Genomic DNA, 121,896 nt, shown 5'->3' with positions numbered 1-121,896 from the left:
TGCTACAAGTCCCACAGTGTTCAGGGTTTCTTTGATTTTTACGTTGTAACATAGAATTTCTAAATCTGCATCTAACTTGAAGGCTCTGAGGCTTTGTCACTTGCATTGTTCCTTGTTTATGGCCACGCTGTTTCTGTGGCAGTGGGCAGCAATTGGTCAGAGAACACTTTTGAAGTATTTTGATGCTCCTCCACAAAACAGGAGCTGGAAAGAAAGAACTGGCACCAGGTGGATGGCTTCAGCTATTGGGGAGAGTGTGCTTGAAGGTGCAGTTTCACATTGCTGATGTGAGCTGGGATAGCAGCTTCCTTCATGGGAAAGCCTGAGAGACAGTGATACCGTGTTGATCTGGTGGGGAAACTGTAGACTTAGCAATGTTGTACTCTGCTACTTAATCATCCATGGTTTGCAGGGTCAAGTACGGCAGTGTTCCAGGCTGCCTTTGCACGGATGCCTTTGCACAGCTCATCAAACAGAGCTCCTGTTGTGTGTGAATGCAAAAACAGATGCAAGAGATCCTTAATCTCAGCTGTCCTCCTTGCAGAAAAGGTTCTGGGTGTGATGCTCTAATTCTCCTTTGTCTGTGCAAGTGGTTTCAGTTTGTGATGAGGCAGCGACCTGAGGGAGAAAATCCAGTGCTTATCTTGCTTGTGCTTTGTACTGCTGGGCTGCTGTGGCTTCAGTGATAACACGTGGGTCCTTGCTGCCTGTGCTGAAGCTCTTCTCAGGTTACAGTAGCGTTTCATCAGCATTAACTTAAGCAGAATATCATGAATATCAGAAATGGGGAAATAATGATGGTGCATCGGGTTATTGTGAATTGCCGGCCAGAAATTTTCCAGCAGGGCATTTCCTGAGTCTTGGGGTACAAACTGTGCTGAAGATTTATGGTCTCTGAATGTAAAGTCAGGGACTCTGTGCATGTCTTTTTCTAGTCATTGGCCAAATCACACTTATTTTCAGCCAACCAACCTCTGTCAGGAACTTCTGGACAATTTTTAATTGGCTTGTTTGATTATTACAGTGTCAGACTACTGTACTAGTTGTTTATTTTGTTTTGAAATGTCTATAATCAAACCCAATTGAACAGAGGCAGAACTGTAAAAGAGACATCTTACATGACCTGCTGAGAATCAGAGATAGCAGGTTCAGTGGCAAAATTGCAGTTGTAACGCATGACGAGAACTGTTTAGAGGCAGACGTGATACATCTCTTGTTCAGCAAGTTTTACTCTCAAAGCATTAACTTACCACATGAGTGGACCTGTCCTGCTGTTAGGAAGACTAGGGAGGGAGTTGAATGGCATTTTAATACAGGCTGACCAGATATTTCCAGACACTTGTCACTTATTTTCAGGTTTTGAGGTATCTCATTAATAGTATTCTTGTGTGCCTACCACCTTTTTTCTCGGTTGTTGTGGAAAACTCTGTTTTCAGCCACTTGTGTTTAATCTGTGTAGTATCTGATTAAATCTATTTGAGCCACAATGTCTAAATATGTGTCAGAATATAAAATAATTGAATTAATGTGAAAAATGACTGTTGCTCTCACCGGAATGGTTGTCATGATGCTGGGAGTGTCCATCCTACAAGAACCTGAACTGGACACCTTGGGGCTGTATCTTTTTAGGAAAAATGTGCAATAGTGTATCTTCTGGTGCTAAGCCCTTTTGTGAGCATTGTGAGTCTGAATTTTCCTTAAGTGTTTATTCTGCCTGAGAGCTGGGTTATGTGAGGTCTCTGAATTTCCCACTTCACACTGTTAGAACAGACAATTAAAAAAATCTTCTGTTGAAGGAGCTAGAAATAATCTTGCAGTCCTACTGACTAATATCAGTAATTTCAGATGCTTATAATTCTAGGGGAAAATAAATCTGTTCTCATGACCAGAAATAGGTTGTCCAAAATATTGTGGTGTTGTTGCCCCTGGTTTCTCCATCAGACTGGCTGTTGTGGTTTATTTTGCTTCAAGAGAATTGATGTGAAGACCTGACTTTTTCCTTTCCCTTCTCTTGGATGCACGGACTTGTTTCATTTCAGTCCAGAATACATTTTTGTGTCAGCATGAATGAACATGTAATTCTTTCAGCAACATTCAGAAATGAAAGTGTGACTTCAATTTTCCTAGCTATGTAATGCTGCCTTTACAAATACTTCTGTGGTTGTTACAGCCCAGCTCTTGAGATTACAAAGTTCAGTTTGTGTACTCCTATTCTAGCATGATTGGTTTTGAGATGCCTTCCAAGAAGCAAGCAGAAAATCTCCTAGCAGACAAGGTGGCTTCACCTTACTTTCTTGTTTTGATCCTCTTGATTCAAGGGGTCATTCAGTTTAAAATCTCCCAGCTTTGCATTGTTTTAATATTGTGACCTGTTATTTATCATCAAAAAGAATGCTTCCAGCATGTAAGTTCAGGGTTTATCAGGTTTCTAGCTTGTATTCCCTCCAGTCTTTCTGAATGTAAAACCTGGAAGCGGGGAGGCACAGTGGAGAGGACTGGGAAGAAATATGGGGATATGTCTATCTCTTGCCATTTGAATATGGAAAGAAAACTACTGTTATTTTGTCATTTTTACTTAACATCATGTAGTGAGAGCATGATTTCTGTAGAGGCACATGTTTCAGTTATTCCTATCTTAGCAGATGTTTTTAGGTTTGGTTTGGTTTTTTTAACAATACTGTTCAAATAAAGATTTCAGTCCAAATTGACGAGCTCAGGGACTCAAAAAAACCCCATTATACTTGTAAGGAGCAGCATCTGCATTTCACTGAAGTTGCTACTGGCAGCAGGATTTGCCTAGCACATGATTTGGTGACTTTGAGGGTGGCCTTGGTGAGTGCCTCTTCCTCCTGAGAATGATAGTGCAGTGAATTTGGTGAAAAAAAACAGGGCTTTGAAGATTGCTTATGTTCTAGGTTTTGCCTACCAATCAGAATGCTTTGCTGGAGATGGAAGTAAGGGATTATAATGAATGAGCCTTGGAAAGCAGCATCTGGGAAATATTGGTTTCTTATACAGCATTATGAATTGACCTCTCACTGTAGTTACCTACTTGCTCTATAGTATATACTTAGTAAGTTATATCCAGAAGACATAGTAAAGATGTGCTACACTGGACATAAAGGCTCACACTATATGCTGTCGTCTTGAGTATCCCATGTGGTTACATTTCAGTATGCCTGCCAGTGGCTGGATTACTGTTCAGTTTGATTGATTGAGGAGGATCTTGGAAAGAAAACATTTCAAGGAACTGCTGAGGCCAAAGCAATCTTTTAGGTGCTGCAAAAGACATGCACTCTGTTTGTGTAACCATCACAATCCTGTTTACACTCAAAGAAACAAATAGCTTCTTTTTCTTAGAACAAATAGCTTTTTCTTTAATCTTTTTTAACAGACAGGGTAAAGGATGATACCTGTCTTAGCTGTAACACACGAGTTGCTGTGTGCATATCTCTCTCTTCTGGGTCATTTGGTACCATTGAGCCCATGATGTTGTGTTCTCAAAAACTAAAGCATGTGGTGTTGCAGAGCCCAATGAGCCTGCAGTTCTTGCCATAGAGATTTGGAGGATGCTGACTGGATAGTTGGAAAAGGAATGCAAGTGGGTTTTGGTTTTGTTGCTTTCCCCTCCCACCCCCACAGCCCCCTACAGCTTCACAGGCTGGTTGAGGTTGGAAGGGGGATCTCAGGAGGCCATTTAGTCCCACCTCCACCCCTCAAGGCCACCTGGAGCAAGTTGCGAAGAACCGTGTTTAGAAGGGTTTTGAGTATCTTCAAGGATGGAGATTCCACAGTCTTCCTGGCCAACTTGTGCCAGTGCTCAGCCATCTCCACAGTAAAAAAAGTATTTCATGATGTTCAGAGGTAACCTCTCATGTTTCAGTTTGTGCCCACTGCCTCTGGTCCAGTCCCTGGGCACCACCAGAAAAAGCCTGTCTCCCTCTTCCTGCCATCCTCCTTCATGTATTTATACACATTGATGAGATTTCTCCTGAGCCTTCTCTGTAGTGTCCTTCCAGTAAGTACCAGGGTGGTTGAAGCTCCCCCATGAGGCCCAGAGCCTGCTTCTGTTTAGGCACAGGTACCAATAATGTGCTCCACACTGATGTATTGAACAGGTGTTTCTTGTCAATTTTATCTCTTCCAGTGCCAAGGGTGATAAGAATGAGGACTTCAGAGAAAGTAACTGCTATTCCTTTATTTCTTCCTGAAGCTTCTGCAAGTTCCTACCTTCCGTGTCTTGGTAGTTTCTAATTACCCTTATTTGTTGTATTTTTCCTGTGCAGGAGGGATGAGGAAGGCCAAAAGAACACCATCACCATCTTCTCAGTTTGTGTTGCACTTCAAAATCCTTGCACACCAAATCATTCTTCATCCTGCGAGTACCTTATGGGGTAGACATATTTGTTTGGGAAGTCTAGTGCATGACTTCATCTGCCAGTCTTGTTCGTCATGAGTAAGAAAACATGCAGAGACCTGTGAGTGAAGCTCTCTAGAGAAATCTGAGAGGATGCACAGAACAAGACCATGGTGATGATGTGTCATGTGGTGGCTCTTTTCCTGATACTTCTTCCCTTGGAAAGGAAAATTCACCTGTGTGCTGTCTGAAGTGTAACTAACCGAGCTCCCATACTACATGATTTAAGGTTACCAACTCAGCCTCTGCCACAGCTCTGTAAGACAGCCTGAGTGGTGACCACTGAACAGTCATTCCTTAGGATGGAAAATGATGTGGCAGTTTGTAATTAAAGGATATCTCCTTCTTCTGCCTCAAAAGGATATTGGTCACGTCCCAGACTAATGTGAAGTGCCTTAACTTCCACAAAGCTCCACCAAGTCTACAAACATTATGTAAAGTATTGGCTCCATTTATCGAAGAAAATCTCTTCTGTCCACTTGGCCACAAATGTTTTGTTTGCAGTCCTATTTTTCCACCCTTTAGGTAAAGTATGAAATGCAGTAACTGAAAGGTAAGCAGGTATAGCTCAGCATTATGCAGTTTTCTCTTTGAGTATGTCTGACTTTTAAGAAAAGAATCTCACCTAAAAAGACGATTTGATTCCCCGTAATCTTGTTTCCAGAATGATAACGGTGCTGCTTCTGAAAGACAAAGAAGGATCTTTTAGCAATGTCAGCAATCCCAGGGAGGACTCGCTGAAGAAAACTGCAGATCCTGGCTTTGTGCAAATCAGGAAGCCTGAACAAGGAAAAGACCGGTATGTGAGTTCAGATCTTCAGATTACCCTAACATACCTTTTGTTGTAGGTTAGCTTACCCAGGACTAAAACCTTGCTTTGCTTTCTATTTTTGTTCAAACTAACATAGCAGCAGAAGGTGTGGTTAAGTGTACACAGGTGGCTTCCAAACAGTTCCAAGTACACTCAACCCTTGGCTCTCTGGTGCTGTTTCCTGATCAGGAGAAAAATCCTCTTATGTACTTCCAAAAATAAACTTCAATGTGATGGAGCTTTTGTGGGGAAAAGACTCTACGGCCTCGGTGCAGTCCAACTGCAGATGCTTGTCTGTTTGCTAGTGCCCGAGACATTCCCTATTTCATGAGCAGAACTAGAATGTCAGAAAGATTCAAAGTTTTTAAATTTTGGCACCATCATTGCCGGTTGCCTTACAGTGTGTCTCTACCCTCCCTAGGGAATTAAGCAGATTGTGTAGTACAGCAACACGATCGCCATAGAAAGTTTTGACAGGAGGTGTGGAAGGCCAGCACTGACCAAGGCTAAAAGATGGTTGAGTTTCATATTCCAATACTATTATTCCTAATTGAACTAGCCCTCTGATACCCCAACAGGTGGTAGGAGTTGCTCCCATGGTGGAAGGAAGGCAAAAATTGAGGAAAACTTGCTCCTTGTTTTAAATAAATAAATAAATAAATGAGATCAGCTTTCTCAGGTATCATTCAGAAAGATGCTGTTTCCATTGCACCTGGGTCCAAAGATTAATGATGCTCCAAAAATTCTCCAGGTTCAAGTTGTTCACCTATCAGTACTAGAATCAATGTAGAAAAGCCATTTTGAAGTGCCTCTGCTTCAGTGAGGGAAGCTGTGACCCCAGAGGTGTCTTGGAAGTAACGCTACCCTCGGCAGCCTCCCTGTGCCCTCTCCTTTGGCTGCAAAGGTTTGACTGGGCCCCAGCTGAGTTCCATTGTCAGAGACTAAATCTGATGCTTCACTTGAGTTCATGTATGGAGTACTGCAGATTTATGTAAAATGATGCAAACATTCAGCCATGAGCCATCTGCACAAAGATCCATCTTGTTGGGGAACAAAAGCCTTGAAAATGTTCAGTTGAAAATGCCTTAAGTCAGTTCTTATGCTCTCTCAGGCCTCCTTGCTTACTAGGACAGAGTGCTGTAATTTTTTCTGTCTTTGTTCTGTTCTGGTTTTGCAAAGACTGAATTAGACTTAACTTCATACAGAAAGGGTAACTCCTGATCTATACTGAAAAGAACTGGACAGTATATGCCTAAAGAAATAGTATCAGTGTAGTCCTATATATAAACAAAATGTGTACATTATTTATGGAGAGCATCATTTTCCAGCTTAAAATTGGTTACTGCTTTGAGTATAAAGATAGGGAGATTGCAGTTTCAACTGATAAGTGTATATGAATTAGGCTGAACTAAAGACTTTTTCCAGTTGAAGGCAGGAATTTATGTGGTCACCAACTTAGTCACAGCTCACGTTGCCTACAATTTGCATATTAAGAGCCTGACCGACAGGAATACAAAATATGAAGTAAGTAGAATCATTTTTCCATTTGAATTGTCTGCACCTTCAATCGATTAAATTCTTCTAAAATTTAATTCTTCAGTGAAGTTCTTTCCTGTTTCAGGAGAACATAAATAATCCTCTAGCTGAATTGGATGCAATCTGTGCACAAATGAGTTTTACAGACACCAGAAAAGGGATCTTCTGAGGCAAACTTCAAAAGACTTGACATTACAAAACTGGAGGTAAAGTATCTTTCCTTCTCCCTTTCAGTAAAGTCAAGTTCAGAGAAGGAATTCTCACTTTACTACAGCATTGTAGGGAGAATGACCCATTTTTAAGATATTGCAAAGAAACAGTTACCGAATGTTCTAAAAGAACTATAACAAAATAATTAGAATGACTTTCTGTCAGCTTGAGAATAAATATCTATACAGTTTACAACAATAAATTGCTTTTCAACTTTTTCAGTTGAACTGTTGAGTTTGTGCAAGTTTAAGAAAACAAAACATAAATATTGAAGTCAGAAATCAAAGAAAGATTTGTTTAAACAAATCTTTAAAATTAGAACTGAAATGCCTTTGAAAAAGACAACTGAGAACCACATTTAAAATGTGTTAAGAAATATTAGTTTTATTTAACCAGTTTTCACAGCTGAATATTTATTCTATAAAAACTTTACAGATTGTACAGTTTATATATAGTTCAAACTACTAGAACAAAAAAGTAGGTCCCACAGATGCAAAAATACTGTACCAATCCAAGGTAAAGGCAGATTTACACACTGTACAGCTCTCCACTGGGAAGGGGAGGTGGGTCAGTTCCAAGTAAAAACTTCAAAACTGTACAAAAATAAGGTTCAATTTCTTTTTTCATTCTTCATAATACATTCAATAAGATTGCAAGCACAGATATCCAAGTAATAATAGATATCTGCAGTCAGGAATCAATAACCACTCCTGAAAGGAATGCAAAATAGGTCTATTTACACAGGGCACTCTTTTACACCATACTGTATATAGTGTAGATTTAAAATAATAAAAAAAGCATAGACAAAGAACATTAAACATCTAATATAAGGTAGTTCTTTTTTTTTTTTAAAGGAGGTTTTGTTTTTTTACTTAATAGTGTGCCAAAAGAATTTTAACTTATTATTAAATAATATATTCTAAGTGAACCTAAAATTCATGAACATAAAATGCATTTTTGGTGTAATACAACAATTAAAACCAGCAAATAGGAAAAAAAGAACCAAAAGAAAACCCAAACTGTATATAAAGTAGTATTCTCACCCAGCAACAGAAGCACTTATGTAGTTATTTAAAAAACAAAACAAAAAGAGACAAACCCAGAAAGACTATTTAAAAACCCACTAAAACTAACTTATAACTTAGGATAGTCATATATAAGATATTCAGTGATTCACTAATACTGCAAAACAAGCTTTTTTTTCTTCTTCTTCCCTCTTCCATTGCCCTCCTGCTTCCCTTCATTCCCCTTCCCCAAGAGACAGTGGTTTCTTCATGCTATCTGGGTAAGAATTAAACATATTCCTACCCCCTTCCTCCCCCTCTCTATACCTCCCCCCCCAAAACAGGACAGAGTGTTTTCTTAGCAGTAATCCTGAGCACACTCTCTTTTGGGAGATATGTGTGATTTAATCTTAATAGGGTTCAATTCCCCCAGATTTTAGAATGTTCCATGACTTGAGGTATTTCAGCCTTCTTCTGCAACAACAATGCCTCGTATCTCAGCTGACTCCTTGGGCAGTGAAAGTAAGGGCTGGCTAATACCCGTTTCAATTCTGTACTCTAATGAAAGAGAAATGCATTTTTCCAGACTTCCCTGCCACACAGAAAATGATGCAACACCATTCACTTTTTAATCCAATCTCTATTTGATACAGTACTAGCCAAAGGTAATAAAAACTAGAGCCTTTAAAGAGATGTTTGGTAGTGCACTCTATCTTTTTTAGCTTGTGTGTGTGTCTACATACACACTCTCACACACATATTACATTTTATATATAAAAAGAAGACATATATCTGCACACACATACACCTGTATGTGGATATATATCCGTAGGTAACAATCAGGGAGAAAGGAGTTTTGTTCAAATTTAAGTGATACAGTACTTTAAAACCCCTTGACAATAAAAGGGGAGGGAAGGGGTTCACTCCTGTTCCCAAGCTGAGCAAGGGGTGAGTCTATATAGTTTTTTAAAATGGGCATTTTTTTTTTTGCCCTGATGTCCAAGAAATACAATTCCAGTGTCAATGGGCATCTCATCAGAACTCATCAATTTTCTTCTGCAGATATTTTAACATTGAGTCCATTCCTTGTGCTGAGCCCCAGATTTTCTTCAAAACGTCACACTCCTTTTCATTTGCTTGTTCCAAGTCCACCTTCATGATATTACGTACTAAAGCTTTGGATTCTTCAAGTACCTAGGCCAAAAAAAAAAGAGGAGGTGGTTGAAGGTTATATGAGAACTGAGCTATGGGTGCACTGATAGGTTTATACAGACAAATCCTAAAGCTGATTATAAACTTAAGCTTAGCAAGTTGTGGACATACTTTAAGAAATGCTTCTCATAGAGTCTCTCTTGTAGCATCACACAGAACATTCTTTAGCCTATACCAACACAATTTACAAGTTCACAAAAACATGGAAACAATGAAAATGGTAAAATAATAACTATGAAAGTGTATGCATGTATAGTTTTATACTGATAGCCAGGGAAACCCTCAACTCCATTTTGGAGAAGGCTATTAACCAGAGCTGCTCTAATAACCAGGCACATCTTGACTCTCACTAGCATTTAAAATAGAATGAAAAATCTCAGTTCGTTTTTCCTTTAGAAAGCTATTACTCTGCTTCAAAATCCAAGACTCCTAGTGCACAGAACAGTTAATTTGTACTGCATCTCTTCTCAAAAGGAAGTATCTAATGTTGATAGTTTTAGCTACCTTATGCAACCGCCAGTAGGGCCCACAGCCACAAATGCACTAGGCGTTACTCAAAGCTGTGAAGTTCAACCTCATGTCAAAGACTGCATTTATTTCCTCAGTAATTTTACAATTCCAACTCCAGGCATTCAGTTACAGGTCAAGATTCCTGTGTTTCTGTGCACAGAAACGTTTCCCAGGGCAACCATTTTATACTGTTAATTAGAATAAGGTGGACTTGCACAACTACTATGTCATAACCAAAACATACTGTAAAGAGTTCAGTGATGGTTTTAGCATTTCACAAAGTATTGTGGCTTATGGTAAAGAGTCAGATACAAACTTACTTATATAAAAAAAAGTAACCCTCAAAAGCCCAGAAACAAAAAGATACATAGGAAGGTGTTGAAAGACAGTGCTATCTATACTAACAGGTGGTCCTTGTTTCACGAAACCTGTCTTATCTTCAGAAGGACATAATGATGAAGTCTAGTAATACTTGGATTCATTCTTAATCTAATCACAAGAATGTATTTAAGAAAATAAAGGAAAACTTACAACTGAATTACATGTGACAAGTTCCTTAATTCGAACCATTACTTCTTGTGTGAATGTTCCAGGCCAAAACACTTGAGAGACGAGTCCTTTGGCACAAGCTTCCTGCGCCGTCAGCTTCCTTCCACTGAACAACATTTCATTGGCCTGAAGGGATAAAAAGTTACTTCTGGTATGAAATGTAATGAGACAAAACTCATTAAAGGAAAAGTGTTCAAAACAAATAAGGAAAATGCCTGCACTATTTGAAATAGTTTTATTATAGCTCTTCCAACTTTTAATTAAAAGAAAAAAGGCTTGCCTACAGGTAGCTGGCCACTGTTGTTGACTGTACTACATCAGTAGTATTAAAAATGCAGAGGTCTAGGCTGAAGGATTAAATGTGAAAAAGTCTTTTGTTGTTTCTCCTTTAGGACTGTTCATTAGCTCTAACTTTCTCAAAGTATCTCTGATTTGATTAACTGTGTATGTGTAACGGTAGATCTGTGAAACAGCAATGAATACATCAGCTTGCCCTTTATTGTAATGTTAGTTGCAACAATGAAATCTTTGCTAAAATTCTACATTATCTGTAATTTATTAAGAGAAGCCAGTTTAGAAGCAGACCTTGCAACTGCCAGTCTTGACAGGAGCGAACAATTAATACTAGTTTCTACCAAAATAGTTAAAACTATTTTTTGGTAGAAAACATTTAACTATTTTGCAACTGAAATGTGTTTTAGAACTAAAAACTGTTGAGACCTAAATACACGGTTTATTTGCATCACTTCTCAAAAGTCTTCAGCACTATTTAAGGAAAAATTTAAAATTGCTGGATCATCTTAGAATTTAACCTCCAAAACCCACTGAAGTGAGCAGGATATATCCCAGTTTCTGATCAAATTAACAGAAAATAAAAATGCTTATTTCATTTAGGAGTTCACTACTGACTTGATAAAACCTTTCAAAAGCTGATTTAGCAGCCTTATTTTAAAAAAGTATACAAAATATCTTGCATCTAGTTTAAAGGAACAGAACAGAGCAATGCCCTCTATGCAATAATGTGATCTCTAGTTCTGTAACGCTCTGATTTGTGGTCTCCATTTATCAGCATCTCCATTAAACTTCATCCTACAACCAACTTACACTTAGGCTTTAATTCTCCCTTTAGTGAAGTTTCTTACATAAACTTTGCAGCGATACCTGCACAAACAGCCAGTGGAGATCAAAAGTCAGTGAATCTCATTAAAAAAAGTCCCAACCAGTTTTACTGCGGTTTTTTTCAGTGACTAATTTACATTGAAAATGCATCACTGGACTGTTGGAATATGGAAAATGAAGCTGTCACAAAACACCCTGACAGGTGTAGCATTTCTGAGGACAAAATTCCAAGTTTAAATGTTTTCTAACGCTAAAAAATTTTTGGTAATTATTAGAGCAACTTTCAGCAAAGGATCTCAAGTTATCTAGTGCCTGTAGGTGATTGTTTCCAGCACTGCCATTTGACACATGAAGAAATTTAAAAACTTAGAGCTCTTTTACTTGCTCCTTTGTAATGAAATACAAAGTCTGATTCTACTGGCAGTTTAGTTGCTGACTCCCAGTCCATGAGGCTTGTAAAAAATGAGAGACATTACCCTGGAATCTTTTACATAAGATGATCAGCACATCTCTCAGTAATTTGTCAGTTCTCACAATATGGAAAGTTGTGATTTGCATATATAAAAAAAACCCCATCAAACCTCAGACTGAAGGTATAGTTTCACCTTTGGTGAAAGTAAAAAGTCAAAGAAATATACAAGGTACATTAACTACCACAAATCTACCCTCTAGTTTTCCAGACTGTGAATGACAGACACTAACTTGAAACACTAGCCAAAAAATCAGTCATAGATAAAAAGATTGTCTAAAACCAGGAATCATTTTCCTAAAGGAGACAGGCAAAGAAAAATCCTTCCAAAATAATTTTGAAAGATATTTAACCTTTATATCTATATCTCAAAATGTGAAGGTAGTTTAACTGGGAGTTAGGAAAGTCAGAAATTTAAATCAGCTTGTCAGGTCTACCTATTCTTCACATGTACCTTTGGTAACAAGGTTAGAAATGAATGCTAGGAAACTTTTTTTTCTAAAGCTCAGTAGCAACTAACGAGTTCTCCTGGAGGTTAAAAAACCCACAAGCAATAATGGTGCAGTTATTTCTGCCAGCTGTATCACAGCTTTAGCAGAAAACCTCACACACAGCACTCCCAGCAGTGTTCTCAGTTGACACGTTCTGAAGGGAAATCTTCTGCTCTGGCATCTCCACTTTTGATCAATACACAACGTATGCTAGAGACCCCCTACTAAACAAGGTTTAATCACATACATAATCATACCTTGTATCTGCTGTTAACATTAACACACTTAGTGGTTATTTTCCAAGAATACATCAGTAGAATTGAAGAGGATAAAAAAGTTTCATTAATGTAAGGTTATTATTAACATCTCGCTTTCTAGTAAATCTTTCTCCTTCCAGAAAGGCACTTCATTGGGACATCCTCTGGTCTCTCATCCAGTGTGAGGCCTTTTGAGGCTCACAGGGGCCCTTTTGTCCAAGCCCTGAGGCAATAGCTGCTGTGGAGCATCTCAGGTCTCTGGAACACCTGAGACCCTGGCTGGGGACTACAGGTACTATGGAAAAGCAAATCTCTTGTGACTGATAGAAAAGCATAAGGAATATTGCCCAGGCTGATGGACATCTGACAGAGAAACCCCCTGGGGGAAGCTGATCCTATGGTTCCTGTGCTTTATTATCCAGGGCCAGAAAACCAGACCAGAAACCCCAAAGCAGACACACAATAACATCTCTCCTGATCCATCTCCTTAATCTCTACAATAGATCACATAGAATCCTTCTAATATTCTTGGTATTTCCCAATATAGTATCAGTTTTGAATCTTCTTTCCTGTAGTAATTACTTCTGCTGAACATGTTATGTCAACAGTCTCTGGTGTGACAGACCTGCTCCCCAGCCGAGACTCACCCAGGAGGGAAGATACTTCTAACAATCTTGCCCTTGAAGATTTGTACATAACTACTGGTGGTAAAAAAATAATGTACTGAATCTGTCTTAAAAGAGTTACAAGTTGGAATAATATTGCCAAATTAATAAATTGGTAGCAAATTTATGATGCGTCGAGGCCTTAATGCTTTCTTTTGTATGATAGTTTTTTATTCCTTAATGTTTCTCATCTCCCTCCTACCATCTCTTCTTTATGCTGATTTCTCTCTCCCTTTTATAGCTAGAAAAACATGATACTCTACCAAAATTTTCAGTATAGATTCTGAATCTGTTTCATGGAATCTGCTGCTTAAAGTCCAACTTAGTCTCACACAGCACTAACATTACTATACTGCAGAGGATTAAGGATACTACGAGACTTCTACACTGAATATTATGGAATCGTTACCCCTGGAAGCTTTCACTTTAAACCTATGTAGTTAAAAATGGGAGCATTCACAAATACACATGAAAGTACACTAGGGAAGAGCTGCTTCTGTTTTTATACAACTTCTAGAAAATTCAAAGTTAACAGCTACAAGTCTCTAAAGGACAGGGATGGATGGAATGGATGGATGAACGGATGGCCAAATAAAAAGGGAAAGGAACAATCAGTAGTTTGAAACATGCTAAGATATTAAAGATACTCTTATAAGTGTTAATCTATCTCAGTTACCTTTTCTATTCTCTTCTAATAACTACAATCCACACATCACACACTGAATCATTAGATCTGTTCAAACTGTTGCTTTTAATATATTAAAGTCTGTATTCTTAAATCAATAAACACCTACAGGGAAAACCTGGCTTTTATAATAAACAGTAATTAAAGGAAAAAAGAGGTGTAGCTACAGGTGCTTGTTTCATACTGTTACTGTTCAGCTTAACATTGGAATGAGACACAGGTCTACCAGTTTTCAAAGAACACGGCATAAAAACCAGTAGTGAAAATTATGTAGGTAAGAGGTTTTTTTAAAATAGCTTGTTATTACATTTGTTTCTTTTGTATAATTGGAAAGCAAACAAAAAAAGGGGTATTAAGTAACATATTGCTTTGCATTGCTGCTGAAAATATAAGCGTTAGCCCTTTTTTTTTCCAAACCAAGCAATACTGTAAATTGAGTGCAAGACTGGAAAAAACCAAACCCTCACAAAGATAATTTAAATTTAATATTTCTTGCATAACACACTAGTGCTAAACATCAGTAGAGATACACAAAGCGAAGTTCAACACAACTTTGAGTGCATGAAAGCTGAATTCTTAATTTGCATAACAGCTGCTGACACAGCACCCTGTATGCAATGACATTCAGTGCAGACCAGCCCCCTCATTGCTACACTCTGATGCTGTGCTGAATGCCAGAGACTGGCAGTTGGTTCTAGGGAGACACGGGCAGGGAATGTGTGTCCTGGTATGTAGGACATCACCCTTCTGCCACCGGCAGGGTTACAGCTACGCCCATGATGTGGGATTAGGTCACAGAATCACAGAATGGTAGGGGTTGGAAGGCACTTCTAAAGATTCTGTGCCTGCTTCCTGTTCTGTGCACACAGGCCAAGACTGGGTTGGAACAACATGGAACAGAGAAGCTATAAATACTGGTTTCTCATGAGAGAAGGAAGAAATAATGAAAAGACAGCAAAGCAAAGGTCTAGAAATTGCTCTGGATCAATTATCACAACTGCATTGTGAAGCTGTCAGCCCCTACCCTGCAAGCTACTTACAGAAGCCAGGCCCATTATCCGAGGGAATGTAAGGGATGAACATCCATCTGGACTTTGTCCAAAAGTAGTGTACGGTGTCTGAAACCAAGCCTTCTCGTTAGCCCAAACCACGTCACACAGAGGCAATATAGATGCTCCAAGTCCAATGGCTGGGCCATTTACTGCTACAATAATAGGCTTCTTAAACTGAATAAAAGTATTCACAAAATTCCTGAAGAGAAACAGAAACATGCACTCATTACATACTATAGAGAGAGTAAAATACACCAGCCCTTAAATTTGGTCTTCATTCATCTCCACTGGAACATCACTTTCAAACTCAGCCTGCTAACCTTCCATGATGAGGTGGTTGCTGTGGTGGATGAGGGGGAAGCAGTGCAAATACTGTCTCCCATAAGACTCTCAAGCTGTTGCTGTATGAGATGGATGAACAGACAACAGTGATGGGGGCAGAAAAATGTCAGAATGGCTGACCCAGAGGGTTCTATTAGTGGCACAAATTCTAGTTGGAAGCCATTAATTAGCATTGCACCCCAGGAGGGTGCAACTTCTGGGTCCAGTACTGTTCAACAGCTTTGTTCATGGTCTGGATGATGGGGCAGAGAGTACCCTCAGCAAATTGGCTGATAATACAAAACTGGACTGATAAACTAGAGGATTATGCTGCCATCCAGATGGACCTTAACAGGCTGGAGAAATGGGCTGACAGGAACCTCATGAAGTTCAACAAGGGGAAGGGTAAAGGCCTGCACCTGGGGAGGAACAACCTCAGGCACCAGCATATTCCAGAATCTAAACAGCTGGAAAGCAGCTTGGCAGAAAAGGACCTGGGAATCCTGGTGAACATCAAGTTGAACTTGAGACAAGCAATGTGCCCTTGTTGCAAAGAAGACTAACTGAAATAGATGCATGCAAAACAAGTTTCTACTGGAACTATCTTATGCAAGCTGGCATACAAACATCCCATCCAGACACTTAAGATAATTCTAATCATATCTGAATATTCCAGAAAGAACCCTCTCCAGGATATATATATAAATGCCACTGTTTTTATATTTGAAGGAGGTTTGTAGATGTTTTAAGTTACTTTTATCCATTTTATTAATAATAAATAATAGGTGACAAATCAGGATTGTGGAAGGGCCTAAAAAACTAGCCATGGAAGCTCAGTCTTAAGAGCCTCAGTCCCCAGCCTCATCCAAAGTCAGTTGCATGAGCAACTTTTACATGGAATGATAGAAAACTTTCCTTGAAAAAAAAAAAAAAATCAATCATCATCTCTACGAGCCAACTGTGACTGGAATGAAACAGACTTTACATGTTATAAAGCCTTTTTTAGGGACATGAATGCTGATAATGATAACAAAATATAGGTTTCAGAAGGAATCTAGATACTCTGAAAGCATACAAGAGCTAATCCAAGAACTCAGGGCCTCAAAACCAGTCTTCAAACTATAAGCTGTTTGAACTGTTAAAACATATCTAAGATCCATACTTTTTCCATGTATATTTTTCTAGTTAGCTCATTTTGTTTAAATGTCAGGTTTGGTAGCTAGAATTGGGATGATAAGGTGACTAGTATTAATCTAGTCCTCCAAAATATCCATCATTCTACTAAGTTACTAATTTAATGTACATCTTATACACATGTGTGTGTGTGTTCAAATTCTTTTCCTGAAACTCTATGGCTATATAAATCTTTAGAGATTGGTTTCAGCTGGAGGAGTGTTAACATACTACCAGTTTCCATTGTCAGATTTTAGTATTAAAAATAGCAATGCATGAAATGACAATCCAAGCAGAAAGGGAGAGGGAGTATAAAGAAGTACTGCACGCCTTATCACATAACAGGTGAATGTCTGAGATCTTGTTCAATTAGAAGCTTTTGAAATAAAAGATAAGCTAAGACAGACTACATGATGAATACCCACTCAAGATGACTGGAGATAATCTTACATACCTAATAGCTTCTGCCATCTTAGTGCTTTCCTTTTTTCTATCATCCGTTAAACGTCGTATAAAATAAATAAAATCAAGACCACAGCAGAAAATGCTACCGACTGCACTGAACAGCACAAGTTTACTGTCGTCTGCAGCTGCTGTGTTCAGTGCACTTTGGACCTCCTTCATTACCTGAAAAACAAAAAAAATAATTAGAATCTTTTTATTCCATCATGGAAAAGGAGCACACTGTTCTCTACACCTCCTCCCCTCATGAGATCTTCGACATCTTTTAATTTTTCCCTAAGATCCACTCAACCATCATATTAGAAAAGTTATTTTCAGGTAATGAAAAAAAGTTAAGAGAGTTAGAAAAAAGTATTAGAAGCTCTGCATTTCCAAAGTATAATTAGACTAAGGTAACATAATCATTAAGAAAAAGATCTAATAGATGTTCTCTGTAACAAAAGCACCCGTTGAGCATTTCTGTAATTTGGACAGCAGATGGCATATGCAACCAGTTCAGGGAAAAAACAACTCGACCTTAATTCAGGCTAAAGCTTGTTTCAAGTTGCACTCGTAAATATCCGCATCTCTTACAAGAGCCAGAACATCTGCGTGTTCAGATAACGCAGTTCTTGCCTGAATTACACTTAGTTGTCTCGCAAGGAACAACTCGAATCTTGTTTTGTGTATGTTTGTGCCTGAATAACAGGCATAAACAAGGCAAGGACTTAGAACTCCTCCAGTACCCTTCCCTCCACAAAAATCAGAATAATTCTGACCTCTGGATTTAGTGAATTATTTTCTGATGATTTTGTTGATAGCAAGATGTGTGTGAATCCATCCTGTTTCCTGACAACAATGTCTCTGTACCGGTAGGCGCTCTCCGTTTGTCTCACGCTGAAACGGAGCCTTTTATCAAAAGGTTGATCTCTCCTGTCATCAATAAACCTTCGTTTGCTGGCTGTCACTCCTGTTACAGATGTCTGTATGTTGGTTGTACCATTGGCTGCTAATGCTTCCATAAAGGTGGATGTACCTGGAAGTAGTTTAAAACATAACATTCTATTACCAACATTTTATTAGCTCATCAGTTTTGAAATCCCTGTTATCATGAAAACATATTAATCATAGTAATAACACAGTAAATACGAAACTCGGTCCCCTGGAAGCTACTGAAATGTTACAGAAATAGACACTATGTACTAAAGTAAAGTGACAAAGGGATCCAACAAATTCATTTTACAGTTATGGGAAAATACACGTTAAACAAATCAATCATCATGTACTTATTTTTAGAAGGAGGAAAAGGTTTATTTATTGTTCCTAATACCAATGCACTTCAGTAGGTTAATGCTGTGCTTTCTTCCCTTCCAACATATTTAAGCCACCTAACAGCACTGAGATTGCAAAGATAATGCAGAAGCAAAGCTGTTTAAACGCCACAAGAAGTTAATATACGGAAGAAAATGACAATTACAATAAACCAAATAAAGAACTCGGTTGACAAGATCACATAAAGCATAACAGCCTTTAAAGGAAAATGGAAAAGAAGAAATAGAGATTACACTTTTTGAGAGGGAGCCGAGACCCATGTAATGATGGATACTTTAATGGATTCACAGACAATGAGATATTCCTCAAGTCTAAACAATTTTTGCTAATACAATTGGCAAATAGAGCATTATGACTTTCTGGTCCTGTTCCCAGTCACTTAAATAGAGACAATTCGATGGCACGCAAGTGAACGGGCCATTCCTTGTGACACAGAAGGGACAGGTTTATGTGTATGCCACATCAGAAACGTAATACCAAATAAAGAGCATTCATAAGAGAAAACAGAGAGACCATCATGGATCCCATTGGTATGTTAAAGTCTCCATGGAAAATCTCCATAAAGTTTGTCTGATTAAAGTAGTGGAGTATGTGTGGAGGGAGGGGACAATTCAGTTAAAATTCTTGGAAAAATGTGTTATGGGCCAAGAAAGGAAAATTTTGAAAGCCTTTTCCTGGAAACTAAGGTCTGAGACTGTTAATATCTGCTGGAAACCCACAGCTCTCATCTCTCAAACAGGTACTTCAGAATATCATGTATATGGTGCCTTAAAAGCCCCATAATAATAAGCTGGTAATTAGTGCCGTTTATGGATCTTGCTAAAATCGTCATTACATTTTTGAAAAAAGATAATCATAGAATGGTAAAGACTGCTAAAGCTCATGTAGTCCAACACCCCTGCCAAAGTAGGTCTGCCTAGATCATGTCACTTACATCCAGGAGAAGGAGACTCCACACCCTCCCAGGGCAGTCTGTGCCAGGGCTCCCTCTCAGTTTCTCCTTAAGTTCAAGTGGAACTTTTTGTGTTCCAGCTTTTGTCCATTACTCCTAGTCTCATCACTGGACATTACAGAAAAAAGTGTTAATCCATCCTCTTGACATACACCTTTCAAATACTTGTACATGTTAATATGATCCCCTCTCAATCTCCTCCAGACTAAACAGCCCCAGTTCTGTCAACCTTTCCTCATAAGGAAGATGCTCCATTCCCCTGATTATCTTGGTGACCCTGCGCTGGACTCTCTCCAGAAGTTCTCTGTCCCTCTTGAGCTGGGGAGCCCAGAAAAGGACACAGGACTCCAGATGAGGCCTCAGAGGGCAGAGTAGAGGGGGGAGCAGAACTTCCCTTGACCTGCTGCCCACACTCATCTTGATGCATCCCAGGATGTCATTGGCCTTCTTGGCCATGAGGGCTGTTCTAATAATATGCAATGCTTTTTTTCAAAAACAAGATGCCTCAAACACTTGTGTCTCCAGTGAAGACATTAAAAGAGGCTTACCCAAACAACTGGAATATCCTGTATCTCCACATTTTAGCTGTAGTCAAATGTTACTTAATCTCTCTCTCTGATACTTCACATGGGTCAAAGAAAGAGAAAGACTAATAAAATTTATATTTAGACCATTATACATTTTTCTATTTGTATTTCAGAAACTACCTTCAGATATAAATCAAGTCTTCCTACCAGGTATTTTGAAATAAATCTTTGATTATAAATCTGTTATGATAAATTAGGCAAGTTGTCTGTCAAACAAGCTATAAAATAATGAAGTTTAACTTTACTTTTTAAAGTCTTTCTTGTTGTATTGGTGATTTAACCCTCTTACCATACCACTTTTTGTTGAAGAAATTAGACAGCTCCAGATTTTTCAGTTGTTTAAAGTGAAGAGTAAGAAACCATGTTCAGTTTGTGATCCACAACATGAGGTGAACCAAATGAAATGGAAAATTAATATTTTATATTCTCACAGAAGTTTCACATTTATTCCTAAGTTTTTCATGGCTTATCAAATTCCTTTTTTTTCATTTCAGCTGAATAAATAAAAGTGTGATGCATACCAAATATGGAAATGATAAGAGATGCTTTTGATACTTTTCCCCTTGTAAACCACACTATGCTGATTGCATTCTTTTAAAAGAATTCCCTTCAAAGGGAATTTGCAGGAACACCACCGTTGCCCCACATTTCAGTAGGGACATAAAATGAAATGTTATCACTGGTTTGTTTTTCCATAGGAAAAGTAAATTAAAAAAAATTGAAATCACCTCTGATTTCTAAATCCTGTATCAGATTTTATGGCTTCTGTCCCAGTCACAGTGAAAAACATGGAGAACCAGAAGAGCACAATAGATTAGACAAAGGAAAAGGGGGGGGGGAAAGAAGAAAAAGTCAGTAAACTTGTGTAAGAGCTTTGAGAAGATCTTTTCCCACGACTCATACTTCCAAAGACACACTCAAACACCAGAAAATTACTTTTGAGATGTAAGAGGCAACGATTACACACTTTAAGAGACAAAATGTTTGGCAAGAGAGACCCAGATGTAAACACCACACACCACTTTTCATGCTTACTGAAGTAGAAGAGACCTTCAGAGCTTTTATATAAGTTCTGTCTGCACTTGTCAATAGTTGCAGTTTCAAACCACAAACAAGAGACAGCTGCAGTTCAGTGGAAGAAGTCTCCTACACCCAATCTTCTAAACTGGGATACTTAGGGATCCTTAGACTGGAATAAAAAACCTGTTAGCTTAAGAAACCATACCTCTGCACAGGGAGATCTGGCCATCTGGTACAGATTAGAAAACAGCATTGATGGAGTTAAAATATGTTCGTTGGTGTTTGTGGTTATTGTTGCAAGTTTGTGACCTCTAACACCTTAAAATATGGGGGGCTCTTTCTTTTGGCAATTGGGTTATCTAAAAGGCAACTCAGATGTAAAAGCAGTACTTCATGCTATGTATAAATAGGCAAAGGTTGCATCACTCAGTCTTGGACGTGGGTTACAGTAAATGGGTATGAAAATTAAAGAAGCCTCAGAGAGAACTGAGTATATTGGCATAGATTTCCTCACACGAAAATTTTGCATTGAGCTTATTTTCAGGTTAATTAAAACTATATTTTACAATTTGAAAACCCAGATTTTGTAATGAACCAAAAGCAGTTCTGCATTAGTAGAGGTAGTATATCAAAGACAAACAAAACACTACAGCCCTGTCCTTTCAAACTGAGCCTTCCAAAACCAATAAGGGCTTGGGAAGAAGACAATTTACCTTGGACATTATCAACTAATGCAGAATTATGGGTTTTAAGAAGTAAACAGCTCTTACAGTTACAAAACCCTCTTCTAATTGCAATCTGTTAATTAATGTCACATGAACTTTTCAAAGGTGAAGATATACTACTACTTCACAAAGCTTCACCATACAGATGCAGAACAAAGTTAGAAGGACTACTTGGTTTTGCAGCTGCTGATCAAAACCTGGTAACATCCCTTTCATGCATCTGCTCTCAGAGACAAAAAAGGCTATGGGCAACAGATAAGAAAGGAACTAGTTTTAGTCAAAAGGAAGATAGACACAAAATATGGAAGCTAGAAGAGGGGCAGAACAGCAAAAGTATTATCATCCCCATTCCACTGGCAGAAGACAGAAAAAAACCACCTTTCCAAAATACAATTAAATGATAACAATTAAAATGCATTATGCCAGACATCTGGATAAACAGACTTAAAAGCAAAGCAAGTAACACACAGCAACCTAAAAGTTAAACTCCCAGGCTCCTCTCTAAGCTATTCATGCCTCAGTGTTACACTCTCCAAAATTCTTGAGAAGTTCAGTTTAGCTTCCATAGCAAGCCTCAAAAACCAACATTCCCCCTCCGTGCAAAAACACTGAGGACACATCCAAACAGGTGCCCTAAAACTAGCCGAGCCTCTTTTGCACTCTTCAAGTACACACGTACTAGTGGTGGTGCTCTTAATTGAAAAGTCTGCCTGACAGAGTACTCCGTTTCTGAAATACTTAGCACAGATGTCTAAAGAATAAGCATACGAAGACTGGAGGTGTGAATGATGCCGAGTATTCTCCCCAACTTTAGCAATTATTCAAACGTGCATGCCCAGAACAATAGGTTGCACCCCAAACCCCTGTAACTAAATCCTTATCCCCTACAGGATTTTCCAATTCACTGTTGAAACCACTATGGGTTTGTCTTCTAATCTATCTTTTGGCAGTAAGTTCTGTAACACACACATTTGCTTCCTTCATCCCTTTCATCATATCCCATCTCTGGATTGATCAGTTCTTATCTTATTTATCCTTTCTTCTTCCAGAAGTGAGCCAAGCCTGTCATTCTCCACATCTCTTCCTCTTCTTGGAACAGGGTCCAAAATGGCACACAATACTCAAGATAGGGATTTATAATACAGCATATTCAAGGTTTCTCTTTTGTCTTCTACTCCTTTTCCATAATAAAGTTGAACAATTTATGTGGGTGTATTTGGCTGTATTATTTTTTTAAAACTAACACTAAGCAGGTCTTTGTAGAGAACTACCCAAAACAAGCCCAATGCTCTTTTCCTGAGCAGTATCATATAGTCAGGAACCGGTCACTGTCCAGGCATGGTTTTATGTTTTGCTATAGGCACAATTTTCCACACAAGCCTTGTTTTGTCCTCTCATTGCTTGCCATTCATCTGCACTGAAAGTAATCAAGAAATCACTCAGTATTTTGAGATAAGTCTGCAGTGCTCACAAGCAGCTTCAGAGCAGACTCACACCTCTCCTGAATCCTCCTGCACAAAACACATCCTCTCCTATATTAAGTGACAAAATGGTTAATATGAAGTATCCCACTTGAATAAGCAAATGAACAAACACCAGCAACGACAATTTCTTATGGTGTTAACTGCAAAAATAACACTCTAATTGTAACTGATTAAAACTCAAGTACTGGAGAAAGGGAAAAAAAACCCAATCAGCAAAACTAGGAGAGGAAAAAACCCCGACAAAACAGTGGTAGAAGCTGTATTTTTTCCAAAGACCTTCCTGTACTTTCATTGCTTTATAGTCCTATGCACATAAAATCCACAAGACTTCACGCCAGTTAGCCAGTATGGGTTGCCTCATGTTCCCATTTTGCATACAAACAGTGGTGTTTTGCTACATGTTCACGGGCACTAATAAGCTCAAACTGTAAACATTGTTAAGCTTTTCCAGCTTTAACTCTGCACCACATTAAGTATTTCACACAGTGGGACACTAGCCCCAGACAGTGATAGTATAATGTAAACATATATAACAATTTCCAGTGACATTTCTACCTATGCATCAGCAATTACAACAGCAAATATTTCTTACAATTGTAGTGTACTGGCACAGATTATAGAAATTCAAAATGATGGTTATAAAAACCTATTTTTTTGTCTATGTATTTTGTTTGATTCCAAAATGTAAGTGCCACAAAGTTCCAGCTTCCTTTGAAATGTCACTATATACATTTATAAGACGAACAAACAGTTCTCAATTTATTGTATGTTTCACCTTAAATACTGGTTGTTCTGTGCTTCACAAAGAGAATTCAGAATGTTGAGGTCATTTATGAAAGAAAGATACACTTTAGTTAAACCCTTGCAGAATATGGTGTTACATCAATGCAAAACAACAGTTTTTTACTGTTCAGGTGAGGGAGCCCTGGCACAGGCTGCCCAGCGAGGGTGTGGAGTCTCCTTCTCTGGAGGTTTTCAAAACCCACCTGAACGCATTCCTATGCAACCTGATCTAGATGGACCTTCTTGAGCAGAGGGAGTTGGACTGGATGATCTCTAAAAGTCCTTTCCAACCCCTACCATTCTATCATTCTAAGTTAACATAGTCAGACTAAGGTAGACCTATTTAAGTCATATGAGTGTAAATCAAGGAAAGCTTACACAGAAGACAGTGCATATGACAGCTCTCACCATTTTAGCTGTCATTCAAGATGGCTGTAAGGAAGAAATATACATAAAAATTCCTAAGCACCTTCAATATCACTGCAGTCAAGAAATCTCAGCCATATTTCACAGTAGCACACACAATAGTATTTGAAGTGGAGAGGCAAAGAGTTGGTTGTATTTCTTTTTCTCACAAATAAGTACAAATAAGAAAAACCTTCACCAGGTTACAGACTCCTTTTTAAGACCTTTTAATAGTGGGGACATTTAATACAGAAGAACTTTCCTGTCTTGATATTCTTGGAGCTGCAGGTTATGATACCACAGTGTTTGTTTGAAATGCTCTCACAATTTGAGAGTCAAGTAAGGACATCTCTTGGGGCTCATCTACAGAAGAAAGCTATTGCAAAATGGGCTAAGGTTTAAACTTGAAGTATATCCAGCTATTTCACACTAATTCCTAAGGTGAACACATTCTATTTTAAAAGTACTTCATTGCAATTTAATCCAATCCCCAAAGTGATCTAAAAACGTGTCTCTGTGTGTGGAATAGGAGTGCCCTAACGTAAGGCTGGCCTAGAGCAGATATTACCAAAAGGCAGTTGCCTGCATAGACACAAACATACACATGCCATGTACATGTAATAATTTTTTCAAAGACACCAAAACTTTCTAAATCATTTTCACTACATTATTAATGAGCTATAGCTAGGTGGGTACAGCATCACTATGTTGGCAAAAGACTTTCATTTGCCTTTTTTTTTTTCTTGAAAGGAACACGTCAAGTGTTGACATTTCATTCTTACCACACAGATGACGCTTTCAATACCAGAGTTCACAAGAGTTCCATTCACAATTGCTGACAAAAACATTTGCAAGTACAGTGCAGAAAAGTAGCAGACCAAGAAAGCTAAAGGATTTTCAGAGGTTCAGCATACTGATGTGTATGTATTAAGCTTTGTAGGACACTCCAAGCTCTGAGTGCCAAGAATATCTGGAGTGAGCATCCCTACTGGGAAGAAGCATCTGTTTTTATATATCTACCTCAAGGAGGTAGATGTGTCTTTCCAGACACTGTTTAATGTTTGCTATTAATAGAAGATGTCTCAGCCTCCTGTGGATATTCACCACCAGGTTCATTAAGAGGTGGCCAATTAATAATTACCTGAAGCCACATTAGCTTGAAGCAGAGGCGCCATCTTCCACCACACAAGTGCACACACCTGTGTGTTTTAACATGGTCAGCTGTATCCTCTACTTGGGTGACCTGCAACACGTAATATTGCTGGCTTCTACGAACACAGGCAATCTATTCTGCAGCAGCACGCTCTTAACAGAAATCACTGACCTTGATGGAAATAAGTGGCTGGGGTGGGGAGGAGAAGGACAAAGGAGGAGTCTCTTGATTCTTCAGGCTTTTGGGTACCTCTTAAAAAAAGTAAATATTGCCATGGTGGGTGTTTAGTCCTGAACCTTGCACTTAAGGAGGAGGGCTGCTAGCTCCTTGAGCACTTCTGCTGCATGAAGGCTTGCAGAACAAAAATCAACACAGCTGGGCATTGACACCAGGGGGAGAAAGTGTGGGTGAAGAGATTAGAGGTCTTGAGAAGTGTAAACACAGCTCCAGAGTCCTCTGATGAGCAGCACATTCAGAAATGCTGTGCCAAGCAGGTTCTTACATTTGCTCAAGGGAAAGTAGTCTCCCCTGGAGAGTCAAGGATTTGTGCCAAGATCTCTGAACAACCCTGCCTTTAGGCAAAGCACACAACTGCCAGTCACACCACATCTAAACAGGTATTTACAAATTGTTCTAGAGGCAATCTCTCCACCAGTCTTCCCAACATTCTGGGAAGATAAGCCCACATTAAAAGTAGGATGATGAAAAGTATCTTTGGGTATCCCATGCAACAGGTGCTGGACCATGAGATTCTCAACTGAAAAAATAATTCAGAATCATGTAACACCTTGCCAAATTTGTCCTTTTACACTGTTGGAGAGAAATAAATCCCAAATATCATCTACTGACAACAGCTGAAATGAGGTATGATAGAAAAGAGTAAGTGCTCTCAAGCTGAATCTGGTCTCTCCTGTTTATTGTTTGGCAATACCAGGTAGGATCAGCAAGTATGTAAGAACATGCCCGAATTGGAGAACTCACGAAGAATATCCAGAATTCTTTATTTATCCTGTATGAAATAGCAATTAAAAAAATCCAACAACACAATAAAAACCCCTCGAAACACAGAAAAAGTCTAAAGTTAACAGTAGGAGCAAATGACTTGGATCAGATGCTTTCCATGAGGAAACTTTATACGATGTCCTCCCTTAACTAGGCTTTGACCTGTATCACTGCAGGAAACTACCACAAAACACAGGAGGCATTTGTCTTCACGTTATCTTGCCCTACAGTACAAAGGGTATGGTTCTCTATATTGTGGGATTTGCAAGAGAGCAAAGATCTCAAACATGGCCATGAGTCTTGGAAAAAAAACTCATCCTAAGAACACATTTTCATCAAATTTTGAAGTCACGAATATAGTGGTGAACAAGTGAAGAAAAAAAACCCATACCCATGGTAAATCACAAGAAAACAACCACAGTCAAAAGCAAAGCAGAGAGAAGGCAGTGCTCTAGTGTCAGCCAGCAGCTGGGACGAGCTGGAAGCAGTGATCTGCCCATCCATGGCAGGATGCACATGCACTGGTAGCATTTGGGTGCATACCCTTCCTATTGCTGAAGAAAACAACCAGCTTTCTACTTCATTGATTGTTGTCATATTTATGAATGGTCTATCGAAGGCAAAAATCTCATGGATTTACCCAAACTGGTAACTCCATAAAGCACTGATTAAGTAATTAACACATGCTGCCATAGATAAAAAATGGTGCAGAGCTGTGAAAGTGGCTTCCCTCAGGCAACAGAGCTAGTCAGTATAGAAGCCAGGATTATTAGGTACAGGTGGTCTCAATCCCCAAAAGCTACTTTCCTCTATAAAAATATTCTTTTATACAGTGTTGGATGGAGTTTTGCATTTAGAGAAATTACACGTATCTAGATTAAAGTACAGGTACCAATATTAATACTGCTACTAGACAGAAGAGACAGCTTAAGGAAGCAATGAAGTATGAACTATAATATTTACTGTTTCAGCAGCACCTATATATTAATATGAAACCAGAGCCTCCAAGAGATTACAAAGACTAATAAAGAGATTTAAATTTTGAAGAAAAAAAATTCAGGAAGTGGCAGATATGGCAGAGAAATACCCAAAACAACAGAATCCCTCCCCCTCCCAAAACAACGTGATTTAAAGCAAATTTCAGAACAAGTTAAAAAACAACACAAACCAGTGAAGAGCCCTCTCATAGAGGAGGACTTAGCAGTTACTATCAACCATGCCAAAAACAAGGGAGGTTTAGGCAGGTACCATAATGCCTGCTGCTACACAAAAACAAGAACAAAGTATATCCTATATGATGCTTTAAATCAAAGTGTGTGGTGGCCTCAAAGAGAATTTTATAGCTTATTTAGCTGGCAATAGGAAAGTAAAGTTTATTTGACTATTTAGAAATGGAGATAGGGTCATGTTTTTTTCACAGGAGTCATATTAGTGTGATCATAGCTCAAGAGTCAACCAGAAAACACCTCAATTTGCATTTTAAGTCTAGGAATGGTTACAACTCCAATTTCTGCAATTCCAAAGTCCAGCACTAGAGCCTCAGATGTTCATCAGGAAGTTCACAAAGCCATGCTTGGACTTACATTTAGTTAGAGGCAGTTCATGGATAATGTGCTCTGAACATCTTTAGACACAGCAGACACCTAAATGCTGAATCTTGTTTTAGGAAACAATCCACTAAGAACACACAGAGAAACCAAAGATATCAGAGAAGGTCACTACATAAATGACAGAAGAATTACTATTAACTAACGCAAAGATTGCACCAAAGTAATGGGACTCGTACATAACTAATCATAATTGCAAGCTCACTTTTAACTTGGGAACCCTTTAAAATATGTCCTAGATGAGATAAAATGACAGATGAATTACATGACTGGTTGTTTCTTGAAACCTGACAGGGATCCATCTGTCCAAGTCATATTTCAACCACTAAACAAACAGAATAAAGAAAATAGAAACAGGACAGTATCAGCAAATAGTATAGAAATTTAATTTCTACCAAGATGAATGCTGTGAAATTTTAGACAAATGTGTTATGTAAAGGAGATATAGCATTATACACTTTTTAGACAAACAGCAAGATACCTCAGTCATAAGGAAAGAGTGTATAAATGGAACAAAACTTATACAGTAATTGAATTATTTTCTCCAGGAGTGAGATGTAGCTTCAAGTAACTCCACATGGTTAAACAGGTCAATAGGAACTGAGGGGAAAAATAGAATATGCTATACTTACAAGAAAATAGGAAGTAAAGAACACTGGGAAGAATACAGGGAGATGCTAAAACAGATAAAGAACGGGTATTAGAAATGCAAAGTAAAACTCTAAATATTTCTCATAGTAACAGATGCCAAACACAAATTATTTTCCCAGTGATTAAAAAAAAAGAGAAGAGAATTGGACCAAAAATAAGAGTGAAATGTAGTATAAGTCACAAAGTCAATTAAAATATTAATGGGGAAAACAGCATGCCAAAAGAAACCAGAAAAGACTTAGACTGAGTATGAATATATTGTACATGTAACAAATGACAGACTTTTAAAGGCTTGAACATGGCAAGATTGCTGACTGACAGTAAAAAAAAGAGAAACAGACAAATGTGATAGTCTATATGGGAAATATATCAAAGTAAATTAAACATCTCTGAGACTTGCTTGCTTAAGGACTAGCAAACTTGGAAGGTACCTTGAATGATAAAATTTGTAATGACGTAATTTCAGATAGAGTTGGAAAAAAATTAAAGATAAAAAAGGGCCTTAAATTTCTGCAGTTTATTTATGTTTATAAACAAGACTGCTCTCAAAGTCATGTTTCAAAAGTGTCCTTCCAATTAAAATCTACTGGGGATCCAAAGCAATACTCAAGAGAGCTATAACGGACACTGCAGAGAAATTTCATCTTTGCAAGAGTTCACTCATTACTTGCTGTATATTTTACCAATATTTTGCAGTTTCATACTATTATAAAACACACCTCAGAAGCCTCCCTGTCATATATACTTACATCTAATGTAAAGTTCCAGATTTTAAAGGAATATTTAAAAACAGGAGCAACCCTATTTGGCTCAGCATCAAAGCTGTATACACAGAATTATTTTTAGCGATATAAAGTTAAAAAATGTTTATTTTTCAATCTGTTTACATCTAAAATTAATTCTACTTTATAAGGTCCTAAAACATGAAGTTTCTATTTATGCAAAAAAAGGGAAGTCAGTAACAGCAAAGATTTTAAAGTTATTGTGTCATCAGAATAGTAACATTCTCTGTAATTTAGAGTGTGATATACAGTTATTATAAACTCTACATCTCCATTTGATCTCATGAGTGATATGACAACATACTGCCATAAGATCAATATTTTAACTAAAGCAAAGATATTACTTATAGTTTTCTGTTATTTTCTATACATCAACACTGATGATTTACAAACCCAAACACTATGTCCACTTTTAGTTACTACAGTAATTATTTTTTTCTAATACAGCTACATCACAAAAGATATCACACCATCAAATATTCCCCCCCACAGCTCAGTTAAAATGCTATCACTATCTCAAAGGAATTTATCTTCAAGATATTTTCTCGAATAGTTACAATTAACAAAAATGCCGTAGTGGGATCACCTTCACTTTTCATTAATTCCTAAAAACAATTATACGCTGGCTGAAATTTCTAAAAGAATGTGGTAATTTGATTTTAAAAAATAACAATTAAAAAGGACTACTTCTGATCTTCTTTTAAATGAGACAAGAGACTAAGAGCAAGAAGCAGCATGACCATATACATATGCTGACTCAGATCAAATCAACACTGCAAGTTCAGCTCTGCTAGAAGGGGGAAGAAGCCTGCCACACATCTGTCCTTGGGCTTAACTGGTTTTGCCAGCAGACTGGCACTCCATTTAGCTGGCAAGTTCAGGAAAGACAGCCAAGGCCCTTCCATGAGCCTTATCATATCCTTGTGATGTGGGCAAGCAGCACATCCTGAATTACTTACCAGTACTTAAGTATCCATCTAGTTTACATAACATGAAAATCAGGATTTGTTTCCCTTCACTGCTCAGTTTCTTCCCTGTAGTCTGTCAGATCAGAAATAAGTCATTCATTGCACATATTTCTGTCTAATCCAGAAACAAGGCAGCTGGGTTCCTTATCAACTTCCCTCTCTCCTCTTAGGCATCTGCTGAACAGTTCCACGAAGGCTTCCAATGTTAAACCAAATTCCAGCTTTAAACTATTTACCATCATGAGTGTTTTTATCCCCTTTGACTTTCCTTTCCCAGTCTTAAGTAAGACAACTGGAACCATAAACCAAATTTACAAAACCCATAGTTCAACTAGAGTAGAATATCTGGGGCAGAAGTATTAAGTGTCTTCCTACTGTGGGCTCACTATTTGACAGAAAGATCAACTCATGACAAAGTAGCAAGAAATGAGTAATAAATTGACATAAACAAATGAAGACATGCCAAAAACCCCACAAAACCTGACAAAATTAACAGCAAGAACAAGACAAACATTTTGCAGGGTGCACTGGGTTATCTTTCAGCTTCATCAGTTCCTGAGCACTGCTGCTTCTCAAGCAGGGAGTAAGAACACATGGGGAGAGTAGTGAAAAGATGATAGGATAACAGAGTAATGTGAAAAGTGTGTCCAAAGAGAACAGTAACACATTTCTCTGCAGTTTAAATAATATCCTGACTAGCAAATAACAATTATAGAAAAGAATAGGTATTTTTCTTATGAAAACCATTTCATTATGAAATTGAGTCCCAGGATTGCAAAATGAACTCCAATGCTACTGATTTATTCACACAGGAAACTGGAAGAATTGAAACCAGAGAACAGGTATCATTGCAGTGCTACATACTCTTTCATGCTTTGCAATCTAAAGCATTTAAAAAAATCAACCCCACACAACAACAACCTGCTGGTAATCTGTCTCCTAATGTTTCTTTGTATTGTAGGAAACAGCCTGTGGTATAAACTCTGCAAATTTGCCCCAACAGAAAAAAATTGTTGTGGGTAACTGCACAGAGAAATACAGCACACTTCATTGCTGCCACCAATTTGTAATTTATCAGTGATCACCTAGAAAGCAAGGAAACAAGAAAAGTTGTCACAAAAAGAAATAGGCATCAGAAGCAGACGGGATGTCCTCCTGAGACACGAGTGGGAGGTAAAGCCACGCTTCCACTGAGGCTGTCACAGCCTCTGCTGGGATGAAGCATGAACACGAACAGAGAAGCGCAACTATTCATCACCTGCTTTTCACAAACAGGGACCTTCCTGCCTGCTAGGTCCAGGCCTGTCCATACAGCATGGGTTTTTATTATAATAAATTCTAGAGTAAACTGCATGGATTAAAAAAAGAGAGACTAATATTCAAGCTAAGGCTCCACGGATCAGTCTAACAAATGCTCCAGTAAGCCCCTGGAAAACATTGTTTGAGAGTGCTCTGCCATCTCTGAAAATTATGCTAGCACAGTGTGTACTGAAAAAAGCTGAATTGGGATTGCTGATGACTTTGTCAGCCTTTGAAGGATGCAGAAAACAGTGCAACTGATATGGCCTCCAAAACTTGGGGAAGCTGGGTTTTTTTTTTCCTAAATGAATAGTTACAATAAATAGTAGACTTCATGTCAGAACATGTCCTTTCTACATGCAATCACGTGTTACCCATCATTACCAGCTCATGAAACAGCTTTGTTTTCAGGGAGAAACTCACACTGTGCCACTCTGGGCCGTTCTCTCCCAACTGCTCCTTTCAAAGACAAAGACCATGTATCACTCTGTGTGTATGAGCCAGCAAGCAAAACCTTTCCCTTTTTTTTTAGGCTGGCTAAGGTTTAAAACAGTCTCAAATTTAGACTTTTCCCTTCCCTCTAGTTTACATATGTTCCCTGTAACATATGAAAAATCACTGTAAGGGTGGCCATGAAGTAGGAAGCAATCAAGAGCAGAAATGTGCAAATAATGGATTTTGACTCAGAGGATGAACTGGAGATACGACAACAACAAAACCAGGTGTTTCTTCTGTTGTCAAATCTACTCCTTCTATGTAACACCTTTCAAAATGTTCTGAACCAAAATAAAAACACTGCTTCAAAACAGTCAGATGTGTACTTAATAAATCGGACTCATTTGTAAATAGGATTCTGCTTTCCTACTTTCTGCCTTTGTTACAATTGCTATTGTTAAAATGTTGCCCATATCCACTGAGGAGTAATATAATTATACCATTTATTACTAGAGTTAATGCAATAGTTTGCTGCATGAACCTGAATACATATTACTTATGTTACTTGTAGCAAAGATAAATGAAAAACCTAATAAAGTTTACAAACACCAATACAGCATTTAACTCACTACATTCTCCTTGAGGAAGGTTAAAACTGAAGCAGAACAAACCCAACAGTATATACTATAGGTTAATTTTAAATTAATCATGATTTTAGTCTCACATGCATTTAGCTAAAAGCCAGACACGATTTAATCTTAAATTCCAGGATTAGAAAGATGCTTTCCGTATGTGGTAAAGGGAAGCCAAGAGCTTGAATCAAGGCCTGTGCTATTTCAAGATCATTCTTTGAAAAGATCTATTGGTGACTTCTCTCTGCTTTAGCAGCTGAAAAAGCCACCCCTGTCAGTGGTCACAAAGCAACTGGAAACAACATTTCCTCACAACTATCTTCCTTCCAAAAGTATAGGAGAACAACTGTCCTTCTCCCAGTCAGGATTCCTCTAAAAACCCCAAACTATTTGTCCCACACAGACTCACTGGTGAGATAGTGCTTATACCCTGTACAATCATAGCAGACAACCAGGCGTCTAGCCAGGATCCAGAAGCCAAAAAAAACCAGTGTAGTCCATTTAACATACATACACACACTGCCCTGTGTTGCAGTTCTATCTTAAAAGACCCTTTAATTCCACAGTAAAAGAATTTTTAATGTTTTGATGCAACTATATACTTTAACAAGCAAATTCAAGCCAGATCCTGGAAGCAAACTGAGATTCCCCCATTTTGTAGTCCTCACAGACAAACATGGTTCAACAGAAAAACAAGCACATCTCAAGAAACACATTATTTTCACTCAAAATTTCCCTCATTAAAACCCTTCTCCTCTGCATTGACTAGATAGAATTACCACTTTTTCTGATGTCCCAAGGGCATCTATAAGAGCAAATTGCATTCTGACTTTAGCATACCATCTAAAATACCTTCTACTCTACCAGATGACCCTCAGAGAGGCCTTACCTCCACTTCTAAGTGCCTTGATTTTACTCCTGCACAGTAACACAACAGCCACAAGCCTTTTTACTGTCACATTCTTTAACCACAGAGCTACAGGTGTTTCCCAGTGACCCTGATGGACTCCCCTGCATGTGAAAACCAACTGACTGAATCAACAACAACATCTGCAGAGCAGTCTGGGAGGAGTAGGATAGATTAGATGACAAAGGTCTCTTCCAGTGCTATTTCCTAGTATTCTCTGATGCATATGTGATCACACTATCTAGTGTTTATGCCTTTTTGTCCTGACCTAAAGGCAGCCGCTTTTCAACAAGCTGGAATACAAAGTATCTGGACCAAGGGTATCAGGTGCAGATTAACAAACAGTGGAGTGGACAAGGACAAGCAGATGCCTAGCTAACTGCTGCTTTCAGTGCTGAGGAGGAAGCTCTCTGCCTGTGTCCTTGAATGAATCTAGAGGGGAAAAGCCGTCTTTTGTGGACATGCCAGAATATTTGTCTGGAAATCCACAATCACAGCTCAAATACATACCTGTACTTCTGCCATAAAATTGAAGGTCTCATACTCTGTAGGGTCTTTGTAAGAATGTTCCGATAGAGCACAATATTAATTTGAAATCAATCATTTCTGCCATGACTTCACTGATGCAAAAATTACTTGTATTTTATGCATTATTTCTAGAACACCTCCAAATCAGGAGACTGGACACCATCACCAGGTGCAAGAAATTATAACCTTCTGACAGTTTCAAAATAATGATGAGAAAAATAGCCCATGGTAAGAAAGAACTTCTAAATGACCAGATTAAAACTGGCAATTCCCGGTGCTCCAAGGTTAAGGAACATGAACAGTCATTCATCAGAGGAATTGTTAATCTCCCTGGTTTCAGTAAAACCAAAATATAAGCTAAATTAAATATGGGTGCTATTATTGGATAAACTTTGTGCAATACCTTTTGGACTGCCCAAGTAAGTTTAGGGACAAGTCTGGGAATCATTCTTTGAGATGACCTGCTGCAATATTTGGTGTTAAGATAGAATTCAGAAGAGCTGTAGCAGTAGTACAGCTAGTCTGATTCCTCTGATGTTACTGGCATTTAAGTGTGGACTGTAGTAAAAGCACATTTTCCCTGATGTGTGGGAGGTAGGACTATCTGGTAAAACAATAGCAGGAGTAGACATGAAGAGTTCAAGAGCACCATATGTTCCTGGCTTACTGCATTTATCGAGAGGAGATGACAACAATTGTATTTTTTCTCTTTATTGGACTTAAGTGGTTTTGCAACTGCCTGCTTTGTCCACTGTTGCTGCCTTCTGGATGTTTTCCACAGTGATGTATGAGATTACATTATAGAAAGATGATAAAGGCTGATGAAATTCATCAAGAAGGAAGTGGGCAGAGAGAAAAGGAGTTGAAACAAAACGAGTCTTTAGCTGCTTGCCAACAGAGGCAGTCCCAGCTGGGTGTAATTTGGTGAGCAACCCCATTCCCACCTGGCCTGCTATGAGTGAGCCTCAGCTGACCCTGCTCTGCCTTGCACAGGCCTCCCAGCACAAAAGGAGCCAGTCACAAAACTCACTGCCCTCAAAACAAACAAACAAACTAGAGTCTTTTTAAAGATGTCTAGCTAGTGGGAGTAGTATTTCAAAGCTGGGGAGATCCATTCACCTATAAGGAGAGTGCTTCCTGTGCTGATAGTATTATGTTAGTAGGAAACATTTGCAGGCACCATTATGTTTGTTTCCAAGCCAAGCTGTGTTCAGTGTAGGCAATGTAATGGATAAAAAACTGAGGGTTTCACTGAGTGTGCACACAGTCAAACATTTTTAGAAAGACTTAAAAGGGTGGTCAAGTCTGAATGGATTTTAACTTGATAGCAAAACCATCTCTGACACAAAAGGCCATAGCCATGTTAAAGAAAGGTTTAACATGCACAAAGGTTTGTGTGAGGAGCAGATGATCACTTGTCTTCTTTGACAGTTAAGACATTCAGAAAGCAAACTGCTGAGCAATATATGACATTCTCAGACTAGTGAAATTCCTGACATCCCATACATTTCTTCCACATAATTTCCTCTGATGCAAGCCCACTATTCAACTGCAGAACATTCTGGTATTAACTTTTTCCTTTCCATTTCCTTTATTATTCTGGTAATGTGTTGAAGTTTGGATGGCAGGTGGAGAGTCTGAGGTTTTTGCCTCTCTTTTTCTCAAAAGGCTAAAATCTCAAGGCAATAAAAGTTTCACCACTGCCCAAAGCTTAAATACTGCAAATGCGACCAAATATGACCTAAAAACAAATCCAGCCCTCACAAATATAACACATTACAATGACTCCTTGTTACATTTTTAAATGGAAATCTACACATTAGATAGTGCTCTCCACTGAAAACTAGGCTGAGTGAAAATGTAAACTTTCTTTTTTATTTCAAAATTTCTTCCTGGAAAGGACATTCTTTTTATCTGTTATAGTAAAAGAGGTTAATTTGCTCTGAAAATTGTTCTCATCTGCTTAGCAAAGCTGCATTTTAGATTCAAGAGGATCAATTATTGTTTAATTATATTTTTGTTTGGTTGGTTTTGTTTTATTTTTCCCAGTGCAATTATTTCTTTTAGTATGTGGATTTTAGAATAAACTTCATTAGAATCATTTAACATTGGCTTATCTAATGTACATCTATAACCTATATTTCAAATATCAATTTGTTATGTCTTGGCAAAGACCCATTTATTATTTAATTTAACAATGTGACCACATTAAGACCTGTTTTCTTTTACAAAATATGACAAAGTACATACTTGTAAGTATTACTATAAAATAGCAAAAGTCGAATGCAATCAGATGTAAACAATCAGAAGCACACAGACATTTCTCTGCATATATTCCATTTATCTCAAACTGAAAATCAGTTATACACAGCAAGTATTCACATCCCCATTGAAAGTTCCAAGTGCTGAAGTTTCATAAATACCAACTAAGAAAGCTCACTTTCAGGCCAACTCCTAAAGTTGGCCATGAACATGAAGATGAGATTTAGGGGGAAAAAAAAGGCCAGTGCAACCTGAAAAGCACTCATCAGGCCATAACCTTATGGGATGAGAGAGCAAGAATATCAAAGTTACGACAGCATCAATGTTATAGTCCTAACACTACCGCAGTGAAGAATAGATGCAATATCACTTCTATTATACTTGTAACAATTGGAATAAAACATAAGACAATTGTGCATATTTCAGGCAAACACAATTGGTCAAACTGAGTGTTTGTCTATGGAATTCCTTTGGTTTATAACAATGTATAATGTGTTGAGAGAAAGATACAAAAACAAAAGAAAGTTTACAAACTTTTAAATATTTGTCTTTTAGCTGTTGGTATGCTTCACAATTTCAAATGTCTAACAATAGTTGTAAAAGGAAAAAACAAGTACAGTCCCTAAATGAACCACAAATATGGGAAATCTAAATATTTTAAGGATTGAACCAAGACCAAACAAGCAAACTAAAGAATATCTTTCTCCAGGATTTCATGCTAAAGTTAACTGGCAAAAAACCCATGGAGCTACCATCAGGCAAAGCCCAAGTGTTTTCTGCTCAGGAAACTAGGGTAGATTTGGGGCAATGAACTTCTAAAGTAAGTAGCATTTTATTGAATTTTTGTTCATGGAAGCCTGTGGTGCTCTTATTAAATGGTCCTTGTCATCTTACAGAGTTTTTACTGTTTAGATCATTTCAAGTAAGCTAGAAATTAGAGACTAACATGTTTTCTGCAGGTTTCATTTCTTTCCTGCTACTGTTTCTTATGTTTTTTCACCTCACAGCAACTAAAAAACTGTGTTACACAGTGAGGACAAAAACCAGAAAAACAACCAACCAACAAGCTAAGAAACTTATTAGTATCAAACCCCAAAACCTTGTTACGGGAATTGTACTGAAAAACTAGAACAAGAGTATATGAAGAGTGAAGATAACATACAGAGAAATAAAAACCAGAAATCTGAACTTAAGTGTTGAGGTATCTGGTAAGGGCTTTTTTGTTTATGTGGCAAGAGCAAAGGACAGTATCATATTATCTGCCTCCACTATAAAAAAATAAACTGACTTTAAAGAAAAAAACCACTTAATTCCAAAAAGCCCAAATACACATCTGCATGTCTTCACAAGTGAAATACAACTTTTTACTAAAACCACAAAATACAGCTTTGAAGACAGAGTAAGTCCTTTATGGAAAGATCAGAGTACAGTAAATTATCCAAACAATTACAAAGCAATTAATGACCAGAATTACACCAACTTTAACTATGAGAAAATCAGACATCTGCCTTTGAATGTAATGAATGCTCTTACTGGAAAAGAGCAAAAAGCTGTAAGAAAGAACAAATCCACATGTCCCCGTAAGATGAGCTATGTGACACTGAGAGCACATTATCTCTTTGGCATTTGCTTATTTTAAGCCACAAAAAATCTAAATCTCAGAAATAGTATAATTAATTACCCATTACCGCAGGTTACTAGAAGTTGTTTATAAAATTACTAACTTTATATTCTGCAATGCAAACAAGATAGCTTTACCTTCCAGATGGAATCATTTATTATCTTTACATTGTGGACTGAACCTAGGTCCAGACCAGTCATTTCAGATGTGTTACAGGAAAGCACTGATGAGATGCTCTCAAAAATCAGTGGTCAGAATGATGTTTTAAACCACTGCACTTTGTAGGCCATAGATCATTCATCAATTTGCTGCTGAGGTTTTCTCCCACTGGACTAAACTGTCAAGAATTGTATGAAAAGACCAATAGAAATAGAAGAGGCAGCAAGAAGCCTCAATGTTCCTGAATGAAATTACTCATTACCAAACATGACTGACTTCATAAAACTTAAGGATTCAGATCAACCTTATACTTATGCAGAGTTTCCTACCAGCCTGAAGAGTTGTCTTAATGATTTCACACTGAGCTTAGGTCTCTGGCATGACTAGACATCAGAATAGTTGAGAAGCAGAGATTTTCCACATACTTACAGACATCATCTCAGGGGATCTTATTATCCTCACCTTTAATAACATGCAAAAAACACCCCAATCCAACCCCAAATTTATCAAATTATGTAAAGCTTTAAATTTAAGGTAGAGATATGGTGATTATTACCTCTTAGACTTAACTCAGGCCATGAAATTTAAGTTCTCTTTATTTAGGCAAAAAAGGAGACAACACCATGAGATTTTGTAGACAAAAGCCTGTTACACTAACAATAAAAACCAAAGAATTTGGCTTGAAGAGGATTTAATCTAACCCAGATCTAATACACATCCCCACCCCTATTATTTATCAAATATATACCACAAGTATTCCCACATAGTTTAGGTGTATATTACATCAGTAGTAATTCTGACCTCCAAATTTACAAGCAGGGGTCTCTGAAGCATAGGAGTGATTATGGAATTGGGCATCAGTGTTGGGATTTTAATGGGGCAGATAATAATAGGCATAATTTATGTTAGACACACTTAAGTTCATTCTCTGTATCATCCCTAATGCACTTTTAGTGCTATGTGTACACATCACCACAAATTACACTGTGAAATAAAGATACAAAGACTTGCCTTTAAAAAAAAAAATCCACACTTGAAAACTATATTATGCCACTTCCCTCACAGATGCAATAGAAGGAAGATACCTCACTACAGCCTTCACATAGCAGCAGCTATGATTTGTCACTAACAAAAGCAAAAACGAAGCTGCAATTGCATGCAACCACAAAAGGCACTAAATTAAGTATTTCTGGTCGGCCTGTAAACTAAGGCAATTTTCTTGTTTGCCCAGTGAGCCAGGATACATTTCCTGTCAACATCTAGCATCAAAAGCATTACTCAGTTTTCCAGACTACAGCAAACTACTGTCCCTTTTCTTGTAGGTATATTGGCTCTTCCTTCTGGCAAAATGTTACCTCTTACTGGACTATAAAGATCCATTGTAAACACACTATTATAACCCATGAACTGCAGACTGTGTTTAAAACTGTAGATGTGCATTTTTATTTATAGAATCATAGAATCGTTTCAGCTGGAAGAGACCTTTAAGATCATCAAGTCCAGCCTTTGTCCCAGCTCTATCAACCACTAGACCACTTCCCTAAGTGCAACATCCTCTTGTCTCTTAAAAACCCTCCAGGGACAGTGACTCCAGCACCTCCCTGGGCAGCCCGTTTCAATGCCTGACAACCCTTTCAGTAGAGAAATTCCTCCTCATATCCAGCCTGAACCTCTACTGGTGTAAGTTAAGGCCATTTCCTCTTGTTTTACTTGTCACACTTGCCTAAACATTTAAAATCAAGCAGTCTTCATTGGTAAATTGATGAAAACAAAAGGAAAAAAGAAAGGTACAGGACGAAACCTACTAATTTTTTCTTAAGTACAGATAATTTGTCATGAAATTTAACTGTAAAATATTCTAACCCTTCTGAGTGGTGACCATGTGAAGTTGGTTCTTAAAAAGCTCGAGGTCTTATTTACCTTGCAAACAATAAAAACCCAATACGAGCTACATTTGTTATTTTTCTAGAATATGTTAAAACCAGTAAGAGTCAATGGTTTTCAAGAAAGCATGAAGGTAATGCTTCAGTGCTTATGGCAACAACCATTATAATAGTCTTTAAGCCTGCACCAGGAAGACAGAGCCTGGACAGGAAAAGTTCTCAGAAGAAATTCACTTAATTGAAGCTCTGCCAATTTATAATTTATAATTCACCTTTTATGCCACACCCCTCTTTTTTTAATTCCTAACCAAAATTTTTAGCCCTCAAAATATCCATAATTCTGTAAAGTTAGCAAACAATATAGAACTAGATGCTGTCTGTCTTGTATTATTCCAAGCTAGGAGTGATAAAATAAATGCTGAAAGTAACTATTTCAGTACATATTCTAGTATAACATACATTTATTAGATATTTGAGAATGAGTATTTCCCCCTAAGTCACAAGCCTTAATTTAAATGAACTGAAGCACACTGACAAGGCTACTGATTCAAGAGTCTTAGTGATTTATAAATCATTTACCTTCACAGAGAAAAACAGATTAAAATAACTATGGCACTGTTAATATGAAACTTAAGAAACTGCTTGTTTCCTCCTAGAAAGTCACTGCTCAAAGAGTGGGAAATATGTGGGAAACTGAAGCACTAAGACTGTGCTATGAGCAAGAACAAGCATAAATCCAAATTATTCAGACAAGCAGTGCATAACTTTTTAGAAAGTCTGGAGTTAAAAATGAAACAGAAAGTGCAACTGTTTCAACAGTGTCGGCTACTGAAACTGCAAGTCACTGTGCAATAAGACAACTGGTGCACTATAAACACTCAGAAGGATCCCCATGGAAAAAGAGATGCACTGTAGATCATTCCTCCAAAAGAAATACTTCAAATAACTATAATTACAGAATTTTTTAGTTAAAATATGTATTTAAAGCTACCAAAAGGAAATCAGACCAATAAAGTCCAACAATAATTAAAATTTAAAAAAAAGTGTGGAGATTTCTTTTTAAATATAGAATTGATAGAATTGATAGGAAAGATAGAATTATTGTGTGTTACAAATATATGCAAATGGCATCAACTGACCTGACAAGTGAGCAATACATTGTAAAGAGGTATCTTGGCCTGCTGTCATGGTTTCAACTGGGATAATTTTCTTCCTAGTACCTGATACAGGGCTGTGCTTTGGGTTTATGTTGAAAAGAATGTTGACGAGAGAGGCATGTTTTGGTTATTGCTGAGTGGTGCCTGCATTGTGCTAAGGACTATTCTGCTCTTCATCTTGTTCTGCCAGCATGGAGGCTGGGGGTGCACAAGAAACTGGGAAGGAGCATGGCCAGGACAGCTAACCACAACTAGCCACAGAGCTATTCCATACTATAGGATGTCATGCCCAGCACAGACACTGAGGGGAATTGGTGGGGAGAGGCAGATGGCTGCTTGGTGAGCAACTGCATTGGGCATCATTTGTTTAAAGTTTTATTTCTCTCTCTTTTCGTTATATTCCTTTTAAAAAATAGTATTATATATGTTATTATTGTTGTTATTACTATGCTTTATTCATTTGAGTTAGTAAACTGTTCTTATCTCCACTCATAAGTTTTCCTCCTTTTTCTTTTCTGATTCTCCTCCCCATCCTGTTGGGGCAGGGATGGAGCAAATGAGTGGCTGCATGGTGTTTGGTTGCTAGCTGGGGTTAAACCACAACAGCTGCCAATCTCCAGAATGATCTTTAAAATCTGATGGGCAAAACACTTCAAGTTTGTAACTGATTTAGGAACAGCACACACTTTGATGTATAAAACCTGAAGGAAAAGCAAGGCAGCCACAAGTTAAAGTGGCCCAAGGTCACAAACCTTACCTGGGGCAGTTCAGAGGCTGCAATCATACACAGCCTATCCAGAAGACATGTGGAAGATCAGCTCTGGGAGAGGGGGCTACAACTTAACATCTCACAGGTATTACTCCTGGCTACAGCATAGGAACATAGGAGAGTGATCGTAGCCCAGTCCTGCACCAAGGCTGTGAAATGCTTGGCCTTTCTGCTGCCAATCACAAAACTCAAAACCAGAGTCTAGCAAATCTCACTGCATGGTCCTGATTTCAATGCTACTGTAATTTGAACAAAGGCCAATATTTATTGTTTCTGTTACATGTTCTACACAGCTCTTAAGCTTAAGATGTTGGGTATTTCTAAGTCACAGAATGGTAGAAATCATAGAATCATTTCTGTTGTAAAAGACCTCTAAGATCATCGAATTCAACCACTAACATCACACCACCAAGCTCATCACTAAACTGTGTCCCTCAGCACCTCAGCTACATGGTTTTTAAATACCTCCAGGGATGGTGACTCCACCACCTCCCTGGGCAGCCTGTGACAGTGTCCAACAATGCTTTCAGGGAAAAAAATCTTCCAAAATTAGGAATTTAATCCTTCTCTGGAACAACCAGAGGCCATTTCTTCTTGTCTTGTCATTCATCACTTGGGAGAAGAGACCAACTGCCACCTCACTACAACATCCTTTCAAGTAGTTGTAGAGAGTGATAGACTCTCCCTTCAGCCTCTTTAATTCCAAGCTGCAGCTGCTCCCAATCAGACTTTTTCTCCACACCCATCACCAGCTCTAGCGCCTGTCTCTGAACACACTCCAGTACCTCAGTTTCTTTCTTGTAGTGAGGGGCCCAAAAATGCACTCAAGATGCAGACTCGCCAGGACTGAGTACAGGGGGACAATCACTTCCTTGGGTCTTGCTGGCCACAATGTTTCTGATACAGGCCAGGATGCCATTGGCCTTCTTGGCCACGTGGCTACACTCCTGATTCATATTCAGCTGGCTGTCAATTAACACTCCCAGGTCCTTTTCCCCTGGACAACTTTCCAGCCACTCTGCCCCAAGCTTGTAGTGTTGAATGGAGTTTTTGTGGTCCAAGTGCAGGACTCAGCACTTGGCCTTGCTAAGTGGCCTTGGCCCATCGCTCCAGCCTGTCTGGGTCCCTCTGAAGAGCCTTCCTGCCCCCAAGCAGATCTACATTCCCACCCAGCTTCATGTCATCTGCAAACTTACTGAGAGCGCACTCAATCCCCTCATCCAGATCATTGATAAAGATGTTAAACAAAACAACTCCCAGCACCAAGCCCTGGAGGACATCACTGGTGACCTGCCACCAACTGTATTTAGCTCCATTCACCACCACTCCCAGGGCCCGGCTATCCAGACAGTTTTTCACCAAATGAACAGTATGTCTTTCAAGCAATGGGCAGCTATTTTCTCCAGGAGGGTGCTGTGGGAAATGGTGTTGAAGGCTTTACTAAAGTCCACTTAAACTGCATTCACAGCCTTTTCCTTATCTGCTGTTGGTAGAAATCCATACCACTGCAGACAGAACCAATGGGGGCATTAATTCTCTAGGAGATTTAAACCAACTCCAGAACAAACATCACAGAATTATCATCTGGTAACAGTATCTACTTGAGGAGTCCTACTAGTATCCCAAATTCTCCAAATTTTCAACAAAAACTGTGAGGCTACAGGTCCAAATAATGAAATTATTCAAACAGTGACTAATACTGAACAGCAGCTAGGTTGAATACAGTTTATAAGTGGAATTTTTACTATTTGATGAGCTGGATGGCAGATTCTCAGAACTAAGAAATTCCCTCTTTCCCTCTCAAAATCAGCCTTCCCAATGCTGAAACTTAACAAGGAGATGCAAAAACTATTCAGATTTTCATTCCTGCAGTCTACGTGAGACACATTAATCAATAACTGATGATCATACTTGTGTCACATTTAACTACCTAACGTGGCTGTACGGAAGCAGAACCTGATTATCCTTGAAGGTGCACATTGAAGGATGATGTGCAATAAGAACATTGTAACTAGGAAGTTGTAACAAGGGAAATTCAGATTAGGTAAAAAAACCAGAAGTTTGACATCGCCACAGTCAAGCACTGCAACAGGCAATCACCAAAGATGTGCAGTCTTTATCACTGGAGATACTCTAAACAAGCCCTGAGCAACCTTCAAGGGGATATCCAAATATCTGATAAGAAGGAGAAGAAAAAACCAGGATCATAAGCACAAGACTGAATCACATCATTTTTTAAAATAACAAATACAGCCCAGTGTGTTCTGTTTACTGGACTACCTGATAGATCTTGGCAATTGTTCTTAGAGCTGAGCAAATAATAGGGATATCTCTTTCTGTTAAATACCATCTATTAACACTTGTTTAGCTCCTAGCTTTCTGTGACCTGCTATCACACTAGTCCAATGAAGTCCAAGAGCATCTTTCTTCATCTAGCAGTTCCAAAAAGTGACTAGAGGCCCAGGCCATATTTCACTGTGTTTGAATTATAAACTTCCCAGTTGAAGCAAAGGTTCCAGTCAGTCACTTCCACTCTTACCATGCACAGAGACGCAGTTAGTTGCCAATGCAAAGAGTGAAGATGGTTAAGAGAAATATTTATTAAAGAGACTTTATATTAGCTCAGTTGAGATCTAAAGCAATCTTTCTACTGATATAAAACTCGGTTCAGAGGTGTTTATGTTCATAGATTACATACTGCCTGTATTTGAAGAAGCTGCTTAATGACACTGCTTGCTTCCATGAGGGGGTTAGCAGACTAGTGTACTGAGTAGGAGTTTAAGCACTAAGAGATTGTTAATTAGGGGACCTCAGAATTATGCTCTACTTATTCTTCTGCTCAATGAGGAAACCTGAGTTTACTGCTTTCTATCACTTTATCAGATGTTTTTAGCAGTGAAAGGAAAAAAAAGTCTTTTCCCAAATACATCTAGGGCATGCTTCTGTAAGCAGCATGTTTACATGCCAATTTAAAGATTCTCCTCAGCCCAGTGCCTGCTTGGTTTCAGCCCTGGCTCAGACCCTTTAAGAGGGCTGACATAGATGAAAGGATATGGACAGGAACAAGTAGGCAAAAACATGAAGTGATAAGAAGGATAGATAGAAGGGGGAAAAAAAAAAGACATCGTGCAAGCAGGTGTAGGAAGCACTTGTACTTAATGTTTAACCACAGTACTAAATGGGGGAAAACTATAGCTGGATTGGGCTTGGTTGCCTAAGAGACATCTGTGGCTGTATTTCTCAAAAGAAGACTGAAGATTTTGATGAAGCTGCATTCAACAGACAGAATGAAGCTGGAGAAGACTTTAGCAAGGGACTGGAAAAACAACCTAAACACTTTTTAGAGAGAAAAATCCATTCTTTTTGACAGGACTTTCCCCAGGTTTGCAAAGGTTCAGTACAGGACATCTGAGGATATTCCTGAAACCAACTTCTAAAAATTTGAGGTCTAAAATATTTTCCTTACTTTTTCAGAACTTCATAGACTGTACAGTACAAGAAAAAAAAAAAGGGAAGGTGTTGTGAGTCTTTGTCTTAAAATCTATTCACACTGAATCTTTCCAGGTTACAGCTCAGCTTGCCACCTGTAATATTAAAAAAAAAAAAACAAAACCCACAACTCCCACTCTTTTTTGTTAAAAGAGGAAACAACTAAAAAACCCCTCTGTACTTGTCTTGCATTCATGAAGTCCCTTACGCCAACTCAACTTTCACATTTGTGGCGATTTAACCCTGGCTCAGTGACAGATGCCCATCAAGTTTCTATCACTACCCCCACCCTCAAATGGACAGAGGAGACAGAAATATAACAAAATGTTTGTGAGTTGAGATAAAGACAGGGAGATCACTCAGCAGACAGTGTCATAGGCAAAATAGACTCAGCTTGAGGAGAAATGGTTTGATTTATTAATGAACAATCAAAATATCAGGGAAATGAGAAATTAATCTTAAAACACCTCCCTCTACCCCTCTCTCTTCCCAGGATTCTCCTCTTCTTCCCTCTCAGTGGTGCAGAGGGATATGAGTTACTGTCAGTTCATTACAGATAGATCTTGCTGCTGCTTCTTCTCAGGGGAAGTCCTCCTCACACTTTCCACTGCTCCAGTGTGGGGTCCCTCCCATGGGAGACAGTCCCTCATGAACTTCTCCAGCTTGGGTCCTTCCCATGGGCTATAGCTCCTCACAAACCGCTCCAGCATGGGGCCTGCCACGGGGGGCAGCTCCTCACACCCTGCCCCAACACAGGTTATCCACTGGGGGAACAGTCCTTCAGGTGCCGACTGCTCCCTCCTAAGTCCCTCACAGGATCACAAGTCCTGACAGCAAACCTGCTTTGGCATGGGCTTGTCTATCCCCACAGGCTCCCAGGTCCAGCCAGGAACTTGCTCCAGGGTGAGCTTCTCATGGAGTCACAGCCTCCTTCAGGCATCCACATAGGCACAGCCTCCTTCAGGCTCTGGCATAGGGTCCTCCACGGGCTGTGAGTGGATCTCTGCTCCACTGTGGCTGCCATGGCTGCAGAGAATGCCTGCCTCACCATGGGTTGCACCACAAGTCACAGTCTTCCTTTTCTTTCAGGGCCTAAGCACCTCCTTCCCCTTTTTCTCCACTGACCTTGGTGTCTGCGGAGATGTTTTCACATTTAGCAACTGAGCAGCAGCAGCTTCTTCTCAAATACATTATTCACAGAGACATCTCAATCTACCTCAATCACTACATGGCCGATCCTTGGTCAGCTGCAGGTCCATCTTAGAATTGACTGGTGTTAGCCCTGTCAACTACAGAGGAAGCTTCTGGTAGCTCTTTGTTCAAAGAAGCCACTCCTGTAGACCCCACAGCTACCAAAACCTGGCTTAGACACAACCTACAACATGCATGAGAAAATCTAGAGCTTATGCCACAGAGGTTCAGCAAGGAGTCATCTGAGCCCAACCCTATACTCTTTTCCAGTTGAGAAGGACATACAAGCAAGAAATTGTTAATAGTGAAAGCAAGCCTTTTAGCAGGATGACCTCAACAGAAGTGTTAATAACCAGCCTACACAGTTCTCCATTGTCAGCACACTCAGGCATTCAGGGAGGCATAACAATCTGCATGAGACTTGATGGGAAGAGTAGAGGTTGCCAGAAGGAAGTTTTTGGAGGGCACATTACAAGGGCTAGGCTATATGTACATGGCTGAAACATAAGCTGTTTTTCTGCAAGCAAGCTCTTTTAATAGGAATCCGGTTTATTTATTTATTCAGAAGCAGATGGCATCCTCTCAAGACGTTATGCAGAACATGACACACAAAACAAGTATTTTCATCTGAGCATATTTTTTCTAATCAACTCCCTGCTATTCAGTAGTAAATGACAAACAAAAATTTAGTCTCCAGAGACTGGTAATACTCCAGGCTAACCCAAGCTAGCTCGGGATACAGCAGTAAGTGATGAAATCTAATGACTTGTAATACACTGGAGCGCAGACTAGATGACCTCAGTGTCTTTTGACTTAAACGTTACATTAAAAAAACTCGTTCCAACTGTGGGGAAAAAAATTACAAATTTCATCCTCCATACTGATGAGCACATTTGGTGGACAAACCTCATGATCTAAGGTTAGTCAGAAATGCCTAATGCGACTTTTTGTATGCATGCCAAAGAAAACAAGAGGCAAGAAATCCTGTCATAAAGTATGTTAGTAATATTGGCATAGTAATCATTGGATTGTAGGACGCAGTATGACATTGCTGATGGCTTTCATACTATGTTTTTATGCAATTCCTTCTTTAATCTCCAGTCCCTGCAAAGCCTAAGCAACCACTACAGAGACTGATGGAAGGATATCATGTTAAACAAAATGTTGTCACGACATATAGACAAAACATAATTTAGAAGGAAGCCAAACAACTAACAAACACTTCCTTCCTTTGACCCTTCCTACTCCATACCTCAACTCTAAGACTGCTGTGTGCCACCTTTAATAGATATTATATGGTATCCTTTTAATAGGAAAGTCACATATATGCAAGTATATTGATGTATAGAGATTCATTTACCACATAATAGTACAATGCAGTATACTAAAACTGAGTCATACAATACATAACTATCATTCAAGGAACTCCCACAAACTAAATAGATTTTAGAATTTTCTATATGAAGAACATGAATGGTCCTAATATTTTCCAATAATATAACAATTTACTGGGTTTGGCTGTAAAAGAAACCATGCTCAAAGAACACCAGTACTAACTCAAGGAATTTGAATGTTATGCACTATAACAAGGTAGTCCACGTTTAGCAATCATTGCATTCATATACAACTTTTAAGGAACTTTTCCCCTCCTGACAGTGTTCCTGAAAATCACAGCTTCTTTTCAATGCATCCAAGATCATCACCTTCCACACTTTATGTAAAGAGGTTCTTCCCTCTCTTCTCCCTCTCCCATACAAATAACCCTCTCTTCCATTTCTTCCCTCAACAACAACTGCTCCTGCATAAACAATCCGAAGATTGCCAAACTATTGCTGGAGAGGAGATGGGCCTGAGAGACCTGCTGCTGCCAGGCAGGACACACAGCTGCTGCAGGAAGCATGGGGCAGCTACGGCTGCCAACAGCATCTCTCTCGTACGTGGTATCTGCAAGCTTGGATCTCTGGGAGGCAGGGAAGAGGAAGGACTTCAGGACTGGGACTGCACTTGCAGATCAAACAGTTCTGTATCTCTTTTGGGAAAGGGCAGCAGAACCCCAAGAAGAATCCAGTGGGCCCAGCTCCATCCATGATCTGTCTGTTGGGATCAACTACTATTTCTGATTGATTTGATGAGATTTGCATCTCATATGATGTTACAATTTAAAAAATCATTTACTCCCTCACTCCCTTCCCTACTATCCCTAAGAAATACTGCAGTTAAGTTAGTCACTTTTTTGTCTCTAGTCTTTGCCCACTGATGAGAGCGAAAGCTAGTTGGGAACCCCGTACAAATTAGTGAGCTTACAATTCACCACAGTTATGAAAATTCAGAAGTTGAGGAAAACTTTACTTCCCCCTTTAAGAAAGGGAGAGTGTACTCCCATTTTCATCCCTTCCTCTGATGGGCTTCACCCTAACTAACTCCACATGAAACTTTCTTTCCATGAATGTAGATTTACTGTGAACAAAATTTCAATGGTATCTTAATAATTCTTCAGCTTGTTACATCCTCTTTTAAAAAATATACAAATTCACCTATGTGTAAGCACTGCAAAGTTTATGGCTACAATGTTACTGTACTTAATTTGTTGATTTGATCAAAACAGTCATTCCACAGTACCTATCTGATACCAGACTGATTTGAGACACAATAAACATTGTGTAGAGCAGTTCTAGTAGCAACTTCTGTAAAATACAAATACCTGACCCATTTACTTACCCAACCTCACCCACTAAAAAAAAGTTTTTATTTTTTCTAAGTGAAGCCACAGTACAATTAGAGCAGAATTACAAGAGCATCTGAGAAAACTGGACATATATCAAGGAACTTACTGACCTACAGAAAGTCTGTAAAAGCACACAACAATCATGTAAACATCACTCTGCAACCAACAGCCATCTTTTTTAACTGCTTAGGATTGCCATGGATGCTAGAGTATCTCAGTTTTCATTAAAAGGCTCCAACAGCCTTCCTGAGGCTTTCCCTAACCCTACGACAGTTCTGCCAAACTTGATGCTTTCTTGCTGGCAGGACAGCTGGTACAGGGCCTTAGCCAAGGTCTACGATCATAGCAGGCCTCAACCAGGGGACAGAGAAACTACTGAGCACGTACAACCAGGGGGCCAAAAAAAGATCCCAAAAGTGCTTTAGGGATAGAAATACATAGTCCAACTGTAATTAAAATCCACAAAAAAATCACCTCAGTAAAACGGAATTTTTCTTTTTGAGTCTTCAAACAATATGAGGTCTATCCAAAGAATGCATTAAGTACTTACGGTAGGAAGATAGGCTAATATTTAAATACATTAAAAAATCAACACATAAAAGACTGAAACATTTGAAAATGTGATGGCTGAGTTTAACTGGCTAAATAATAAAATATTAGACAAAATTACAGCAGTAGTATAAATATATTAATGTCAGGTCAACTACAAACTTACTAAGTTACTTTTATGCAGGTTTATCCTGCAATAAACTTTATTTAGGATTACCTCCATCCTATTTAACCTGAACATTTGTAAGTATATCACCTATTTGTGTTACATTACCCTATCAAGTTTGTAACTTATAATATACAATAATGCAGTAATAATTTCTTCATATTTCACTTGAACTCAAAATAATCTAGACAGATGTATTACTTTCACTAGGGCCTAAATTTCGCTTGCCACAATCTTAACCATGTATTATAAAAATCAGACTTGATAGCAACAGTTTGAAAATTGAAAACATTTTTTTAAAGCTGGGAATATATGATACTCTATAATAAGAATCCACCATCTTTAAAAAAATAACCAGTTATGTCTTCTATTATTTTGTTCTGGTTAGAAATAGTATGTTATTGATATGCAGAAATCATATAATAGAGCTTGGAGTGCACCTTAACATTTCATGCATTAACCACTAATTTACTATTCAAACTCGACTATGTCAACAGAACAATAACAGGGAACTCTTAACTATTACAAGATATCGCAAGAGGAATAATGATTTTCTGAAGATGATCATTGTCCCAGAGTAAAACTTAATACCTGAAAAGAAAGGACTTCAGAGCAAAATATCATATCATTGTACCAAGTCCACTTTTTTCCCCTCAAAGTTTTATAGCAAGTCGGAAAACAAAGATCAGTGAAGGATACTGATTGTTTTGGCTTGTGTTACTTTACCAGAAGACTTCAACTTCTAATGCTAGCTAGATGCATCTGTATTTAGAAATACAAATCAAAAGAAATCCAATTTCCAAAAATGCAGAGCATCAGTAGTTCCCCACGAGGCCAATAAACATGACAGATACCTAAATCATCAACTGAAAAATAAAATAAAAAGCATACCATTGACTTGTCATGTGTCTTAAATGCACTCATACTCAAATAATTTTATCTATTGTTTTCAAAGCTGATTAAACATAATATGCTTGTTACCTTTTCTGTTTACTTTCCAGCATCTAAAGAGTTGTTGAATCTAGTATTCCCGAAAGAGAAAGAAAATCTTTGAAATAAACATTTCCTGTGATTGTTTAGAGCAGAAACATCAAGTAGAACTAAATCAAGTTCAGAAAACCTTGATTTCACAGTACTTATTCCAGAATAGGTCCTGGATCTTGACCCACACTTTGGGCAGCCACTCCATTTACTGTCATCACTATCTTATACTACATGATCATTTGAGAAAACCCATTCTCTCAACTGTATAATGATTACAAAATACATCCTGATATATTAATGGCAAGACCTTCCACTTTCTACAAGGACATGAGATAAACAATACGTCTAAATTTCTTCTTTCTCCCTTTCACACATTTAAAGTTTTTTTGCCACTCCATTGTTTGTTGTCAGAAAGGTCATTTCCAGAAACATGCCTCCAACTTTACTATACAGCACCCTAGAAAGCTAACAGAACAAAAAGCGCTGTCCATGTGCAAAGCAAAGAACCAAGAAAACAGAGGGCCTCACTAACTTTCAATAACAGCAATTAAAGATGAAATCTGTGTTTTGTAAACTTTAAAATATTTAATTCCATTGCCCTGCACTGCCACAAACGAATCTTCACACAGTCACCAATTTTAAGAGAAGCCCCAGCAAGATATTCTTTCCTCATGCTGACAGTTCTTTTAAAAATATCCATGTCAATAAAACACTATGATGAGTAAATTAAGAATTAGCTTTGCATTTACAGTTGGTTTTGACTCATTCCTGTATTTCTCAAAAGTGACCACTGAATTTGAAATCTGTCCAGAAAACAATGGGATGAAGGGAGAGTACAACATAACAAATCTGTATATGCTGGAGGGATTTGGGAGTTGACTATCCCAAAACAAAGAAGAATGAATTAAAATAATTATTCTTTAATTAAAGTCTCTAAGTATTGTAGGGTTGGGGGGTTTTTGTGTTTTTGTTAATGATTGTTTTCTACAGTTTTCTAAGCATTTTTTAAATGATGTTATATATCGATCTAGAGCAGAGAAAGGTGCTTCAGAGTAAGGACCTCCACAAGAATCAGGTCAGAGCTCCACCTTCTTACTGCTTTTCCAACATTTATCCTAATATCCTAATAGGGAATGATTAGAATCTCTGAACATCTGCAAAGTAGAAAAATAGTAAATAACAGTTCAGTGAATTATTTCATAAATAAAAATGGCTAATAATGCAGAAAGAGGTATAAAAATCCCAGAAGGGAACAGAGGGCACTGTCAGCAAGTCTACAGATGATACTAAACTGTGGGGAGTGGCTGACACACCAGAAGGCTGTGCTGACATTTAATGACAGTTGGACAGGCTGGAGAGATGAGCAGGGAGAAATATAACGAAATTCATCAAGAGCAAGTGTAGAGTCTTTCATCTGGGAAAGAAGAACTCCATGTACCAGTACAGGTTGGGGAATGAATTCTTAGAGACTAGTGTAGGGGAAAGGGACCTGGGGGTCCTGGTGTACATAAGGATGACCATGAGCCAGCAATGTGCCCTCATGGCCAAGAAGGCCAGTGGCATCCTGGGGTGTATTAGAAGGGGTAGGGGCAGTAGGTGGAGAGAGGTTCTCCTCTCCCTCTCCTCTGCCGTGGTGAGGCTGTATCTGGAATATCGTGTCCAGTTCTGGGCCCCTCAGTTCAAGAAGGACAGGGTGGAGAGAGTTCAGCACAGGGCCACAGAGATGATGACAGGAGTGGAGCATTTGCCGTATGATGAAAGGCTGAGGGAGCTGGGGCTCTTTAGCTTGGAGAAGAGGAGACTGGAGAGTGATCTCATTAATGTTTACAAACATGTAAAGCGTGAGTGTTAGGAGGATGGAGACAGGCTGTTCTCAATGATGGTTAATGATAGGACAAAGGACATAAGAGGTTCCAAAGAAACGTAAGGAAAAACTTCTTCATTGTGAGAGTGAGAGAGCTGGGCACAGGCTGCCCAGATGGGTTGTAGAGTCTCCTTCTCTGGAGACATTCAAAACCCACCTGGATGAGTTCCTGTGTGACCTACTCTAGGTGGTCCTGCTCTGGCAGGGGGGTTGCCCCAGATGATCTTTCAAGGTCCCTTCCAGCCCTTGAGATTCTGTGATTCTTTGTAAAACAATACCATTCCTATAAACACACTTTATTCCCATTATCATTATAAATGCCTGCAAATCTTTTAAATGAACATTACCTCCTTATCTCTTGGACTCAAATAGGTTTTAGCAAAGAGTTCTCAGGACTAAAAGGAAGCTATATTAAAAGCTATTAGCTTTCTGGTTTGAATTCATCACCCTTTGATTTCTTTAGGTGTCCCTTTGTTCTATACATTCAATTCCAGAACAGAAATTTCTAACTACATCAGTCATTATTTCATTGTGTTTACAATTTGTTTCTTCTCTAAAATATGAATTTCTTGTCTGTATTCCCTTTAGATACATGAAGGTTTAACTATTATTTCATGTCCTCTTTGTTACTGTTACATCAGCTTTCATCAATGACTTGGCCAAGAATCTACAACTGTGTATACATTGTAAGTCCACATGGACATCTCACACCAGCTCTATGTGAGAGAAGGCAGCCAGCCAAAACTTCCTCTACTCTCTCTCACTCTAGCTTGTCCTAAAACTGATATAGCAATCCAAGTTAAAACCCAGGGGTCAGCAGTGCTAATACATGGAAGACACCATGCCAGCCAACAGATATTATTTACAGGTTCATTATACACTGAAGAGTAATGACAAATGTGTGTGACAAACAAGAGAAACCTTGAGAGCTTCATTAGTCTGTTATTAGGCCAAGTCTTCTTGGTATTCCTATCTGGATCCCAGGGTAAAAACTCTGTTTAGGAGCGAGCAAGGAAAACGATCAGTTCCAGTTACCTTCCTGCTGTTCATCATTTTGCTTAGCTTCCCACTTTAGATACGTCCCTCTGAAGTTTCTGTTCTCTTGCATTTTAAGGAATAAATAAGTGTCAAGTTTTGTACTTTTGCTGTCCATTGCATTTTTTTTACAGATCACCGCTAAACATAAATAAGCACAGGTCCTATTACAGAATCTTATGACATCCCATTGCTAACCTTTTGACACAACTACAATGAACCACTAAGCCTCCTGTTTCCCATCTTCCCCTTGAGTTTCTTAGCAGCCTTTTGAAGCACAAGTACCTGCTTTCTTTAGTTGCCTCTTTCAATGAATGTTTTCAAAGAAAATAAATGACAATCTGTACCCCTTTATCCATGTTACTGATATGTTCAAAGAACACAATACACTAAATAGTAAGATGCTGTTTCCTCCTTCCACATTAAAAAATAGAACTTCGCAGTTTTCAGATGTGTTCAAATATTCTAGTTCAAAGCACTAGTGTCTATGATTTGCCCTTGTTTATTAAAGGCATCCAACATATAAGAAACTTTAAAGCATTTTAAAGTAAACACACTAAATAAAACCCAAATGCTTTTTAGTGTATGTTAAGAATGCAAAGTTGAGAAAACAATTTCTACAGAAGAATTAATTGATAATTATAAAACAACTCATAATCTATTGTCTAATTCATTTTAGTACAGGTTCTTAAATACTTACAAATGGTCAGTATAGTAGATAATTTACACATTTTTTTCTTTGAAAAATGCACACAGTATCACAAACATACAGCTTCTGTATTTATTTTCTTGTAAATAAAATAATAGTACTTTGTTTTATTATTATCAATAACTCACAGCAGCAGTTTTGCATCATGATTGTGCCAGTCTCAGTACTGCAACTTCTCTGGCTGGGTAGGAATTAGAGCTACCCCACAGTAATACAGGATCTGGCTATTTCATCAGTTGCCATTATATATAAAAAAAATCATTGTCTAAAATGCAAAGCTGGTTCTAGCTGTTACCCAGCAGCTAGCTTTAAAAAAAAAATATAATATTTTTTTCTGAATTTTACGTCTTCCTGAGTCTAAAAATTTTCTCTCTTTCACAAGCATTGATGGAAACACGCTGAAATAGTTTACTAATTTGATGATATTTCATCCCATGTGTAACAGCCTCCTTATGAGAACAGATTTTTTTAGTTTTAAGTAATGTGATGTAGGCAAATCTTCCATGAACCCTATTATAATTGTTTTGGTACATTTTTTAAATGTACTTTTGTACCAACCTATTAAGATTTCCTTAGCAAACACATGTTTCATCCATTTCACAGCCTTAATAGAGATAAGAGATGTAACTTTTAAAAATTTGAAACAGCAAGAGATAAAAGCTGCTGTTAACTCTGCCAGGCATAACTGCAAAAGGCACTGCATAAGTATTTCTGACTGTGCTTCATGTTTCTGTTGGGTTATCAAAAGCTCAAGTTGTACAATTTGACAATAGTGGAAGAAAAAAAATAAATGTAGCTCAATACTTTTGTTCTATGATTCTGTCTGATCTTCAACACATTTTCTCTGCTTAGACATATGCAAAGAAAGTTGTAAACAGAGTCTTTGCTTCATCTTTCCTAAGTTTTGATGCAGCAGGTAGGACAAACGATGTGTCCTCAGAGATCACTTCTGTGTAATGTTGGTGCAAGCACTGTAAGAGGACATAATGGCTGATCTTTATTGATCCTATCTGATTAGTCAAGAGAGATTTAGAGCCCGGATCCTCAGTCTGTGTAAACTGATGCAATGTCAGAGGAACTGCACAGTCAAGAGTTTTATGTTTACCAGTGAGCTTGCAGGTGTAACACAAATTTCAGTGAAAATAACAGTTTTTCTCTCAACTTAGGTTGAGGATTTCATGTCCAAACTGAGTATTTCTTGAGAATTTTCTCTGCCCTTCCCCACTTCAGAAAAAAACCCCAAACCAACAACCAACCACATTTCATCCAGACTTTCCATTAAAGGTTTTGCAGGTAAAGAAATAAACCAAGGAAAAAGTATGTCTCTGTGTCCCTTCTCAAGGACATATCCTCTCCCTCATCGTCACTTCCTGCAGTCTGATAAAAATAAGCCTGCTCTTATAGGAGGACTTGGATAGGTTATCTTATAACCTAGGTTTGGGGAAGCGAGGGAAAATAACGGGATTACTCTTTTCAAAATAGCTACCTTTTATACTAGCTTAGCTGTTTCAAAACACCAACACAGCATCCTGTGGACTCATCTCTTTTCTAAGCAGTGGAAGGTGGTAGAAGGCAGAAAAAGGGAAGAAACCAATCACGTATGCTTTAAGTTCTCAGAAAAGTAGCCTTGAAACTCAAGCAAAACCTGCACTTAAATCCTGTTCACTGTTATGATCATCTATTGACATAAGTCAATATGGCCCTGAAGATGAGAAATTTTCACAAGAAGTTCTCAATCCTGTACATGATGTAAAGTCACAATAATCCATACCAGAAGCTGTACAAGCCAGTGGGAAGTGAAGGAAATTAGAACCAGAATAGTATGGGATAAAGGATCATTTTTCCACATATTACAGACCATCCAGTCTACCATATTACTTAATAATTTTGCATTTATAGTAAGCCAGAAAATATAGACAAATAAGAAACCAGAAACATTTCAGAATATTATTTTAGTGAAGAGTAAGAACTTGAAACTGGCTTAGTAATACAGATGGACAATTTGACGGTAGGTGAAAATGTTACAATACGGTACATAAGGGAATTCTTATGGAATAAAATCTAAGTGAAATGCAGCCTCTGAAGAAAACAAACAATGGTTTATTTAAGACAGATTAAATGAAAACTGGTTTACTCTTTCTGATTTGTTAAGATACATTCACAAGAGAAGATTCAAAATTACACACTGTTGCATTTGACAAAGAAGTTTAACCAGTAATTTCAGAAGTTAGGCAGGCTTTACAACGGACTTTAACCCATTTCATAGGCTTTTGTTTGCACAAATAAAATACTTGGTTTCTCTCCAGATCACTCGGCAGAGATCAAGCCAGCGTGCAATGTGCAAACACTCTGAAAAAGGAAGTTTAGGGTATGGGTTTTTTTGTGGGAATCGGATTTTACTACTTAATCAAAATAAAAACAAACAAAAGGAGGGCTCAAAGCTGTTTCTGTCCTTCCAGGATGCTGAAAAGAAATTAAAAACACATCACTCCAACTTTCCTTTAGTTGTACTGTTAACTCAAATTCACATAGAAATGAACTTCTTTAACTCTCCACTTAATTTTGCTTTTTGAGATGGTTATTTATATGCATGGCTTGTGGACCACCTGGACAATGAAATATGGTTCATACCCAACACACCTTTGTCAACTACTATGCTCTTTCTATGAGACTCTTGAGACTGGCCTAAAGAATTGTTCCAGTGACAATGGACTGTTCCTCATACAAATTCCAAAACACAGGCACATACATAGAGAGGGAAGAAAACAACCAGGAGAATTTAGGAGGGAACGAGGTGAGCTCCCCTCATATTAAGGAACAGGAAGCAGCTGAACTACTTTCAGCTCAGCTTGGTACTGTATTGAGAACTTACTCAGTTCCAGTTGACATCATAAGCACTTCTGTGCTTGCTTGGTTCCTGTTGAGACTGAAGCTGCCAGACACTTAACCAAACAACAAACACTATTTTCTTTGGATACTAGAGTGAATTTTTGGTTTTCCAATCTGTGTTTTTTAATCCCATGAGCTGGTTTGAATAAGGGAAAGAAAAGGTAACAAACAGAACTTTAAGTTCGGTCTTTTTTTTTCCCTGATGCCTAGCTCTTCTTTTGGTGCTAATACCAGTGATTTGAGATGAAAACAACAGCATTATCCAACTGAAAAATCAGCAGACACTCTTGTTCCTTGTAGGGTGATATACTGCAATCATCTTTGTATTGTCAGGCAGCCTGCTGCTCCTGCAAGTTATTCATCTGGACTAACATGTGCAAGGAGGCAGATGCTAATGGCACTGTGCACACTGGTGGTGCTTGTCTGCCTAACAAGTGATGTAATACTCTGCACTTCTTGTATTTCTTCTCTTCCTGTACACCAGCCACCTGCCTGCCTTATTCTAATTATCATAACATATGCAGCTAGATGTGCTTTTCTTGCTCATTTTACACTTTGAGCCTTGCATGCCTTTCTGCCCAAAAGTATCCTTTTTTGTGACATTTATTCTCAATTACATCCATATGTTAGACATTATTAGCTGAATAAAAGCTGTAGCAACTATAGGGTGACCCAGAACAAAAACCTATTAGAATTTTCCAAGCAATGGTATTCATCTGGTTTATGGTCAAATTTTGCAGAACTGAACAAATAATTCAATCTTTTAGTCTCCTCTAAAAATGCAAGACAACTTTCTAGCCTTGTGTAAGTGACAGATTAGACTCTCTTTACAGTTTCATTTCTTGTGTACTCTACTAAATAGAGCTTCTTTGGATATTATGAGCGTACTATGCCTAAAACATTTGCAATAAAACTTCAAAGCTATTTTTAAATTCCATTTTTATGAAGGAAGCTTTCAAAAGATTTAAAGGTATCAGTACCTGTTGTTAGACATGAGGTCACTTTTTGTCTTGCCTAATTTTAAGCAATATGCCATCTAGGTGCCATTACAATCTTACCACAACATATCAGTTCTTTGATGGTAATGTTTCTCGTTTCATTGATCCATTTCAAGATCACTCTATTAGTGTTCTCCTCCATCCTTCTCATGGCAGGGAGCAATACTGAACAAATAAGGAAAACCCACCTGATTAACAGGTGGCTCAGAGGCTGGTGCCACCAACACAACTTTGGGTTTTTTTGACCATGGTGAAATTTTCATGACGTCAGGTTTGGTGACAGGTGAAATTCATCTGTCTCAAAGGGGAAGAAGGATCCTTCCAAACAAGTTAGTGAGGCTCATAGAAAGGGATTTAAACTAATTTTGAAGGGGGAAGGGGATAAAACCAGGCCCACTAGAGTTGAGTCTAAGGGTGACAAGCCAGTGTCAGGGGTGAATCCTACATGATCAGCTTCCTTCTTGAAGTGTCTGTACACCAATGCACACAGCATGGGGAAGCTGGAAGTCTGTTTACAGGCAAAGGGCTATGATCTCGTGGCAATCACAGAGACATGGTGGGACAGCTCACATGACTGGAATGTGGTCATGGATGGCTATGTCGTTTTTAGGAAAGACAGGCCAGCACAGCAAGGTGGTGGAGTTGCGCTTTATGTGAAAGAGCAGTTGGGACATACTGAATTCTGTCCAGGTGAGGGTGACGGGTAAGTTAAGAGTTTGTGGGTTAGAGTTAAGGGTCAGGCTAGCATGTGTGATATTGTTGTGGATGTCTATTACAGGCCACCTGATCAGGCTGGGGAAATTGAAGAGGTCTTCTACAGGCAGACGAGAGCAGCCTCAAAATCACAGGTCCTGGTTCTCATGGGGGATTTTAACTACCCAGACATTTGCTGCAAGGCCTATACAACTAGTTATAAGAGGTTCCAAAGAAACATAAGGAAAAACTTCACTGTGATGGTGACAGAGCACTGGCACAGGCTACCCAGATGAGTCGTGGAATCTCCATCTCTGGGGACATTCAAAACCCACCTGGATGAGTTCCTGTGTGGCCTACTCTAGGTGGTCCTGCTCTGGCAGGGAGGTAGGACTAGATGATCTTTCGAGGTCCCTTTCAACCTTTGAGATTCTGTGAACTTTTAGTAAGAGATGATGATTACCACATCCTTCAAAAAAAGAACCACAGCAATGTTCATTCAGTGACCCATTTCCACTTCTTCCATATATCACCCTTCTTAGATTTGTATCTTGTGTATTAGTCCATCAACTCTCTCTTAAGATCAAGACTTTACAATATGAGCATGTAATACAATGGTTTCCTTTGTTAAAAAATACACTATGGAGAGAGGCTAGATTTTTGTGTGCTGAAACCACCAACTCCCAGAGCAAAACATCACTGTTGTTTTATTCCCCTTGTACCCCTGAATATTTGCATAAATGTTTGCTGGTTGCCTTTACTGAGACTGTAAGAACTTTGGAACAAGAACTGAATCACAGCAATTTGTCTCATGAAAAGCAGCACTAGATGCTATAATACTAGTATTTGCTAGTAATTGCAGTCAAGGGATTTTACTATGCATATTTTTTTCCTGGTGTACACATTTTTTTTTTCTTTATTTCATTTATAAAGATCAAGGCTGGGGAAAACAAAGAACAGACTAAATGCTGAAAAGTTCCACCATCTTGAACTAGGGCTGAAAAACCAACACCAGTCATATAATTCAAAACCAGTCATAACAATAACTTCAAAATAATAACATCATCTTCCTATTAGAAATGTAAATGTCTGTTCCAATATTTCTTTAAAAACCTTAACTCTAAATCACTTTTGAGTTAAAAAGTTGTCTAAAATTTTTTAAAAGTCTAACATGTATTTTTCTAGAAACTTTCAAAACTATGCTTTCCAGTTAGTGCTTTCTGTTTTGGCTGGTTTCTTTCCGAGAATAATATTTTGTTTAAAAATTCTTAAACTAGCACTAGTAAAAAGTTATTTTCCAAAATATGCTTTTATCTTCCTGACAACAACCTCCATGTGGAAGTAAGAACTCTTAAAATTAACAGAAGGTGTATGTGGAGGAGGTGGGAAGTTTGGAAAGAGTGTTCCAAATGCCAGATCTATCATCTGTATTATTAATATGTCAGAACTGGTGCATATAAAGATGAAGGTACAAATTTGATGGTGTTCCTATGCAATGAGTACCTCTCATGATGTATGATTCCTAAGGTGATGTTGAAAATGCGATGGGGTGTCCATTTAAGAGAGAAGGAATGTCCTGAGTAAAGAGAGAAATGGTATCCTGAACCCCCTCCCCCTCCATGCAGGGGAGGGAAGGAAGCATTGATTTGTCACATTCTTAATGAACAGTAGTGTGAAGTTAAAAATAAAAACAGCAAGCAGAAGAGCACAGCTTTAATGAAGAGACAAAGAATGTGTCAGTTCAGGAAGCTCCAGTGCCAGGCTAGCTCTAGGAGGCAGGGTTGCCCATCTTGGCATCTCTAAATGAGGGCCCATTCTGGCCATGCAGAATGGTTGAGCTGGAACCTAGGCTTCCATGAGAAAAATATTTGTCCAATAAATCCTAAAAAGCTAAGAAAATACACCAGTGTTGGACATAAATGCAAAGTATTTTTCTTTTGCAACTTGGTTTCCAAATTTTATAATCAGAAAATTACTGCACAATTTGGATGTTAACCCCAGAAGTCTTACAGCAGATGAGCATAACTTCCTGCAAAGCCTTAATAAATTTGGATATTTAGTTTTCCAGTAGACTGCACAGCTCAGCTTGAGGACCGACAGCAGTGTATCAGGACAGAGAGGGAAACCCTCAGTTAATGCACTAATATTCCTTTAGCAGCAGACAGAAGGTGGAAACATACTGTGCATTTTTGGGCGACCACATATTGTGACTGTCTCCTTGGCTCTCAGTTTTTTAATATACACCTTAAGATCTTGTGAAAATGTAAATGTGTGAAAGAACTCATATTGCCCTAGAGTTAGTCAATAGCTTTCAGTGTTAGTTGCCCGAACAAATGCCTGAAGAGTTGAAAGAGGTGGTGGCAGTTGAGAGAATCGTAGCATTTCAGTGAACCATGTAAATGCATCTCAGCTAATATTTTGTGTCACTACCACTCCACTGCAGGTGTTTCCATCTGATGCCCTGTAACCAAGCCCTCACTGTACCGCTGTTACCAGAGTGAAATGTTGGTGGGAGTGATTTAAAAATTTTCATTACTGATCTGCCTAAGAAGGTATTTTGTGTCACAATCTTTTTTCTGAACAGCATGTGGCAAAAAACTAGGACACTGAAGGCAGTGCTTATCAATCACTTCACTGGGAACAGCATCAAGCTCCAAAAAGTATATTAATTATCACAAAACCATCACATGTGCAAACACACTCCTCTACCTCACCTACTAGGAGAACTCACATACTGGCATCTCTTGCATTTTCCCCTCCAGCTTTGTTTACATCCTCCGAGATTTACATTCCTTCTTTAGCCTATGCAAAGGAAGAGATATTCCTGGCATCCTTGTGAGCATTACCATGGTTACCTAGTTCATCTGCAGCAAAACCAGTTGGTCCATGACCCGACATCACAGCTCCAGGAGCACATTCCTCCCTTGTCCACTGCTTTTCAACCTCTCCTGCTGCAGCTGTTTCCTTTTCCAAATCTCTGAATGCAAGCAACAGTGGGGCACCCTCAAACTCTCCCAAAGTCTTAAAACACATTTTTTTTGCCTACAGAGTTCCTCTCTAAGTATATGGCAGACTCCATCCTTGGTTTTCAAGCAATTTGTATTCCAGTAAGCTGCCATCAAAGGCATAACTGCAGATTTTATGCACTGCATTGTATTTGAGCACATAGTATTACGCTTGAAAATTTAGCTTCAAAACCATGCTTACAAGAACTGATGTGACTACAAAACCATGTAGGTGTGTCAGGGATGAACAATAGTTTGGGGCACAAGAATGAGGACCATGAAATCTTAAATGAGGATCTCAGCTGGGTTATCATAAAATCATTTTGGTTGGAAAAGACTTTTATGATCATCGGGTCCAATCACTTACCTCACACTACCAGGCCCATCACTAAACCACGTCTCTCAGCACCTCATCTACACGGCTTTGCAATTTCTCCAGGGACGGAGACTCCACTCCCTCGCTGGGCAGCCTGTGCCAGTGTCTAACAACACTCTCAGTGAAAAAACTCTTCCAAAATTAGGAATCTAAACCTCCTCTGGCATAACTTGAAGCCATTTTCTCTTGTCCTATTATTCAGTACTTGGGAGAAGAGACAGACCCCCACCTTGCTACAACCTCCTGTCAGGTAGCTGTAGAGAGTCATCACATTTCTCCTCAGCCTCCTCTTCTCCAGGATAAATAATCTCATCTCCCTCAGCTGCTCCTCATCAGACTTGTTCTCCAGACCCTTCATACCAGCCTCATTGCCCATCTCTGGACAAGCCCCAGCAACTCACAATGTCCTTATAGTGAGAGGCCCAATAATGAACACAGCACTCAAGATGCACTCACCAAGACTGAGTACAAGGGGACCTCCTTGGTCTTGCTGGCCACACTGTTTCTGGTACAAGCCAGGATGCCATTGGCCTTCTTTGCCACCTGGCTACTCTCCTGATTCATATTCAGCCGCTGTTGATTAACACTCCCAGGTCCCACTTCCCCTGGACAACTTTCCAGCCACTCTGCCCCAAGCATGTAGTGGTGCATGAGGTTTTTGTGGCCCAAGTGCAAGACTTGGCACTTGGGCTCGTTAGTCCTCAAACAATTGGCCTTGGCCCATTGCTCCAGCCTGTCCAAGTCCCTCTGAAGAGCCTTCCTGCCCCCAAGCAGATGTACACTCCTACCTAGCATGAGATCCTTTGCAAACTTGCTGAGGGTGCACTTGATTTGCTCATCCAGATCATTGATAATGATGTTTAATAGAACAGGCCCCAGCACTGAGCCCTGGAGAACACCACTGGTGACTGGCTGTCAACTGGATTCAACTCCATTCACTACAACTCTCTTGGCCCGGCCATCCAGACATTTTTCCACCCAACAAAGAATACATCCAAGCCATGGGCAGCCAGCTTCTCTGCTGAGGGAGATGGTGTTGAAGTTTGGGGAGAACAAACAGCTTCCTCTCACAAAAGCAGATTGGTTTGTTTTGTTATCACAAATTTTACAGTTCAAGTTGAATCAACTGTCATTTACCGAGATATCAGCAAGCCAGACATCAAACCCAAAGAAACTCTCAATATCAAATGAGGTATAAACAACAAAATATTGATAAAATATAATAAACACATAAATCAATCCACAAAGAAGGCATATTTATCTGCATAACTGGCTCAAAGTTTCACTGAAAATTTATTCTTTTCTTTTAGGCAACATCATTCTCACTTTTTTTTTCCCCCCATGCAATATTTATAACAAAATAGATGCATAAACTGTTTTGAAGAATCTCTACTCTCATTGTTCAGCTATTCCCAAAATATATGTTTCTGACATTCATGTCAAATGTCATATTTAAATAAACTTAAGCAATGACATAATCCCTGGAAATGGTACACTGAGTATGTGTACCACACAATGTCAAAGCAAACACAGATGTTTCTTAAGGTGATTCTGAAAACACAAATACCAATGAATCTGTGAGAAAAAAAAAAAAGGCAAAATTCAAAATGGCTTTGTAGTCATATAGTTATGCAAAGTAAAGCTGTGAGGTTCTCCAGACTTGATTTAACATGGCTGAAACAGAGTGGGTAATTTGTTTGCATCTGAACACAAAAAAGATCAGTCAAATGAAACATTTACACAAAAATGACTGACTCATACACGTACCTTTTCCGTTTATTGTTAATGCTGATGCAATTGTGGCTGTTACTGGCACTGGTAATTGTGGCACTAATGGATGTATCCTTGGTCGGCTCCCCATCCTAGCACGCTCTGCACCAGGTCCTAATAAAGCTCCCACGGGTTTTTCTGCTGCTACTTCTGGTGCTACAGAGTCTTCTTGATCCTGCTCTATATGGTCCATTTTATCCGGGCTTTCGTTCTGGAAGCCATCAACTGTTGTCCGGCTCTTAATTGGACTTTTGGGCACTAGGATTTTAATACCTGATTTTGCAAGGTCCATATTTTTCCTTCCAGAAAGAGATGGTGAATTGTTTTTCCGGAACTTCTGGGTGGTAGAAAAGAGTTGATTATTTTTTGACTCATGGTCTTTACCCATAACTAAAGATTTAGTAGATGTCTTTGAAAAAGAACTATTGGTAGATCTAGAAATTTGTTTTCTAGCATTATTTGGAGAGGTCCTGTTTGTCCTGGTTAATGTGCTTTCTTTTTGCTTTTCATTGTGGCGTCTGTTAAATTCATGTATATATTCCTCGCAATTAACAAGGTGCTGTTCTGGCTCCCAAGTATCGTCTTCACTGTCGTATCCTTTCCATCGCACCAAATACTCCGTTTTTCCCTTCTTGTTTTTCCTCTTGTCAACAATTCTCTCTACCTGTTAAAAAGGGAAATGAAACATTAAACATGGGTACATACACAACTCAAGAGAGCAACATGCATGCAAATAATTTGTTAAGTGTAAATAGGTTTAAAAATACTCCGGTAGTTCTTTAATCCTATATTGTAGCTCTGTAGCTTACAATCTTTCACTGCTGATTGGAAATGCCTCTCTTTAAAGTTAAGATAGTTATTTCCATCTCATAAAAGATGTTCTAAAATACCAAAACTGTGCTTCAGTAAGTATCTTGCATGCATAACAATCTGAATATAACACATAACTGTTGACAATCACCACCGGACCCAGCAAAGCTTTGACACCAACTTCAACATGCATAAGATTTCCCTCTGAATACAGAGATCACATTTAAGTATACTACATAAACACAATGTGTTTACCCTAGAACACTTACCAGTTTGATATTGTTTGAATAATTTGCTCACCTAGCATAAGGCATATGCTTACTTACATTGAACCTTTACCCTTTAGCTACCAGTGACAACATGGTACAGCTCACAAATTGGGGCAAATACAGAAGATTTTTTTAGAGGATCTCATCGAAACAAAGAACTTGTTTGGACAGAATCTTTGATACACATACTTAAACAAATTACCATGCCTCATTTATCTGCAAATAGACATGATATTTATGTCACACGAGTATTAAGCATGCACAGGCTACAACTGCACGTGAGACCCACAGGCTAGATAGAGGAATTCAGGCTCTGGGGTAACATGGCAGACAGCAGCAGCTGCAGGAACAGAGGCTCATGCCTTTGTACCAAAACTCATGCCAGTTATGCTAGTCCTGCAAAAAGGGAATTCTTTTACTGAAAAAGAGATCTAAGAGCAAGGCTAGTCTTAGGATTTCCCCTTTTTATTTAGTTTTTTCCTACCAAAGCTGATTCTTCTGGTAAATCATCCAGCCCACTTCATTTCTGTTATGGGACCAAAACAGCTTTCTTCCCCATCTCTATTTTCACTTTGGCTATTAAACCAAAAAAAGCAGGTGGTGGTGGTAGTATGAGAATATAACTTATTAATTTAACTCCTAGCCTCTCATAAACAAAGACCACACATGTAAGCTTAGATCACATGCACCTAGGAGAACCCCTGAAGATCAGTAAGATTTACCAGAGTTGCATTAACTAAATGGAACATCTACAGAACAGTTTGTAAGATGGAAGGAAAGTACGGGTATGGATAGTATAGATACAGTATGATTCCTTACCAAATCTTATGACTGTTGACAACAGATTCTTTCAAGAGTGCACCTCAGTGTTATATGTGACATGTTGTAATAATGAACTGCTTGGTTTTCAACACTGAAGTTAAATGATTACTATTATTATAATCTCAGCAGCAATGTAAATACGCATCCTACAACTTCATATGATACCCTGCAGGTGTTGTACTATGCTGTCCTGTCATTAGTATGTTACACAGCTCAGTTTGCTTAGGTCTTAAAAAACTTCAACCATATGGACACACAAATAAAAAACAAAACACAGACTAACTCCACCTTTACCTTGTTACTCAGTTGTACAATTCAATACATTTTATATAGTGTAATGAAATAATATTTGAACAATTTGTATTGAAAAAACGTTAAAATACATTGAAACTAGTTTTATTCTGGTTATTTCACTTTTTAGTAAAGTTGGCGGACTCAGAAAACCCATGCAGCTAGAAAAATGAAACTATTGTTCTCCCATGAAACTGTTTTTAAGAACATCTTAACGAGAATGCTATCTCAAATAAGAAAGTCAGTATGCAGACACAAGCATTCATAGTTTTTTAATACAAAAACTAGTAAAAAGAGTATTAAGCCAGAAACAATACATTTAAAAAATAAAATAAAACTCATTAATGAAAACCTTGATATAGTATCAAAAACATTGCTACTCCTATAGTCCTGCTTATCCTCTCTCTCCCTTCTAAAACACATTTTAAAACCACAAACAGAGGTTTTCCTCAGAGAAAGGTCTCTACTTCTAGAAAGGTATTATTTTCTAGTGGGAAATCTTTGTAACAAACTGCATTGATTACTGAGCACAAAGTTCTATTAATGTCTTCAGTACTGAAAGGCCACCCATTAAGAACATGCCCTTTGCAAGTAGGAAACCATCCTTCTCATCTAAAAAAACAGACACCTTGAAGAGAGAACAGATGAACTCTAGAACAGGAGATAAAAAAATCCATTCCCAACCCAATGATTTATAGAGCAAACAGAAATGCATAAAGAAAACCATTACATTTGTCTGTTTTGTCTAAGTCTGCAACAAAGCCTCCTGTGACACTGCTATATTTTATTAAAAGGAGTCTTTTTTGGTAACCTTTTATTTTTAAAGACATCTTATTTCTATTTTATTTACAACACAAAAAATACAGCAACCAACTTGTGATACACAATTTATCATGTGGCTTCAGAACTTTAGTGAGAGACTTTTTGGATTGCCTCATCTTGATTAGTCTAACTCCCCCAGGACCATTTGAAAAACTGCTCAGGAATATTCTGCTTCAATACTTTTGCTGGTAATAACAGCTACATACGTGTTTCTCATCGAAATTTGGGAAGAGGAAACAGGAATCGTGTATAGAACAGAAATAGAAATACTCATCCTGAACTAGTGGCATATTTAAACTTGATTTTATGGCAAAAACAGAGACCATAAACTTGTATTTCTTTCCCTGCAGAAAGAGACAGCTTGCCCAAATCAACCATTTCTACCGTGATATTACAGTGGTGACATGACATGACATGAAATATAATGCAAGACATCTCAAAGTCTTATTTTAGAAGGTACTAACAACTTACATTCAAGTACTCAAACGAAAAAGGAACATGACTCTGTGTGTGGGGAAAAGTCTATATTCCTACTTCCCGCCACATCAGTCACAGTGTAGTAGTTTGAAGATAAAGTTAAACCTGTTGGAACAGCTAGGTAACATCCACAAAGGCAGTATTGCTTCTCCCTCCTGTATTGTTACCCTAAAGTTAAGCTGATGCTTTTCTGATCTTGTGCTCAAGTTAGTTCAGAGAGAAAAACTGTCAGAGTTACCCTAGGCACCAGCGTAAGGGCTAGACCATATCCTTAGCCATGACCATGCCAGAAATGCTGGCAAGCACTAGCTCATACCAAACACTATTTCTACAGTATCCAATTCCTTCTAACACAGGGTAATATTTATTTTTAGTAATCAAAAGGATCTGTACTGCCAGTATTTGCTGCTAATGGTTAGTTTTCAAGTACTGTGGAAGAATCAAAACAAAAAGCAAAATTATACAGAAAAGAAAGATAAAAGAAGTGTGAGGGAAAGTTATCAAGCAAACTATCTGCGTGGCAAAAGATAACATCTCCCAGTTTAATTCAGCATGCCAAGTTATCACTTTCCCCCCGTGAAGTACTGATCAATGATATTAAAAAAATCAACCCACAGAAAAACTGACAGGAAAATCAATGCACTGCTCAGAGATATAATCCAACAGTGAAGTGGCCAAATTACAATCCTTTACACCATAATAAAATCTGAGATTTCCTGTTTGTAAAATGGTAAACTTCCTGTCTTTCCATTAATGTGGTGGGAATCTCTTCAAGTTTGCTTTCTCTCCCTGAAGATGCAGATAATTTGATTCTAATTGCTTTCATTATCAAAGGATACCATATTTATACTTTTTAAAAGAACAGAAAAGAACAAGACACAGTTGTGGGCCCAAGTGCTGTTTGGCGCCATGTGAAAACAACAACACTGCAACTACTCCTCCTAGTCCCTTGCTCTGAGACAGCAGCTCCTGCCCCATCTGTCAGCACAATTTTGTGGGTAATTATTCCCTGATGTAGTTCTGTCAAAGTGACCTGGTTTAGATATTAAGAATACTTGAGTTAATGTAGGCATCCTGAAATAACTGGTTTGGAAAGCAGCCACATGTGTGGTATTTGCTGACACATCTAAAAGGACTGTAGCTTCCATCAGAGAACAATAAACACCTATGGCCAGGACAGGTACAGTAACCTCTTTGTTCTACTACGGTCAGAAAAAAGACATGCAATCTTAATCCACGGTGAAAGGTCTTTAATTCAGGTCAATCAAAGTAGGGATGAAATTCAAGAGGATGTTCTCAGTCTAAATCATTATAGTTTGGGCATATTTGGGCTCAAATATAAGGCATACTCGGTGTGTGTATCTGTGTGTATATACATATTTGAAAAGTTCATACTTTAACAGAAGATTTGGAGAGATTAAAACTAAAGGTACAGTTGTCAAGGGGAGGTGCAGAAAACAGAATTAGCAAAAAACCCCATATAAGTAGGCATGCAATTATTCAACGAATGCTGCCTTGTTTGCCATAAATCCATCTTCCATTTCCATGATGTTCCTCCCTGTCTTCACATTCATGTCACGTTAAATTAATTAAAGTTAACACAATAAAATCTCATACTTCATACTCTACCTATTGTCTGTAAAATACAGAAGGCCTTGTTCTGCTGGCTGAAGGCTGCTTTCCCCAGCGTTTTTTTGGTTTAGTGCCGTAGCGCAATTTGGAAGCAAATCCTTCTCCCCTCTGCACCATTCTCATTTATTGTAGAATGGTTTTGTTCACAGGACCAGTTTTTGTATATGTGATGTGGATTCTTTATGGAGAAACACAAACTGTAAATATTGATACCAATGCAATGGTGTTATCCACTGTGATTTAACCTCTAAAGGGGCACACAAGATATTTGATCCTGAGAGGCTCCACCAAATCTAGTCCAAAATAAAAGTGCTGCACAGCAGAATATTTTGGGGATGGAGGTCACACTGACTGCTTCACTCTACTGATTTTCTCCAATTGAGCCAAATTGCTGCTGTAGATATTTCCCAATTCAGAGACTGATGCTAGAATAAATGCAAGTCTTGCACACACATATGTGCTACATTAGAACAGTCACCCTTGCTTAAATTAGAAACTGTTCTGTGTACAAACATGACATAAGTGATCACTCATAAGCAGTGTTTATTAATGACTATATCCTCTATTTATTAAAATCTTGCAGAAGCCAGTGATAAATAGTATTCAAAAACTTCTCATTGTAAATAAAATAAATGCATTCAATGTTAAAAAGTGCAACCAATACCCTACAGTATACAACACATGAAAACAGTTCAAGTGCCATGTTTGTTTAAAGAAAAAGGAGAAAGTAGTTTTGGGTACGCATTTATTCGAAACCAAACTTGATGAGGATTTTGAAACACACCTGAAGATCTGTGTTAGAAAATACATAATTTCCAGCAGTATGACTAGATGATCTTTCAAGGTCCCTTCCAGCCCTTGAGATGCTGTGACTTAATGCCAGCTCAGAGCATTGCTCACTGCAGTTAGCACCAGCAGGTAAATTTAAAAACAAAAAGCTTATTAACGCATATTCATTTAGAACACCAAAAGCATAGTATTGTATGGTTTAAGTTTGAATAATATCCTTTAAAAGTTATGCTTTATACTGTATATTAAAATGTTACACTTCTGGACTGTATAAAACCCAGAGTACATCTTCACTGCAGCTCCATGTCATTGCACTCGCATTAGCCGTGGAGTGAACGTAACCCTGCCGCCACATGCCCCTGGAGCTGACTGATTTGATTAGCAGGACAGAGTGACTGGATTAACAGTCCATGAACTGCTGTAAACTGAGACGCTGTATCCTGATGGCATGACTGGCCAGAGTGCCTATATGGTACAGGACTCTGGCTACGCTGATGACTGTATTATATATTGTTCTAGAACCCAGAGCTGTACAAAATAAACACAGACCAGATCCTTTCTATCAAATTAGCTACAGCAGACGATACAGCTTTTGTGTTACTTTAGTGACAGCTCTGGGGTGAGGGATGATACCTGATCTGGCTTAAGGCCTGCCAATACAGATTTCACGCACTCAACTCTATTGGCAATCGGGACCATCAGGATGAGTTAATGCAGTATCACTGCTTTACAACCTGCAGCCACTCCCAGCCTCTTTTTGAGGAAGCAGTGTGTCCAGAAGTTGGAACACATTTATGTGTATGAACTAATAAATTTCTGGTGGTCCTTCATGCTAGCAGTGCAACAAAGGGTATCTCAACCCTCCTTCTAAAAATTAAATATCTTTGCTGAAACAAATATTAAGATTTCTCTTTTTCCCAAGCTTTCTTTCAATCAGACTGTCTATTCTTTTAGGATTCCTGGGCACAAGTCATGCAAGAGCTAACTTTGTGGCTATTTGCAACATTCAATTAATACACTGGCCTGCAGGTCATAATTAAAGTTTTAATTCACCCTCTGTATAAATTTCTAATCAAGTTGCCTATAAAAATATAATTCTTTCAGTCAAGCTTGTAATTTATCATCGACTTTATGACTTGTATCCTTCCATGGTCTTAACAAAGACAATAGACAAAATAATTTAATTACCAAATTCTCATCAATACCAATAGTTCCAGGGAGTCACAGCTGTGGTATGTGCCATGCCTGGCTGCACAGCCACCTTCTGCAAAGGCACTTTGGGAAGTGTTATGCCTTGTACTTGCACTCAACAAACTGAATATCACTATACCTGCATACTCTTTATGGTCTACTGAAAAATACACCTCACAATCAGAAAAAAATATGTTAGTAAGAAGCCTTAGTAAGGGAAGATCTGTGACATAGTCACTTTGCTTTAGAGAATTAACTCACTGGAGAAACAATTTACCTAAGATTTACTTCCTTGCAAATCACCTCTGATGATTGATGCTAAAATATCAGCATCACATATCTTTCCAGATACTATTTACTCAGTCATAATCAGTCAGCTGTGGTGCAAGTTACAGCCTCCTGCAGGATTTATCAAGTGCTTTACCATAATTATAGTTATCTAGCTGTTGCAAAAACAGTTAGAAAAATCCTACTCTCATCAACTCACTGTTTGCAACTGTTCTAACCTTTTATTTACAAAGGGATAAGACAGACTTACACTTTTTATATTTTGCACAAAAGCAGAATGAAAATACATGAAAAGTTGTTATCTCTGTACAAAAACACCTGCAGCTATGTATTCTTACCAAACATGCACTGTTTTCCTTCTTTTGAAATAGATCAAGTAGCATCAAATAGGTTTTACCTTCTTAAATGGAAATAGCCCCAATGAGAAGAAACTAGTAAAAAATACTAGCATTTGTTTAAAACAGACACTTTAGGCAGTCAAAGCTACAATGTATTACTGTGTTACTTAGTTGTTAAAAATTGTCTCATTGCTAGGTTCTACACATCTCAACATCATCTGCCCATCGATTTCCAAAGGAAATCCATCTTCAATTCACTGGATCTTCCCCCCCCCCCCCCCCCAGAAATTAAGTATCCCATCTGCAATTGTCAAATTCTGTTGCTGAAAAGTGCAAGTCCTAAACTTGGGGCAATCAAAAAAAAAGTATAGAAAACGGAATCGTATATTTATTACTGGTAACTCTGGAAACATGAAAAACAAAACTCTCACTCAAAAGATGATCATGTTTTGGGATGTGACAATTTAGGAAAATGTAGTAATAACTTTAAGCTACTTCACAGTAGGAGCTTTAATGGCTCGGCTACTATTTACTTAAAGGACAAGGCCAGTAGAAATATTGTTACTTTATCTTTCAGCTAGAGTAATACAGAAGAGCAGATGAAGAACTCATCAGCATCAAGACTATAGACTTTTGCTTTCAAAGCAGAAGTGAACCTTCAAGGGAACTCCATTACAAAGACTCTATAAAGACAAGTGACTGATCCAGATTAAAAATATATCTGAAAAGAGTGCCTTAAGGAGAGAGTAGGTTACAGCAAAACCACACTCCAAATGTGTTAGAGAACACTTCTTCATAGCTAAGCAAACTTCAGAGATGGGAAATGCTACAAGAGAAAGGAAAAAAAAAATCACAGGACAGTTGGAGAGTGAACTTGGTATGCTGTACTTAATTTACCAAATTCCACTTAATTCTACAATAACACTTTTATCTGTCAACACCAAACAAGGCTCTTCAGCACCCTACTGTTTACAGAAAGGACAGTGACACGAGTCTGCTACTGTAGATGACTTGATCAAACCTCAGTAGGAAGAGACACAGAGCCCATATAAGCTTCTAGAAGCTTATTCAGTAGCAGTGTCTCCTTCCCATTTTTCTCTTGGAGGTCCCGAGGTACATATCCCAAACTAAAGGCAGTAGTGACAGCTTTCTTTGGAATCTCTGCAGTATAACATGCACTTATGGCCCTCTTCCAAGGCTCCTCTCACCCTTGCACCAGTTTATTTCAGCAAGACAAGCTTCTGGATACAAGACCATGAATGCTTTTTGTTTTCAAATGCATAAACCCACACTAAACAATTCCAGATAAGAGTTAAGAACAAGATTATTTAATGGCTTTCTGTATTCATTAACATCAGTTCCAAAATGTCCTAGAAGAACATGCTGAATGAGAATGGGTCCCCAGTCACTCTCCCTGCAATGACTTCCCTCAATAATTGATCTAATCCCATCTAGAAAAGCTGATGATATGGAAAATTCCTTTAATTAATCAATCAACCTCAATGCTGTACAGCTGCCTCTTCGTTCTGACATTCTGTTTCTCCATGGGATTTACTAGTAGATGAACTATTTATCCAGTTGGAAAAAGGTATTTCTCTGTTTCAGGTCTCAAGTCCCTCCATCTCCCCAGCTTTTAGTATGAAATTAAATTCTTGTTTCTCATTTAACACCACTGCAGCTTTCAGGACTTCACTACTCTCCTATTTTCTTTTGGAACCATGCTGTGGAATTGCTGGTAACTCTGCTTGGCAAAGATTCTACCAGCTTTCAAGGTCTTAAAGTTTACTCATAAAAACAGGGAAGTTTTATAACATTCTTCCAATGTGTAACTTCCTAACAACAACAACAACAAATAAAATTCAGAGTACATACAAATAAGTTTGTTATTTTTGGCAAATAAATAACTTTTTACAAGGCCTACACATGGCACATTAATAATACAAGTTTTGCAAAATGATTTGCGGTCAATTTCTTATTTCATCAATATTTATAACTTCTCATCCTTTCATCCTTCAAATATGACAATCAGAAATTAAACCAGCCTACACTGTATCACCATTTTTGACCTATATATACCTCCTGCCGGCATAATTTGTACAGAAATGTATTTCCAATAATTATGATTTTCCCAAGATCTATCTAATGCTTTAGGCACAATATATACTTTTTAATATCAAACCACTAAGTCACTCAACCTAACATATTACATTGATATTCAAGTGCTGAATCAACAGGACTAATGCTGATAAGATTTTCTTCTATTATCTTTTGAAATTATGCATTGCCTTAAGTTCCATTACTTACGGATCCTATGTACCATCAGTTCAAATGTGCATACTGAAAGTAACAGACACTAGATATTAATCTGATTACCCAAATGTTGGTTGATAAAACATGTTGTCCCATCTCAAAATCACTCCTCCTTTGGCAGCAACAAACAATGCATAAAGCCAAGGGTTTTAGGCTTAGAATGCAGCAGCTTCATGAACAATGTCTTCTGCTGAGGTCAACTAATTTTTTAATAATACAGATTTTCTTTTAAAAGCTGGATAGAAAGAATGTCTCTATTACATGGTTAATAGGAATTTCTGAAGTAATATCAGACATAAAAATTTCTTCAAAAGAATCTTTCATTCACTATCTTCTGGAATTAAGTAAGACAAGGAAAAATACAGGTACTTTCCAAAATCAGGCAATAAAATTTAAAAAGTTATGTTACTCAAAGCCCTTCTTTTTGCCCATTAGTTTTTTTTGTCCAGAAAGCATCATCTTAAATTTGGATGTAGCATGAATAACAATTGCACTCCTCATAAAACACTTAAAAACTCTACCCTTTGAAGTCACAATATAGATATTAAAGAAACCTAAAATATTTGTGCTGCAGATGTTGTCAATGGAAAGCCACAGCCTTTCACCTAAAAAGAACTATGGCTGAAATCTTAATTTAGGCAGAAATGCACAGCGCTACAACTTGTTAAAGTATATCCTCAAGAGCAAACAAACCAAGAGTTACCTTCTACAAGAACAAATTTCCTTCTCTACTTGCATTCAACTGTTTCCCTTTGCAGAGATATCACATAAAGTAACTTGTCAACTTGCTATTTCTACTACAAAAATATTATAAGTAAACTACCATATGCTGTTTTGCAAAGGAAGAACTTGGTTTTTCTGTATTTTCCACTAAATATGGATACCGTATTGGGTTTTGGTGCATCCTCACCCACTCACTGTACTCACTTCTTCTGTTTAGAAGAATTCATGGAAATAAGAAAAAAAAAAAAGCCATCTCCTTCAGTCTCAGTTGCTTTTTATTCCTTTCTCTGTATTTGTTCCTATCTGAATCTGATCCTGCTATTTGCAGTGCTTTTCCTTATTTCACACCAGTTTGCTCCCCAAATAATGCCTTAAAAATTCTTTTCCTTATAATTTTGTACTGTGTTTCAACAGTGATTTCTAAAATACTCTTATATTAAAAAATCCCCAAACAATAAAAATCATTGTGCTTACCTTATTTTGTGCAGTTGTGTGTGGTACACTGTTCATTAACAGGTTTTTTTATTATACAGAAAGTATTTTAAGTTAGGTCCAAACCTCTCTTTTTGACTTAGTTATGTGTACAATTTCACTGATAGACGTCAAATTATTATTTCTATACCATACAGAATGTAGAGAAGAAGTAACTGCTTCATATTTTGGTTTATGAAACAGGCAAATTCACTAATGGAATTTATAATGGAATTATTAATGGGTGGAGAATCAAGATTTCAGCATGTAATGTACTAATATCTGTTTTCGCCTTCACTATGTCTTTTCATATTTAAAATCAGTGTAAATATGCACTGTAAGCATGAACACTTCTTTAGTTAAGATCTGATTTTCCTATATATCTTAGCATTATGATCCTTCTCCATTGAAAAAAAAATTCTATCCAAATTAAAGCCACAAAAACAATGTAAAAGTTAACATTAAATTATAATCAGATTGCAACATAAGCACTATTTATGGATTGCCTGAACTGAGAAATGATCATCTTAGGCGAGTGTCAACAGTGGGGAATTAGCCTTGTGAAATAGCAACCACCTCACAAAGCACCTTTCCCACAGAAGTAATGCTGGTCAGTTTCTTTGCATGAAGAGGTTCTCAAATTCAGGGAATGCTCAGGCAAGGTCTACCATGTTGGTCTTCTAAACGTCTAGCCTTGGTAATCGCTGCCTACATAGAATAGAATTTATTTTGATGGAAGTTCTCAAATTCCAGAAATACAGAATTATATTTATTTTGTCTCAGTAAATTTACAGTAGCACTGAAATATACTTCTTTATTTCATATTCTTTCAAATTTGACCAGAAATACAGGTGAGAATTTCTTTCTTCCTACACATTTTTAGTTATATTTGGGATTATCACTTCATACCTATACTGTCTCCAAAAAAATTATGCTGTATATTCCTTGACAAAAGTCCATCTTTTTACAGAAACCACATTTTAAAAAAATATTTTTAATTCAAAATCATGTTTAAAAGTAGGTAATTTCCTTTCTTTAACCCAGCAATCTGTTGGTATTATCCAGCATTACCTGTAAATTCAAAATAGCTAGTGGTTAACTTGAATGTACTTTAAGACTTTAAAATATTTTAAAATATTTTTAAAAACTTTTTAAAAGTTGCTTGAACATTAAAGGTCTTCTGTGACAGTCTTTTTAAAAGCATTTTTAATACTTTAGCATCATAAAGTACAGTTAGTGCTACTCAGCACAGGATTTAGACTTACCTCTACAGTTACTCAAAACTTAAATTAATATTGTTACCATTAGAGCAGTGCTACAGAGAACAGAATTGAATCTTTTTTTAAAAGTGCAAAATTTAGATACAATCCAAAGCAGTAATGATTTTGTAAAGGGATTTCCTGGAAACTGCAAACTGATGTACTTTGTTATGCAGTTCATGAGTCTGCAAGATCCACACTTCTCTACTTTAGCAACACGAAGTTCAGCTTTTTCCTTGCTATTTTTATTATTATTATTCAGACATCAAGATACATATCACTGATTAATATAGACTTTGATTTTAAGACTATGCTTTTCATTATATTGAGTGAGATTAGTCACATCGTTAATGTGAGAAGGATTCTTTTTAATCTGACATCCCACTAACAGTTAGGTGATAGACAAAATTAAATATCCTTTAATAATTTCTTCAACTCTTAAAAAGTGGTTTCCTCCTAAAACGTTTTGAGGGACGTTTGTTTTAGGGCTTTTTTGGTTGGTTGGTTGGTTGGTTTTGGTTTTTTGTTTTGTTTCTTATCAGATATAGTAGTAATGCACATAATACATTTCTAGGGGAATGCAACATTTATTTAGGTCCCTCCCTCAAAGAGATGAGGTCTTTAAAAAAGCCCTTCCTTCATATTTTGTAATTATAATCCATGAAAATAAACACCTTTGTTTCATACTCTGCTGAATCAGGAACAACTAGGCTCTGATATTGTAAAGAACAGCTGATTCCTTCCCTTTACAGAAAACAGCAACATTATAAGTTAAACTGGTAAATTGATCTGCCTAAAAATAAATATATCCAAAAATGTTTCAGCTTTTCAGCAGGTTTATTGTATAATCACACACTTAAAGGAATGGATGTGGGACAAAAAAAAAAAAAAGGTGGAGATACTGCAGTGTTGAGTTTTTCTGGAATAACAAGAATGTTGAATTGTGGTGAAAATTCCTGCAGTTTCGTAGCCATGTGTTTTACATGGCTTTGTCATGAACACAAAGGAAATTTAACTCAGAGTCCCTCAATCTGAAAAAAAAAGAGAGATGAGAAAGTTTCCTGAAGAAATGCATTATTTTTGTAGATTATTTTGAGGACTGAATACTGAGTTTATACACATGAAAATAGTCACAAACTGTATATAACTATTAAAGGTAATTAATAGCATAATCAAGAATTCTTCAAGACTAATTAATTACATTTTGTAGAATGCTATAAAATATCTGATTTAACACCTTTCAATTTCTTGCTTGCATGTGTTTGTCTTTTGCTCCCTGTTTTTGAAATGTCAATTCATGTAACATTCAATTACATGAGGATAACAGTTTTGAAACCTGTGTCTCCTTCAAAAGCTTTTCTACCTAAAGTCTTTAATAATTTGTTTTACAACATAAACCGTTCCACAGTAATCAAGTATAATGCAGCGTCAATACAACAGATTGGTACATTGTCTCTTTTCCCATGTATTCCTTATCCTGATTGCATGAAGTCTTGCTTTCCAACAACAAAAACAGAGGATAAGTAACAACAAAATCACCCAATCCAGAAAAAAAAAAACCAACATTTTTTTGCAAGGAAGTGATCCTTTTCATTTTTGTTCTGTAGGCACAATGTCATTTTAACTTGTCACCTCACATTTAGAAACAATTATTGAAGGGCATGATTGCTTCCAAACTAGAAAGCATTTAAGTCAAGATTTTTAATTTTTTTTTTAAAAATCCAGATATACAGATGCTAGTTCCTGAATGAAATTATTCTTCTTGGAGCTTTCAGAACACTGTGACATCTCACTGTCACAGAGAAAAGGAAGCAAAACAGATTCTTTTTAATCCTAAGGGATAAAGTTACTGATGAATGTGAAATTTCATTTCAGTTTCCCCTGCACACAAACAGTGAGTGTCATTTTCAAAAAGAAAACTGAAAATGGTTAAATTCTTCTGAGGTATTTTGTATGTGTCTTTGTGCATGTACCTTAGATACATCCTGCTAATGGCTTTTCTTCCCTACCTATCAGTCTATGACAGGATATGAAAGAGACACTTTTGCAGATCAACTGCAGCTAGAGTGTACACTTATTTTGCCCCCTTTTTTTTTAGCTTAACATTATGAGAGCAACAGCCCTTTCGTTGAGTATAATGTGTGTATTAGAAGGAGTGTAAGCTTTCTGCTGCCATTAGCTATACTGTATCTGTTTTGATCTGTCTCCTTATACCTTCACAGCTTTCCAAGTACCAGTATCCTGTCTAGACTAAAGCATCCAGTTTGCAGTCTACATCACCATTCCTTCCTCCTCCCAAAAAACATCAGATTCGCCAGTGTTTTCTTTTCCCTCACTGGGTTTCTCAAAGGCAGTATATGTTTACAGTGGAATGCTTACTACTACTGTTTGAGATGTGACCATAAGTTTGGACAAGACAGTGTTTGGATACAGGGTAGTCCATTCATATTGTCAGATCAACTTACTAATAATTGGATCTAGCAGCTGTATTTTGAGGAAGGGTAATGTGTATTTACGTAAAAAAGGAAGGAAACTAAGAATTCAAAATACTATCACAAATTAAGGAAGTTGTTCAAACAAAACTGAGTAAGCTCTTACCTGAAAATAAATATTAAGACTTTAAAAAAAATCCTATTAAAAGTTGCAACCAAATCTAGTTATATTTGGTTTGTTGGCTAAAATTAGGAGAAATAAGATGGAAAGGACTTGCAGTATTATTTATCATTTTAAAATACTTTAAACTCAATGATTATTGGGAGAGGGAACTTACTATGTACAACACAGCAGTAATACAAATGTAAAATTTAATTGCTGTGACTCTCTTTATCAAAGAATGAAAGCTGTTATATCCAGAATTAAAGAGAAATCCTTCAAGACTTCCCTAAATTAACAGCTAAGATTACATTTTAAATAGTTATCAAAACTTTAAGTGTCTGTGTTTTATAAGGGTGGGAGTGGACAGACAACATAAACACTTTACAATTCAACTTCCTAGAAGAGATGGTACGTTGAGGGGCTTCTTTTTTGAACTCCTCATATTTGCAAGGACTGGCAAGGTGAGCTACTATATGTGTAGAACTGAATCCTCTGCTGAAACTGGCTTCAGATCACAAAACCTCTAGACAGATCTTTCTGAGGACCAGTGGCCTTCTGAGTTTGCGTTTGTCTTATTCTTTTCCCATTTTAGCACACTCTACCTCCCCACAAAATAAAGCTGAAGAGTCATCTTTTGTTGTATCTCCCAGTGCCACTGGGTTCCTCTTGTTTAAACAACTCATCATAAGCATGAAAATGTTGAACTCTGGGGACCAGACATTTTTCCAACCTGGAAAACCCCAAAACACTTTTTTTTTAAAGCTTGCTTGAATTCCTCAAGTACTACACGATAAAAACCCAAATACTATCCACATTGCATGTACAGCTGTCTATCCAACTTTTTTTGATCTCTAACGATCTCAAGTGGCAACTATCAGAAGTTTGTAACTGTTTTCAAAGGATGAAAAACTAAGCAGACTAATTCTTTAGTCTAGGGAAAAATATGAATGAAGTTAAGAAGTATATTAAATGATTAATAAAAAAATGAATAAGTAATGTTTCCTACATTTTCCATGACCAGAGCATCAAAAAGCAAGATATCTAGTGAAAAAAAACCCCAAACTATTTTAAATATAAAATCTAGTTGCAGAACCATATTGCTACATCATAGACAAATTTAAGAACTACAGCTCCATTATACTGAGTGCAAACTGTACCTCAGGAAGCTCTTAAATTACTGCTTCCCAGCAATGAGAAGGGCATGTGAGAGGAAGAATCACTTTATGCTGCCTTATCCACTCACCAGTCATTTCAAGAAAGGATACTACCACACCTAGGTAATTTTCAGGCTAGTCCAGCAGAGCAAAAGCCACTCAGTATCTTTAAGAACTAGAAAGATGAGGATTAATACTTTATTGATAAAAGGCCAAAGAAGCTTTATGGAAAGCCAAGGCCACCAGGAGATGAAGTGCTTGAGCTGCAGTATTAGTCCTCATGTTCTATTTCGTTCCAATCAGTGACAGTTCAGAGTCAGGATTACACAGGCAGTTTGGAAAGTACGGGCAACATAACTACATCACTACTTATTAAATTTATATGTTGTCAGGAACTTTTCAAATTAAATAATTCTTATCAGTAAGGCATTTTCATTAAATCAATGTTTCCATGGGGAATTTCAATTCTCCTGAAAGCTTTATTTCCTCCAACCAACAAAATCATTAGGTACTTTTTCATTCTTTGTCTGATTTGAGTTGAAATGTCTCAATGTAATCTTTAAAGCAACTCAATGCACTCTGCTTCAACTTAATTCAAAATCAATTTAACTTTCTTTTCCCACAAAAGTTGACTTGATGGCCTCTCCTTCAAGCTCCTAAAGCCTCCACCCTTTCCAGAGGATCACAAGCCATTCTCAGAAGTTGATGTAATTCTTCACTTTCTGCAGGCATACCTCCTACCTGCCTATGCAAGGAAGCACAAGAGAAACAACTCTTGGTGCATTCTGGGAGAAAAAACTTGGCCAAAGACCCTGGTTCACTTGCTTAATGAACATTGAGATTCCTAAATGACAACACCCTGAAGACTATATGCCACAGTGCCAAAATGCAGGTTGAGTTATCAAAATTCATCTTGACTTCAACATCCCCAAGAAGACAAGAATTTTTACTTTCAAAAAGTTAATTTCAATTGACTCCCACCAAGAGAAAATCCCATTGTCCTCCATTTTACTGCCCAAACCTAAACAAATACCATTTGTCAGAATTTCTCTGTGTTAGAAACTCTAAGTATTAGCTACCTCTTCACAGAACTGTTTTCAGCCAGGACCCTGACTTTGGAAGATTAATTAGCTTCCAAGAGGGCAAAGCAGAGGACACTTGAAAACACCTAACACTTTCACAGCAGAAAGCCACCACACGTGTAAGATACAGGTTCCCTCAGACACCAAAAGTGAGATGTTCTGCACATCCACACTCTGCTACAGATTTAATATCCTCAATGGAATTCAACCACATCATACAGCAAGGTGATATTCAGGCTATCACATAGCAAGGATGCCAATGCCAGCGAGGTGTGGTAATGCAAGAGCCTTGACTTCTAAATTGAAACAAACCAAACCACTCCCCCATACACACATTTCCACAACAATGTATTACAAATACCAGCACAACTGAGACAATGGTGTCTAACAAAATGATACAAGGCACTTTTGATATGGTGATTGCACCATTTTAGCAGTTCCTGCTCTTTACATCCCTCCCTTTTCAACATTAGCAAGGAGGTTTTTACTTACAGAATGAATCTGTTAAGGGAATAAATGCAGCTTTGAAATGTCTCAATAAAGGAAAAATATTTAAATATTTAAAAATATTTTAAAGGAAAAGAACTTTTCTGCTTTTGGTGGTAACTTATGCCAACATAACATTAATTTTAGCTGTGGTCTGATAGAACAGAATGAAGGTCTACAGATGCTTACAGGCAAGGCGTTTTGTGGCAGGTAAATGACATATTATTGCCAAAACAGTCATAATTTCACAATTACACTTCCCCATCCATTATTATATCAATAATAGGAATATTGCATCTCCCGAAGAATCAGTTTAATTAACTTCAGTCAATGGAAAGCTCGTAATTCTGTGAAATAATTGAGTTATTTTTCCTTTTATTCTTTTTTGTTTTCTACCAGCTCATAGGCATCACAAAGGCTTTTTGAATTACTTTGAAACCAAGAACTTTTAACAGTAACTAACTAGATGGTGAAACAGAAACAGAGAAAGGTCTTCCTCAAAAAGAATAGCTGGGTGCAGCTCAGAGACCTTAATGCTTGGTTTAATTGGCTTTGCAGGCATCAGACAGTTTTCCCTGAACATAGCTTTTCCCTGGAATTGCAAGCTCTCGTTCCTGCTTGATATCATCTGACAAACCTGGTGACTGTAAGAAGAAATGGCACCACTCAGTGATAATCAATCACAACCATTCTGGGCAGACACCGAAACGTCCAAAGGCTTCTTGTAGTGGGTCATGGACAATATATTCTGTTTTACAGCCCGTTTTGATCTTCCCTCTTCAATTCCTAATAGCTGAGGCCATTGAAAATTAAGTAAATGATTAAGTACTACAATGTTCCTACCCATTCAGCAAATAGAGTCAAAGCCTTAGGTCATTTCATCACATCACCTAGCTGCTTCTCTGACTTTCCCACATGGGTAGTTACACGACAACAAATAAAATTATTTCTGCCACAGTCTCACTCTTTCAAACACCAAGGTGTCCCAGATCTTTCCCTTGGAAGTAGCACTGGAGTTCAGCTAATCTCAGAGGAAGAGAATTCAGAAACCTTTTGCCTGCTGTACCCTAATTCGGTATAAAACTCACCAGCTCCCCGAATTGCCTCGTCAATAGATCAGCTCAGCAGCGTGGCTCATACAAGGTGGGCAGCTGTAGTTCAGGATGGCTCAAAAAAGAAACCAGAGAGTCCTGCCTCAGCTCTGTTTGAGCGCTGGAATGTAAATACACCTTGAAGTGTTTTATTTCCTGTTGTTTAGATGCACAGGTCCGGCCCCGGGTAATTGAGGAGTCTCCTGACTCATGAGTCATCACACACTTCTGCTGGGCAGTTAACGCCCGCTTTGCATTTTCAAATCGGCCGAATGAGCTTGGTGGGAGTTTTTTTGGTTTTTTTTGGTGTTGCTTATCAGAAAAAAACCCCCTAACAACTGCATAAGGAAAATAAGAAAGAAAATCACACCAAACAGAAAGCCAAATTTAAAGGAGAAAATAAAAGAATGCATCAGGTACTACAAATGAGGTAGAACAAAGTTCAGCCAGCTGTTGCTCAATCTGCTTTTAAAAATACTTTTCCCACTCTATCCTTGTCTTCATCTAGCCACTAATTAAGTTTAGTTTATCTCAAATATGTTCCCACCGTCTTTCCTGCTCTTTTTAACTCCCCTGGACACGCACACAAAATGGAAATGAATCAGATTAATTTAGTGAGAGCTGCTTCCTCCAGATCAGGTATTTTCATTCCTCTTCAACCCTGTCTGCAGCTTCTAAAGATCCAGGGTCCAGTTTTGATTCTTCTTTTCATTAGAGTTTGGGAACAAAGCCTTTATGATTCAGTTTGTTCAGTTCTTTCTGGGTGTAACCTTCCTGGTTGCACCAGGTAGGTGCTTTAAAAAGAATGAACAAACTTGGAGGCATGGTAGCAGCAGGATGGAAAAAAGCAGTGCACAAACAAAACTAAGACCACCACAGATTTTAATCTTGGTTTAAATCAAGGTTTTCCACTTACTTGAATCCTATATTTTAACAGCAGCTGCATTTTACATTGGTTGATATTGTTAAGTCAAAACGATACATCTTTTAACCTTTTAACATCTTTTAAAGTTGGTGGGTGTTGCTGAACAAGACGATCTATCACTCACATTTATTAGTGTGACAATAAAGATTTGAAGATTCTTACTCTTAAAAAAATTAAAGTAACAATTTCCAGTGCTATATTTATAACTTACATGAATTTTTATTTGATTGTAAACTAAAATTTAACTGCAGTGAAAGAAACTTACCTTCCTGTGTATTTTAGCATTACTTAACTAAAAATAGTTGTGCACTTAAATATTTAATCGGGGATTTTTTTATTTGTGTGCTTGATTTTTTTTTACTTAACACAATTTCATATTACAAATTGTTTTGAGAAAATCAATAGCAGGGAGTAAAAATTCATTTTAACTTCAAGATTTTCTAATGAAAATATCTTAACTCATACGTATTATTTTATTTAGACAGGAATATATGAGATTTATGAAATCTAAAATATTTTCTTAGCTTTTAATAAGTTACTTAATTGAGATGGTTGACTAAGCTCAAAGGAAGAAGATATCTCTGTGCATATACAAAAAGTCTGTTACTACTGCTAAGAATGGATTAGCTACTTAAAACTCAAGTTAACTCGAGCTCAGCCCATGACTGATTCAGTGATGTAATTCACTGGCAGCAAAATACATAGTATTTTATGCTTTTCTGTACCTTGGTAGGTTAGAGAAAGTTCAGCCTTTAACAATTTTATCATATTTTAAGTATGTTTTTGAATAAACTTAAATGTTTGTTTATAAATATACCTAGCTATATCATCACATATTCTAAATTTTATGTGTATCTTATCTGCTTGTCTAGCATAATATTCTTACTTTCATGTTCTGTCTAGAAGAGATTTCTTTAAATCCCTTGGATTCAGTGTTCTAACAGCTATTGAAAAGTTACCTTATCTATTAAATGATATTACTTCACGGCCTAAGCCTCTCTCTCCAGAGAAAAAGAAGAGAAGTTATAGTTGTAAACATTGGCTAAATTAAACTCAGACCAAATTCTAAATTTAAAAAACAGTTTCAGCCAATTTTTTTAGACTAGCAGTGGGGATCTGCTAATGCACAACAGCTGGGGACAGCTATTTCAATCTAGGAAATGAACAGCTTAATTAGGGAAGTATGTTAAGGAACATGAGGATCTCTATGTACAGTATAGGATTTGTTCAAACAACCATTTTCAGATCTGCAAATCAGCATATGCTCTTTCCACATATTATTACTATTATTAGTAAGGACATCAGACACATATACACCTCTGTAACTGCTTCTAGCCTAAAATTCAACATACATATATGTTATGGGCACAAAAAAACCCAAACCCCAAACATTTAAAAAATATATCTTAAAATTGCTCTGGGAACAAAAAGACGGTCTAAAGGGCTGTTTGCCTGAGCATGCATTTTCCACCTAAGTGAAAACTGCAGGATTTGCTTTTTGTTCTTTCAGAAAAAAAATAGCCAAAACCAAACAGTGGATATCCTACTACTTAGCAAGGCACCAGCATTCATTTGTTCCAAATTGTGTCCAAAAATCTCTTCTTAAGGGTGGATCCAGGTACAATGGATCTAATGACAAGTGTATGTGCTTTCATATCTAAAGGACCAAATGTAAATGTATTCAATCTTAGCCACTGAGTTTTACGTTTAGTGTTGTTAGTTCAATAACACAAAGGCAGTTTGTGAGATATTTTGCTGACTACCAACAATCCTAATGCATCAAAATCACCAGAAACAGATCTTACTATGACACCAGAGGAAATCTAAAAACAAACAAACAAACAAAAAACTCAGCTTGGCACCTGCCAAACAACTTGAAATCCTGCTGACAAGCACTTAATTACATAGTTGATACAGTAAGAGAAAGAAAAAGTAGAGAGGACAAGCGGGTCAAGAGACAGGCACAATAAAGAAGGAGTGCTGTGGAAGAAGCCAAGTAAAAAGACGGTGAGGATTAGAACAAAGGATTCAAAGGTTGCACTGTACAACAGCAGTTTCATCAAAAAGACAAGCAGGTGGCTTTGCAGCATGGTATGCAATAACAAATTTGAAAGTGACTTAGAGCAAAAGATGGGAGTAAAATGGCCAAATGAAAAAGCCGCAAAAGATGTGGATGAAGAAGTGGGCTATAGCACTGCAAATACAGCTGTTAAGACTGTATCTTAACAGATATCAGCCTGGCTGATACTTAGTCATACCATGAGAATTTAGACACAAGCTCCTGGCTAAACTTAGTCAGGATTCACAAATGATCAAGGATATGCTTAAGCCGCAGTGAAGACTGTGGTCTAGTAGATATGCTCAGACCACAAGTAATACTCAGATTGCACAGAAGTCTATGCAAAAGTCAGCTGATCAAGATGTGTTGTAAAAATAATTTAAGATATCCTGAAAAAAATAAATGAGGAAAAGAGCTATTTGGAGAAACAGCATTGCACCATCAGTTAGATTTTCTCTCACGCTAAACAATAATTATTCCTACAGTGCTGAAACTGGACAGCACTGAAATCATCACCTTCTTTAAGTATAGCCTTACAGGAAGGCATTGTTTTTCTCAAGAAAAGCAGTTGGATATTTTGAAGTATCTTTATGGTGGTGCAAATATTCTTCTGAACACCTTCTACCCCTAGCAACGGGTCTGAAATCTGAACTGGAGGTCTCAACATAATAGAATGTTTTTCATTACTTGCCTAACAGTACAGCCCTTACTGTGATTCTTAGCTTAAGGATGTAGTGCAGGTAGATAGACAGCTACATTTCATCAAACTTTCCCATAATCTGGTACTCACAGAGGTTTGGATACATTCCAGTAATCCTTAGTGCCTTCTTTACTACAAAGATGATTAAGCCTTTTTGAGCAATTTTCCTCCACAGCACTGAGCATATTTTGAGAACACAGTATTATTGAGAGGATTTCTCCAATTTCAAGACACTCTGGAATTTTATAAGCAATCAAATTTGTAAAGACAAAACAATTACTCAAAGAAATGAGTCTCCTTGGGAAGGAAATGGAGGAGTAAGATTCAGAAGCCTTATAAGTGTCTGACCTAGCCTCCAAGACAAAACATTTTTTTCCTGTGATGCATAAAATTAAGAGCCTTGCAAGCAATCTTTGGCCACCTCTTCTAGTATATCTGTTAACAATGGGACCTAGATTGTCTTTGAGAAGATGTCTAAACTCAAGGACAGAATTTAAGGAAGTACTAAGCTCTAGCAGTGGAAATGTAATCTAATACTGTGATTTGCTCTTAGAGAAGGTTGCTGACCTGCCTGGACAGCACCACAATTACAAAGCATTTAGAGGCCAATTTATTCCTTTTGAAAGCCAAATGGGAGAGTGTGAAAAACCACTTTGTTTTATCTCTACAAAATTGTTAGAAAAATATGAGAGAAGGACCAATTACAGTCAGATGCTCAAGCTGAGAATCCATCCTACTGAGAATGAACAGAAGCCCTTTAGTGGCAACTTGTAGGAAAATGTTACCCATTGGGTGACCTGCTCATCCTTCCTTTTAAGAATCATAAAAACAAGGGAAGGCACCTTTCTTCTTGCAGTTCCCTTCTGCTTCTCCTCAACTTCTGTGCTGGCGTAGTTATTGTGCAGATGCATATTGTACCCATTTGGAGAACTAATTCTGCTGAGAAGGATAATATTTATGTTTTAGCTGAATTTCTGAACCTGGTTCACATTCAGCCATAAAACCAGATGAGCCAGCACAACGGAAGAGAGTGCACTGCAAAAAAAATCCCTGAAAAACAAATGTTGCCTCCCCCCACACCATTCCTGCTGCAGTACTGACCTAATACATATGAAAACTACAGCCTAACACTCAGATGCAGAAACACTAGTTTCATATCAAGGCAGCAGAGAAATACAGAGAAAGTAAAGGCCAACACCAACCTTGCCAATATACAAACCCCAAAAGAACCTGATCACGGTTTTCTAAAGAGCAGTAAGACACAAAGCAAGTCAAAAGACCCCCTGGTTTCTTTTCAGGGCTAGCAGCTTTTCCCCTACATAGACAGCAAAGAATAACATGGGACTCCGCACAATGAACTACTGTTGCACACAGCTCCTTGTTCTTCTGCTTTAGAACAAAGTAACCTAAACTTTTTACAGTTCAAGGGCAGGTTAGATGGGGCTATGTGCAACCTGCTCTAGTGGAAGATGTCCTTGCCCATGGGAGGGGAGCTGGAACAAGACAATCTTTAAGGTCCTTTCCAACCCAAACCATTCCAGGTTTCTATAAACCTCAGCTGAGTATATGGTTTTGATGAACACTGTCCACAGAGATACCCTTAGGCAAGCTTCAAATACAGGACTAGACTGCTATTCTGTAAGGCTGTATCAAACAGGTAAAGCAGTGGGTGGCTGCCTTTAGCTTATTTCTACGCATCAACATGACCTTGCTCATGCTGGGCCAGGGCATATCAGTCCTTAATGTTGCTTTGCTTCTCATACCAGGGAAGAGTTTAGACATATGTTGGTTCACAACAAAGGATGAGAAAATCATATGTCTGAAACATTAACCAGTATTCCTCAAGAACCGCATTTCTACACAACCATTTGGGGCATTTTTAAAGCAGGCTTATTTCTGGAGATATCAACATGCAGGACTAAGTCAAACACATCACTTGTGGTTGTTTGGGAACCGCCTGCTGATATCAAGAGCTGTCAAGGCATTCTCAAAGTCAGCAAGGTACAACCAAAAGGTAACAAGGCCAAAAAGGATGGAGTTCTTTTAATGTATGGCATAACTGAGATATTTCTGAGAAACATTTGCTTGGGAACATGAACAGAAAAATTTGCACATAGATAACTGTGAATGGTAGGACTGATTATGTAAAATATGGTTCTCTGAAGGGGGCAGAGGCCCTGAGGTGGAAAGTAATGTAAATGAAGAATTCCTTCCTCAGTGATGACATCAGTTTTTAGCATTTTGTTGGGGATGTGTGATGGTATGCTCCTCTCTATGTTCTGAAGTCTAAGCCTTTCTATCAATAGGGTAAAGGCTATAAATTAGAATATGAACATCACAATTTGAAATCCATCAAGACAAAAACTTCTAGTTGTAAAAGACCAATTTCTGTGTGATCAAGTAATTTCCAAACTCAAAAGCTAAAATGAATTGGTAAGGAAGTGAAACTGACTGGAAGCTGATAAAAAAAATCCCCTGGCTTTATTTCCTCACACCCACTAACAAATACACCTCCCAAATAGAAGATTTTACTGTTAGAAGACGTGCAGAGGACAAGTACTGCTGCAGCTGACTGTAACACACAGTTCTGAATTTAAGTGTAGATTAGCACTATCTACCACAAGGAAAAAAAAGTAGTCTACTGTCTAATGATACTGACAGCACTCTCAGAATTGCTATTACCAGAACAACAAAGGGACCTTTCTCTTTTCATACAGTTGGCTTTCAATTGCTCTGTCCAATTATAAAATCTTGTGCTTTTACAAAGTAGGCACCAGAGGGAGACCTGCACTTTAGTTCAACTATGAAATAATGCTGGCAAGAGTCATTCAAAAGTGGACAATCAAAGCCTCTTGGCCAATATATCCTAGATGATTCTGGGTGAAAGCAAGGCTAAAGGGAGCACTCAGAGAGGGACTGTTAGCAATCTTCTATTTTTCAGTGGTAAAGAAAAGCAGGTTCCTAAATTTCAGACTGTAGATGAGCATATCTCTACCAGTTTGGGCATAGCTAGGAAAGACCTGCTCTTTGCCACCCATGCCCCCAGCTTATCGTTACATCCTGCTGACGGTTACCGCTTCTTAAATCTTCTGGCTGAGCTGCGTATATAAGAACTCCCTAAACGTATCAGTCAAAATAAGCTAGATCAGCTTAAGTAACTTAAATAAATCTTTCCTAACATTTGATGGAATTGGATTACGGAGAGCTCCCATGAGCAGCTCTGCTAGCAAAATAGAGAGGGCTGTAACCCAAAGTAGAAGTCAGTGATATATGCTAGGGTGGATTTGCTCTTCAATTTTCATTGACAAAACTATTTCTGAAGGAGGACAGGATATTATATATACACTATAAGCAAGTTGCTGTTGCTTTCTAAGGCCGATGAGAGAGAGAAAGAGAAACTTTATGCACAGGAAATATATTATTCTCTTAGGTACTCTTAAGTTCAAGTGGGGAAAGGCAAGGGACAATGGTTTCTAGGAAGCAAGCAATAGTCCAGAAAATTGATCATGTGCACATGGAGTCAAGCACAACAACTGGAATCCTTGTAGACAAAGACAAATAAAACCATTAGACCTGAATGACAGGTCTGTTGGTATGGAAAAAACTACTGACTCCTTACCTATTCACCTGGATACAAGGTTTATACTAAAGATAATCAAGAGAGTTACTGAAGGGAACACAGAAACGCTCATTAGAGGTACCCCTCCCACCCCATAATTTTTCTTATTATCCAAAGAGCAAACTACATCAACAAAATAATCAACTCCTCATATGCATTCCAAGTTCAGAAAATTATTGGACAACAAAGAGTAAAAACAAATTCCAGAAGAAAACAAAAACTTTACTCTGCTTTCCTGTGGTAATGACAGGCAGTCTTACTCAAATTTCTCGAAAGAACCTGGGCTTTGCATTTTTTAGGTAGATACAACTTGGATTGTTAATGAACAAAATCATTCTAGATGCTTCCAATTGAAAATACAGAAATGTTGGTATTTGAACTACAAAGTTGTTATACCTTTAATATAATTTTGCATGCTACTTTAAAGATATTTCATTATAGGAGAGTTGGTAGTGAAATAATGCCAAATATAAAGTTTCCTTTCAATGGCAATCTCTTTCAGAAGTTATACCACCTCTAAAGTTGCCAGCAGCTTCTGAAACTCAGTAAACTGAAATGTTCAAGAATGCTTCTCCACAGCTGCTTAAAGCAATACTCATGAGGTTGCCAACATTTAACTCAACTGCTCTTAAAGAAAATCTGGCCTCAAACTAATTGTTTTAGCAAAACAGGAAAGAAAAATAAAGTAAGGGGTTGTGAGGGAGAAGAACTTTAATATGGCTAAACTCCCTAAACTGACTGTGCAAAATCCTCAGTACCAGTGTTGGTAGAGGGAACACCCAGCAGAGAAGGTAGAGGGAATGAAAGATGTCAATATACATTGCTTTGGAAATATCTGTGAATCTCTAATCCTTGGAATAAGGATAAACAGGAGAACCTAAACATATTAATACCTCATGGCTTATGCTTCTCTCCTGAGAGAACCAAAGAGGAAGTACCCCCTTCCCATTGAATTCACTTGAAATTATAGATTAGCTGTGCACCTTCTAGTTCTCTTAATTATGACTGCAAACGGTTTTCTTTCTTGACCACAGGACCGATGACTCAGTCTGTGCACAAATTGGATACAAAGAAAGAGAATTAAGAACTCAAAGACAACCATAAATCTGGCATTTCCTCAATCTAGAGTGCTTGAATTCATGACACAAATAACAGTCTTTTTACAATGTGAGATAAAAATCTATAAAGAAAAGAAAAAGATAAAATATGCCTAGACATGGCCCTTGCCCTAGAGAGCTCACAGTCCTCCTCCTTGCAGGGGTGCAAGACTTTTATCAGATTTATCAAGTATATATGCACAAGGGGCTAACCTAAATGTGGTTTGTCTGTATGCACATGTCTTTATCAGGAAAGCAAAAGTAATTACCTCATAATATGGCAAGAGCTCAACTCAAAATATCGTTTTGGGTTTTTTTTTTTTTTGTGGTAACACACATACATTACCAGTTAAAAGTATCAGAGGGCAGACTGGAAATAGTTTCAGTGATATCTTGTCACTTTTTTTTTTTTTTGGTACCAGTCAAATAGTCTAAGTGTCAAATTAGCTATAGTTATGGGGACTATTCAACTATGCTCTTACACAAGGAAAGTTTGTGTGCGTGCCTACGCTTCCTAGTTCATTTCCCTGAATCATATTCAAAGACAGTCACGTCTATTCTCAGCCTGACAATATTTTTTTGGTTTTTTTGAATGGTAGGGCTTGGAAGGGACCTCTAGAGATCAGCCAGTCCAACCCCCTGCTAAAGCCGGTTCACCCAGATCAAGTCATACAGGAACGTGTCCAGGCAACTTTTGAAAACCTGCAGCAAGAGACTCCATAACCTCCCTGGGCAGCCGGTGACAGGGCTCCCTCATCCTCATGGGAAAGCAGAGCCTTCTTCGACCTGCTGGCCACACTCTTCTTGATGCATCCCAGGATGCCATTGGCCTTCTTGGCCATGAGGGCACATTGATGGCTAATATTCAGCTTATTATCAACCAGAACTCTCAGGTCATCCTCTGCAGAGTTGCTCTCCAGCAGGTCAATCCCCAGCCTATACTGGTGCATGGCATTGTTCCTCCCCAGATGCAGGACTCTGCACTTCTCTTTGTTGAAACTCATGAGGTTCCTCTCTGCCCAACTCTCAAGACAGTCAAGATTCCACTGAACGGCAGCAAAGCCTTCTGGGGAATCAGCCAGTCCTCCCAGTTTGGTGGCATCAGGGAACTTGCTGAGGGTATCCTCAGTCCCCTCATCCAGGTCATTGATGAAGATGTTGAACAAGATTGACCCCAGAACCGATCCCTGTGGAACTCCACTGGCCACAGGCCTCCAACTTGATTCTGGGCCATTGATCACGACCCTCTGGGTTCTGTCATTCAGTCAGCTCTTGATCCACCTCACTGTCCACTCATCCAAGCCACACTGCCTGAGCTTTCTTATAAGGATGTTATTAGGAGACAGTGCTGAAGTCAAGGTAGATGACATCCGCTGCTCTCCGCTCATCTAGCCAGCCAGTCATGCCATCATAGAAGGCTGTCAGGTTGGTCAAGCAGGATTTCCCCTTGGTGAATCGCCTTTGTCTCCCTCTGATAACCATATTTTCCTTCATGTGTTTAGAGATGACAAGCAGGATGAATTGTTCCATCACCTTTCCAAGGATGGAGGTGAGGCTGACTGACTTGAAGTTTTCTCAGGTCCTCCTTCCTGCCCTTTTTTGAAGACTGGAGTGACATTGGCCTTCCTCCAGTCCTCAGGCACCACAACCTGCATTCCATGATTATTCAAAAAAATGATGGAGAGTGGCCTGGCAATAACATCAGCAGCTCCCTCAGCACTCGTGGGTGTGTCCTATCAAGACCCATGGATTTGTAGGTGTCCAGCTTGCTTAATAGGTCTCTAACCCAATCCTCATCCACCAAGGGAAAGTCTTTCCATTCTCCTGACATTTTTACTACCCCCAGGGACTGGGCTTCCCAAGGACCAGCCTTGGATCTAAGGACTGAAGCAAAGAAGACATTCAGTAGCTCTGCCTTCTCTGCATCCTCTGTCATCAGGGTACAGTCCTCATTGAACAGCAGGCTCATATTCTCCCTGGTCTTCCTTTTGCTGCAGACGTACCTAAGAAGCCCTTCCTGTTTTCCTTTACATCCCTTGACAGATTTAATTCCTAGTTTCATCCCTGCATACTCTGACAACATTCCTGTACTCTTACCAAGCAACCAGGCCCCTTTTCCACCTTCCATAGACTTCTTCTCCTTGAGTTGTTCCCATAGCTCCTTGTTCATCCATGCAGCAAGGTTAACATGAAATCAAGCAAGTTATCTTGAAATTTAGTACACTGTGCCTGATTTGCCTTTTCCCACAAACCCATTAGTATGGACACAGGGAAATGGTGAAAAGAAGAAGAAAAATATTAGGCCTGGCCATATTTCACCATTTAGAGAGATACACTGACTATACTTAAAAATTGCAAAAGTGGAAAAGAAATCAAATTCATAGAGCTTTGCACTCTGTGAAATTCATAGTTGTTTCTGCTATTTGGGTCATGTTTTCCTAAAAAGCGTGAGAAGCTAAAGCAACATTACAAGGAAGGGCATGTGGTAATTAAAGTGGCATGATGCTCATTTTCTTCCCAAAGGGTGCAGCACATACTTCTGCACATACACAGATTAAGAATGAACTCTTTAGTATGTCCTAAAGAATTCCTATATAATTTAGATACACAGTCTCAAGAGGCATATCACAAAATAATGTTCAGAGATTGCCACAAAAAAGCCTGTCTACTAAGTGATGCCTATTTTTCAAGTTAAAATAGATTTTCCTTGTTATACCATTTTCCATCATATCATCTTTGAAAAATGAGATATTTTAAATCCAAGATAAGCACGGGTCTTGAAAACAGCATTTCATTCCTTCAACTATTTTTCAATTAGATCTTAGTTACATTATTAACACACATTGTGAACGGAAGGATCTTCCAAAACATAATTTAATCACAACTACTCTTAGAAAGCACTAAATAAAATCATTCAAACTAGAAAAACCTAGAGTCCAGGAAATCAAATTAAAGATTTTCTGATAAAGATTTTAGATGCTGAAGTAAAACATCTGAAGGAATCCAGATAAGCTGAAAAACTACATATTGAACCCAATTTCTACCATAAAACTGCCATTAAACTGGAATAAAAGTTTTTAAATCACAGAGGTGTTAGAACTGTATTGCAAAAAGTATGAGTCTTGACTTTTCTTTGATCATAACAATATCACATGCAACTCCAGCTTCTACCCACAGATACTCTGATGCAATATTACTTCTAGAATTTAGCAAAAAAGAACGTGTCAGACAATGAAAAGAGACAAAAATCTGCATCTAAACTGTTAAAACCAACATAGAAATGAAACAAAATAAACAAAAACTGCAACAAAAAAAGGGATACTGACATATTCACCTCTACATTCATCAAAGAGTAAGACCTACTTAGTCTTTTTTACACTGTTTATGAAGTTGAAGACTAAGCTCAATAGCTGTGACATGGTTAAAAATAGCTGTACAGTTTAAGCTCAGCAACTCATACTTCTCCACAGGAAGAATTATTCTCCTGGTCAAAATATTTGCCTTTTCAATGAGCTGAACTTTCAGGTCATCTGTTAACAATGTAGATTCTTTCCTGTCTAGAAGAACGTTATTGTCTCTCCTTTAACAAATAGCAGGGTATTGTTCCCAGCTGGTTGCTAATTCAGACAATTATCATGTAAAAATCTTTCAAAACTCTATACAGAAGATATATGTACTGCTTGGATAACCACATATTTTGATTTAATAAATCTCATACTTAATTCTTCTGTATATGTAAAACAAAATTCAAACTCATCTTTGTTATATCCTCTGCCTACATCCCCAAGTCTCCCCTTCCCTTCTTATTTCAGCCTTTCCTTAAAAAATACAGATGCACATTACAACTGAGTTCAGGGTGTCTGATGCTGAAAACACTTTTTTCAGATTTTATAGATGACCTATGTGAGCAATGATCACTTCGTTTGCCTTCCTGAATAACAGATAAATTCACTCCAAAATTCCTGGATTCAAAATTCCAGGCCATCACTAAAGTTCTTCAACTAAAGCCACCTTTTTTGAAAAAAATCACAGCTTTTTATTGCTGACATATTCAGAACATCCTTAAATAAAATGTGCTGGTAAATTTGAACCAGAAGGTAACTACCTATTATATTTCTAGAAGAAATACACAGTGTTCTGCTTTCAGATCTAATATTTTGTCATACCATTGCCTACTATACCTAAAGTATTGCTCCTTCTGATACTGTTGCCCCACATAAGTACTTAGAGGCCATCAGTTACTTCCCCAACTTCTCTTTCCTAAACTAAATAGACTAAGCTTCTCCAGGCTCTTACTACACATCAGGGCTTGTTCACTCATTTTTAATTTTTTTTGACATGTTTTTCTGAATCTGTTTATCTAGGGCTTTGAGTTTTTTTTAGGTCTTAAGCTCAATCAGGATGTAATTTTCTAACATTAACTCACTAGAGCTATAAAGTAACATAAAAGCACATCTAATTCCACTTGGGATCCCGACATCCATACCAAGGGACAGCACTGTGCATTTTATCGACTGTATCATATCACTGAATTACTCCTGTGCAAAGTACTACTCTCTATCCTACATGTATGATCTTACTGTCTAGACAGATACATTTAGCTATATTAACATATGTTGAAATGATCCCCATTAACTAAGTACAGACCATCCTTCACACTTACTAATCCATCAATTTTTTGCATGTGTGCATTTTTACCAGAGATTATATTCTATTCCCCTCTAGATCATTATCCAAATACACAAAGCAATGGGCTGTGAAAAACTTCTATAAAATCCAACACGAATGTCCTTCATCTATTACTGCTTTATGATCTGTCAATTAACGAGTCTGAAACGCATTTAATGTGGGCCATGTTGACTTAGCAAAGAGCTAGGTTTTAAAAACCAGAATACCATGCAGTACTGCATCAAGTGCCTTACAAAAAACATTACAAAAGCTTACTACACCTACATGGATATCTTTGTCCATCAAAATATTTCAGCCTCAGAATAAAGAAATAAATATGGACAAGTTCTAATTGTCACAAACAGTTGTGCAAGTAGTGACTCTGCTTTCCTCAATTTTCTGCTAAGCAATTTTCAAATCAGCTTTCGTACAGTTCTTTATGTGATCCTTATCAACCTGTCTATTTTAGTATTTATGTTCTGTCCTGGCCTATTGCATCTCATTTACACTTTTACAATGATGAAAACAAAATACAAAACTCAATACCTTAGATACCTTCAGTTGGTTGGGTTGGTTTGTTTGTTTTAAATCCTGACTTCTGTAGATGAAAGGAAAAAACCCTTGTTTTTTCCTACCAGATTAAAGAAACTGTATTTTACAGTCACTGTAAATTGTGAACACAACATCCAGATTTTGTCCAGAGAACGACAGTGTTTTGACTCAGAGAATGTTTTTGAAAGGATAATAGAAAAATATTTTTTCCAGTATTTCTGTATCTTCTCAACTACTATTTTCCAGCTATTGCTGGCTTTTTTTTTCTCTCAACAGAGAATTTTCACACTGTTCCTAATTCCATTGATAGAGGGTTTATGATCAGTGTCAACATAATTAGTATGAATGGTCTTTTTGTTGTGACAGCTAGCAGGCATTATTGCTCCTGGCATTTTCTCTAAATCTTCAATCATTTGAATCCTCACCTCTGCCTTACTATGTTATGACAGTTTCATACCTATCCCTAATGACTTTTTATTGTAAGAATTCAAATTCCCCGGGTAACTTTTTTTTTAAGTAGTATAATTTTGAGGGAAAAAAATAATTTTCTTTATACTTTCAGCAAAAATGGTATTACATTATTTTTAGGAAATCATCCTTTAAAAAAAACCCCAGTGATTGTATATTATTGACAAGGCCTATACTGGATACAGCAGATTCAAATAAGCAACAATAACTTTCCATGCTGATTTGTTTTTCTGGAAGTGATCTTGAATTTAATTACATTTTTGTTAGAAGAGCAAAATTGAGCAGAATAGAATTTCTCGGAATGCTATGATGAAAGACCTGCACATGTTAGAAATTTCAGGGAGATGTCATTGATGGCCATTCAATGCAATCACTGGGAAATAACAACACGTCATTTCTTTGCATCTAGACATTTAAATAAAGATTCCTCTGTCACATAAATCCCAGGAAAACATGCCTTTATCTCTATAAAAAGAAAGTTTAGACTTCACAGAACTTTGAGGCAACTTTCTATTCTTAAGTGTATACTTTTAGTTGCTTATATCTTGCAAATAATCAAACGTGGAATGCAATGGTTTAATCATTGCTTTCTGGATGTGAAAAAGCAAGTATCTAGAACAGGTTGGGAGTTAAAACAATATCAAAATTGAACCACGCAGGAAAAATGGAAGGGGTAATAATAATGACCTGGTTTTATAATTTGATTCTGCTGTTATTGAAGTGAGGCACTCAATGGCATAGTGCAAGTTTGCACAGTGAGTCTTTAGACTCACTAAGGAATCTAAAGTGTTCACTGTTGGTTTTTTGGTTTTAAATACTTTGGTGGTAAGGAAATAAATTTTAATATATTGGATTGAATTTACAGATGATGATCAACAGATTGTTTTAAAACTGACTATGATCTTGGCTTGTATTTTAAAATTATTTAACATATTTTTTGAAAACACTAAATGAATTATCAATACCAATGGTTTGCAATACTATTAAATTGGGCTGGTTTTGAAGCAAAGTCTATATTTTAAACTTATTGCTATATGCACTTGTTAAAACAATGAGTCATCTGAACATATATTTGCGCAATCTTAATTTTTGTGTTACATTCCTGACATAACCATTATTTTAATCTCTTTTATGTTTTCAAACTGCACACAAATGCAGAATACATTTGTAATAAGTATATTAAATCTTTTTAATAGAAAAAAATTGTCTTTAAAATGCTGGATACCTAACCTAGTCTTTTTACTGTCATATTTAACATTCAGAAATAATATATTTCTTAACCATTAGCTGTAACTGACAGAATATATTTGCTTAATATAAACAAATTAAGGGGCCTATGCACACACAGAACTAAGAACATTGGATTTGTGGCACTTAAACTACTTGCTTGCTTTCTAAATTCTCACTCAATTACTACCTCTATATTCCCAAATCCTTCCATAAGACAGCCCTAGACTTGCAGTCTTTAGCATTATTAGTTTAGTATTCAGTATTAAATATTATTCTTTCCTGAATGCTTTTTATTTATATAGTGGAAGGAGTTAAAGAGCAACAGAGTTTACTTTCCTTATCAGTTTTTCCCACCTTCACATAAACACGTTCAAAGTGAAAGTAATTTGTTCCTGCCCGTGAAACTGAAACCAAAAGTAATTAAAGCGTAAGTTTTTCGACTCGAAGGATATTGACGGCACTTGCACTGGAGAGGCTAAAAATAATCTTTATGAATATCAGCATTTTAAATGAAATGGCCCTTAAAGCAACCTCAACTATGAGGAGACACCCTGACCCATCCCGCTCCCTGCCCACCTGCCCACTCAGTGAATAACCAAGATCCTTAGAAATAAAAGATACTTTTAACTATTCTTCTATGTCATATTCATCTTCAGATTGAGTTTACACAACAGCACGAGTGCATAATTATAGTTGAGGTGGGCAGGAAAAGGAAACTTACATTACTGAAGACTTTTCGTTCCTCATGTGGCACACTAAAAGTAACAAAAACTTTCAGCAAGCTTTGTAACTGCTACACTTAAAGTAAAACTCAGCAAATTAATAACTAGTAGTTATGCGGCACTGAGAAGTAACTGGAATCCCAAATTATTGCATGCACTAGTTTTCCTGTTAAAAGGAAGCACAACCAGCCACTAAAACTGTACAGCACAGTGTCATCTACTCTGAATGTTATCACTTCATCATTCAGATCACTTGGCACAGCCTCTTTCTCAAGGGTGTTGCTCCTGGCCCTGTCCCTGCATGGTGCTTCAGGACCTCAAGGTGCAGTTCAGGGACGTGAGCTCTGTGAGTCAGCACAAGCCAAGGGCAAGAAGCTGTGCAGCCACAATGCAAGTTAGTCCAAAGAGTTGATTCAGCTGAAAATTTAGATTGATATGCAGCTTGACCGATTTCTGTTTTTTCCTAGTCAGAGACAAGTCATTGTTGCAACCATCCCCCCCCTCACCTACCCATTTTTTCTCCCTATCTCACTTCAATCATGCTATATATTCCCATTCCTTTACTTGAAGTGGCACCTCTTGATTTTCAACCTGAGTCAGACAGAAAACTGTCAGATAACTATTTCTACAAAAGCTAGATGAGGTTCTTTAAACAGTATTGACCGGATACAGTAACACAAATCAGTGTCAGTGCAAAAGAAGGGGGAAGAACAAGTAGTTTGCAGCAGGAGGCGATGGTGGAAAACAAGACCCACCACACTTAAATTTGCTTAAGTTGTAGACAAGACAGCCCTTAGACTCACAGTTGAAAATGAACATGGAACAGATACTCTCCCTTCTTTAATATGTTTCAAAACTAGCTTTTAAACATTGGGCCACTCAAAGAAACATTAAGGGAAAGAAAGGAAAGCCAACACAAGTGCTGTCAGGATACATTAATTTCTTCCCCCCATCACAGGAGTCTCACTGAGGCTGTTCTGTGGACATCACTTGGTGGCTCAACAGCTCCATTGACCTTCCACATCTGCTGCATTGTCCTGGTAAATAAGTGTATGGCCACACACACTGAACTAGACCAAGGAACTGATTCAGTTGAATAAATATTTTGAAGTCAGGGTGGTTTTTTTTTAGTTGGTTGGTTTTAATTATACTGGATTGATTTTCCAGTCCTCCTTAACACATGACCAAGATGCCATTATGCCTCAATGGAAGGAACAAGAGTGGTTGAAGGAAGGATCTGCTGAAGTCTATTATCATAGAATCATAGGATCATTTAGGTTAAAAAAGACCTTTAAGATCATCAGGTCCATCTGTTAATCTAGCACTGTCACTTCTACCACTAAACCATGTCCCTAAGTGTCATATCTACATGTCTTTTAAATACCTTCAGGGATGGTGACTCAACTGCTTCCCTAGACACCATATTCCAATGCTTGACAAACCTTTCAGTGGAGAAGTTTTTCCTCATATGTAATCTAAATCTCCCATGGCCCATCTTGAGGCCATTTCTTCTTGTCCTGTCACTTGTTACTTGGGAGAAGAAACCAACATCTGCCACACTACAACTTCCTTTCAGGTAGTTGTAGAGAGCAACAAGGTCTCCCCTCAGCTTCATTTTCTCCAGACTGAACACCCCTACAGTTGCCTCAGCCACCCCTCATCAGACTTGCGCTCCAGACCCTTCACTAGCTTCATTGCCCATCTCTGGATATGCTCCAGCACATCAATGTTCCTCTTTTAAAGTGAGAGACCGAAAACTGAACACAGGATTCAAGGTGTGGCTTCACCAGTGCCAAGCATAGGGAGATTATCACTGCCCTGGTCCTGCTGGAAGCACTGCCACTCAAAACCTTTCTGAGATTTAATGTAAAATACAACAACAATGGTTTAAAAACTCAAACAGTTACAGTAACTCAGATAACAAACCTTAACTTACACCACAGTAGCTCAGCGCTGTGCCTAAACACTGCATAGTTCAACAGCACAATCCCTTAACAATGTTCACCTACTAACACAGTTTACAGTCCCAAGGGAAGGCCCGTAATGAATGAAAAGTTGGGTATTATCCTGCATTAGGTTAGAAGACAGTAGAAAAAGGGGAAAAAAACCCCTCAGTGCTTAGAAGGTCACATTTAAGTATATTTAACTGAAGTGACTAAATTAACCTGACTAACTTTTCTGTACCTCTTTGTAGAGAAAGGGGATGAAGTCTTATGACCTTCTGGTCTGAATGGCCTTCTGGATGACTCTCATCAGTGATTACAATGGATATCAAAGACAACGCTGCATGGCAGTTAAATACCTCTCTGCAATTAGCCCTAGCCCTACCAAAACCAAACCAAAGCTAAACAAAAACGAACATAAAAGGGAATAGGTTTGTGTGAGGCTTGTACTTGCAGCATAGCCTCTCTCTATGTGACCCAATCAGCCTGCTCTACTTTACTCTAAGATGTTCTGACAATATTTAATTGGGGGGTGGATGTGGAGGGAGCAGGGAGAAAAAAAAAAGCTTTACTCTGCTTGTGCTTTGGCTCAGGGATTCAAACTTTCTTAGGGAAAGGAGCAAATGATTATCAATCATCTCTGAAATATTTGGTCTGAGTGATATGTTCAGTGCTAGACTAACTATGACAGAGGAAAAATAATTACTTTTTTCCAAGACAACATTCAAGTGTCCTAAAGAAAAATAATCCTTACTGTACAATCAATAGACAACTAATTCCACACTGAAAATGTCCTTTTCTGAACACATCAGATGGGAAAAGATTTTCCTGATGGCTTCACTGAAAACGAGAGAGTTGGATACTGGGAAGAAACTGGGAAGGCAGAGCTGAAACATTTGGCGAAAGGAACAAATGAATGAAAAGGGAGTATTCATTTAGTGAAATGTAGAACATAAAATTATCACACAGTTCCACCAGTTAAAAGCTACTTTCTGCTACCCTGTCTCACAATTTAATATGTCTTAATATAAGACTTTTTACTAATAGAAAGAGTAAAACCATATACATATGGGTTAGAACAGTGACTTATATTCCCATTATTTACTAAAACACCCTTCATGAACAAGCAAAAAAAGCCAAAGGACGTAATTGTTACTTGACAATAAGACTGTCACAATAAAGCAAATTATTTTGTGTACATGCAAGGAATTGGTTTTGTTACATTAATAGCTTTGATTAGAAATATTCAAGTGTAGAGGATTAAATTCTTTAGAATAAACTAAGTTGAAATTACTTGAGTAAGGAATTTAAAATTGAATAATTCAATTAGTATTGAATATATTCAAATAACACACAGCAATAATGACGGGACCTTTTCAGACCAATAACAGCAAAGAATGATTAACTAAGATCTTCATTGCACTGAAGAAAGAATTATCTCACATTATTTTAACCACAACTTAACTGACAGTTGTCCGGCATTCATTGTTTTTCATGAGTACCCAAATGTAGGAAGCACTAGAGCATAACAATTTCATCTGGATAAAGGGAGGAAAATAACATAGAAATAGGTATAAATTAATAACAGCAAAGTTTCAACTGTCACTACGTCTGGATCAAGACCTAATGTTCATGGGGACAGAAACCATATGACGTCCTTGTTTCATCATTTCAACTCCTCACTAAATCCATGTTTTTCCACTAATGACAGCAGAAATAACCTTCAAGTCACCATCTAATTCAATATGCTTGTTCTGCATTGCACCAGTTTCAGGGCAAAACTGAACTTAAAATTGAAATGGATACTTGTAAGGAACTGGATTTAAAGATGAGGTGTTTAAATGATTTATCTCAATAAGGTGGGGTTTGGGTCACTTTGTATTTTTTTTTAAAATTCCAACAAAAGACAAAAAAACCATGCTATTAAATCTTTACCAATAAGAAAGTAGAGAAGCATGGCATGGTTTGCATACAAGATGTATACGATGAATAAAATGAGCAAGATCTCATCTTTGTACAGCTTTAAAGATTTGTGAACTAGTAATCTTTCATATCCATTTGGTTTCTGTAGTCATGGACATAAGTTGTCAAATCAACAACTGCTTGATGCACTGGCTTCCATGTTTTAACGCTCTTACAATGCTGCATTTCAAAGGATCATCCTTAAGTATAATAATTTCCATCTTCTCATTCAGAACCTAATATTTTATTCTTGGGCAGTTTAAATAAATAAACACAAATCTCAGGAGATCTGATGAGTACAATGAGAGGAAAAACAAATCAATTAAGGGGCTGCCCTGATACAAGAGAGATGCATTTAACATGAGTGAAATAGAATCTGAAACACTGATGGATCTTTTGAAACAGGATGTGACCTTATTTGCCACAGGCATCTGGGAAAAAATTCTGTGTTGTTATTGATCATCATTCCTTGATGGTATGGATAAAAATACAGCTTTTCCCAATGTTAATTCAAAAGTCATATGATGATAAGCTCATCCTAGAGTTCTCTATTACATTGTCTTATGGATTTTTTTACAAATTTGAACAAAATAGAGATCAAGTGTCCTTGAGTCTCCCACTCAAAACATATCCTCTTGTACCATCAAATCAAAACACAAAGCACATAAGCACACAAAATACACTAAGCATAAGAAGCAGACAAAGAACAGAACAAATCTGAAAACAATTTGTGACCCGGGCTTTAACTTTCACTAGCCATTTGCATACATTATAAACAACCTGGTGTGCACCCACAGTTTAAATTTTAACTTTGAGACTTCTGACCTTATCGTATCATAAAGGAAAACTGATTGACTCCTTTAAAAGTGTTTTAACTTAAAACTTCCGTTGTCCTTGGGAATGTTTGGACATCTAGTTATTCTTTCAGTTGCAAAGGGTGCTGGTAAGCTGTTCCTATATAGACCTAAGTCTTCAAAGGGAAGAAGCTCTACAGCGTCACTTTCAGGAAGCATTAGAAATTGTTTAGGTAGAAATGCTCACTCAACTGACTGTTGTGGTGCTCTGAATAAATCTATTCAAAATAACTACATATGTGATTTATTCCACAGAAAAGTATACTACAAACAAAAGCACAAGATACTCAGTCTAATGTAAAAGTTACTGCTTTTACTTTATGTTTCTCTGTTCTTAGAAAGCACTGTTAATCAAAGATCAAGTTTGGTCCTTATCTGTGACCTAAACAAGTGTGAAAACATGTGCCAGGCTTGAAAACATGAGGGGCCATAGAAGAATTACAGTATAGAGTTACTGCATGGCAAAAAGTCTACAGTGGAAAAAAACCCAAAACAAAACAAAAAAAGAAGCAGCTCAGATTTTGTTCTCTTTAAGGAAAACTTTCCCATCAATCTTCTTTATTTTAGAAAAGATTATACTCCAGTACAATCTACTATGGTCTATACTTGCAAAATAGTATAAATTTCAAACCATGAGATTAATTCCTAGAGCTATTACAATTTGGTTTGCTGTGTCTATTCTCCTCTCTCTACATTTTCTAGACCAGGAGTCTACTCACACAAAGCAGTTAACTAGACCTTATTTTGAGAAACAGAAGCACATGAAGTGTCCACTGAGGATTTCACGGGTATGCAGAGCATACACTGCTGGTGACTTTAGATTTCACTCAGAGTTCAACCTCTTATTGAAAATTAAAGTTCAAGTTAATATAGTGTTCAGTAACAGCAATGTTATTCAGTGGTTATGACTCAGAAAGGCTTGGACAAACACCTTAAACTTTACCATTTGAGCAAGACCTCAGTGAGTGTTTAGAAATATTGTCTGAAGAGAACCAATGAAAGTTTAGCCCAACAAACAATTGCACTAAGAGGAGAGAGAACCCTGGTAAGCATCCATCCCATCCTCCCGCTCACATCATGCCCCGCCAGCACCAACAGGAACGTGCCCAGTATCGCCCTCCCCACAGATGCGCCTGCCTTCGCCTCTGTCTGCAGCCACTACCCTCCCTCTAGCAGACGTGCATATGCAGGGAATGATGGTGGGCTCTCAACACCTGGGGAGCTCAGGTCCTGCTGCTGGCATTTTATAACCAAGGCTGCAACCTGCCTTAGCCCCAACAAAACCAGCCACGAAAGCTCCCAAAGATTTATCATTAGGCCACCTTTCCCATTTTTTTCCCCTCTACAGTAAGACATTACAGACCCGTGATAGGAATCAAGATGCTAGACTGGATGGATCTTTTATGTCAGTAGGTACAGTTTTATATTCTCATTCCTTCTTAGAGACACAATCTCGGGTCTGTTAGTTTTAACCTAGTAAGTGACCTAGCCACTAAAATATGATGGAAGAGTCACACTGTGCTAGCATGAGCTATATTTTGTATGTATAAATGGGGAAAATCAAGTGCTGAAATCAAAACACAACAAAGGAGCCTGATTTAGCAACTAGTCAAATTGTAATCCAGTTAACTTTCTCAAAGTTATTTTGAAATGTATCTACTTTGTTACTAGTAACAAAAACGTTACCACTATGCAGAGCACAGTTGCATGGAAAGAAATTAAAAAACTATAGACTTCTGAATATCCACTGAATGCAACACATCACAGTGTCAGGGAAACATTTTGGAGTTAAGATACACTCATTGCAACACTCTTAAGAACGTATCTCAATGGCTCTCCTACATATGTATTTACAAAATGTACATCTGACATCTTATTCTGATAAACACACTGCAACATACTTCCCATAACTTGCTTTAAACTGTTACATTTTAAAACTAAAATAATTTTTTATATTATTCCCTAATCCAAGCAAAATTCCATAAACCAGTATTATACAGGAAGTGAAGGTGCTTAGAGAGGTATCCGAGTGGTCTTTGCAAAATGAAAATCACAAAGTCATGTTTCAAAAAAAAAAAGAAAGAGCAAATCTCTTTCCTTCCCTGTTCATCCAGGATACTAAAAAAAAACCTAAAACCCAAACTTCTTGATTTTTCAGATGCTACTATGACAATAATCAATGACTGAACATTAAGACTTAAAATTACAATTCTTAAAAGCTGTGAAAGTTTCAGAAACTGTAGGGGCAGAAGAGTTGAAGAGGCACAACTATAAATGTGGTTAGGCCACTTAAAACAAGTACCTTATCTCACCCCACCAAAAAAATGAAACAAACAAATCCTCAGACACAACACAGCCAAGACAGAAGATTTGATCAAAGCTGTACTATTTATTTTATGCAGTGTGATTATAAAATGTGAAGCTTCACTGAAGAATCACAACAAAACTTATAATAGTTTGTTTCATTATTCAATTAATGAAATGTATTGTTAAAGAATATTTAGTAAATATTTGTTTTATTTTGCATTTTATGCTAGCAAAGCGGCTTCGAAACAATTTAAAAATGCAAATCTATGGTTAAAAAGGGGCTTTTTTAATCCATTCTATGTATTCATACATATTCATAGATTTCCTGAAAAATATCTACAGCAGGTCACCATTAAGGGACACAAGTAAATCTTCTGAGGATGTTTATGAAAACAGTAAATTTTCTTGCCTTTATAGTGTACTCAACCGGTAACATGCCAATTTTCTTTTCCTTTAAGTAATATGTAAAGAAGTTCAAAGAAATTATTTCAAAGAGAAAAAAAAAAATCTTGTGTGTAAAAATAAATGTCCATCAAAAATTAGTGAAATAAATTTTCTTCTTGGAGAGATACTACAGCTCTGGAGAAGGCATTTCGTAATACAGAAAAATACAGAACTTTCATTTTTAAGGTATTTTCTGCACTAACAACATACTGCCAGAGAAAGTACACAGCATGTTTGATATGAAAACTATTGTTTTACTCCAAGATAAACAAGAAAGCCAACAACTCTTTCTTTATTGACAAATAAGGTTATCACATGCTATCCAGCCATCCAAAAGCTCAAAGGCCCAGAAGTTAACAGGGAGAGACTTGTGCATCCCTGTTCACCTTGCAAATACAGTCTGTGAAGCTTCCAACAGATACTCAAAAATAAGACACTGACCAGTAACCTCAGATTGGGAGTTTATTACAGAAGAGTAATAATAATAGGCCTATCAGTTTTATACATACATATGTAAGAAATCGCTCTGGTTGACAAAATCTTGTACCAAATGCAGTCTTTGCAAGTGCCAAGTATTTATCTGAGACAAGAAAGTAACTATTAGTAACTTGGTTTTTCTACCACTTTGGCATAGGTCAGATACACTGCAGCAGTCAAGAAGAAATGAGACTGCACCTACTGAGAAGTCAGAGAGACGTGGCGTCACTGATGCTGTTCCTGCTATGCCAGCCTTCCTGAGGAACTTGGGGCTATGGTGTGTCTCATTAAGTCTTTTCTGTACAACAATTTATCCTCATTCAAAAGGTACTGAACATCAGCACAGTGGAAGCAACCTTCCGCCACAGTATAGCCTTGTAAGGTGGAAGTAACTATTCTGTAACTAAACATTGACTGGCATTGCATTAACCAATCTCTGATTGACCAAAAAACTCAAGAAATTAAACTGCAGTCTGCAGTGAAAGATAAAGACTGTGAAAGTAAGAATTAGCAGAGCCTCATGTGCTTTGTGGATGGGGCATCCCTCCCCTGTCCTCTTCCTTTCTCTCTCCCATCCTTTTTTCCCCCCGATGGATTTGAGGAATTCAAAGCAAATTACACAGACAAAAAATTAAAAATCATTTTCTTGACATACCTATGACATATGCACGTACAAAAGTTTTGTGCATAAAGCCTGCTAACCATCTCTTTATCTGTGAGCCATTTGTGATCACAGGACAAGGGCAGAATTTTGTTCCTTTGGCCACAGGAGTCTGAACTGTGAGAGCAGCCACTAGAACCTTGCCAGGCCTGTGGGGCTGCAGAAGGCAAGGCACAATGGAGGAACCCCCAAAGGTTCTAGCATTTTGGCAGTAGCAGAAGACAGAGCACCAGACATGCTCAATTCTATCTAGAGCTCTGGGACAGGAGATAAGACATAACTCAAGCTGGTGAAAAGCAGCATGACAAGGGACATGGAGGAAAAGTCGAGTTTCTTGCGCTAGTGGTGGTAGCTCCATTCCTGCAGTGCTCTTGCATTCGAGCTCTAGTTTAAAGGAGTGAACACCACTAAAGAGGTATGAACAGCTTAATCCTCAACTCTATTTCAAGTCAGTTATATGGTACCTAAGGGGTGGAAACAACACAAACAGGTTTGATGTAAATTCCTAGTCTTGTTTAATTGGCTAGGGTTAGTCAAGCAAGTCTTAAGTCTTTTACCCCTTTTGAAACAAGCAATAAGATTCACACCACTTGTCAAAATAAAACAGAAAAGATTCAAGCATTACAGCTCCATGACCACAAGACCCTCTTTATGAACAAGTACCACTGACATTTAACCAAGATCTTAGGAATCAGTACATCAGAAACAAGCAGCAGAAGATACATCCCAAGATATTTTGGACTTTCTGTGAGACGAGTTTAATAAAAACAACCCATTTTGATGAGGAAAAAGAATGGCTATTGCCCAAACAGGTAGATTTAATTTGTTGTTAATAGCAATTTTTCATCAAGTAGCCATAAAAGCTACAACAAACTCCAAGCTGTGTACTGTAGATAATGGATTTACCCTTTCAGTTAACTAAGCAAAACAAACATTTAAGCTTTCTAGTAAACACACAAAAAAACGTGATGAATTTCTGATCACTGCAACATTACTAGGGCTATGAAGTAAACTTTGGTTTTAAGTGGGTAATTCTCACACAGTATCAAAGTTTGAACTAAATGGCAGCAGTTCTTCATCAGTTTTCTATACACTATCATTAAAAAAACAAGCACAGTAGTTGAAAAACAGCCCTCAGGATCACTTTTTTTTTGACTTGTGGACACTACTGTAAACACAAATACATGTTTTTCATACTTATTAAGTGATCATACTTGATGTATATCCTAATGCAAGGCCAGTTGTTCCTGAAATTAGTTTCCCTTTGTAATTTCACTGTACTTTTATAATTTAATGTTATGGCTTTGTTTTTAGAACTAATCCCAAAAATACTGAATCATCACTGGAAGAGAAGTTTCACCCTGAGAATATTAGGCATCAGGATGAAAAAGATGCATATGTGTTTTGGAATACACTTGAAAGATTAAAAAAGACACCTTTCATTCTATGAAACACACAAAACCATACAATTTTGAACTACAAGAGTTTAAATACATTAACCTGTAATATTTTAATGGAAATATTAAGTCATCTTAAAACTTTAGGTTTATGAGCAATGTCAAGGTGAAATATCAAGTGAAGGAAAGACATTGATGCATAAGTGCACTTGCAAAGTTCACATGAACTGTCCTTCTTACTTCTTGGTAAAACCCAGTCAAGGTGTTTTGGTATGAGAAGCAATCATGACCCAAGGCTATCTACAGTTGCTCAATGGGATCCAGTGAACCATGTATACCATCAGTAATTCTCAGAGGAAAGATGGAAACACTTGGGTGGTTGATTAGATAAAATCTCCAACAGGCAGGGAACTCCAATATATTTCCATCGTATTTGGTATTATTAAATTTTATAAGAAAGAGACTCTTACAAACTCAGCACAGCTTTAGTTTTTGCCTACCAACCACCATTTGGTACTTCCGACTTGTTGGCTAACACACAATTATCCTGGAGAGTGCTTTTATAGGATCACTTCCACATCTCATCAAACAAATTTGTCATGCCAACCACAATTCAGGATGACCTCAGTCCCAGACATCACTGCAAGGGTCTGCCAGAGAAGGTCAAGTGATTTGACTGCAGAGAGAGAGCAAACATAGTTTGCTTCCAAATGAACCTTTTAAATTAAGTGGATACTCTACTTCTAATTACTCCAGTGAAGGTGATGAGAAATCACCAACAATGTTTCGACACTGAATCAGTCAGTAAAGCAAAGCAAACTTGTCACAGTGTAAAAGAAAGTTGCCCTACTATTTGCCCAAGTAGCTGTACAAAGGACTTTCCAAAGCCACAAGTAACAGAGATGGCAGCAGGCACCCACCAAGAAAGACAGTCTAAGATGTCACCACCTATTGAAACAAATTTTGGAGGGGGAAAAAAAAAATGACAACACCTTTGCTTATGTTTTCCTTTACTTGTGTTGTTCACCAGTTTCTCCATGCCTGTCCACCTCACTAATGTGTTGTCACTTGAATCAAACTTACAAATAGAAAAACTATGTTCTTCACCTCACCCATAGAGGTTGGCAACATTATTACTTGTTTGGCTTTCCATCTAGAAAAAAAAAAAAAAAAAGAGTCTCTTCAACATTTTTCCATAAAAGTTTCATATCTTTCTCAGGCTTCCCTCCTCAAAAATAAAAACAACAAAAAAACATGCAATCAACACCATAACCCCAAAAATGCTCGGGATCAAATGACTTTCAGGATATTCGTTCAGTCATCTCAACAACCTGTTAGTGTATTTCAGGCTTTTGGTCTTTGAATTCCAAATCACTGGCCTACAGTTCAGCTCTCTCTCTCCAGAGATGACATCCAGAGTAAAAATAAAAATCACACCACAACGAACAAGTGAATCCATCAAGGATTCTTTTTGTTTAAAAAAAAAAAAAAAAAAAAAAGGAAAAAAAAAGATTTTTCCTTTATAAGAGGATTTCTTATTTGTATTTTGGAAGAACCATGACACATAACAGCAGTAGCTGGCATTCATACTTAGGCTAACAATCTCAAATAGGTTACACACTATTTTCAAGCTGGACACAAGATCAAGATTTAGAAGGAAAAATGGAGGTTTAACAGGATTTCAATCACCAGATTCAGAATATTGTATGGCATGAATGACAAAGAAAATATCCACAAAACAGAAGTCTCCAGTCAATAACACTGGCATTTCCTAGAAGGGTTTAAATTACCTAACATTCAACATTTCAGACCAACTTGCAATTACATACTTCCTAAATCAGTGTTCGTTCTATTCAAAATATTTATTATTGTATGATTTTTCAAGCATGGTTGTAAATTTCACTACAAGACAAAATGTGTAAGAAATGAACTGCAATTCAGGAAAAAAGAAAGAAGGAAAGAAGGAAAGAAGGAAAGAAGGAAAGAAGGAAAGACACAGTTTGACCACATCCAAGTCCAAGAGCACTAACAATTTTCGCATCTCAAATAAAATTTGCATTTACACAACTAATGACCGTGTCTGTTCTTTTAAATCAAACAGAAGTTTATCACTTCAGGTATTTTGCGACAGAGGCTTTGACCCAACAGACATCCCACATCTCCTTGCCCAGTGAGGATGGCCACGCTCAACGGACCACTGAGCCTTGTTCACACAAGTCAACATTTCAAGCACAACTTAAGACAACCACTAAGAGTAACAAGCATCAGTTACTCAACCTCAGTCCAATAACCAGCAAAGAGATTTTTTTTTCTGGGCATTTTTTATGCCTATCCCATTGTCCATCTTGGATCAAATACAAAGAGCAAGTATTGGCCATAGCACAGTCTACAGGCTCAGCTCCACAAATCCGACAGAACTTTTTCCAAAGTCAAAGCAAGTTTCTGTCATTCCTTTCACATATAGAGCAGTCTCTACATTTCTCTCTCACTTCCAGGGATGATCTCTTCAAGATTGGCTTAAGTCACACTATGAGGATGGGAAAAACTGCCAAAGCAATTAACCACGATTTTTCTGTCTTGAGAAAACAGGTCTTCAGTCTTCTAGTCTATCAGTTCAGCACCTCTAATCAGCAGCCAACTTGCTTAAAATATAAATCCAGCCAGTGCAACTTTCACTGGCTTCTACTGGTCTATTTGCCCATGGCACCAGGCAACGTCATTAACAGGAGATACATGTGCACCAACAGAAAGACATCTTCTCCTGTCAAGTGTCCTGAAAGCTGTCTGTCTCCCTTTGATCTTAGTCTTCCAGTCTCTGTATACAAATATTTTTATACAGAACACTGCCTGGATGTATATTAACCATGAGATAAGAGCAGTTTTGGTTTTGAGTGGCCACCTCTTTGCCCAATAGACAAGAATGCCTTCAAAACAACGTGTTTTTTTCACTCCTAGGGAGCGCTTCTTGCAAAAATAAAAACAAGGAAGTTAAATCCAAGGGAACCACAATGCTGTTCAATTAAGGGCAAGGATGTGAAATTGCCACACATAAGACAGGAAATTCAAAGTTAGGCTGTCACCTCATTCTCTTCTTCACCCCAAATCCCTCCTCTCCCGTCAGCACACCCTTTGACCACCTCCCGAGTGACGAGTGAAGGATGGCGTGTCAGAACCTTAACTTTGAATCTTTTTGGCTTCTCTTGCAACCTTACCAGTATCGTTAGTGCACGAAAGGCGAGGAGTTTAAATTTTAATATTTTGCATCGCCGCAGCTTGCTGCATGAGCAAGGCACAGGATGGTAGCACAGGACTCCAGTACAGACACAAATCCAGGAGGAAACCTCTTCTGCCCGCCCCCCCCTCCCCCCGGACACATGCAATAACTCAGCTTTGCACATATTTTTGCACACCGCCGGGCTCGCACTTCGGCGTGTTCACTCCCGGAGCGAGCCGCGGCTGTCAGCGCTGCTCCCCACCATCCAGCACCTCCACCCCCCCACCTCCTTCTGGAGTCACAGCGGTGTGCGAACGGGGCGCGGGGGGGGAAGCGCAGGCCACGGGTAACACTTTGCCGTCTCCTCCTTTCAGTCACATTTCCGTCCTCCTCCAGCAAAACTGGGGAGGGAAGGGGGGCGGGGGGCCAGGCTGGGGAGGGGGGGGCACGAAGCACACACACACACGCAGGCGTCGGGCCCAGCGGGAAGGGGTAACCGCAGCAAGTGTGGGTGACAAGACGGCCGGGGCTCTCCCGAGAGCAACAAAAAGGCGGGTGGGGTGGGGTGGCCGGCGGGGCCGGGGGCAGGGCCGGCGCTCGGGGGCTGTTACCTCGTAGAGTTCCTCGGAAGCCATGCTGGGGAGCCTCACAAGGTGGAGTTGGGTGCTGGTTTGGAAATACTTTGTTTCAGTTGGTGTCCGTGTGGCCTCCTCCTCTTCTCCCTCCTCGTCTTCGTCTTCTTGGTCTTCTTCTTCTTCTTCTTCTTCTTCTTCTTCTCCTTCTCCTCCTCCTCCCTCTCCCTCTCCTCCCTCCCCCTCCTCCTCCTCCTCCTCCTCCTCCTCCTCCTCCTCTCCTCCTCCTCTTCTTCTTCCTCCTCCTCGCGCGTCTCTCTCCAGCGCAACTCGGGGCTCCGCTCGCCCAGCGCCCGTGAGGTGCCGCCGCCGCCGCTGCCGCTGCCGCTGGTGCTGGCGGCGGGGCTGCGCGCACGGCAGCTGCGCAACTCGCCCGCTCGCTCCCTCCCTCGCCCTCGCGCTGCCTCTCGCGCACCCCGGCGGGCCGGCCGGCACGCACGCACGCACGCGCCCGCCCGCCCGCGCGCGCTCCCGCACACACGCGCGCTCCCCGTCTCTCTCTCGCACGCGCGCTCGCGCACGGCGGCGGCGCCCCGCACCTCCCCCCCCCACACACACCCCCCCCACACCCCACCCCTCCGTCCCCGGATCGCTCGCTCGCTCGCTCCCTCCCCAGGAACACTAATCGAGCGCAGAGAGAGAGCGCCACACGCAACCGCCCCGCCTCGGCTCCCGCCGCCCCCGGCACCACCATCCTCCTCCTCCTCCTCCTCGTCCTCCTCCCGGCCCCCCACCCCCCCCCTCCCCGCTTTGATCTCCCATTGTCTGCTCAGCTGAGCCCGGCGGCGCGCGTCCGGAGGGGGGAGCGGCGGGGAGCCGCGGGACGGCGGCGGAGTTTGGAGAGCCGGGCGTGGAGGAAGGGGACACGCAGGCACACACGCACACGCGAGGACATGGGGACCATGCAAGAGCGGAGCCTTCGGGACTTCCCTTCTCCTCGCCCCTCTGCGCCTCGGACTCGCTGCCTGCCTGGCCCCGTTCCTCCGCGGGCGCCAGGCCAGCTCCCAGCCCATTGCGCGGCTCTGTCCATGGACGCTTCTCCAAACTTCCTGGGTTGAGTGCCTTCGACAGGAGAGAGTGGGTAAATCCGCACAGGAACCGAGCAGCCTTCATGGTCGATGGCACATATGTGGCTCACGTCTCCCAACTGACCATGTTTGCAAAATTAGGAAGGCTCCAGCAAAGCCTCCTTGGAACGGTGGGTCAACAGAAAGTAGATGAGTCGTTGACTTTCCAATGAGTCCAATACTAGTTACACCACACAACTTGTTCTTGTCACCCCCCTGTGTCATCTGGGATTGCCTCACAGGAAATGGTGCCAAACATTAAGCCATTAACTGGATGAACTGGAGGCATCCTCGTGCAAAGGTAGATGTGATGAGTTACCTCTTCAAGGGTAGTTACCTCTTCAAATTATCCAAGATGCCATTTCTGAACGTCAAAAGGGCTAAAGGCTGAGACGAGCCCAGCATCAGGACAGGAGTGCCTTACCGTGCATTCTGCCATGCCGAGGCACAGTGAGCGTTTCTTATTCCACACCACATCAGGAAGACATGCCCTGCTACAGAACAGCACAAGTTAAAGCAGAGTTCGTCGCATTTGTGTCATCAATCAATCCACTAACTCAACTCAGTTTTGACCAAGTTACCTCTTACTGTCTTTGGTTAGTTGGTTTTTTTTGCCGAAGTCTTTCAATCGAGTTTCTGGAAAGCCAAGAAACTCCTCAGCGTTCTCCTTTGGTAAACAAGCTTTGGACCATTGTCCATCAGGTACCCGTTCAGAAAATGTGGATCACGGGCTTTGAATGATTTATGTAGAAAGAGCTAGAGATTCTTCCCTCTGATTTGGTTAATCTGCCTGTTCTTTGTAACAAATACATGGTGTCTCCCAGGTCAACATCCTTCTGGAAAACAGAAGTTGTGGTACTGCACACTAGATGGACATCATTTGTGTGGATAAAACATACAACAACTTTCATTTTCTTCATACTTTCCTAATTGCTGAGGCAGTCTATGAAAAGCTCAGAACTGATCCATATTTAAACCACTTCTTGAGATCTTCAAGAGCTAAACTCAGTCTAAGAGTGGTGAAAAAGAGGATTGCTCAGTGGCAGTAAGAGAATCTTTAACTGAAATGGAGGCATTTATGATCTCAGAGCTCTGTTGGCTGCCTTCTGGAGGTGAACATTCAACCACATTCCCTAAGATGGAGTCTGAATCTTTTTGAGCTGTACTCAGCATGCAACATTGTAGCCAGCTTTGAAGGACAATCTTTTAAAGTAATTGGTACTCATGTTTTAGCAAAGAGATCGTGGCAGTCGTTGCTGAAGGTGTTGTTTTGCTTGCAAGGCATAAGAATAGAACATCTTAAATTATACTAAGGGTCTTACAGTTGCAATAAACCAGGTCTTAGGCATTTTGATCTTGTGGATGACTAAAAAGAAACACAGTTCATCGGTACTGCTCTATTTTTAGTACTACAAGGAAACAACAAAAGAAAGCTCAGAGTTATTGCTGATTTTTAGTGTTTCAACCATACTTCAAATTTGCTCTTCAGTGAAGCAAGTTCATCTTTTACACGTATTTATTGCTTGCATTGCCATTAAGTCACCCTTTGCTTTCTATCCTAACCTTTTGCCCTTGTGCCTTATAAGACCTTTCAGGAGAACCAACCATACTATTCTAAAATACTACATGATAGTTCGAGCACCAGGTTTTGTGACTGTTACCCAGGTTTTGCAGTTGGATTTTACTACGTTAAGTTTCATAATAGCTTGCTCTCATCTTGCTGTCTCTAGAAGAATATCAAGTTGTCCAAAGGTTGTCTAGATCACTATTCCTATTTCTTAAGGTGTCTCACACTTCCCTTGCTGAGGCAGGACATCTCAATTTAAAAAAAATATTTTGGTTGTTGAAACCAACCTGCCTGCCAACTTCCTAAATGGCTTTACTAACATTGCAGATGGATGTTTCTATCAGAGAAGGTGTATGGAATACAGGAATGGAGCCATCTAGGAGGAGTGGAAAGCCAGGACAATTTGAGCTCTGGCACTGGCAGCCAATGTTTTTAAAGGTGCTTGAAACAGCTTCAGTTAATCCAGCTTTGAAAAGATAACATCAGCCAGGCAAGAAGAATTACTATCCACATTCAGGGCCTGCAGTTTGAAGCGGACAACTGCCTATAGTGCCAGTCCTGGTAAAGTCAGGAGGACAATTTTTCTTCTGTTTAGTAGAATGAGGAATGTTCTGAAGGCAAGGTATAGATCATGGAATCAAGTTCCTTTGAAAGGTCTACTCCATTTTGACCTCACCATGTGACTTTGTAATGTCTATAACGATCCTCATAGGTGGCGGAATAGATGAATTTGAAATTGTTTTGGTGGTAGGCCTCAGCTGGCTGAAAGTTTAGAGTACTGAAAATATGATAGAGATCTGTATTAAATGGGAAGAGGTCTACACCTCCATGATTTGCTCTAATGAAGAGATCACAGCCCTGTTTGATATGCACATATTTATTCACAAGATCGTAACTCTTGATGTTAAGGTGTTTGTCCACCCTTTAGCATTTGGGAATAGGGCTCAGAAATGAAGCATTTAGCAGTTAAGATACCGTCAATGGTTAGCTAAAGGATTTCAAAAGGTGGGATTGTTATTGCTAAACATCTGTAGGCATGAACACTTAATCAAATCATCCCATGCTGCTTTTTAAAAGGCAGAAAAGCAGCATGGTCAATGGAATTCATGGCATGTTTCATCTTATGCTAAAGTAGATGACTGTGTCTGGTCAGATGAATTGAAGTCTAAATTTGATTTGCTTTGTTGACTGGACTTTTACTAATTGGAAGTATAGCACCTATTCTGCAACTGTCTAAAGAAAGGTGAGATTCATCTTACTCATATTTCTATAAGCCAGGCTTTCCTGGTCTAAGACAACTGAATAGTTTAAAACTCCATACTGGCCAAACTGTGTTGACAGATTAGATACTAAATACGTCATATATCTTTGCACCTAATATTTTTTCTTTCCTATTTTGATCCAATGCTCATTTTCCCTCATCTGAACACGTAGGATGTGGCTCATCTTTGCACTCTGATATTCTCTAATTTCCATCTCTCTTCCTTTCCTTACCCTCTTCCATATCTTCATCTCAGTCTCTTGTCTTCTAAATGGTCTGAGATGTTTAAGTTAAAACAGAGAGAAATGCTAGAAAACTCATTTCTTCCAATCTGTATCTATACTTCCATCACAGAGCTGAGAGCCGTTTCCCATTTTATAGTGGAGACAGTTTGAACAGAGGTCATTTCAGGCAAAAATAAAAGTTTAGTTCTGCAGCACATTGAGGAAAACGGGATCACTTGAAGGAACAACTGCTAAACAAGATTCTTTACATGAAAATACAGAAGACAGAGAGAACCTTCGAATTCTCTAAACTACCAAGACAATACTTTTGTTGATCTGCAAAATGTTCATTTTTAGGTTAGGCGAATAAAGTAACAGTCAGTTTTAAATAACTGAAGAAAAGAATCGTAATTATGCTTATAGTAATAGATTCTGGGTAATTTTGTTGTGGAGTGACATCGTCATATCTGGCTCTTTATTAGTAAGGATACAGTCTATTTCCCCAAACTCTTGCTTTCAAAGAATGCTGGCAGATACTCCACCATTCCCTGTGGACTTCAACAACAGATTCAATCTAATAATTTTTAACAAACAATTTTTCTTCCCAATCTTCCCATGAAATGAGTATATACTGTTATCCATCCTTTACCCGTATTGAACTGAGACATGAAATTAAATATTCTCAGAGATGTCCACCGATTTCTGCTGTTTAATTCAAGGCACCCTGACTTAAGTACCTAAGAGAATATAGTACCTTTTGTTTTAAAAGTAGTGTTCTTGTTGATCTTTGTTACAGGTGTAAATACTAGATGCTACTATAACTCCAGCTGGGTACCCAAGGTCTTGAAGAATTGAGATTCCAAAACTATATATAAAAGCCATTTGTGTCTACCACGTTTTAAATTACTTGCTTAATATCAAATGGAAGCTTTGTGGCAGAAGTAGGACTAAATTATAATCTCACAGGACAAAATGCATGTTTTATCTGTAGGACATGCTTTTCTCTTCCTGCATTCTCGTGCCTCTTTCACCACCCACCTTTCTAGTCCTGCAACATGTGGAACTGGAATCTTCTTCCACCACTACACAGAAACAGACATAGATAGCCTTGACTGTGGTACAGTCAATGGTAATAGGGATGAGATTAAAATCTCTTTATGTCCCTGGTGAATTTGTCTGCTACACAGCCCTGGTTTGTTCCTAGAAGAGGCTCTGTGTCTTGAATGAGGCAAAAGCTCCATGGAAGAGGCAGTGTGAGTAGCTGACCGGAGAACACACACAGAGACAGTGAAGGTGTACAAGTATTATTTAAGTGTTAAAAAGTTTATGTTTAAAAGCTCCAAAATGGAAATCTGAAATAAAACTATTCTTGTTGAATCACGTTACTCACCCTTTCAGCACCCTTTCAGGTCACTAGAAGTGTTTAGATGTTTCCATCTGCATCAGAGACAAAATGTTTTAGCTACGTCCTTGAACTCCTTGGCTCTATCCAAAGTAGTACTGTCCTACCACTAGAACCTAGCTCCCTTGCCTTGGTGAGGATGAGAACTGGTTTACAAAACAACTAAGATGTCAAAATTCTGGCTTAATAGTTGGGTTGGGATGGGAGCATGGAGTGAAGCTGAAGGATAATTTTATCCTTACAGAACACTTCAGATGGCTGATCAGCCATAACAGTTTGCTCATTCTCTTAGTCAATGTAATGATCGTTATGAAGAATGCATTGTCTGAAAATTAGATTAGGGAATGTTGTCTTCAATTTTTGAAAGAGCTTAGTGTAAGATAAGAAAGCAGTAGGTTGAGAACTGCTGGAAATGTAGGTATCAAGTCTGAAAGATAGCCCTTCTTAGCTTTTCTCTGGAGTCTGTTATTTACCTTCTCTGTATTTACCTTCCCATTACTAAATTGGGACTTTGTGGAGTCTCCTTCTCTGAAAGTTTTCAAAACCCCCTGGACGCGTTCCTTTGTGACTTCATCTAGGTGGACCTGCTTTAGCAGGGAGGTTGGACTAGATGATCTCTAAAGATCCCTTCCAACCCCTACCATTCTGTGATTCTGTAAGTAGAGTTTGAGAGTGAGTAAGTATATGGAGAATAGAGACAGATGAAATTCTGTGTGTTTATAGATAATACAGAGAGCCCTATGGTTTTTTAATCAAGTAGATATTCCAGTCCAACTCATGCAGGATATTTGTTCTTAGAGAACTTAATTTTTCTGGTTAGGAGTATGGTATTTACATTTTGACTTTTCCAGAGTTTAAAGATCTCCAGCATTTTTTATCTTCAACATTTCATATCATGCCTTTTCACAATTCTGTAACCAGTGTTGTCAAATGGAGAGAAAGTTAGTCTGAGTGGTAAACTGTTAGCTGTCTTCCATGATAAGGACATTTGCAGATACTGAGGAAGACTAGGGTATTCATTCCAATAATTGTAGAAAGACTAAAACCCATTATTTTTTTTCATTCAGGGGAGAAAAATAAAGAGCTTAACTATCTTCTTAAATAACTGCAAAAGGGAAAGCTGAAAAAATCCAGAGGAAACCTTTTTTCCAAAGAAAGAGAAATGCATTATTATGAATAAAGAATACGAACTTTTTGATCTAACAGTTGGGTTTTTGAAGATCAGAAATGGATCAAAGATCCATGTTTTTTTTCCATTTCAAGATTAAATTCTGTATTTTTCTGTGACTGGAAGAGTAATGGTAGTATCAGAATATCAAATGCTTTGTGGCATCCCAACCAGGGTTGAATGGCAGAATGTTGCAGGTTTCAATCCTTTCTTTCCTCAGTTTCACAGAACTGCAATATGTCTCCTGAAGAAGATGATGATGAAACAAACATCCACGGTATCATCTGCTTAGGTCTGATCACCTACATCTTTACCTGCATCTTGTAATTCAACAGGCTGAGCAGCTTCCCCTCACTACTGGGAATGTAGATGTTGATATGTGGGATCCGGTGCTTGATTTCCCCTGACTGTCCAGAGGACTGTCCACAATAATCATTATAAAATAGGTTTATCCAGTCTACTGTGGTGTATCCTACTTCTACTAGTACCCTTACCAGAAGTTTTACTCGTATATAAGAATATTGTGTTAATCAGCTACACTTGGTGCTTGAAAAACTCTTCATGAAACTGTGCGAGCTGCCTGTCATCATAAGGAAGAGAAAATAAAATGTCTACTCAATACATCATTAGACCAAAGATTTGACTGTGGATTCAACATAGCCTGAACAAAAGTAACAGTATGTTCTGTTAAGAAAGGGGTGCAAAAGAAAGGAATCTTTATCGCGAAAATTAATGTCTTTTCTTGGAGGTGGTTCGCGAACAGTTCCTTTTTGGGGAGTCTGTTCATGTCAGTATATAGCTTGGTAAGAATGTGACAAAGTGGAAGACGAAGTGGTCTGAAAGCCCTTCATTTTGTTTCCTTATCTTTCTTTGAAATTGTCCATAGGACTTATTGATTTGACTGGTGGTCTGTAGGTGAATGTCATGGGATTGTGCAACCCATGGTGAGAATGCAGCTGTGCCCCTGCAACCCATGGAGTTCAATGGCAGGGCTGAGAGCCACCAGAAGCTCTGGATGAGTGCGCTCGGATGGGCAGGAGATTATGTGAGGAGGCAGCCGTGGCACAGTCTGTGCTGGAGAGCCTGCAGGCCACAGAGACACACACAGGAGGAGCAGAGGAGCGGCAGCAATTGGGATGAATGCAAGTCACAGATGTCTGTGGAGGGCTGCCGAGTGTGTGAGGGACCCTGTGCTGCAGCAGCGGGGGATGGCGAGGAGCCTGTCTGGCTTGAGGAGAGACAAGTGCCAAGAGCCATCAGGAAAAGACTGACCGAAACTCCCATTCTGTGCTCCACTAAGCCATTCATGGGGAAAGACGTAAAGACACCAGGATCAGGGCTCTGAGCCCGGGAAGAGGGGAGGGATGGGGAGAAGATGGCCTGAAAGGGCTGGTTGTGCCCTCATTGTACCACTCTGTGTTGTTTTCTGTTTGTTACATTTTGGGGGGTTATTTTTTGGTTATTGGTGGATTACATTAATTTCTGTTTTCTTCCCAAGTTGAGTTGTCTTGTCTGTTTTGCCTGCGACCAGAAGTGGCAATCAAGCCCTCTCCATCCTTAGGGGGTTCCAAAGGCCCTCAGTACTTATGGCTGATTGTGGTCCTTTGTTCCTGGATGGGTCTAAACCATGACAGTGAATTCAGGACCTTTTGAAACAATTGTGGTGATAGAAAAGATCAAAACTATACTATGGCTTCTTGGGACTTATGCAGCAGTGCCATTATAAATAAACTTACTTCCTAGGGATAGACCACAACAGTGGGATCCTTTATCACAGAAGATTAAGTCAACATGAACACCCCTTTGGGCCAATTTACAGATGGAGGTTTTGCAGCTGAGAATTAATGGATCTGAAATTGCAGATTCATGAAAATTTCATCTTTTCAGGTAGCCCCCACTAACAAAGGC

General features: G+C 38.4%; 1 protein-coding gene across 1 annotated transcript; it reads right to left on the bottom strand.

Annotated features, from left to right (window-relative positions):
- Positions 1–7,331: 7,331 nt before the first annotated feature.
- CDYL (chromodomain Y like) lies at positions 7,332–113,462 on the bottom strand. Its single transcript, XM_061995925.1, has 7 exons — positions 113,279–113,462; positions 64,466–65,132; positions 17,702–17,958; positions 16,936–17,108; positions 14,976–15,186; positions 10,232–10,375; positions 7,332–9,172 (listed from the first exon to the last, which is right to left on the bottom strand). Exons 1-7 carry the CDS (start codon positions 113,300–113,302, stop codon positions 9,014–9,016), a joined length of 1,635 nt encoding a protein of 544 aa, XP_061851909.1. The 5' UTR covers positions 113,303–113,462; the 3' UTR covers positions 7,332–9,013.
- Positions 113,463–121,896: the final 8,434 nt, after the last annotated feature.

Source organism: Colius striatus, chromosome 4 (assembly GCF_028858725.1).
Source record: "Colius striatus isolate bColStr4 chromosome 4, bColStr4.1.hap1, whole genome shotgun sequence".
NCBI lineage: Eukaryota > Metazoa > Chordata > Aves > Coliiformes > Coliidae > Colius > Colius striatus.
This window is presented reverse-complemented; position numbering and strand designations above follow the sequence as displayed.

Bases quoted from the DNA above. Each gene is read 5' to 3' on its own strand.
- CDYL (XM_061995925.1), bottom strand. From the start codon at position 113,302: ATGGCTTCCGAGGAACTCTACGAG. The intron at 17,959-64,465 runs GTACGTGTATGA...AACTACTTCCAG, and splicing joins ATTAACAATAAACGGAAAAG to GTACATCCACCTTTATGGAA. The intron at 10,376-14,975 runs GTAAGTAGCTTG...TTATCCCTTCAG, and splicing joins GGATAATGGGCCTGGCTTCT to GCCAATGAAATGTTGTTCAG.